At 40.0% G+C, this 144179-nt stretch overlaps 7 protein-coding genes across 20 annotated transcripts; 3 read left to right on the forward strand and 4 right to left on the reverse strand.

The window, feature by feature from the left end:
* Positions 1-17383: 17383 nt before the first annotated feature.
* atf7ip2 (activating transcription factor 7 interacting protein 2) lies at positions 17384-24431 on the reverse strand. Of its 2 annotated transcripts, XM_061065617.1 has the most exons (14): positions 24356-24431; positions 23827-23902; positions 22552-22664; positions 21321-21393; positions 21043-21174; positions 20619-20687; positions 20412-20449; positions 20276-20316; positions 20132-20187; positions 19287-19332; positions 18965-19047; positions 18678-18803; positions 18399-18586; positions 17384-17618 (listed from the first exon to the last, which is right to left on the reverse strand). In XM_061065617.1, exons 3-14 carry the CDS (start codon positions 22638-22640, stop codon positions 17408-17410), a joined length of 1152 nt encoding a protein of 383 aa, XP_060921600.1. In that variant the 5' UTR covers positions 22641-22664; positions 23827-23902; positions 24356-24431; the 3' UTR covers positions 17384-17407. The 2 variants fall into 2 exon arrangements, with proteins under 2 accessions (XP_060921600.1, XP_060921599.1); XM_061065616.1 differs by lacking the exons at positions 22552-22664; positions 23827-23902; positions 24356-24431 and adding an exon at positions 22113-22545.
* Positions 24432-25604: 1173 nt separating this feature from the next.
* emp2 (epithelial membrane protein 2) lies at positions 25605-37811 on the reverse strand. 2 transcript variants are annotated; one of them, XM_061065619.1, is made up of 5 exons: positions 37619-37811; positions 28813-29052; positions 28608-28716; positions 28172-28312; positions 25605-27647 (listed from the first exon to the last, which is right to left on the reverse strand). In XM_061065619.1, exons 2-5 carry the CDS (start codon positions 28888-28890, stop codon positions 27478-27480), a joined length of 498 nt encoding a protein of 165 aa, XP_060921602.1. In that variant the 5' UTR covers positions 28891-29052; positions 37619-37811; the 3' UTR covers positions 25605-27477. The 2 variants fall into 2 exon arrangements, with proteins under 2 accessions (XP_060921602.1, XP_060921601.1); XM_061065618.1 differs by having other exon boundaries at positions 28813-29097.
* A 10937-nt stretch (positions 37812-48748) lies between these two features.
* nubp1 (nucleotide binding protein 1 (MinD homolog, E. coli)) lies at positions 48749-58253 on the forward strand. Its single transcript, XM_061026510.1, has 10 exons — positions 48749-48827; positions 50147-50251; positions 50406-50539; positions 50890-50958; positions 51199-51231; positions 51627-51717; positions 51809-51963; positions 56348-56458; positions 56717-56903; positions 57361-58253. The coding sequence occupies exons 1-10, from the start codon at positions 48797-48799 to the stop codon at positions 57411-57413; spliced, it is 969 nt and encodes a 322-aa protein (XP_060882493.1). The 5' UTR covers positions 48749-48796; the 3' UTR covers positions 57414-58253.
* A 2637-nt stretch (positions 58254-60890) lies between these two features.
* On the forward strand, positions 60891-78162 carry ciita (class II, major histocompatibility complex, transactivator). 3 transcript variants are annotated; one of them, XM_061026395.1, is made up of 22 exons: positions 60891-62154; positions 68010-68072; positions 68542-68586; positions 68733-68792; positions 69663-69767; positions 69930-69995; positions 70796-70843; positions 71424-71618; positions 71816-71866; positions 72023-72136; positions 72224-72298; positions 72387-72604; positions 72731-74055; positions 74252-74788; positions 75352-75531; positions 75622-75693; positions 75783-75863; positions 75959-76042; positions 76436-76519; positions 76634-76717; positions 77434-77517; positions 77615-78162. In XM_061026395.1, exons 1-22 carry the CDS (start codon positions 60933-60935, stop codon positions 77688-77690), a joined length of 4869 nt encoding a protein of 1622 aa, XP_060882378.1. In that variant the 5' UTR covers positions 60891-60932; the 3' UTR covers positions 77691-78162. The 3 variants fall into 3 exon arrangements, with proteins under 3 accessions (XP_060882378.1, XP_060882380.1, XP_060882379.1); XM_061026397.1 differs by lacking the exon at positions 60891-62154 and adding an exon at positions 64525-64705; XM_061026396.1 differs by lacking the exon at positions 60891-62154 and adding an exon at positions 64525-64656 and having other exon boundaries at positions 68008-68072.
* Positions 78163-81569: 3407 nt separating this feature from the next.
* Positions 81570-83081, reverse strand: dexi (Dexi homolog (mouse)). The gene is made up of 2 exons (XM_061026398.1): positions 82207-83081; positions 81570-82011 (listed from the first exon to the last, which is right to left on the reverse strand). Exon 1 carries the CDS (start codon positions 82616-82618, stop codon positions 82349-82351), a length of 270 nt encoding a protein of 89 aa, XP_060882381.1. The 5' UTR covers positions 82619-83081; the 3' UTR covers positions 81570-82011; positions 82207-82348.
* A 1889-nt stretch (positions 83082-84970) lies between these two features.
* clec16a (C-type lectin domain containing 16A) lies at positions 84971-120667 on the forward strand. 10 transcript variants are annotated; one of them, XM_061027331.1, is made up of 24 exons: positions 84971-85173; positions 86524-86652; positions 87876-88009; positions 88704-88852; positions 90700-90805; positions 94112-94235; positions 94570-94744; positions 95294-95344; positions 95780-95896; positions 99042-99384; positions 100814-100949; positions 101064-101164; positions 101701-101820; positions 103216-103325; positions 105422-105466; positions 107612-107680; positions 107804-107932; positions 108306-108426; positions 112538-112689; positions 114087-114291; positions 114414-114584; positions 114867-115004; positions 117185-117669; positions 120352-120667. In XM_061027331.1, exons 1-24 carry the CDS (start codon positions 85100-85102, stop codon positions 120394-120396), a joined length of 3429 nt encoding a protein of 1142 aa, XP_060883314.1. In that variant the 5' UTR covers positions 84971-85099; the 3' UTR covers positions 120397-120667. The 10 variants fall into 10 exon arrangements, with proteins under 10 accessions (XP_060883314.1, XP_060883309.1, XP_060883316.1 ...); XM_061027326.1 differs by lacking the exon at positions 120352-120667 and having other exon boundaries at positions 117185-120208; XM_061027333.1 differs by lacking the exon at positions 120352-120667 and having other exon boundaries at positions 117278-120208.
* A 3975-nt stretch (positions 120668-124642) lies between these two features.
* On the reverse strand, positions 124643-126869 carry socs1a (suppressor of cytokine signaling 1a). Its single transcript, XM_061026668.1, has 2 exons — positions 126688-126869; positions 124643-125530 (listed from the first exon to the last, which is right to left on the reverse strand). The coding sequence occupies exon 2, from the start codon at positions 125471-125473 to the stop codon at positions 124784-124786; it is 690 nt and encodes a 229-aa protein (XP_060882651.1). The 5' UTR covers positions 125474-125530; positions 126688-126869; the 3' UTR covers positions 124643-124783.
* Between the last annotated feature and the right edge of the window lie 17310 nt (positions 126870-144179).

Below are 144179 nucleotides of genomic sequence, written 5' to 3' on the forward strand. Positions count from 1 at the left end.
TGAGTAATCATGACTTAGTATTTTAATCTATTGACAGCAATAAAATAAATATTATTGGTCTCTCTCAACCTAAGTTGCCTGGGTTCCTGCATTGTGTCGTTACCTTTTATCATCCAGAAGATCCTTTGTTTATTTCAAAATAAAAACAGGTTTGAATGAAAACATTTAAAAATGTGAAAAATGTGACTAATGATCAAAAACTGTAATCGTTTGACAGCCCTAATTTTAATACCATGGTGTCAAGAGAGTCTAACATTGTTCACACAGAGTGAGGCCAAATTTCACAGAGCCCTCAAACTGCTGGAGGATAGCCAGTTTGAGTTGAGTGTGTGTGTGTGTGTGTGTGTGTGGTGGGCAACATTTCCCCAAACCCCCGCCTGCCCCCTTGTTGTTCCGATGCCTCTGAGTGAAGCACTTAGCTCCAACTGCTCCAGCTGAGCTACTTGTTATTAACAGCGAGGTGCAGCTCCCAGGTGCAAATGTGTCTGTGTATCAGTGTGAAAAACAAGCTTCATGCTTGGCAAACCTTTGCCTGAGTAAATGACATTCGGAGAGAAAAATAACAGTGTGTGTGTGTGTGTGTGTGTTTGTGAGGGGAGGGCGGGGGGGGGGGATGTTTGAAGGATTAACATCTTACCTGTTCTTGCATTCAGCGTCTGCAGCACACGGAAAAGTTCAACCTTTACAGAATAAAAAAGAGACGATACAGAGAACAGCGTTAGCTTCATGGGAAAATGACCTTTTACAGTTAATGCATTTAGCATGCGCGCACACACATGTACACAAAGCAGTCAACACATGCAAAGACAAAAGGAGGGGAGTGGCAGTCAGAGAGTGCAGCAAGAACACAAAAAAAAGAACGAGCGAGATAGCAGAAAAAGGAGCAGGTGGGAGGAAAGCGAGGAGATAAGTGATAGAACAAAAAGTAGTAAAATGCATGTAGAGAGCAGTCATTAATCTTTTAGACGCCTGTTCCTTTCTTGTTCTAAATTGCCTGCTATATATAGGCTGTCGTCGGCGCTGCACCCGGGTGTCCAGGATGCTCTCATTGGTCCAGAGAGAGGTCAGGGGTCAAGTGATTTAACTCCAATTGCAGACTGTGTGTCTCCTATATTTATGTGTGTACTGTGTGTGTGTGTGTGTGTGTGTGTGTGTGTGTGTGTATGTGAAAAAGAGGAAAGTGGGGAGACTGCGAAATGATCTAACTCTGCTGTGAATGTGTGCGTCTCCTGCGGCTTCATTATCTGAGCCGGAGAATCACACACTGAGGCAGCAGAATCACCTTTTAATGGGACTATTTTGCAGCATGGAATGGAAAGGAATGAGGTAAGGCAACACACACATGGGCTCAAGTGAAAGAGGATGTTTACAAGCGGTAACAATGCATCATATCCTCTGTAGCTATTAGTGCCGTTTGTCCCCAAAAAAAAAACCACAACAGAATGTGTCTGATTAGGCCCAGAGGAAGGTGACCATGGATTTTTAACTCTCCCTATAAGGTACAGGCTATTACTGTACACTTTTTATGACTTTAAAAAGTAACAGAAAATGTAAACGGGTATGGAAGGAAGACTTATTGTTTCAGAAACTACAAACTTTCAGGGCTTTCACACTCGCAGAAAACTCCTGAAAAACTCAGACTTCACCTGGAGTTTCTCCTTCCAGGCCCCTAGTTTGTTTTCCGCATGAAGTCTAGTGAGCTGGTGTGAGAATGCAGCAGCATATAATCCGGGGAATTCACCTCGAGCAAGTGGGAGGGGGGGGGGGGGCGGTGACGTTTGTACCCTGTGACCAGTGCCCGGTGCGCGCACACACACACGGCCGCTACGATCGCTGTGCTCTTATTTAAACTGCTGCATCATGTTTGTTGCGCTCCAATGTATTCTTCGCCACACTATTGTTGATGTTGCTGTTCGGTCAAACTGCACAAAGGCAAACATTCTTCGTTAAAGTGTGCATAGCGGACTCCGATGCTTCATCCACCAACTACACTTCCGTTCATTTACGTCATGACTCGCCACAGGAGAGTCCGTATAGCACACTCTGCTAGTTTAATACAATGAAACTCAAATGAAAAAAGGGTGAATACATCTAGTAATATCAGCGCATATCTGCGATAAAATAAGCCGATACCGACAGTCACTGGATATGTTGGTTTTTCCCTTCTTCAACATCGTTTTATTCCCCTTAAAACGTTCCTATATCACTTTGTAGAACTCTTAGGTGGATATGTGACACACACCGAAATGTGTTGTCACATTTTATTATTGTATTTGGTCATTTTGTATGAGTATTATACAAACGTATCTGTGTTTTGGTTAAAGAAGTTATTTTGAAGCTGTTCCTGTATATGCCACAAGGGGGCAGCACCTCCCCTGCTGCGCTGTTTATTGTCTTTGCTGCGCTCTGCTTCAGTCTGGCAGAAGCGAGAGAAGAGTGAACAGTCGACTCAGTGTGTTTTCTTTGTCTTTTACAGATTAGTAATTGAAGTTTAAAACACAGAACTTTCACAATATGATGCAGATTTAATCCCACTTGAAGTTTTATTGGTTCTATAACACTTTGTTGGTCTTATGTTTGTAAAGAGAGTAAAGACGGTTTTGGGTGCTAGCATGCTAAGAAAAGTGCCTCGTGCGTGACCGTAACTTTCAGTTTCAATTCCCTTCTGATTTTCAGTTGGTTAAAAACGCTCATGATACTGTGTAAAATAAATAAATAGATCACTCATTCTGTTTATGTACAAAAGTAAGATTGTTGCATCAGTTAAATGTTATTTGCCTATCTGGTAGCTCTGTCAGTTAATATGGGTTTTTCCCATTGAAAATCTTGCTAAGAGGCAAAATGCTAGTTTAGGTAATTAAACCATAATGAGCTTGTGTTTACATGGATGTTAATTTGAACAGTAAAATTAGATTTTGTATTTAGTGAATTAATCAGAGTGTCTGAAATGCACTTAAAGAAGTAACATATTTTGTATGTTTTGGTATTTAAACATATGTTTAATAAAAGTCTGGCAGAAGCGAGAGAAGAGTGAATAACTACAGTCGACTCAGTGTGTTTTCTTTGTCTTTTACAGACATACTTTAAGCTGTAAGCAGGTTCCATCCCATGCCTGTTACAGATACACAAGTGTTTAATGTTTCAAAAAAGTAAAGTTACCGGAGCTACGAAAAACACACGCCTCACTCCTCCATTGCTCAACAGCGCCCCCTCACTGGATATGTTATTACGGCTGATATCATCGGTCAGGCTCTAACATATACTGTCATTTATTCAAGTTCTGACAGCTCTCGCCTCATGCTTACATGAATCTTAATCATCACATCTCAACAGATACATAAAACTGAGGTGAGTAAATGTCAAGCTTCACATCTGCTCACACCTACGGAGTCCTGATGATATCCTGTCAGCTAAAATGAAGGAAACCGCCTGTGTAGGTGGGCTGTGCTGGGCATTTAATTTAATGACTCATCCATAAAGGAGTTCTGTAACATTCTCAGAACAAACAGTCTTAACTTCTTTTTTTTTTTTTTTTTTTTACAACTATGGTCGTCGTGTTGACAGAGTAAAACATGCGGTAACAGCCTGTAGAGTTCTATTAGTAGGATAAAGGGGTACAAATACAGGTAGGTGTGAATTCACAGCTAACAATATTCCAAACAGGAAACGCTGCCAACAGAACTCTGCCAATGCAGTCATCGCAGCCAAAGACTGTAATGGACGAAGCCTGAGTGACGTCACCCATCTGTTACTGCAGGGGGGGGGGCTCTGGAGGCTCATTGCTGGTTTTTGTCACCACGCTGGAAACACCCCAACTTTCAGAGGTATAAGAGCTGGAGCTGAGGCAGATTTTTAAGCCTCTTGACAAACCTAAAAAAATAATGCCCACTCTAGCAATCAGGTCAGCTATTCGCCTTATTGTGAATAACGCCTGTCCTCCATAAAATCAAAACAAGTTATCAAAAAAGTACAGTGTGTGCCGACTGAGTCATGACCTAATCAGACCAATTTGGATTTTTGAAGCAATCTGTAAACATGTTAATTTCTGCAGTAAAAATGTCCTTTTTTTAAATGGGTGTGTATGTGACTTCCGGTACTTCTGCAGCCAGCCTCAAGTGTTCACTCGACAAACTGATTGGTTTTGCACTTTCACATTGGCTTCATATTTCACCGCTGGAGGTTGCCACTTGATCGCCACAGAGATGCTCCAGGCCTGTAGGGGGAGCTATACATATTCCACTTCTTCTTCTTCTTCCATGGTTCGATACTTGAAGTCAAAATGGATTTAGTTTCTAAACAGATCTTTAAACTAAAAACTTGTGTATTTAAGAACAACTAAATGCTGAAGGTACCGACAGTCTGAGGCGCCGACAGTTAAAACATTTGTGTTTTGTTCTTTTTAAAAGCAGGTGCTTTATATACAGTAAATCGACAGGAATATAATCCACGTGGAGCCTTTTAAAGTTTTACATCTCCCTCATCATTGTCACAGCTCGCCTCCATGCAAAGCACAGGCAGCCCGGTGTCCTGAAGGGACAGCCGTTGTCACGACAACCACAGTGCATGTGAAGGCCAATCAGATGAAATCCCCCGGCCCACGTCAGGTCCCATGATGTCTGAGAGTCACTCGCCGTAAATTGTTTGTGAGTGTGAGTGTGTGCGCTTGTGTGTTGGCTAACAACAGGCCCGCTGGCTGTGGTGTCCATCTTGGCTGTGTCATTGTATTCTGACCTGTCTGTAGTGATGGTATGTGACACCCTCACTCTCTCCTCAGCCCTGTGTGTGTGTGTGTGTGTGTGTGTGTGTGTGTGTGTGTGTGTGTGTGTGTTTCCTGTGCATCATGGGACATTTTGCTACACTTGGAAAATGTCAGGTTCATGTGTATGTAGGTAAAAGTGTTTGATTGATTACGTTGAATGATGATGCTGCTTTAATTGCATCTATGAAAATGTATCCTGACAGCAATTATGTGTGTGTGTGTGTGTGTGCGTGTGTGTGTGTGTGTGTGTGTGTTCGTAAGCATGCTTGCGTGCCTGTGGGTAGTATTCATCTCTACACGATGTGGAAAGTTTGCTCCTTATTTGACCTTAAAGACTGTGAGGCAAAAAGTAGGGCACATCAGTGAGCACACATTATAACACAAAACCACAGAAACACACACACACACACACACGCACACACACTTAAGAGATTCTAATCAAATAGATTATACAAGTCTGCTTGTTAATTTGTTGGCAAGATTTTTGCAGATCCTCTAATTTCAATATTGAGTTGTTGAATCCTGTGTATGTATTGTATTTTGTACATTTTTATGTGAATGTCTATTACTGCTTAATTCTAATAATGTTTTGGTGTTATTTGTATTTATTTATGGCGGCTCCAGATCTGTCTACAGATACTTCTCTTGTTTAAGATTCATGTGGTGTCGAGCTCTTTTTATAAATAAGATAAATATCGTCTTCCTCTCGTTGTTCCAAGAACTATCTTGCGATTGTTCGACTTTTGCTCGGTTTTCTTGTTCTCGCTCATCCTCGAAAAGGTACAAGTGAAAGGGACATTGATGGAGTAACCTCGGAAATCTTCGCACACGTCAGCCTTGTCAGGTTGTATATGATGGGCTGCTGCATGTACTCACAGCGTCTGCCGCTGCTGTAGCTGCTGCTGCTCCTGTAGTTGTTGTTGAGGCTGTTATTTTAGCTTTCATTTCGATGGAACCTTCTGGGGATGGTGTTCTGAATCAAATATTCATGATAGCAAAGAAAGGAAACATCAAACTCGGCAAGCCTACTTCCAGAAGCACAGTGCAACCACACACTTTGTGTGGTAGGGAATGTAGACGGTGAGGAATATGTGTTTCTACAGTTTAATTATATGAAGTCATTGATTTTAAGCCCTTTATGTGAGCTGATTAGTTACAATATGACTGATGGAATCACAGAAAGGGGTTCAAATCAAGTGAGTTTACGCTGTTAAACTGTAACTTCTCAACACATACACAGGTTAAAATCAAAGATTACGTACAGGAAATAAATCAAGGGCTTTACACAACTAATGAGCACACATAGAGGGGTGAAAACAAGGACTATGTACAATAAGTCAGGGGTAAAAATCAAGGACTTTCCCTTAACCCCCTTACTTAAATAAATGACTTTTATGGTGACAATGCTGTGAAAAAGCTCACTACTAGGGTTAAAAACAATGCCTCTCATTGGTAACAATATAATCTATAAGCTCACATTCAGGGGTCAAAATCAAGGACTACATACAAAAATATAAGGGTTTCAGTTAAGAGCCTCATACAGGGGTTTCAATTAAGGAGTTGTCCTCCTATGGTAATACGTTTCTGTCTTTGATAGGAGAAATCTGGAGTTTTGGGGTTAAACAGTAACAAAATAGGAGTTGACGACTACATAGACTGAAATAATGCTTTTGGGGGGGGGGGGGGGTGGTTTGACAAGTTCATTTTATCCTCTGTGGTGTCACACACTTTGTTTTCATTGCAAAACTACACAACTCCATCACTGGTTTCTCCACTGGGTATTCTCTGTTAGGAAACCCGGCCTGACCTTTTGATTTCTATCTCCATGTCTCCTTGCTCAGGGAACCTGAAAAAAATAGGGCTTTTAGATTTAACCTTTTTCTTTTGAAAGCTCCCTTCTTGAAATATTAATGCAAAACCTTGTCAAACAAGGATGTTGCATTAACATTCCTAACAGAGTCATCCTGGTAGCCTGCTGTTGCTGCCGACTAGCCCTCGTTTTCCTTGGCGTACGAGGGGGGGGGGACAACTTATTCCCTGTGGCTTCTGAAGACCTCCGACAAAACAGAAATAACAACTCTGAAGAAAAATACCAAAGTCAAACAACAATTTATGAAGTGATATTAAAGTTTTCATGATGCATTTTTGTAGCATTCTTTGTATTTCAATTGTGGTAATTATTGTGGCTGGAGCCAGCGTAACTGTAGAATCAAGACTTACTCATATTTTGTATTATAATGATAGTTTGTTATTCGCTATAGAATTTTATTACAATGTTTACAGTGAAATATCTCAATAAAAAATGACTAAACCTATGTTATATTATTTTGTTTTGTTGAGTACTTACAGTATCTCAAATATTTCAAACAGTTATCAAAGGGAGAGAAATCCGTAATTGTATAGTAGTAACAGGACGTGTCTTGTCCCGGCGGCCGCCATGACCATGACCGCACATTTCATATGACAAGCGACTCAATGTGCTTAAAAATAAACTTAGATAACATACATGATAAGAACATTATACAAAGACAGGATGTTCAAAAAACATGTTAAATATGGATCAAATTAATGATGTAAACGTGCATAAACCAACCTAAATTGTACAGCTGAAGTGATTTAAATGATTGAAGCCATTTTTGTGGGGAGTGGGGAGAATCTGTCTAAAGTTGTAAAAATACACATTACAGCTCATCAAAAATTACAGCTCATCAAAAATACAGTCATGCCTGTTAAAATACTAGTGTGACATTTGTGCTTCTGTGCACATTGGTTCTATTTTCAGCACTTTTTGAAAACTATAGTTACTAAATCTGTGCTACCATGTGATCCATGCCAACTGCAGTTAATGATAATAGCTTCTCAACTGTGAGACTCTCCCTCTGTGCACTAACACACATGCAGGAAAGACATTAGCTATGAACACAACCCCTGTACACTCTGTTCATTATTAGCATAGCACATTTTCCCCCAAACCGCCAACGCTTTTTAATAGATTAGATTTTCCATAATTACATGCGTATGTGGTAAAGTTATTCCAGAGGGTGAATAGAGGAAGTGAAAGAGAAAAAAAAAATGAAAATGAAACGATACGTTGGAGGTGGCTTACTCTGCAAAGGATGTGGTGGAAAATTGTGTTTAAATAAGTAAGGATGCAAAGGCGAGGAAAGCCAATTAGTTTGTGCAAAAAGCCAAAGTGTGGCCGCGTGTCGATATTGTATGTGCAGGTCAAAAGTGTTGTGGGACATGTAATTGGGGATTTACTCGAGTTATTTGTACTGAAACCGCCGTGTAATTTGATCGCAGCACGTCACTCCCAATTACTCGCCCACACACACGCACATTCCCCACCCTTGTACCTCACCTGTCTCTACAGTTTATGCATTGTTTGTGATAAACACAACAATAAGACATACAAACACAATATGTGTCCCTTTAAAAAAAAAAAAACATTGTGGGTCAAGGGAGTACACACTGACAGTCTCTATTTTGAACCAGACGTTCTAAGAGGTGAAGGGGCTATTTTAAGTCGGATTAGAGCATCCCTTTTTTTCTCCGCCCAGGACAGAGCACTTGGATGTGAAGACTGGAGAGGAAGTAATAATGAAAGAGAGCATGAAGAGGAATATATGAGAGAGAGAGAGAGAGAGAGAGAGAGAGAAATAGAAAAAGAGAGCGATCTGAGGATCGCAAAGGAGAAACCTTTAAGAGAGAGACATAACAGCAACTTAAAAAACAACAACCATAAAAGATTGATGTGCGACTAATTCAGTTGCCAGCAGATCCTCCGGCTATCTGAAACTATGTTTGACTGCACAATAAAACACACACAGACACGCGCGTGCACACGCACACACACACACACACACACACACACACACAAATACACACAAACAAGGAATAAAATGAGACCCAAGACATTTTTCTTTTTCTACTTTAGTAAGAGAATAAGACTTTTTGATCATAAAAAAAGAGACTACTGACCAATAAATCCATTTCTCATAGCATAGGGATGATTATTCCGTCCCCTCTTTACGATGGTGTGTATGGATCATTATTGGTTTATATATTTAGTGCAGAGAGGGAGAGAGCTAGTCAGTGGGCGAGCTACATTGACTCCTAACGAAACTTAAAGGTCCCATATTCTGCTTTTTCTGGTTTTATATGCCCTTTAGTGTGTTTCCCAAGTGTCCTGTGCATGTTTAGGCACATCTATGCGCAAAAATTCAAAGTCCGCGGAAACGCAGCTTCTCCTACGTCCTCCTGTTAGCTGTAGCATTAGCCGCATGTAACGCTCGGTTCTAGCCCCCCTTGATGAAAATGTGTCAGTCCGACGTCATTGTCAGTGTGAGATCACTGATCTAAGTCCATTGGCTCGTTGTGGCAAGCCCTGCAGCTCATGTTGCAATTTCCGAGAAGCGTGCTGAGCAACTGACCAATAACGACAGAGCGGATCGGCAGACCACTCAGAGCAGACTTGGCCCACGTGGGGTCTAACAGTGTGGGCTCAACAGAGTGTAGCTGACGGACTCAGAGCGTAGAGGGAGCAAGGAGGAGCAGTACATGAAAACAGACACTTTTTTCTAACTTTAGTTATTGTGAACGTACAAAAGTAGGTAAATAGATTAAATATACGAACCCTAAAAAGGGCAGAATATGGGCTCTTTAAACAGACTGCACAGCATCTCAATAGAAACAGTCTGATTGTGCTTTTAACATAATATATGGGCGATCAGAGTAGGCTGGAACTTTCTATCTTGAGGGCACTATCTTCTGTTTTTCTGTGCTTGTTAGGATTTGTCAGTCCCAAAGTTGTTACAGCTGTGAAAGCAGACGTGACTCTCTGAGCAGAAGCAGCGTCAGTCACTGGGGATGAGCTCAATGAAGGAAAGATTGGAATCCTTGAGAAGTGGTCTGACTTTTACCTGATAAAAGTCGAGTCCATGTCCCTCACTTGTTTCCCTCTCTGTCCCAGAAACAGAGCCCTGTGTTATCGCCCTCTGTTAGCTTAGCATAAGAACCACAAATGGGCAAACAGACCCATAACCAGTTATTTCACTGGGCCAGAAAGCTAGGCTAGTTTTTCTACCACTAAAACTAGCTACTATAGCTTCAGGGTTTTTTTCCTGGCATAAAAAGGTATAGTTTTTATTCTTTGTCCCAATGAAAATGTTTTTTTTTACCACAGTACTTTAAAGGAAAACAACCATTTTTTTTTACTTCTTGTTCTTGTCTTGGTTCAAACTGTACCATCACAGCAAATATTGGTAAGGAATTGGAGTCTGGAGCTTTACCTCACTAAGCTTTTCCCTAATACTATACTTATTGTTTATTTGTTAACGTTTACATATATTTTAGGCCTTTTTAAAGAGCATACATTTTAATGAAGCTCATAAATGCTACTGTGATGTTAGCCCAAGGCAAGCAAATCACCATTTAATGACAGAAAATAAACATTAAGAAGCTTAATAGCAACACCTGTGTTGTCTGATTTGCTGTATTTTTAAATGAGTGATCATAGGAAAACCTGAAGGGAGAAAGTCGTCTATACACTCCTGCTGATATAAATTTGGGACGAGTCTAATTTACCCAATCGGCTCCTTTCACTGTGTGCACTGAACGCCATTGGTATATATATATATATATATATATCTCTACTATGGAATTATTGTGGTAAATGAGGCTTTTTTTTAAGTAACATGATAAATGAATGTAACATTAGTTTGATACTTAAGCTATATGCACCTCGGAGTTTGGAAGTAAGATAGTAAACCAGTTAGCCTGGGATGCTATTGTATTCATCATGTATGATAGCATATCATAGGATAGGCACTATGTTAGAGAGCAGACAAAAACACAGATCTGTTTCTAGCCCTATGCGTATACAGGCATGTGCATGTGGAAAAGTCTGAAGCTTTACAGACCTGCTGTTCCCTTCTAAGGTTTCACATCCTCAGGGGACATAATGCAGTCCCAAGGTATTTTTTTTTGTGCAACTTGTTCTGAAGCTGCTTAAACTGTTGATATACCCTGACCTCTGCAACATACGGTCAATATGAATATGAATGAATAATATGCATAAATGAGCTCAAACAGAAGGTGACTCAAGTGTGAAGGATTCGGCTCTGTCTTTTCTAAAAGGATTCTCAACAACCTTTATGGCGTCTGCCTTTTTCTACAATGTGTTTTTTTGTGCGTGTCCATCTGCCTTCATCCTTTCCAAGGTCTCTGTGTTCTTAAGACATTTTTCTGATAGTTTCCACATTAAATATGTCAATGTTTTTGAGACTTGACTTCAAATCGGCTTGATTCTTTAACAAAAATCATCAACAGAAGGCTGCAGAGCTCGTCATTTTACAGACGCATCAGTGATATTTCATGGGGGAATGCAGTAGGGGGTTGTAAGTGTACATGCTTGTTTATGATTAAAGCCTTAAATGTTCAATGTACAGTCGCAAAGTGTGACACACAACCAATATTCCTGCGCCACTGGTCGGCCATGTGTGTTATTTCCTGTTGAGCACCCCCCTCTAGTGTTGCACCTTTAGACTGCAGTGAATTGATTCAAAGTCTGCAGTGTAGCAGAGCTGTATGGAACTGACATATGATGATGACATGTGCTGGTTTGAAATAGCTAGTCTGAAATTACTGCATTGCTTGGTAAAACTGCAAAACTTTTTTTGGCAAGAAAAAAAAAACAATTTGGGATTTAGAGGCGAGTATGTTTCAAATACAACCTTAAATGTATAATTTTAGATATGAATTCATTCACAGATTGTTTTACTATTAGCTGATTGTGTGTAAAGCATAATGTAATTGAAATAAATGGTCACTTCATTGAATTAATAGACTAATAAGTGTGAAAACCTATGGTAAATAAAGAGCTAGAGGGTGCAGCTTTAAAGGCACAGCATGTAAAGTACACTGCCAGGGGGCTCTCAGTCAAACCAATAATAAAAGATGATGTTGACGCTCACGAGGGAATCATGGGAGTGATTCTGTCTGCTATTTTCAAGTATGTAATTTAGATATTTTACAGAAAAAATTTGAATGAAATTCAATATATTGTACCTCTAAGGCTTAGCTTAGCAGCCAACTTAGCGGTAAACTTAACTTAGCACAAGGGGGAAGCAGTAAGCCTTGCTATGTCCAACTTAAAATTCATAAACTATTTTTTTAGACTTTTTAACACTAAAAAACTTTGAGTCTTAGTGATGCTTTTCTCTTCTTCCATCTTTGCTGAAACATCTTCCTTGAGTCTGCACTGCTGATCGGGCTTATCTTATGACACTGACAACAAAAAGACTGCAAACTAATAGGCAGATTTTGTTACCTCCACATACCCTTGGCTTTAAATCTCCAGTATAACTGTTAGCAAAGGAAGCAAAAAAAAAAAAAAAAAAGAGATATATGTCAAATGTCTCCAACTATTCCCTTGTGCCACTCTGTGTGCGCACTTGCAGTATATTTGGATTGGTGTGTCTGACAAAGGGTATATATTTAGGGGGCAAAAATGTGTGGTCATCTCTGTGTGTGTACATGTACATTCATCTGTGAAATGTGAGTGTGTGTCAGTGCAGCCCAGGGTGATTTACACTAACAAGACACCCACTCTGCTGACAACTGAAAAGACCCAGGGAGAAACATAAGATGACAAAACCAACAGCAGAGGGGACAATCCCCATGTGTGACACAGAGCAGACAGAAAGCTCCACAAACTGCTTTTAATGCTGTCACACCACCATTTAAAGCTCCCACCTACATAAATACACAGAAGCACATTTTACCCAACGAAGCTAAACAGCAACACATACAGGACTAGACACCTTAACTTGCACTTGAGCCCTGTGTTGTCTATTAAAAATGTGAAAAGGGAAGAAAGAGCTAATGATTTGCCAATAAGATTAAACAAATAGCCTAAAAATTAAGTACGTTTCGATGCCGTTATGGAGTAACAAATAGAGATATAAATGAAAGCTTAGCTTAATTTAGCGATGTGGAGCTGTATCATTAATTGTAGGTGCTAAGTAATTTCCATTTAGCAAACAAGAGCTCATATTATTACTGCAACACTTCGAGATTCTGAGTTACCACAGAAATTATCAATGCGTTTACAATGTCCTAAAGCTTAAATTTAAGTTTTCAATAAAATTACCGTCGCGTTGAATCAACCAATAGAAACAACACAAAACAACTCCGGGGTAGCTAGTTGCGGGTGCTAGCTGCTAGCTGCGGGTGCTAGCTGCGGGTGCTATCTGCTAGCTGCGGTTGTAGCTAACATTTGCAAAGGGACATGACAGAATTAGCTTATTTAATTCTAAAAATGTTAACTTTCAGGAATGAAGCAGCTCGTTCAGATAGTCCTCTTCTTCACCATCCTTATCGTCCTCCTTTTTCGGCAGCACAATGTCTCCATGTAGGCAAAAAGCATCCCCATTGCTGGAATTAGCCTAGCACTTTCCCCCCTTTCTTATCAAGGTCCACAATCACTTGGTTTTCACGAACTTACTGTTTTTACCGGTTAAATTATAAATATAAAGAAACTCAAGACTAGAATCTACTTGAGTAACTTTTGTTAATTTCACACACCCAACCAATCGCAGCCGCAGTTATCTGGACTACAATTCTACAATTCACTTAGCTTTTATCCAAAGCGATGTACATCAGAGAGTAAGTACAACACAAGCAAGGATCTAGAAAAAAAGGGAACAATGTCAGTAAGAGCAAACGATCAGCTTTGAGTCCGATTGGACACACAGGTGCTGACAGGCATTGCACAGAGGACAAGCACAACATTGAGGGCAGTTCTTGAGAGCTCTAATCAGTATAGTATTTACACCTGCGTCACTTGAACGTCCACCATGATTAATAAAATAGTGATGGGAAATCCGGCTCAATTTTGTGAGCAGGCTCATTTGGCTCAGCTCAGTAATAAGTTATATCGAATAGTGCTACCCATTGAGATGGAGAGATGTGCTACCATGCTGATCTGTGCAGTAGCCCACAGGAGTATTTTTTGACAGCGGCTATTCATTCATCTATCAATATATTCTTCCTCTAAAATCGTTAACAAAGGTTTTATTACAGTGGAAATCATCTTTCCAATTTCCTTACAGTGTAAATACAGAGTCATGGGACTATCATTTGATGGTTCTTGGTCTCGGAGCACTCTGGTCTTTGGTCTTGACTACAACTCTAGTATTGATGTTACACTTGTTAGTCCTAATAAAACAGTTTTCATTATTGTTGTTTAACCAATTCATAAGCAGCAGTATACCACAGTGACACATTCTCCAAGTTTATCCAATATCTATTGAAAGGTATTTTAAGGCACTGAGCCTTGTGGACATGCTGCATTCAGCCAAATCCCAGTCAGAATTCAAATAAGTATAGACTTTCATCATCTCAATAGATTAGTGAAACCAGCATGATTAGTGAAATGTCGTTTCACACTGAAGGTACTGAGAAAACAGGTGAAAATAAATTGTCACATATCCACTTCAAGTGAAATGGATGAAGTGAATCTTGCTAAATGATTTCAGATTGATTACAGAATTGTGTCTTTTACATCAGGTGTATTTGAGTTTCTTCAGATTGCATCATGAAACTGTCTGTGTTGTAGCCTAAAGATGGACTCCTTGATCTGCCAGGTGATTAAAGCTTCTGTCCACCTCACTGAGGCTGAGGAGCTCAGAGCCTGAGGTCGGGGCAGCTCATCTATCTCCTGTCATTTAACAGAAAGACAGCCTACAGAAATCAAACAACTAACATTTGAACTGTGTGGTGGATGCCCCCATTAGCAGCAATTTTCGCTTGTTTCATGACACATGAGCTGTTTGATTAGTCATTAGTCAGGCTTTTTATTTTTTTGAGAAGAAGCAAAGCAGTCTTACCTTCAAAAGATTATGCTAGCATCACAATTTGATTTCCTCGTTATAAAAACAACCTGAAGAGATTAATACAACTAGAAAGTCAACCTGTTATCGTAAGTGAGCATCATGATACTTAATAAATGAACCTTCCCAGCATTAATAAACGTAAAAATCCTGCTGGACACAGACAATCCATCTTTAGAAGTGGCATGTTTAATGGGACTCTAGTCCTAACATGCAATTATGCCATCCTCACTGGAAGATTTACAAGACAAAACTACAGAAATCCATTACAGACAAAAGCAATAATGTGGAGCTAGTGTAAAAGACTGTGTCCTGATTTTTCAAACAATAAAGTAGGAGTGAATAAGAGACCAATCTATGCTTTAGAAATAGAGAGCACACTTGTGTAGGCCTTTAGCCCAATAAAGAACTCAGTTCCCCACAATTCTTTTATGGTTAAAATGCACCAGAGTGCTCTTAATACCAAAATATTGTTGTTTCTCTACAAATAGATTTATGCTAACAAGCATCACACATAACATGCTGAGAATGTCAACATGCTAGGAATAGGACTACAAACTGATTTAATACACATGTATTTATTGTGTCGTTCACAGAGATTCATCCTTGTGATGCATTTGTATTGTTCAGTCAATGGCTAGCCAATGTGCTAAGTTAATTATCATCAAGTTTATACAGACTTGTTGTTTTGTATCCAAAAATAACCTTAAAACGATGACACACGTTCTTCATTTCTAAACATGCCATGACTGTATCTATCTTTGTATTTGGAAGAAGATATACTTCAATCCTGAGAGGGGAAATTCAATTTTTTACACTCTGTTTTTGAACATGCTACACACACATACACAAACAGGATCCTATGGATTATGCACTAACGGTTTTGTCAAATCAACTTTTGTGTTTACAAAAAAAAGATACTGACGAAGAATAGAAACATGGCGAATGATAACAGGTCGCCGGCTTTGCATTAAACCCGCAATTACCTCAGAGTTGATTTCAAGAGTTAGTGGTCCAAAGTTAAATGTAAAAGCTCCCAAAATTGGGTAAGAAATGGAACCCTTTTCCATCAAACCTTTGAGAAAGCAATAATATTCCTTCCACTTAATCCATTTTACAAGAGGAAAGGGACTGAAGAAGCAGGTCACCATTCTGCAGACACTTCACTTTAAAACTTTAAAGAACACATTTGCTCCCTAATCACATCTCCGCTCCACCTCTGCTTTTTTTTTTTTTCCTTCCTCCTATCTTGCTTCTCTGCACCATCTTCTCATAAGCTCTCTCTCCTCCGCTGTCAGCTTTAATTAGGCCAACAGTGTGTGCCCGTGGTGTGTGTGTGTGTGTGTGTGTGTGTGTGTGTGTGTGTGTGTGCCCGTGGTGTGTGTGTGTGTGTGTGTGTGTGTGTGTGTGTGTCAGTGGGAATGTGGGTGTGTGTTTTTAAGTGGTCTTAGGAGGCCAATCACTCTGCTGTGTGTCTCTGCTGCGTCCTGCCGGTCGAGGGGAGACACACACATATATACGCAGAGACTATTGCTGATGCACAAGAGCCAGCGTTCAATGTGGGTCTAATGACTCCCTCTACAGTTGTTCTCCCACTCCTTCATACACCGCTTGATGTCAAAACGGGCCTGACTAAGAGTGCAAACACAAACGCAGACCGTCTTTGAAACCAATAAGTCTAAATGGGCTCAAACTTTGTCTTATACTGTATTGATGTGTTGAAGCCTGCAGGAGAGAAAATAACCACAGTCATATGTTCATGTGCCTCTTAACTTGGGAACATTAAAGCACAGCATATAACAACTACAAGCTCATAAGCTGGTGGTGGGAGGGTTTGGTGTCTTGCTCTCATGGGTACCTCGGCAGTGCTCAAGAAGTGAACTGGCATCTCTCCAGCTACCAGACCAATTTCCAGATTTGGTCCACACCAGAACTTGAACAGCAATCTGTCCAGTTCCCAACCCAAGTCCCTACAGACTGAGCTACTGCCGCCCCATTATTTGATTATTCCAATGCGGGCCTCATTGACTAGCTCTGTTTGTAAAGTGTGCGGAGAATGTTTAATTATTGTTTGGCACTTCAGAAATAAAAATGGATTCATTCATTTGTTTGATTATATGAAAGCGTGAAAGAACAAGCAACCTTTAAAAATGTTGAGATGATGTAACAAATTACATTTTTACTTCACTTATGATACAATTACAGACAAATGAGAAGAAAAATAAAGAAATTTTGATTTTCTTCTCATCAGGAAAATCAATATTTGGTGTTTTACAGTGATACAACTGTGTGTGTGTGTGTGTGTGTGTGTGTGTGTGTGTGTGTGTGTGTGTGTGTGTGTGTGTGTGTGTGTGTGTGTGTGTGTGTGTGTGTGTGCATGTAATCTTTTCAGGTAGGACAAAGAAACACGAATATGAACACTTTTAATGATAACTGAATCACTGACAGACAAATAAACTGAGAACGAAACTTTAACAGGCTGGTCATTGCAGCAGTCAAACTGCGATTTACATTTGGTCCCATACGTTCAGTTTTATTTTTACTTCAACAAACAGCCCCCCCCCATCCCACTCCACACACACCCAAAAACGTTACTGACCTTGAGGTGGGAAATAGTTGTTCATTATTTGAATAAATGTGGTAATGAGGTAGTATGAACATGTACGAGGGGTAATAGCACCTGAAAAGTACCTCTCTGTATCGCCTCCTATTCGACCCCCCCCCCCCCCCCCCCCCCCCCCCCTCCTCCAGTCACTTATTCAGGTACAGCGGCAGTCACCACTTCACTGTACGGTCCATACCTGCTGAACTTGTCCTTGCCCACCACAGCCACACACAGCTTGTGTCCGGGCTTGTACTTGCTGATGAGCACACACATAGGCAGACGGTCTGCTTTCACTTCCCCGAGGATGTTCCATTCACCGAAGCTGCCGCTGCCCTTCCCTTTTTCCATGGTGATGTAGATTCTGCAGCGAGGAGAGAATGCGGAGTAAGTGACAAGGGACTCGCTTGCTGAACTTTGCCGCCACCTGGTGGTGATTTCTACATGAGCAGTGCAGGGGACAGCGTTCCTCTCCTAGGTGTGAGACTGGCTGCTCGTCTCAGAATCAGAGAAGCAGATGTTGTGGACATCTGGCACACTGCTGGTCTCAGATGGCAGCAGCTTAAGGGACTTTGAGAAGCAAAACCCATTTCATTCAAGTAACTCTATTAGCTTAAAATCAATTTGTCTATGAATCAATCAGCACTTTTGATGACACATTTACCTGAGTGAAAAAAATGCTGAGTTCTAAAACACCACAAGACTCTTAAATAAATAAAACATGCTCCCCCTTTTGTGCAACACTCAATAATTTCTTGAATGTATTTCTACTGCAAATGTATCTCTGCTCACTGCTTCAATGTATATATTTAACCCTAAATGCAAATATATGTCTATTTTCAAATATCACTAATGTTATTACTTCTTCTCTTGTTATGTTACATGAATCAATAGAGGCACTGAGACTGCATCGACAGTAAACTGAATAAACTAATAATCATATTGAAAGTTATTTTCTGAAAGCATTCCTTTCTTCTTATTTGCAGCAGTGGTGTTGGTATTACCTCATGACTCCTTTTTTTTTTAATCACGTGTGGTGGGAGAAGTATGAGGCCGGAGATTATCTTCATTTTGTGTGATCAAAGCGTCAAATTATGCAACAAAAAAAAAATTGGATGGATTTGTCAGACGCGCAGCTTCTCACCTGTAACTCTGCATGGGCGGCGCGCACGGGTCTTCCGGCTGCACGTTCCAGAGCACAGAGAGGCCGGGAGGTTTCCTGATCAGCGCCAGACGTACTTTTACTTGCTGGGGGATGTTGAATGAGGCCGCTTCCATGTTCAGGACGGAGGGGAAAGTGGTGGCAGGAAGAGGAGGATACCGGAGGTTGTCCTTGAGCTTATACAAAGAAAGAGGCGGCGGGTTTAATGTGAGGAAGCAAACAATCGCATGGATTTGTGATTATGGGTTTTATGACTGTTACCTGTTCTGACACTGTGTGCGCGGAACTTTTTGGATTGCCGGCAGAGAGGCATTCCAGTTTCACCGTCTCGGCTTTCTGATCCTCAAACTGAAAGGTCTCCTCGAAATGGTCCACATCTTCGTCTTTCTTCATGCACCGTAAAAAACAGAGACGTAGGATTTATAGAGAAAAAGAAAATACACACAATGTAAAAAAAAAAAAAACCAAAAAAGGCATCACAGAATTCAAACTTTAGGATTTTTTTATGTACTTGAGTAGCTTGTTGTGTTTTTTTTTTTGCGTCCTACCTTACACAGAAAGGAGCTAAAAGGAGTGTGAACTGTAGGAGGAAGCTCGTCTTCTCTTAAATCTGCCATGGCAGCCATCAAAGCTTAACACGGATTATCCACAATGATGAGTAAGAGAGTAAAAAAAAAAAAAAAAAAAAAAAGGAAAAGAAGTAGAGTGTTGGTTATTTATTAATGCTGTGACTGACTCTTGTTATTTAATTTGGGTCATTATAACAGCTTAGTGTGTCAGTTTTTGCTCACTGAACGCTGAAATGTCACCAGCAGCTTCATTTAACACAGTTCACCGTTTGAGCCATTCGTACATTTAAATCCATCTTACCTTCCTTCTCTGAATGGATCTCCTCCAGGGCCCTTTCTGCCTTTACCTGCACAGAGAGGACTAAGGTTGGCAAAATGTTCTGTACCTGGATACTTTCAGTACCACATGTTTCAAAAACGACACAATCTCAGATTTTTTTTTTTTTTTTAAATGACTGAGAGTTTCAAAAAGTACAGAAGCTTTAAAAAAAAAGTCATATTTTAACATTATGATGCAGCGATGCAGAGAGAGCAGATGTGGTCCATCCAAATTCACAGGTTGGTTCAACAAGATTATGCGTCATAATAGAGATGGAGTACTTGTAACTAGGGCCCCCACGATATGGGGGGGCCCTAGTTACAAGTACAAGTACTCTTTTTTTAATACTTTATTTATAACTTTTTCAGAAGACATAAAACATTCAAAGGGTTAACGAAGAAGAACAGTTCCCACCTGCCCCATCCCACTCTACAAACAAACAGAAACACAAAAAAAGATATATACATAATGTATGTACTATATATACCCAAAATGCAAAATACACATAAAAAAAAGACAAAACAATAAAATACATGCATCATCTATGTACTCTAAGTTACACATTGCTATAGTCATCCTTTTGTGATATTATGCTGCATTGATATGGGATTTTTTGAATATATATAGGAAGAGAATAAAATCTGATACCAATGAATTGGCCGATATCTTTCTTTGCATTTATCCCTCAATACAGTTATCGAACACGTGTGGGAAAGATATATAATGAAGACAACATGGTCACTTCACTGGAAACTAACTGTTGTAGTCCATACAGCACACTTTAGTGCTGAACAATGATTTGAAACATGACAAAGCTTAATGTGTACCTTAATTTCAAGGTGCTTTTGTCTCTTGGCCGTCTCACCGGGGCTTTTTCTGTGCACTGAAAAAGAAAAATGTATTTGTTTTGCAACCCAAAACAATGCAAATATTCACTGATAAGCATAAAAACACGCTTGCTGGGCTCTTACCTTGTGACACGGTTTCCATTTGCTCATCCGCAGAGTTCGACCTGTAGAGTTGGATATCAAACCAAACAGTTAAATGCAAATTGATCTGAGACATAAGTTCACCTGGTGTCTTAAAATTATTTCAAACTTCACATACCTGATGGTTCCCACATTTAAGAGGGATGAAAGTGCGCTCTGAAACACAAACATCCATTTGTTTAGATACTTTTCGTGAATTTGAGAGTGTTTATAAACACTTTGGATTACACTGAACATGCAAGTCAGTCTCAACACAATCCATCTGCTTTGTTTTTTTCTGTGTGTGTGTATGTATACGTGTGTGTGTGTTTGTCTGCATTCAGACCTTTTCCTCCGTCGTTGACATGTGGGCAATAGCTGCTTCTGCCCTCGTGGTTAAGGTGTTAATTTTAGCCTGAGGAAGATAGCAACATGAGGTAAAGATTGGATTGGATTTTACGGTAATAATAAAAAAAAATGAAAAAATGATGGAGGAAACTAGACAGCAGAAAAATGGAAGCTTTAAAGATGAAAGAGCAGCTTTAAGACTTGGAGAGGAATGGTGTCAAAAACAGCTTGATGTAATCAAGGTATCGAAGGATTAAAGAAAAGAAAAAGATTAATGAAGGAGGAAATGAAAGGGAAGAACAAAGACGGCAGTGAACATTTGAAATGTAAATATACAGGAGATTGTTGTCAAGTTGTCACGTCCTCGCAGATTCAAGGATTTAAGGAGAACTAGAAAATTCAATCGGTGTGATTCCACAGACCTCCAGTTTCTGGACGGAGCCTTCAAAGTCGATGCAACGCTCCAGCTCCAGCAGAGTCTCGATCCAACCCTGTAGCTTGCTTTCTTTCTTTGTTACTGCCCTGTGAACCTCCTGCTCGACTAGCGCCTGCAGCTGGACACACACACACACACACACACACACACACAAAACACAACAATGAAACACGCAGGCATGCGTCAGATCTGTATTCAATTGCAGGTTTTAGGTTGAATTAACATTTATGAATCAATTTTACTGTCTCCTATATTCATTCTTACTTCCAATTGGGAGAATTTCATTTTCCCATTACTGGATCCAGTGGAGGCTGAACCGGAGGGCGTGCTCTCCATGCTTCATACGGACACAGAGACACACACACACACACGTAATGTTAAGATTTTTCTCAGAGTGCACTTGATATTATTTGTAACTCTGCATCGAGGGTGTTATCATGACAATCATATGTGGTAGTATAACAACAAGGACAACACACGTCTTAGACTGGGCGCAGGGAGAATAGCAACGACACAGAGAAGACACAACATAGTGTGCCAAAGAAAACCACTTCACATCAGAAAAAAAAAAAAAAAACCTGGCATAAAGTGAAGTGCAAAGAGAGACTTTTTTTCATTAAGCATTTGCACAAGCAACACAGAACAGACAGAAGAAAAAAAAAACGTTTTGGGGAGCAGCAGTAGTCAAAAAGAACAAGACACTTGCTCAGGTTCAGCAACAAAGATAAGGAGGAAAGGATTGATAACACCTTTCCAGACCAAACAGAGGTTTAACCACTGTAGGAACGACTAAACCCAAGCAAGTTAAATTAGACATCACAGCTCACACAAGCTGCACAAACATGTTTGCTGTAAGAGTTGTTCTTCTGCAGATACCAGTTTGGAGATCTGCATGCAGCCTGTAATGCTGTTTGGGGAACCTAAACACCCAAACACAGAAGGATGTTTCCCAATAGGAGCACAAACACACACACACACACAGCTTAATGCAGAGGAGAGAATAGCCAAACTGTAGGACGCTTTTGTGGCGCTGTACAACAAACAAGATCAACTCACGCATCCAGAAGACATGCAGCCACTTCTCGGTTAGAGTTCAATCCCTTTGCTTTTTTCAGAGCAATCCACCTTTCAAATGCCGATCCAATATCGACCCGAGCTCTGACCTTCGACATGCTTGTTGGCTTCAAACTCTTGCGTTTAATGGATTTGGTGGAAGGCTTGGCTTTTTTCTGAGCTGGCCTTCTGTTGCCATTGCAATCAGTCTGATATTGAGATTCTGCCATTTTTTTTTTACTGAATCTTCAACGTGATTGTGGGAAATCAAGGGAGGGACAGTTGAACATTAAAAAAAAAAAAGAGTAAAAGGTCACTGTTCATTTTGTTATACTCCATGATCAGACTATGAGCAGCTGTATTTGCGAATACCAAACTGTTACACCATGTTGCTTGAATGACAACGTCAGGGCAATCACAAGGTTTCCAATCATGTACTTACTTGTAAGGCGGACTCCTACTTTGGAGACGTATGCGTACTAACTCTGATCTTGGGGCTGCAGATGGCCTAGGAGTGAGGTCGCACCCCATGTACGGAGGCTGTGGTCCTCCAAGCTATCAGAAAAAATAGCGACAATTTCTGATAAATGTTATCCAAAGCCAGAAGGGGACAATCATGAAACATTTTTCTGATTCACTGTTTATGGCAGGGGTCCCCAAAACTATATTTGGTTACTTTTTGTTCATTGAAGAAGTCTACAAGGAACAACAACCAACATTGAGTGTGGTATCACGTCTGACGAGAACTGAAAAAACACAATGTAAACACATGATGATACATACCAAGAGATCATCAATCCAATGCTTATTATAGTTTTCACCAAAGTTTTTCAGCAACTGATGACGTTCAACAGTTTTGGAAAATATATGAACAAAAAAGGCGGAGTTTTTTTTCCCCACTGGTTAAGGCAGGGGTCCCCAATTTACGGCCCCTCCCCACATTTGGCCCGGCCCTCAGAACAATTCAGAATGCATTTTAAAAATCAAAATTGTAATATATATATATATATTTTTTTTTTTTGTCATAGGCCTATAAAAGTTTAGCATTTCAAATAAAATGTTCTTTAGCTGTGAACTTTTATCATTATTAACTCACATGTTAGGGAAGAGAACATTTGATTCAGAATTCAGGGTATTTAACCAACAGTGGGCTAATGATTTTTTTGTTCAATGCAAAGAAAAGGCTGTTTGTCTCATCTGTCAAGAGCTAAAAAAAATAAAAATAAAAAAAAAGTGGACTGTTACCTCTGCAAACTAAATTTGTACGCCAAGTTCAACTGAACCAATCTCCTGGGATAAAATCCATCTCCACGATAATACCGGTAGATGTTATTTAATGTTACATACAAAAATTAATAATCATTTGGCAAGGAAAACTGTAAACAAAGAATCATTGCTTGTGTCTTGCTTACAGAATAAAAATCTTGTTCAACATGTATTCATCTCAAAGTTCATGTGTTCAGTGATGTTTGAGAAATAAATAAAATCAGAACAAAATGTCCTTATCTGCACTGTAGTTTCACATCATGGAAAGGTGAAGTTATGAGGCCCTCAAAGAAAAAAAGTTTGGGGACCCCTGGTTTGTGGTCACACCAAAACGTTGATGTTCACATTTAAGAAACTACAACACAAGAATGACACTTTCAAATCTTCCTCCACATAGCAGTCAGTGTATAACAGTAAATGCAAAGATGCACATTAGTTAGTATTCTCCCACCTCTGTTGCTCAGTGGTATCCTCTTTGACAGTCTGTGCTCTTAATAGAGTCCTTTACTTCTTTGCAATGTTGCACACTGTTGAACCAACAAACACACAACATATAAAATCAGGATTAGGTGTGATTTTAAAACTTCCTGATTCAGAAAACAGCGACCAGACAAACAGCACACCTTCAGCTTTCCTCGCTCCTTATTCGCGTCGTGATTTTGCAATTTATGTATTCATAGTGGCATCATAAATAGTGGAATAATAATAATTACGAGCGCCAGTTGCTAAATATGCTGCTTGTCCATAAATCACGCCAATACTGAAGGACTGAAGGGTAAGTTAGTCCAAACTTTACCCGGTGTTTTTAGCGGAATCCCTGATAACGTTAGCGCACTGTAATGCAGCTATCCCACAGACTACCTTCTTAAGAAGTTAAAAACAATACAAATATAATGTATGACTATGGTGTCCCAAATAAACACCGTCCTGTTTAGCCGCGTAGACCAATTTTAGTTAATATTTTATTTAAAAGAACCTACTGTTACTCATGAACGATGCCTTACTTGATGTTTAGCATTTAGCATGAACTGCTCGCAATCACTTCCGGCTCTCTTCAGACTTCAGAATAAAATGTATTAGGGACAATATTTTATTTTATGTACACTGACTTTGGAAACAACTATTTTTTTTTCACATTAAACATCTGACTCATAATAACAACTCATGTGAAGAAAAAAAAATTAACATTTGTCTGATTTATGAAGACAGATCCACTTTTTTGAAGACATTGCCGAATTCGTTATTCAGAATAAAAGCATCATCTGATTTAACATCTTGTGAATAAGGGATTGTTTGACAAAATCTTATTCACAAGATGTTGATTTGCTTTTTTCTTTAATATCGTCATTACTTTTATTTTTGTGTAGCTGTGTATTATAACAAATATTTTAAATAAATTAAAATAAATATCATGTACAACTATATTCTTTTTTTTATTTTTTTTTATTTTGGGGAAATCCTTTCAGTTTTCAGTCAACAGCTGATTTTATAGGTTGGTTTTCTCACAATACAGTGATAGTACAATGATGGAAATACAAACAACAGAAGATCAGGCATCAATGATAACATCATGGCTGACTGAAGATAAGGTGACACTACTAGAACTGCTAATCACAATGTAAATATTTGTCATCAAAAGTGTGAGTTAAATGTTGTTTTTGATCATTTTCTTCTTAATTGTAAATCCATCTTTAATGCTATTTTTTAATTGTTAATGTACAGAAATTGTTCTGTTTTATTACTCTGTAAAGCACTTTGAATTGTTGCCTCGCCTTATGCTGCACCACAGCCTTGAAATATGTCCAACACTGATAATGAAAGGTGATGTGAAATAAGTAGGCAGTCTCTAACAGAGTATTACAACAGTGGTTACAGCTGTAAACGACGGATTTGAAACATAGAATAAAACTTTTTTAAAAACACATTCTTAAGATCTACATCTGATGAGAATGGGCAACAGAAAAAAATAAGCACCTGTAAAATAATGAAAATGTCAAAAGCTTGTCCATTATTTTACTCTGACATTAGATCAGAGTTCACTTGGATCTTGTAGAATAGAGGAAAAAAAAGTCTCCGACATGAACATCACGTAGTTTATTTTCTGTCCACTAGGTGTCGGCAGCGGACAAACATTACACTTTCATGACATTTGAACGCATGAAAACTCTCAACATTTCTTTTGATCACAGAACTGCCAGTGATGTTGCGACAGACGTATAAATGGCGTGATTTTTATCAAATTAGTCAAAGCAAAAGGAGCCAGTGAGAGACATAAAAACTCAAAACTACATTTTGGAATAATCTACGCAGGGAAATAAAACGGTTTTTTTATCTTCCTAATGAATGATACTCTTCAATTTACTTCCATAACAAAACAAAACAAGCGCCTTGATCAATATAAAGTTAATACTTCAGTTAGCGTTAAAAATATTTCAAATGCACAAAAAAAACTTTAAAAACAAATCCACATTTTTTGGTTGAATTTAAGATTATTTGCTTCTAATATTATCCTGTGGTTATTTGTATTGATCTACAAAAACAAGGATACAGTACATCCACTACACTACCATAAAAAAAAACACTCGACAAGTAAATAGTCACAACCACAAAATAAACGAGATTGTTGCAATTCCAAATAAAGAATAGCTCTGATAAATCAACCCTTTGAAGTTAATTCCTGTTGATTATCTGTGTTCATCTTTATGTTTCCTTCGCAACAACTCTCGTTTCATTTCAATATAAGTTAAAAAAAGGATCTGAAGAAGGACAAAAACGTGCATGCAAAACAGGCTTAAAATAAAGAGAATCACTCTAAAGATGACAACTTTACACAAACGCATGCTCTACAAACATCACAATCTTGGCCTCCAATATCTTGTTTTGATCATTTTCAAGTATCACCCTCAGATAGCAGAGCAAAAAGTCCAATACCATTTCTTTCCCCCGGAATCTTCATTAAAGCATACCTACGATGGAGATCATAGGTAAGCAACCTCAAATCATTTCTATTACAAGACAACCCAATGAACCCCCATGGGAGCCAATAAGTAGGACTTGTTGATATTGCTTGTATCCAAGAAAGTCCTAGCAAAGGTAATAAAGCTGGTCTCCCTTAACCGTTTCATCCTAAAATTGAGAAAAACAAATAAAAACAGTTTCCCCAGTGCTATTTGGTAACCACAACATTATCACTTCAAAGTCTATAGATAACGATCATTTTAGGAAATGAGTAACAGGTACAATAAACGTTCTAATTCACTGTTACAATGCAAAACAAAGGAGGGTAATAATTGTTTTGGGGTGTTTTAGTAATGAGCCAATCAAACAGTAGCCCAGCCCTTCATACCCCCTCAGTCACATCATGCTAAAATACACAACAGTGGTTTTAAACAATAAATAGCTTGAGTTTTTTCCCCCCCACTGACGCTGTGACAGAAAGACAAAAGCACAACAAAAACAAAGAAATATTCATTCCTATTTCAAGTTTGCATGTTTCTATGTTGTCATCTGAAAAATCACAGCACATCATTGGTTCCTTTTTCACCATTCAAACACAAGTCAGTAACACAAGACAGGTTAAAAAAAATCCTACATATCACACCTCAACTAATGCTTCAATACACATCCTTCCTACATGCTAGGGTTAACACAAGATCCTTTTTTTTTTAAATGTTTTTTTTTAGTTTTATATATATATCATTTTTAAGCCTCAGAAATAGTTTTGTTGAAACTGACTGATCTATACATACTAAGCAAATATGTACACACTGAATTCCTTAAAACAATAGCTTCACAAAATAATGTATGGACCCTTTGGAAAGTCCAGGGGGGAGCGTCCCAGTAAGACAAATCTTCCCATAATTGAGGTTTGAGTATGTAGAGTGGATTAAAATGCTTTACTGGTGGATTCTGAACCTGAGACGTGAACTTATTGCTGATTTGTGCTGTAGAACTTTTATATTATAAATTCTAAGGTCTAGAAAAGAGTTGCATACTTGTTTGTAAACTGCACGTCTCTTTGTATTTGTGTCCATGTGTTCTTTTTTTAATGTGTTGATGATGTGAATTTCTGCGTGCCTGTGTTTTTCGAGCCCGACGCATCCTATTTGCGTTTTCTCAGCACCAGGTACATCACGCCGCTGAGGAGAGTCATGGGGAAGCTGATCCAAGCCAGGATGTAAGAGGAACCGTACGAGCCTTGCTGAAGACTGGCCACATGGAAGCTCTGTTTCTGGGCCGTGTAGACGGAGGCTGCGATCATCACGCATAAAGCTGAGAGGAGGAGAGGGAAGAAGGAAAAAGGCAGATGTTACTTAATGACTCAAATAATCAGAGACATTTTGAGATTATTTGCAGGCAACACTTTAGCTTGGCATAAAGACTGTCAACATAGAGAATCAGATAGCCGAACTCAGACAAACAATGGGTTACTAATATTCATGTTATATTTCAGTTTAGGGAGATTCAAGATTGATCTTATTGCACATAACATGGTGAACGTGTCAGGAGCTGGTAGGACGATTTGTTACTTTAGGACAGGGCCAGGATAGCTGTTCCCCATTTTACAGATTTTGTGCTTAAAAAAAAGATTAACTGTAGCTTAACCTTTACTAAACAGACATGATGTGTAAATCTTGAGATCACAGTCTAAACTGTACAATCAGGAATTTAAGAACAGATTCAAATCCAACTTTTGTGGACAAAAGTGGGGAGTGTCGACACAAGACGGAAACAACTTCTAATTTCTAGTAATTGAGAAAATAAGCCTCTGCTTGATAAGTGTTTGTGTCACTCACAGGCCAGGAGCTGGATAAAAGAGGTGAAAATGAATCTCTCTCCCTGGTCTAGTCTGAAGAGCTGAAGGATGAAGACGAAGAAGCTGACGCAGCACAAAATGGTGGCGAGGATCATGGTGGCCTGGACAGTCTGCAGATAGGCTGAGTGGAGAAGAAAGGAGGTGTCACACATCAACACATACTCACAGTACAAGCTACACACTGAAGTAACACACCAGGCCCTATTTTACAAACTATAGCACGTGGTCTGTAATTCAAGTTGGTCGTGCCTTGAGGGCAGTCCAACCACCTTTCGCTAGCTCACACTCCAGACACAAAGAGGTCGTGTTAACCTCTTGAGTGGACGTGACGTAAATCTAACCAATCGGAGGGTCACTCCGATTCCCTTTCGAAGCCGTGTGCTGCCAGGTTGTAAGACAGCGTCAACGGTCCTTACCTGCATCAGCAGTGTGGCTGTTCTCTATAGGATAGCAGGTGGCGTTACAGGAGTACCACAGGTCAGCGTAGATCACATCGTATCCTGTCGGTGACACCACCCACCAAGCCTACGCCAGGGAGGGACAGAGAGGCGGTTACATCGGTGAAAATGTGCTTCATAGTTCAGGCATTTTCTTGTATGCTCTCGTTTCGTTTGTACTCACATTGTGAATGGTTGAAACAAAGAGGAGGATGGCTGCGGCCAGATGGAAGAGGATGATGAAGGCTAAGATGATCAACATGGCTGCAGTTCCGTCTGGTTAACTTGTCTTACTGGTTGGTAAGTTGGTCAGACCAGTTCAATATCTCAGGGGCTTTGGGTGTCTCCCGCTGGCTGACTGTCAGTGTCTTCACTGTCCTGCTGGATGTTTTCTCCTCTGTGGTAATGCTGGTTGCCTCACCGACTGACTGGTTTGTTGATGGAAAAAGGATCCCTCACATAAAGGAGTCTGTAGGGAGCAACATACATGTTATATTAAGAAAAAACGTCCTACTTTCTCTGCAGCCCCAAATACGTAAGATAAAAGCAGCACCTCAGCAGGCTTCCTCGTTGATTTGTGTCAAATTCAAAATCCCAGAGAGGAGCACAAATGGTATCAAAGTTGTAATAAGTTTCTGTAAGTTCAAATGCACATACAGCAACACACATCTGCAACCACTTACCGTAACACAACATTTCTAAACAACTGTGAGGTTATATGACGTGTTGCCAGCTCTCCCTCAAATTACAGAAATAAAAATTGCTACTGGGATGTAAGATGAAGTGAGTATAATGTCTGCTTGTGCGCAAAGCCATGTGTGGATTTGAGAGGGAGCTTGTGCTTGAGTAAACGCAAGATTTCTGTATGTGGGAGTAGAGTGTTTACTCTGCTGTGATTGTAGGTCTTAAACGTGACAATGACTTGTTGATAGAAGCCAGGAGTCCACTGTTTACATATTCAAAACTGCAATCTGAGTATCTTAAGAGTTAGGCTGCACCTTGATATAAAATACTATTAACAAAGCATTAGCCAAGGACCATTGAGTTAATAAAAATGATATAATAGAGGTCAAGGGTAACTGCAAGCCTGCTACAGAAAAAAGACAAAAATAACTCAACTGTTTATCAGATACTCTTGAATCATCCTTAAGCTGCTGAGTCAAATTCCAGGTTATTCCTTTTGCTTTTCAGCACTGACGTGTAATTTAACACAAAGTGAGTGGACTGTGGATTCAGACAACACTGCTGACAGTCAAAACAGGGATGTGTGTATGTTTGTAGTGTGTGTGTGTGTGTGTGTGTGTGTGTGTGTAGTGTGTGTGTGTGTGTGTGTGTTTGATTAAGATACGATTATCTAATAGGACTTCATTCTGTTTGTGTCTGATGTCTCAACTACAACACTAATCTCATTCTTTTCAATGGGATGTCATTTTATTTATCTTTTTATGAAGCTTTCCTTTGTTTTTGTTGATAAATACGACTAGTACTCCATGGAGAGAGTCTCTGTCAATAAAACTTCCAGTGGTAGAGAAGTCACAGTATACTCTCTGTCACTCCCCCTCAACTCGTTTTACCAAACTAGTTTATTGGAGATGGACAGAGCTACCATCCATCCCCAAGTGTATCCTAGACAAGTAGTGATTGTCTGTCAACTGTCTGTTTATGAAGGAAGGACTTTTGCTCAGTGATTGAAATGTAGTTAGTTAAGACTCCATCACTAACACCATTAAGCATGCAGTCTGCTCTTTGGTGTATACTCATTAAAACTCAGCCCAACCTTCCTGTTGATGTCCGTAAAATTACATACGTGTGCACACATACACATATGGGCTCTATTACAGCTGCGTTAATTCCCACCAAAGTAGTTCAGAAGCTGAGCAAGCAGAGATGCAAACATGCTTTAAAGCACATGCGAGTGCTGGCACACACCAAACACACACACACACACACACACACACACACACACACACACAGAGCCAGACAGCAGAGGAATTAGCCCTCTCCGCCAAAATGGAGTCACAGTAAAAACAGCCTCTCCCCACCGACAGGAAGTAGGCCACAATTTTTGTGTGAGCATGTGGCCGTGGGGTGTGCCAGAGGATAGGACTACCCTGTCTGAGCCGGGGAAAGGGGGAGCGGGGGGGGAAAATAGTAAAACAGAGAAGGGGAAACAAGAGTACTCAACACACTCTGATTCATGCAACTTAAGGGGTTTGGAGTTCAGACAGAAACATAAACAACAACAGTTTTCTGTTCCAAACGCTCCGGATCAGAATGCTCTCAGACTAAGCTGGGGGGGAAAAAACAAGAACGTGGCGAGAAACACTTTAATTTGCACCTGAAGCCAGCGTAAGACGGCAATGAAAAGAACTGTCCTGTGTATGCCTGGATTTGGCAACAACAAGTCTTAAACGTAACGATTTTGCAGCAATGGCAGCCTATAATAAAAATATAATTCTATATGGTTTTATTATTGGTTTACTACATAGTTGGTTTTATACTTAATATGTATGTCATATATATGAGGCCCTGAAGTTGAACAAAAACACATTTAAGGGTTCATAAAATTGACTTAAAAACGCCCATGTTTTTCACAAGATACATTACTGTGACAGATTTTTGTTAAGGTTGTGAGCAAACTTTAAGCGGTCTGCAAGTGACATTCCCTGAAAATCCGCCTTTCATAGCACCGTTTGTTTACTTGGCCAATCAAGTTTCAGGTTTTACAATAATGTTAGTGCATTTAGAGACAGAATAATGAAGGGGATAGAGGTTGGAGAGAGAGTCGAGACAAACCAAAGACCAACAATTTAATTGACTCTGTCCAATGCAAAGCATCTTTTTGTTATTTGAGTCAAATCCATCCGACCTGCAGGAACATTCTTTGGCGCAGCAAATAATCCTTTAGACATGTACAACAACACACACACATCACATACACACATACGCACACGTACACACACACACACACACACACACACACACACACACACACACACACACACACACACACACACACACACACACACACAGCTGGATTTTATTCTGTCTGCAGCTGCCCTCTCATCTCAGTCAAAAGAAGATGAAGGAGGGGGAGGAGAATGCAGGAGGGATCCCCATTGGAGAAAAAATGTTGGGACGAGCGACAAACAAAACAAACTGTACACACACTCGCTTACATAGGCGTAAGCTATACGAAAAGCACAAACATCTAACCTGCACAGAAACTTGTATTTAAACGTAACGATAAAAGACAGAGTAGACATGTTTGTACACAATGAGTTTTGGGTGTATTATAAAAAAAAAAGTTTGAAACTATTATTATTGCTGTCACTGATATAATCATATAAAGGGTTAGAAAAACTTAAACTTCCCTAAACTGAACATAAAACCTTCTGTATCATATCATAACATGTCATATTGTCCTGTATAATTCTAACTTATTAATATAATATTGGATACTTTTTCTGTTGATCTTCTTAAAGTTCAAACAAGATAATTAAAGGTAACGTTGACTCTGAATCAGATTGTATCATTTCATATCGTTTCAGATCATATTGTACTGTCTCCTATCGTTTGTTTTGGTTTGTAATGGATAAGTGTCTTAACAAATTATATATTTTTCCTCAATTTCAAAAAGCAGAGTTAAAGTTTTACTGGTAAATGATGAACCATGATAACTTTATCCTTTAGGAAGAAAGTCATCCTGGAGTCATAAAGAAAACATTACTCCATTAAAATCTTGTTCATAATAAACTCTACTTTTCTCCATGCGAACTAAACATGGGTCCTTGTATTACTCAGGGATCTTTGGGAGCTTTCACTCGGTGCGGAAAGTAAAGTGTGAAATTGCTGCTACTCGCCTCTAACTCCACGCAACAGCTGCAGACAGACATAGCATGTGTATACATTAGCCACGATAGTCTGGTATGCATAACACTTATTATTCACAGCTCTTCATGCCTTATAGATATTGCAACACACTAAGGGGTATATCGTTTAGCTTAGACGTGTGACTGACAGTCCTCATGATGCAACTAAAAGATAATCCAACAATCATCATTTGTCCGCGCCTCATTAATAAACACACAGAAGCTGAACATTTAAATTCACTTATTGTGAGGCTTTTTAAGGAGTGTTAAGAGAGAGGGTTGTTTTTATTTCCAAGATAATTTGCTCATGAAGCTCACCGAAGAATGGACACAAAAACTAAGGTGGTGTCACTAACCTGTTGTCATGTTAGCCCCTTTTCTTGTACTTGTACAGAGAACCAAACAGTGGCACTTCAGTGAGTTATGGAAGTTCAGAGAAAGGAAGAAGGACGATGACAGTGTGTATTTGTGGCTTGTAGATTCTATCAGACTGCAGCCACCTCGCCTGACACACACCGACACTCAGGCACAGATGCTGCCATTCCTCCTCTCCACTCAGCCTTATAATAGGAGGCTGGGGGACTGCAAGAGTGAAAGTGTGTGTGTGTGTGTGTGTGTGTGTGTGTGTGTGTGTGTGTGAGTGTGAGTGTGTGCTCACTGATTCCCTTGCCTGGTGGAAAATGCTGACTTTTAATGTCTTTTTTTACTCTTCATAAAACACAAAGCCACAGACTTAACTGGGCCTCTGAATCGCACTCCCCTGTCTCTCTCACTGTCCCACTCTCCCTTTCTCTCTATCGTTCCCTCTTTCTGCTTTGGCCATGGAAAAACTGATAGAGGGAAAGAATTAAATTCCAAGAAGGCTTCCAGTGGAGTCCTCTGACCCCCTTTTGAGGTTGTACAGGAAAGACTCAATATGTAATATTTCCTCCTCCAAACCCTCTGTCTGGAAAACTCGCCGAGATTCACTATTGGTGAATACTTAGTCTTGAGTGCCTTCTTTCATTTTCTTTGACACATGATGATTTATGCATAGCGCCACAATATATTTGCACCAAAAGGTAAAAACTCAAATGTTCAGGTGAGCTCAAGCACTCAGCTCTCTATTGTCTTGTCAAACAGGATACAATCTGAGAGGACTTTCATGTATGTAAGTAGCCTTTTCACATAGACATAAAACTCCTGAAAATGTTCTGAAATGTTCAGAAAGGCTGCACGTGTGAACCTTAACATACATACTATTTCCACCTGTTCCCTTGTTAAATGTTTGCAAGAAATCGGGGTTGAGATGAGCGATGAACGCAGCGGGTAATATTCAGGAAAATTCACTGCAGGCTGGCCGGTGCTTTTTGCCTTAAGTCTTTAACCAATAGAAAAATAAGAACCCTTGTTTTTTGCATTATTTTTTGTGTCCTTCTGCCAAGGTTTTAGGTAAAATAATAATGGCATTCATTTGTGGTTTTGTATATTTTTTTAATTATGACTTATGACTCTATTTTGGAGAACACGTTTCAGATTAATGACCAGTTCACTTTCCAATTGGGGGCAAAAGCTGTGTGTGTGTGAGGTGATTGGAAAATTGGTTTAAATTTGAGCCATGTCCCAGATGTGACCTATATAAACTTTTGTGTGGGAGGATGTGTACACAACAGCACAAGCCAAGCTTAGGCTTATTTTTAGAGACAACACAAAGGCACATCTTCCTGGAATACAGCCAGTGACCAAACAAAGCTTTGTTTAGGAAGAGCATACAGAAACCTGTGGACACACACACACACACACACACACACACACACACACACACACACACTGAAGAATACAGTTGATTTAACAGTATCATCTTTGTGACATTAACACAGGTACAGAATGATAAACACAGACAAAACGCCTTTGCGACTCTCATCCCTCACATTATGGATTTATGAACGAGACTTTTATGTGCAGGAACTGACTGCAGATACACTCTGTAGGAACTGGCAGCCTCGTGAAGCAGTCAGCAAAAACTGGATAAAAGATACTGTGACAACTTTGCTATTTGCAGAAATTCATGCTCCACTAATAAGAACTAAATATGACAGTTTGCCCTGAGGTTGTCATTAGAGCGTTATCCATGTTGGGTGCATCTCACAGTTCATATTTCAAGTTCAAATATTGAACCATCATGAGCTGCTGAACCATGACTATCTCCTTCAATTGCAGTCGAGAAATGCAGCCTTTTTTTGACTGGACTTTTTTGAGAACAAAAATGATTTATCTGCCATACATGAAATTATTAACAACTCAGCGTTGTCAGTTTTAGCGTATGTTGCAAAACCTGGCTTATTTTCTTTAGTCTAAGTTTTTAAAACTTCCTTATAACAACCATGCTAAACATTAGCCTGCAATGTATCCGTTTTAACTGACTTAGTTCGACTTAATCTTCCTGTTGTCTCAGAATAACATCAGCGCAGCAAGCAGCTGCAGAAAAATATTCAACCGAATGCATAGACAGCAGGGTAAGTAAACAATACCTGGGCGTCTACTTTACCTTTTTTGGGAAATTTGATATTCTTGTAGTCATCATCATATGATTGCTTTGCAATTTATCAATCATCATGGAATCGGTTATTTGTGATATAATCGTTATCGTGGGTCACATATTGTATCATTAGTAACACTAGGTGCTTCCCAGCCTTATGTTAATACCAAACACTACGTTTGTTATCCTGGAATCAAATCCAATAATGTTGTTTGGAAAAGTATCAAATGTGCAAAAATACAAAGCAGTATCTTGTTATGTTAAGTAATCTAATTAACGAGCTCTCTGAACTGTCTTTTTCATAATTCATCAATTTTGCCTCTAGATAAAGGAGGAGTCGACCACCCTTTCTTACATTGTGAGATCTAGATCTGGAATTTGAGTTATGAGTGCATACAAACGATGCATTCAAAGCCCCAATTGGAAAACAACACTGGCATTACATGCTGAATTTTTTAGGTCATGAGATCAGCAAACACAGGCCGATTTAGTCATTTGACATTTCCTTGATTTAAACCATAACATGAAAATCTATCAGTCACTCTGCATTATTCAAACAAAGCTTCCTGGCTGTCTAGAGGCATTACAATTAATACTAAAGCTCTGTTCAGTTTTGTTAAATACCAGGAGAGAATGGAGAACCAACATGACATGTATTGTTCTGCACAATGAAGCTTGCACTGCTGCAAAAAGTCTAAGGTGTTACAGTGTGTGTGTGTCTGTGTTCTGCATGCCTCCTTCAGGAATCTTGGACCTAAAAATTAACAGATGCACAAAATTGTTTTCCTGCTGGGTTTAAAGACTTCCCTCCGAGACAGGAATTCTTTCATGTTGGAACACTAACACGGTTTTTAAGGTGTACATGTGCGTAAGCGTGTGATGGTACTTTTTTACACACATTCCTGCAGTGACAGCGCTGAGAAATGGTTCCCACATGGTAGATAGATGTTAGGCAAAACCTGACTGTCTATTCTCAGTCTTTTCACTCTGTATCCCTGATAGTTATCATCTGTCAGCCCCTTTTACCTTATACTGACCCCTAGACTAATCCTCCCATCATCGAATACCACACACCATGCTGGGAATCTGGTGCGTTAAGTGATGCCGAAAATGCATGCAAATGAACACCGGCCCTTTCCCTGCCTGCAAAACTTTCAAGATTTGTTTCTCATCCAATCTAAAACAGAAATGAAGAAGGCAGAGCACACAAATACAAAGGGGACCTTTATGCTTTTTAGAGAAATGTATGTACAATGGCTGACAAGGGAAAAGATGCTACACTGGCTGATAAAATGTAATTAGGAGAAACGTAGAAAATGTTGAAACCAACGCAATTCACGAAAATAAAAATAAGTTTACACCCAATACGATAACAGGATCATGCTGCAAAATGAAATAATTAAAGTGATGCAGCTTGTCACAGCTAGCAGCTGCTCCTCTAAGCAGCAACAAGCATTTTTCCAAGCATAATTTCTAAAGTTTGAACAATTTCAATGGTAATGAAATGATAGCTCCCACATGACTGGTATGGTGCACTACAAGTTTAATCTTTCACAGATTCACTTATTTAGTTTGGCTTTTTTTTTTTTCATTCCCTTTTTTCCACTATTTCTGAGTTTTCCTCCCACAGCATGCTCAGTCTGACTCCCTGCAAATATTGTCTTATATCATATGTATATATGTTCTCAATCACTGCTAACAGGACCTGAGAAATCTCCCCTGATCGTGGGAATGATCTTTTTTTTTTTTTTTAAATGGTTGGGGTTTTCAACCACAAGAGGGCACCTTTCTGTGAAGAGAGAACAGCATGCAATTAACTGCCTCAGCATAAACTACAATTCAACTGAGCCATCAGGGGAATTTAGCATTTCATTGCTAATAATGTAGCTGAGTGGACTTTAAACATATGGTTGTCTGATTGTGTTTTATTCAGCGACAAAGTCGTAATGTTAGTCAGTCCAAAGAGGTTTTTAAAAAACTGTAAGAAATGTATTACACGGTCACTATTAACTAAATAAATCCGTACAGAAGGATAAGATTTTAGTCTTACCATATGGCAAACTAACAAATAGAAAGGGCATTCAGTTCAGTAAAATAGCCACAACAACAACAGAGGAACTTTAAGTCCAGAGTGACACAAACGTACACATTTCCTGTGTCCATTGGAAGAAAAAAAAACCTGTATCCTTCTTATTAACTACATATATTTACACACACGCACACATTCACAAAGCCCCTTTCATTTTAAGACTTGAAGTCACTCAGCAGAGGCTCTATGTAACAAAAACAAAAAAACTACAACACGTCAAACACACGTCACAAGTTCTAGTTAAAATGACTCTTCAATAAAATATCAAACGAAAAACTGTATGACGTTTTAAAGGGGCCGTAGCCTATACTTCTAAATTTCTAGAATGGACAAAAAGATTAAGCAAGCTTCTCTCAAGGAAAGCATATTAGGTCAATACAGGGGGAATTATTGGTTCATTTAAGAGGGACTTCCAAACCACTATGGATTTGAATGGGGGCATGAATACCATATAGTAAGTTCCGAGCAGCATTCAAACAATATGCAAACTGAAAATACAAAGTTTACTCACCCGAGTTTTTGGACCGAGGGAAAAAAAGAAAAAGCAAAGCTGCGGAGTTCCTCAGTGTGTCTTTGTGAAGAGGGAAATTATGGTGGTGAATTTCAAGAAATATATTGCTAGAAAACTGCTTCAGAATGTGGTAAAAACGGAAGCTGGATGTCCTACTGGTTGGTTGTCCCCCCCAAGAAAAGTTGGAAACGCTCGTTCTCTCGTCGTGAGCGCGCGGAGAGGGGAGGGCTCGAGCGCTCCAGTTGGGTGTGGTTTAGGATTTGATATGATGGGAGGTGCGCGCGTATTAGTTTGTGCGTGTTTTGTACGAATTTCACGCACGTTTGGGAAGAAGTCGCCCATGTGGGGATCGGTGACAAGAGTTGTAAACTCGCTAGGGAAATTGTGTTTAACAATCAATATGGGAGCGAAAGTGTTTTCCTCACTTGGCGGACGCACAAAAAAGGATAAAAGAAAACAGGAAAGCAGGGGGTCAGACAGAGAGGAAGGAAAACGGAAATTAAAAAGCTGAAAAGTCAGGAAGAAGAAGATTAGAAGAATGGAAAGAACACTTAAAAGTGGCGGAACAAGTGGAATGTGGATACTATTAGATGCAGGTCACTTCCCTTGTTTTTATGACTTGGCTTTTAAATTCAAATTCATCAGGGAAATCTCCATTATTGTTGTTTCTGTTCTAGTGTCAGTCTAAAACCCTCAATGTGAAGGCTAGATATTCTCAAATGGCCCCATGGAGGGCTGTACAGGCATGAAAGTGAGCTGTGGGAAGTCAATTACAATAAATACAGTATTTCACATATTGTGTTGCTTAAAATAATATTTAGAGATACCATATTATATCCTATATGATACAAACTCCTGGATAGATATGTTTCTTTTTTGGTTTTTTTGCACTGCTTAATATTGGCCAACTTTTACAGAGAACGAGAGTTTACGTCATTAGAACTAAATGTTTTCATTCTTAAAGCATTTTGCATCAGAACACTCTGAGCTTACAGCCACAAGCCCAAACTGAAGTGAATTGTCACCGATGTACTTTTGGCACAGCAGAATGTAATTCATGTAATGACAGACGACTACACTTTTACATTGTCCTGCAACATTTGAGTTTCTGATAGGAAAGTTTGCAAATTGGGAGAATACATTTTAACAGCTTAATCAGTCCATAAACACTATCTCATCAACCAGCCCTGAAAAAGCTGATATAGTCTGAGCGGGATCAAGGTGGCAAGAAAAGGGGTTTGATACTACATTGACTGTTCCTGCTGTCAAAGCTGATATTTGTATTCATTTAAAGCTGAAGGTGTAAAAGTGCTGTGTTTATAATGCCACACCCATCTGTCATATCAGATATGAGGCTGAGGCAGCAAAAGGCTCTGCCATTAAGAGTGCAAATACCAGCGATAACTAAAACCAACTCTGAGAACCATTTTTATCCATTTGAGTTTATATTCTGACCTCACATCAGGTTCTCTGTGTGCTTCATGGTCCAATGTTGCCAATGGGAAGGGATGGGATTCTTCATGGGGTCATAAGGAGACAAATAGTTCTGGCAGACACGAGGTATAATGAAGAGAGCATTGTAAAGATTTGAGATTAGCTCCTTTTTGCATTTTTCAGGCAATCAACATGGGACTAAAAAGATTTCTTGTATTTTTCCATATTTCGAGTTAAAACAACATATTTGATAACTCAGTTGGTACTTTTGGACCACAGCTAATGTTAACATTCAGCCGCTTAGCTAAAGTCACTACTGTACAACAGGGAAAGGGTAAAGTCCTTGTTAGTTAACAGTAGCAAAATGTCAGCTAGGAATTGGTTTCACAAACATGTCCAAGGACATGTTTTTGAAAGTTGAAGTTTTAATAGAGTCTACATGGAAAGTGAGGATCATTCCGACAGATTTTAAATGAAAAAGAAACACAACAAAAGGAAAAGAAAAGAAAAAGTCTAACAGGTTCATTAAATATACAAATTGACCCTTCCATATAGCATGCACTCATAGCAGACAGCAAGCAAGAAAGCTATTAAAATTATTTTAAAAGCCTCTGGACGCCCCGCTCCCGTTGCTGGTTACCATGGACAAAAATTCTCATTAGACTGCAAATTGCTCACAGAACATGTGCATAGGTTCACAATTGTATGTATGTTGTGTGTTCACATTCCTACACATTCAATAGATACTGAATGAAATGCACAGTCACACACACACACTCTCACTTCATGTGTTTTTTTTTTGTTTTTTTTTGCAGTGAGGGAAGGAATGCAATGAATCTGTTGAGCAGATGATGCCACATTATTATAACACAACGCTCTCTCTCTCTTTTAATCACATTCTCAATTTCTTGCCAGACATCGAGCCCATGCACACGCACTCACTCACTCAAGAACACTTTCAGGGTTTCTACTTGCTACCATATCTCTTCATTTATTGACTTTTTATGCTGCAAGAGACTGACAAATGTCCATAAGAAAACACAGGATTGTAATTTCACTCAATTCTAGGAGATCAAATCCTTAAACTTTGAAAATATTTAATTCATCCTTAAATCAGATTCTGTATTTTTCTTTAAAGGAAGGCAATATAAAACTAAACAACTGCATGGATATCTGCCTTGTTTTTAATTGTGTCCTTCATTTGGAACCTGTTGCACACTTGTTGTTCATTTAAACATCACATAACGGTACAAAACAGCACACACACGCAGATTTAGACCCACAGCTAGTCCCTGTTTAAACAACAAAGCAATCCCATCATCCTCAACTCCTCTGGCGATTGACACACATGCCCACACACACACACACACACACACACACACACACACACACACACACACACACACACACACACACACACACACACAGGAGAGGTGGAAACAGGTTTGACTTCTCTGCCAGGTGTTAGGTGTCCAGCAGGTAAACACACTGCCATCACACAGTGTATATCACTGCAGACACCTATCATTTACCTGCTTTTGTTATGGGGCTATAGGTGAAAACAATAATGCGTCCACATCTCCACCCCAGAAACCCAGAAATATAAAGCTTTTTATAGAACAGTGATGTATTTTACCTGGGGCAGAAATACATCATTTCTTCTGTTTGCTATTCTTTGTACATCTTGTAACCTTTGAGATATGCTTTAAGGGATAATTCTGCACAAAGACACATTAAAACGCAGGTGAATGAGAGGAATTTAACCTCTGGCAGGAATATATTCTCCACACAAATAACAAAAGAAAATCGGAGTGAGCTCAGCCCACATTTTGAAACACGTCGTTTTAGACATGTAAATATTTGGACACATTCTGCCTGGAGGCAGAGTATTGCATACTAAATGTGGAAGAGGCCAAACTTCTGCAAAACTACTTTAACACATCAAACATAAACCAGCGCTGGAAGACGGATCTCGACACATCTCTTATAGCAACAATAGTCCATAACATGCAAAAAGCCTGTGAGAATGCGTTATGTCAAGTTGCATTTCTTTATGCTACTTTTACTGACTCAATGTGAGGTTACTTTGCAACATATACAGCTGTTCTTTATGCACTCTCAGGATCTTTTTCTTTAAGTGTCGGTTCAAAGACTCATCTGGGTGAACAAGAATCCTGTCTGTTCTTTCTGCCCAAAAAAAAGGAATACGAAATCATCAATATATGTCAGCACAAAGAAAAAAATCAGTAAGACAAAATTATTGAATCTGTCTGGATATGTAACAGTAAGTGAAATATCATTTGTTCTTCCAGAGGTTCCAAACTGTAAATCATATTTATGTCAAAGACGCATAATGGAAGTAGTTGGTGCACTCTTCTGTTGCCCTCTGTTGTATTTAAGCATCTTTTAACTACAGTAGAATCCTCCTCTCCTCCTGTGTGACCATCAAAATTAAAGTCTCCCTATCACCCCTCCTGGATTCATGCCAGACAAACACAGACACACATTAAAACACACACACATACAGACAGGCCTGACAGGAAGCAAACCCCCCACCTCCCCTGTTCCTGTTTCACACAGCACACACGCATGCGTCTGTGTGTGTGTGTGTGTGTGTGTGTGTGTGTGTGTGTGTGTGTGTGTATCACTACAGTGGCCTGCTACTGTAGGCAATCATCAGGAGGCAGCTTGAACAACACATTGGGAAAAAAACGACACAAACATGCAAGATAGAAGACATGAAGACATAGGATGGAAGTAACGTTGCTGAAGAGAGAGAGAGAGAGAGAGAGAGAGAGAGAGAGAGAGAGAAACTGAGCAAGTGAGCCGTCAGAAAGATGCAATTTTGGAACAATGCTGGCAGTCAAATTGTTTTCTACACGTCTCTCTGCCCTCCCATCCTCTCATTAATGTAGCTTGAGTGAGGGAGAGGCTCAGGCATCCAACATAATAAAATAACTGTTAATTCAAGAAGTTATTCGGACTTTGCCTGTTGTTTTGAGAGTGTGCCTAAGCCTCACCCATATTTGTTCTGGATTTATGGACCCTTGCTTTCTTCCTAGCAGTGAGTCTATAATGTAGTTTTTCTGCATCTGAAGTTGAGCAGCTAAAGCCCTCTCTTAACTTTGGCCTGTACCAACCCTGGTCAACTGCGTGTGTGCATGTGTGTGTGTATGTGTGTGTAAACCAGTCTGGTGAAGATAAAAGATCTCACTCACAGTCACACAAACACACACACTGCTTTCCATTGCATTTGCATCCTCAGATTTTCATTCATTTGCTTAAACACCTGGCCACAAGAGACGACGTTGGACATAAAGAGAGAGCGCTTGGAAGCCAATGGGACTTAAACTTGAATTGATAATGACCAAAGAAAAGAACCTGGGAGTGACTTTCAGTTGAAGGGCAGGAATTCAGCGATAAAAGAGTCTGTCACTTGAAAACACAAACAAAAGAGGGCAGAGCCACTTCAACATGATAAGTTACCACGGAAATGAACACCAGCACTTGTATTCCCCCAGAAAAGAAGGCAGCCTTGAAGAATCTGTAATTTACACAAACATCATGATGTATTATTTCTCTCTCCCTTTTCAGCTGATAAACATTGGAACACAGGCACACCTACAAATCACACCCACACAAACACACCTACACACACACACACACCTACACACACCCACACTTGAACACAGACATGCACATGCACAGATCAAGAACTTACAAATCATCTGTAACCCAAGAAAGGTACACTTGTAATCTGTTCAGAGTGCTGAATATTTTCAGGTAAAAATATTACAAGTAGCACCAGAAATCTGAAACTAGTTACACTCGAGTCGGGATGGTAATATGTGTATTGCCGAATCAACATTTTGTCCATCCTCGTAAGTGTACCGCTGTACCGCTTTTCTCATTCCAGGTTGCAGGGGCTGGAGTCAATCCCAGCTGTCATTGGGCGAGAAGTGGGGTACAACCTGGACGGATTGGCATTCCAGGCTGGACAAACAACCAGCTAAATGCACATTCAAACCTCGGGGTTAACCTGACGAGCATGTCTCTGGACTGTGGGAGGAAGCTGGAGACCTGGAGAGAACCCACACATGCACAGGGAGATCGTGCAAACTCCACACTGACAGGACTCTGTCTGGCTGGGGAATCAAACCAGGAACCTTCTTGCTGTGAGGAGACAGAGCTAACAGCTGCCCCATTTTGCAGCCCAATAATGATTCAATATACTAAAAAAAAGTAATGCCCTGTTTTCAAGGTCAAATTTCTTGCTTTCAAAGACATAAGCTGAAGGCCTTAGAATGAAAATGCATTGGTCAAAAAAACAATTAAATCCACGAGCAACATGAACCATGGCTGTTTCCTTTTACCATACAAAAATTAATTTGCAAATGCCGCCTAATAATCAGTTCACGTTTAGGTCACATCTGTAAAATGCACAATGCCTTTTTTCCTACGGAAAAGATAAAATATATATATATATATTTTGCTGGAAAAAAAAACAGCTCCAGTTTTTATTGTGTGCATTCGTTTCTGTTAGACCTACTACTCAGATATTTTTATTTCTATAGCAGGATGCTGTGTACTTTTAATCTTCCTTCCTTTACATAAACACTTGGACACATGACTGACTCCTCTTCCTTGGAGCCGAGATATTTTAGTTGTGATCTCAACTGCTCACCAACTGTTTAATCCTGACACACAAACAAAAAAAGAACCAAGACCGAGCAGTAACAACGGTTATTCTGGGGTTATTATGCCAGTTGGGACAGCTGGAAGGGAGCAAAGGGACGGCAACACATGACCTCTTCCTCTCTGCTGACCTCTGACCTCTCTAGACTGTGTGGGTGTGTGTGTGTTTTTTTTGTTTCACATGCATACAAGTGTCCATGGCATCAGGGTTGTGATTGAGGCTTCTTGAAATGTAAAAGGTTTTTCACAAGTCTAAGCTTGAGGCTGGGTATCCCAACACTTTAGTGCAATTTCAGAAGACATTACGGCTTATGAACTTTACTTTAATATAACATAAAAAGATGCAACGTTGATTGGATGGGTTCAGGGTTACATGAAGCAGGATGGAGAACATCTGCCAAATTGTTGTAGATGTTAGGCCGCATTCATCAACACTGTCGGCATTCTGAGGTCGAGTTGCAAGGTTGTTTTGGGTAAAGGAGTTGGAGGGTGTGGGGGTGGGGGGGGGGGGGGGGGGGGGGTGTGGGTGTCAGTGGTTTGAGTTGTTAGCTGCTGAGATTGAGGCCAAAGGGTTGAGGCATGAAGATGAAGTGGATGTCTGGGATTCCTGCTGGCTGCAGCCTGACCAGAATAACTACCAGAAAATACTGAAATAATTATCTTTAACTTGCACCGCATATGTGTGTGAAGTAGGAACGTTCAACTGTACATCATGAAGAAAATGCACTTTTGAGAAACTTATTTATTTTACCAGGCTTGTGAAGAAGACTGCCACCAAGAAAATTCAATTTCATTTTTAATATGTGCAAAGAATGCAAGAAAGCAGAGTGGATGGGAAAAGAGGTATTATGTGTTTTCCACTATTGATTTATGGTTTAACGAGAACATCAAACAGTTCACATTGACAACGAACTCTTCATCAAGGGACATTTCTGGTAGTTTAAATGGAATCAAAATGTCAAAAGCTAATGCAAGAATGTTTGTCACTCTTTAGGCAAACACATCATGTGAGGCCAGACACTGGAGTGCCACCAAACAAGGTGCAGTTAAAACATCTAAATTAGTCTCTGAGGGGATGACCCAACATGACCGCGGCAGCTGAGAATTTCATAAGAGAAGGAGGAAAGAGGAGGAATGCAAAGGAGGAGAAAGAGCGGGGAGTATCTGAGGTAAAGGAATGATGGAGGAAAGTGTTAAAAGAAAAGAACCTGTGAGATGAAGTCTTTCTGCTTTCGGGGGCCACAGTTTCTAATCATCAAGTGTTTGTAACTTTATCCTTAAATTCAATACAAACACCGTTTTAAAGCACAACACACCAAAATAAAGTTATTTCCTTTGTAACTGCCCACAACAACTAGATCTGTTATTGATGCTTCTATTGGAAAGACAACAAAATGTGTCTTTTATGATCTTAAAATGTTATGGTTGAGGTATTATTACATTTAGGTTAATTGCTAGAAAATGATACTGGTTTGGATTTCATTGAGAATTTTGGTGAGTAAGAAAAGTCCTCTTGTTTAAAGGTAAAATTGTAATTGTTTTAAGGTTCCACCATTGTTGTGATTGATAAAAAAAAAAAATCCATCCTGTCCATTCTCCTGTACAAATCTCTGAGCTTGGTGGGTCTTGTCTCCAAAGGCACCAAAAAATGAACTGAAGTTGTTAGCTGCTGAGATTGGGGCCAAAGGGTTGAGGCATGAAGATGATTGTTCGATAATGTAGCACAATTCCTGAAAATGAAGCAATATTTATTTCCATATCAAGATGCTTTCAAGCTCTAAATAGATTCCTGAAATAACACAGAAAAAAAGAGTTGACACAGGCATACAAATTGAAGTTACAGCACCTTGTGTACAAGCACAAAAAGCCTAAACACGATGCATCCAGGGGTAATTATGTATCTGCACCACAGACTGTATAATAATTTATTGATCCCGCAAGGGGAAATTCATTTTTACACTCTGTCTAGTTAACATGCTACACAAATATAGGCTGAAATACACACACATGCACAAACAGGATCCTATGAACATGCACTAATGGACAGATGTCAGAGTGAGGGGGCTGCCCAGTGGGCGCTCCTCAGCTGGTGGGGGGGGGGGGGGTTGGGTGCTTTGCTCAAGGGCACCTTGGCAGTGCACTGGCACCTCTCCAGCTACCAGACCAATTTCCGGACTTGGTCCGTGCCGGGACTTGAACCCGTGACCCTCCGATTCCCAACACAAGTCCCTACAGACTGAGCTACTGCCGCCCATAAAAAGATGGACAACATGACAGCTCCCCAAAAGTGAAGCCAATGTATTTGGCGTCCACCTACTCACTGGCCGTTGTATAGTTCATAAAGCCTGCCTCCTCCATTTTAACAGATGGGACAAAACTATAAAGTTTAAGTACTCGACAAATAAAAAAAACTCTCAAACATGGTGTCTGTTATTAAATTAATTTCTTACTTCGCTGATTTATGTCCTAGTGTTAATTTTAATGAGAAGTTAAGATTAATTTGTTATTTGAAGCTATAAAAGGGGGTTAGACGGCATGATTGACAGCTCTGTTGTCAAATGTGGCTTTTGCGGTGCGGAATGGATGGATGGGAAATAAACACAGCGGCTCCATGCGATATTTACTGTGTCGTTTCTGGCCCCGAGTGTCGTCACCAGCACAACTTGTCGGTGCCAGATTGGGGTATGACGTGGCGTCCATCCTTATATACAGTCGATGGTCTGAATGCAGCCTTGCACAAGAGCAGAAGTGTGCCGGGAGGACCTTCACGCTGGGTGGAGACTGCAAGTAAAGATCCCCATATTTAACAACAGTCACAATCAGAGTAATTCTATATCAAGTGTGCAAAAAAATTTAATTCAACAACAAGGAGACTCGGAGTCTGAACTCTGAATTTTTTATGTTTGTTAGATGCCTGAGTGTGTATTCTTCTATTCCATCGTCATTTCTTGTCAAAGAGTCAGTGAAAGTAAAAGTTCAAATCCAGATGAAATCCACAAACACTTCGTTTCCTGTTGAACTTGTTGTGCGCCCAGATCACACCCATCATTTTTCCATAAACGACTTACTTCCTCTTTCCTCTTCAGTCGTGTGACAAGTCTGCCCTGCCACGCTCTTCCCCGCAAACAAACGCACACACGCACACAAATATCCCTCCGCTAATCTAATCCTTATAACAAGAGTGCAAGTTATGTTAAGGCGCGTGTGTTTCGTATTGTTCTTTATGGGATGACTGCAAGGCTTAACCTTTTTTCGCTGAGTAACTCGGTTTGAGTGTGTGTGTGTGTGTGTGTGTGTGTGTGTGTGTGTGTGTGTGTGCGTGTGTGTTTGCCACTCCCTGAATGGACACAATGTGACTTTAATATGAACTATTCCATCTAATGAACTCTGCGTAGAAAGTAATGACTAACCTAATGTAACCTCTCAAATGACCTGCATAGAGAAAATACATAAGGTACTGTTCATAATATCAGCCACCTTTTAGTATATATTATTTATTATCCTTACGTTTGGATATGTTATATATGTTGTTTTAGAGTGAAATATGGGCCACTCGCCATCCAGGTCTTAACTGTTCATTGTCTCTTCAGCTGATCCATGTAGAAGTACTGAAATTATTAGAACGTGTCAGCTACCCTACATCATGACCTAAAACCTGGAACACAACAGTACTACATTTTAATAGCACTAGAGCTTCCCATATACGAAGCCTTACTTCAAAGTTAAATTGCCGCTGTGTGAATATAGTAAATAGTGTAAACTGCTCTGACATATTGTTAAAGTACCGCATAAATGGGTATCTACTGCCACAACTACAATCCACAACAGTGCTTGTCCACTCGTCCACAAAAAGTCCTCTTAAGGATCAAAGTGAATTTTCCTTGTCTTAAGATTTCGCAGAGCATGCTAGGTTGGATTAAGTCTCTTTAGAGTGTCTCTCCTGCCTTTTCAAACAGCCAGTTCAACTGTTTTGTATTTCATTCAAAGTGTCTGAGAGTCATGGGAAGAAAGAGGAAGGATATTATAGCCATTAAAAAAAACTGCTCTCTAACTTCTGTCTCTTATTGCACAGTTGTTTTTTTTCTGCTTAGACTTTCATGTAGCCTCGAGGGATGAATTACACGACTAATGACAACCCCTGTCCCTGCTCTCACTCTCTCTCTCTCTCTCTCTCTCTGTCTCTTTCTCTCACTCTGCAACCCTTACTCATTTTATTTAAGTCTGCCTCAATGTCTGTCTCTCTCTCTCTCTTGCTTTTGATGTCCCTTTAACCAGCCTCATCTGAATATGCAAACTCAAGACCACGTTCTAACAGCCATGACTCTTTGGGCAGGAGTATAAGAGTTTATAAAAAAAAGGTTGGATTATTTCACCAAAACATTTGCTTTTTTGTTTTTTACACTTAATTTCCAAAATCAGTGCCCAGACAAAAAAAAACTGTAATCTCAATAAAATATAATTTAGCCATATTACAGATATCCTCCATATACAGCCAATGTGGAAGTTTTGTTGTGCAGTGAATGAAGTTCAGTGTAAAGTTTGTCAGATGGGGACCAACACGTGGTCTCCTTCATTTCTGTGTGTGTGAATATGACAATGTTTTGCTAATCAACAGCGCCCCCTTGTGGAGACATTTGGCCAGTCAGTCAGTCAGTCAGTCAGTCAGTAAATTAAACTGTTGATTGTTTAATAAAAAGTTTATTTTCTATTTAATCTGAAATCTGTTGAGGTAGCTATATTTACAGCATCCAATTTTAAAAAAAAAACAGTAACATGGTTGATGTAAAAATTGACTTATGAGTGATTTTTTTCCCTCATGAAGTTCGTTTTTGCGAACTGCTGTTTTTACAAAATCCTAAGTCCCACTATTGCTATTTTAGAAGACTTTAAAATAATGTTGGAGTAAACACCTGGACAAATGTCTTCATTTAAAAAAAAAAAACTAAAAAAAAAAAAAAAGATTTCATACTCTTGCATAATACACACAGATATTGTGCGTATGCGGAACCTTTAAGGGGGAAGATTTAAACGGGTGGACAGTCGTGCAAGATGGACGACGTACCAGATAATGCTCCTGAGCGTGAGTTATTCACCTTAAACAGATTTTGCTATCTTAATAAATGTCACAGACAGTTATTTTCGTGTGCTCGTCGGCTTTTATAAATGCAGTTTAGGGCTGAGGTGACTTTTTGGAGAAACGTCTCTCTTTTACTGTGACACTCAGCAGTGTTGTCAACTGTATTTTAGTACCTTTCAGGGTTTTATACACTAGTAATGTAATTAAACAGCTACAATAACATTCAGTAGTCACATGTACTTAAATAGCTGTGGAAGTAAGTTAAAATTAAGCCGAATTTGATCTGTAAAATGTAATGGCGCAGTTTTTTTTTTTTTTAATTACAGCCATTCAATTAAATTCTTTAGGTCGTTGCTGAAAATACTAACTTCTGACTTAAAAGCAAAATTAAATGCATGATAAAAAGCTGCTTTAACAGTACTGAAAATAGTTGTTACAGTAAAAACTACTCCCTGAAAATCTGCTGAATCATACCTTGCATTCAGGTGCTCCTCGGATGTCTTAAGTTGTGTTCACGAATTTGAGTCCTTATGTGGGAATGGAGGCATAGACTGTAAATATTACGGATGCATACTACCTGTTTTTCTTTTGTTCAGGTTACTCTACCTGAACAAATTCATCAAAACGTTTGATACTCTAAGCAAGCACAAAAAAAAACCCGTTTTTACCATCAAGCCAAAGTTTGTTTCTGATTTATTTCTCTCTCTCTACTTTTTAAGAAAAACTTAAAGTCTGTTAGTCTGACAGGCCTACCAAGATTTTTTTTTCCGACTTTACCAGTTATTGTCCCAAATTTATTAAGTCTTTAAGTTAATTTTCCAAGTTGTAAAAAGCCATTTCCGATTATTCTGACACAACGTGAATGCATCACAGCACAAAGGGAGCCGTGTAGAAAGTAACGGTTATCATCCGTCATTAAAACATGCTGCTCTAATATGTTTAATTGTACAAGAGTGTTCATATCACACCTGCCTCAATAATACTAGAATATATCTTACACAAAAGGTCTCTTTTTATCATCTTGTATTGTGTGTGTTATGAAATATTCAAACTCAAGAGTTCATGTTTTTTTATGGCAGCACCCCTATCAAACTAGAATATTGGCCTGACATTTTCCAAAGAAAAATAACCTTGATATTTATTGTTTGTTTGGATCATCTGTAATCTCAACTACAATATTAATAAAATGCCCTGTATTTTGGGTTTTTCCCCAATTCATTCACTCTTAAAACTATGTGTCAGGCTTTTTTTTTTTTTTTTTTTTTTTTTAAGGCTGATCTAATTTGGACACTGAATTCTGGTTTCTGATTTTTTTCTTTTAGATTGTCCGGGAACAAGAAGTGAGAAAGCAGGAAAGACATCGTCATGTCAGGGATGTCCAAACCAGAAAATGTGTGCTTCTGGAGCCACCAAGGCCCCAGACCCAGGTAAGAGAACGCTTGAGAAAAACCTAATAAAAAGAAAAAAAAAAAAGAGTGCAGGTCATGAACTAAAACCGTGTCTTTGTTTTGTTTGCATTTGAAATTTCGTGTTGCTGCTAAACATATCCATCCTTCCTCTCCCTCTCTGTTTCATCTCCAGCCATTGCAGAGATAGGTGAAAAGCTCTCTACAGTCAAACACAAGATCCTGGTGTTGTCTGGAAAAGGAGGAGTGGGAAAGAGCACATTCAGCGCTCACTTGGCTCATGCCCTGGCAAGTGACTACACAAAGGAGGTAATCTTTTCTTCTTTTACTTTTGTACTGCACAAGTCACAGAGTCAACAGCAGAATTTCCTCTGGGAATTAAACTCGAACTGATCGTTTTCTTTAGGGAGTTAATTTGTCCATTAGTGACAATTAAATACCACTAGAGGTCACTGCAGATGCCATAAGGTTCACTCTAAAGGCAGACTTGTCAGTTCAAAAATCATCTAAAAATCTTTTACCATTAACAAAAAAAAACCTTGAGAAGATTAAACTTCCCAATAGTTAAACCTGAAGTATAATTTAATAATGTGTCACGGATGTCTCTTCACATCAACAGGACTGAACTCCCCCCCCCTCCCCCTCTGTCTCACTTTCAGGTTGCACTGCTGGATGTAGACATCTGTGGTCCGTCTATTCCTCGGATGATGGGCTTAGAAGGAGAACAGGTGAGCAGATATGTTTGAATAAATACACACTTCTACATTAGAAGTCATTTGTCACCACGATTTGACTTTAGCACAAGTTGCACATATTATAACGAGCAGTAGATATCACAGATGAATGTCAAGAACTTATCTTTCTGTTAACATGAATTACTCTTTGTCAAGACATCTGCTTTCCACCCCCATACAGTATTTATCCCCTCATATTTCACTGCTGGTCAATAATCTGTTCTCTCTGTGCAGGTTCACCAGAGTGGCTCTGGATGGTCTCCAGTGGTGAGTCATTTCACACACAATTCCCTTTTTATTTATTCAGTAAAAGGATCTATGTCAAGAATGAATAATCAAACAGTAGACATCTGTTTACATTGCAACAAAGGAAAAAAAAAAAAGATAAATAGAATTCCTGGCACTCCCATAGGCTTCTTGAAAAACATTAGCTTTCATTTTCACAAGAGAACCTTAAAGAAAATAACAAAATATAGAGCAAGCTAATGATAATGATCATCTCCTAATCTGCAAAAATTGTTCTTTTTGGACAGAAAATGACGCCCTTTTCATGTTATTATCTCATATTTCATTTCTATCCATTCATAAATGTTAGGTGTTAATGACATTAGTCACTAGTTATACAAATATCATTAACATTTGTGTGTGTGTGTGTGTTGCAGTATGTGGAGGAGAACCTGGCAGTCATGTCCATCGGTTTCCTTCTCAGTAGCCCCGATGACGCTGTGATCTGGAGAGGACCAAAGAAGAATGGTAATGTTTTTGTGTAAGTGTGTGCATAAAATGTGTTTTACTGTTTTCATGTCGTGTCTCTTTAACTGGTGTGGTGTTTGTCTAAAATCAGGGATGATCAAGCAGTTTTTGAGGGACGTCGACTGGGGGGAACTGGATTACCTCGTCGTGGACACGCCCCCTGGAACCTCAGACGAACACCTGTCCATAGTGCAGTACCTAAGCTCCACCCACGTCGATGGAGCTGTAATCATCACCACACCACAGGTAGCACAAACACAAGCGCCCAGACAGAAATCAAATAACATTGAAAGCAGCTGCAGCACCTGTACAGGGAAATTCCACCTACAAACTGCATCAGTCTTCTTTCACACAGTGATATGACTACATTACCCAGAATGTATTTCAACCATCTGGAGTTGTTCTTTCAGCGACTTTCAAGAGTAATAATGAAACAGCTACTGTAGAAATAGACAAAGAAAGTGAGAGTTGCACCCGTTGACTGAAGCCGGCACTCCTGCTGTGACTGTCACAGTCGTCCTATACCGCCACCTTCCACACTCATCTAAGTCAGCTACCACGTGTTGTTGGGGGTAATTCTCAAATATATTAAAGGACACATATAATACACTTTGACATGTTTTTCTAACACTAAGACTTGGCCCTAGTCTGTCTACAAACCCCCAGATTATGAGAAAAGTCCATCCTGTCCGTTATTTGCCTCCTCCACATTTCAGAAAATGTGTGCTCAAACAGGCCGTTTGAAGATTTTCCCTTTGTGACATCACAAATGGCAGTAGCCCCTCCCCCAGGTGGGTGCCACTCCCACAGCTAGGTGTTTGTTTTGCCCGCTGAGTATGCATTCTAACGGTAAACAAACAGGCATGGGCGCAAGAAGGCCAGAGCCACACAAGCCCTTCCAAAGGGGCGTGGTCAAACACAGGTCCTTTGCATTTAAAGCTACAGACGCAGAAACAGCCTGTTCTGGGCAGGGCTGAGATAGAGGGGTTTATAGGCAGGACCAGAGTGTATTTTTAGGAAGAAACTTCACAGACATGTTTTGGGGAACTCTGAGACTTATTTAAACTATTTTAAAAAAGAGAATAATGTGACCTTTAAGTTCATGTGGTCGGCTGAGGGACGATAAGCCTGATAAAGTTAGCACTATTTATGATTAAAAGGCATATTTCCTAGTATGCACTCTAAATGTTTTGCAGTCATCACTGCGTTCCTATTTGAGTTATTCTACTACTGCACATGTTATTTGATTAAGACATATTGGTGTAAGATTTTTTTACGTACTTTTTTTATAGTGAAAGTGCTGCTGTGAAGACAAAACACATCTACCATGTGGCAACCAACAGAGTATGCTAAGATATTATAAACTCATAAAGGTGTGTCCTACAGTGGTTATAAAGTGCAGCATGGTGCCATATTAAGTTATGATCCTGCAGGTTTAGTGTTTAGGATCCTGTTTGTTCAGGATGCACACATGCACGTTCGCCAGCTCAGGAGCGCCCACTGTGGGCAGCCCCCTCACTCTGAGACCTCTCCATTAGTGCATGTCCATAGGATCCTGTTTGTGCATGTGTGTGTAGTTCGGCCTATGTTTGTGTAGCATGTTAACTAGACAGAGTGTAAAAACGAATTTCCCCTCGCGGGATCAATAAAGTATAAATTATTTATTATTATTATTATTATTATTAGACAATAACAGCAGTAAAATGTTACACCACAGTCTTTAACAAGATTAAATAAACTGTGCATTTATAGGTTTCCTCTTCTGAGGTTTGAGTTCTATAAAGCTACAGGTGTCATAAAACAGCACAATGCTGGCAGGTTGTTGAATCCTTTCCTTTGTCGGTCCTCTGTTCATCGGCCTGTTCTTTTTAAAGTCCAAAGAAAGTGCTGCATTGAATGAATAACTAAGGCAGCAGTAGCACAAAAACAAAAAAACATGAAGGAAATATGTTGTGAACTAGCTGCAACCTCTGGCGTTGACAAATTAAGCCAATGCCAAAGTGCTAATGCTGTAGTTCCTAGAGTGTCCACTTGAGGCTGGCTCTAAAAGCCCTGGAAGTCACACACACACCCCATAATAAGATGCCCGTTTTGACAGCAGAAATTAACATGTTCAAAAAAGTCAATTTGCTCCAAATAGCTCATTACTTAATCGACAGGCATTATACAATTGAGGTAATTTGTTATACCTCATGTGTTTTGATTTTATGTAGGATAAGAGTAATTCATAATCAGGGCCGTGACTGATATGACTGAAAGCAGGCGCAAAGGAGTTTTCAGCCAGGAAGCTAAAGGCCCGCCTCAGCTCGAAGTCTTTGCCTTTTACTAGGCTGACTGAAAGTTAGGGTGAGACGTCATTTTCAATATGGCGACCGCCATTGTTGGACTTGACAATTCCCCTGGATGTCTTTCCTGAATGTGCATGCTCTGCTGCCTGTCATCATATGTGACTTTTACTGCAGTTCATCAGCTTTGCATAGAGGCAAATGTAAACAATAGTTTTCTATGTGTTTAGCTTTGAGCATGCTAACAAATCCCCTGACTCTGCTTTAGAATAGATCTGCTCTACCTTGTCCCTGCACATGATGTAAGGCACTATGACCTTGTTTTCATGTTGATATGTGCACCTGAACTACACTGTTTAATGACACTTGAACTTTGTGTACCCAAACGCTTCCTTGTTTTTAAAAAAAGGCCGGGACCTATGAGGTCAGACAGCAGAGGAATCACTTCCTCCGTCTTTCAGCTCTTGCTAACCACACAATAAGCTGGGAAGTACCGAGGAAGGAATCCAGAATCCAAGTCTGGTTGATATCACGTTCTTTCTGCGTAGTGTCTTTTCTTACACTCCCACATTTCCTCATCTTCAGACGTGGGAACTGTTTCTCTCAAGGGATTCAGGATAGCAGCTGCGAGGAGAAGGAAACTATTTATGCTAATACTTTTGCTTTAGCTCTTTTCACTCAAGATAATTCTTGTCTACTGCTTTATCCTGTCTTTTGTCTTTGATGTGCATTTCTCTTTCTGTCTTTATTTAATGTTTATTTAAATAGAAGTATGTAAACAGATGAGACACAATACAGTGTTTTTATTTAAATGATATTTGCCATACTTCTCTCTCTATGCTTCTCTTGGCTGACATTTAAAATACAAACTCAATTGACAACAAAACAAGTTCAACAACAACCATCAGAGCGATACAAGACACAAATTATCATACAATTAAACGCGGTAAAACAGGAAGCATCAGATCATAAATGACGATATGACTGAGCCGTCTTTGGAAACTGCTTCAGTTTGAGTTTAAAATGTTCCCATGCAGGGTGCAGTTTGATTTATGCAGAGGTTTCAGATTCTCCTTGTTTTGCAGAGTCAGATCAAGCGTCAACCTCCCATTGTTTAAAAAAAAAGAAAAAGAAAAAGAAAAAGCCAGTGCAAAAAAGCGGCAGTTCCTCGAGTGTCCACTTGAGGCTGGCTGTAAAAATAAAAATAACCCTATTTATGATACAAAAAATTGTTTTGTCTTAACAGCTAATTTGATCATTGGTTAAAATCTTTAAGGAGGTGAGGTTTTTTTTTTTGGTTTTTTTTCACGACTTATTCCTTTGGATGACAATTAGGCTTTTAGATCTTCTTAAGATTGCATAATAATGGGTGTGGTTTAGTCAACAGATAGGCGGGTGCGTTGTAGCTTTTTGCCACGTCTCAGCTTCACCTTTTAGCCTGTTTGCAGACTGAATCAACATTAAGGTGGAGTCAGCATTTCCAACATGGCGACGTCCCACCATTGGGCTTCATGAAGACTTTTCAGAAACCTGTGTCCATGTTTTATACAGTCTGAGTCTGTTACCATTACAGTAAGTCTTATCCTGTAATAATGGGGCACACCATCATGTCAGAGATCTTGGATACTGTTCTTCCTTTATCTCCTACTTTTTTTTTGTATTTTAGGCAGTAAGCGTGAAAGCTTAACTAGCCCAGTTGTGTCACGCCTTTGATTGCCTCTCAGTTAAAAGACTGATACTTATTAACTGGGAGGAGCTAAAGCCAGCGTGCTTCATGAAGGCGTCATGGCTGGTAGAGTCCCTTTACCTGCTCAATATGGAGACAGCAGCTAAATTCCTAAGAGACTTTGATAGGAGTCTTAGTGGGCGCTGGGATGTTATCTAGAGCATAGAGTATGTTGTTTGTGTTTGTGTGCCACTGCAATGATTTGTTCACATTTGATTATATGTTTATAATGTACAAGGTCCTTCTGGACGTATTAGATAATACTCAATATGTAACATTTAGTTTGTACTCCGACATCAGCAGTTTTTTATATTTGTACATTTTTACATTTCTCGAAAAACCCATAAAAACAAAAACAAACAAACGGTAAGTATTATCCTGAGGATTTCAGCATTCATGGATGAGTTTAAGATGAACGTATTTGAATTTCTCAGAACATGACGGTTGGGATCTTGTTGGCTTGGTTGCATAACCTTATAAGTGACCTGTGAACAGGAAGTTGCACAAGACTTAAATAAAGGGAGTAATTGAGTTGGACTACAATTTGCATCATGAAATGGTAAACCGTCTCTAAATGTGTGTGCGTTTGTCCTTTTTTGGGTTTTTTTTCTCCCTGCAGGAGGTTTCGTTGCAGGACGTGCGAAAGGAGATCAGGTTCTGTCAGAAGGTCAAGATGCCGATCATCGGAGTGGTGGAGAACATGAGCGGCTTCGTTTGTCCTAACTGCAAGGTCATTAACAGTGATGTACACAGAAAGGCACACATGCACGTTCGCAAACACAATCACGACCATGACAACCTGGGTGTAAAGATTTAATCAATACATTTTTGTAAAATAAGATGTCTGAACAGCAGTGAACATATTTAAGTTTGTTTAATGACACAATGACATATATAGTGATGCACACCACAACCAATTCAGGGTCCATACATCAGGAAAATGCATGCATGTGTAACTTAGCTCCTTCTCTGTCCATCTCTCTTCCAGAACACGTCGCAGATCTTCCCTCCCACCAGCGGGGGCGCTGAGAAAATGTGCCAGGATTTGAATCTACCGCTTCTAGGGAAGGTGCCACTCGACCCCAGGATCGCACGAAGCTGCGACGAGGGCAAGTCTTTCCTCAGTGAAGTGCCGGACTCCCCTGCCGCTCAGGTCTACCAGAGGATTGTGCAGAGTGAGTGTGTCCAGTAATGCTTGCACAACACACACACACACGTACACATGCTGCAGCATCTTAGAGGTCCTGTTTTCAGCGTCTTCATTATGCCCTTTTCCGGTTTTGTAACTTTCCAATGTAAGGAAGTTGGGCACAAACAGGCGTTTTTTTTTTTTTGCATTCCAGTGAAGTCCCTCATGATTTTTGATGACTACTGGTTTATCTCAATTCTCTATTAAACGTAATGAAAGGAGAAGTGATCGCTTTGCAAATGGGAAGCAGAGTCGGCCAAAGAGGAAGAACGAAAGATCGAAATCTGATATCTACAGCAGGAAAAGTCGAAGAATCAAATGCGGTTTAGGTATCAGATGATCCACTTCACAGCTTTTGCAGGCAGATAATGAAAACAAAAACGCACACAAAGATCTTCACTGTAATCTTTACCTAAACATTCCTCTCCGCTGTCCTCCGCCAGGTATTCAGGACTACTGTGCCAACCGTGTGATGGAGGAGCAGAGAACCATCTGAAGCCACTCTGAAGGTGGATCAGAACTGTGAGAGAGATCGCCTGAGGAGAGAGTGGTAGAAGTAAAAAAAACAAGAAACGCACAAAATGCAACATCCACCCAAGTCTGCCAGAGACATCTTGACTGTGTCTCTTGATAGGCAGCAGCTTGTTTTTGGTAAATTGGTCGGATGTTGCATTGCAGGGAATTATTCTGCTGCAGCTCTGGAATCTGTTTTCCTAATAAAAGCTATTAAAAATAAAGAGTATTATGCTGATGGGCTATAGTTATCTCTCTCTCTGTCATCATCTAGTATATCTAGCTGTACTAGTTCATGAAAGTAACGTCGAACATTTAAGTTCCCTTGCAATGTCTTAATTGACATTTGGTTGTACCTAGACTGGGTGACTATCAAAGGAGTTGGCTGTTCAATTTTCTTCAAAGTACTCATGCCAAAATTGGCATTACAGTTAATACCACAGTTAATATGAATGGGTTGGATATTCCATGCTGACTTAGATAATGATATCCCACGCTTTAGAAGTAATGTTTTCCAACTACCACTGCAACATGGACCTTCTTGCCCCAATATGGTTCTCCCGGCTCAAAAAAAAAAACTGGATGGGGACAGCCAAAATAGTTCTCCACACAACCATTGGTGACTTCACAATGTCTCCATTAATTGTTTGTACGTATATGTCAGAAACAACACCCCCTGTGAATGATTCCTCTCTGTTGTCAGCTACTGTTTAGAAGTAGCAGTTTGAGATGTTGATGATAAATGTTTTCTGAACAATTGATTTTAAATACATACAGACTTTTGTAATTCACCGATTGGTAAAATAAATGACCAAATATCAAACCTATGTATTTTCTATGAAAAGTACCGAGCATGTAGCATACATGACCCTCTAATTGTATCTGTTTATCCATTTAGATATTCCTCAAGGTGACCTCATCTCAAATGTTTAACCCTCACTTCATGTGTATGCCAACAACATTGATCACTCATAATGATTCTAGCCATCAGAACAGTTTCACTTTTAGTAATGTGAAAAGCATTGAACACGGTCATTTGTCACAATGTCCTCGTGTACTTTTGCTATTCATAGTCCCTTCAGTGTTCACTAAAAAACACATGTGAAACTGCATCTGCATCCTGCTAACAGACAATCAACAGCCAGACCCACACATGTCGAGTATTTCTCACATACAACACTGTAGCTTCCACTTAGAACATGTTCTAATCTTAGGACTGTTGAGGTCTGTTAATGTGTGATACTAATCAGTTTTTTTTTCAACAATGACTGCAGAGGCCATTCAGTTTCAGATATAGTCAGTGTCATTTCATAGAACACAAGCAGACTTAAAGACCAAAGAGTAAAGGGACTGTCCCTGATAGGCTACTGATCTATATTTGTATTTTAGCCCTCTATATTTTTGTATTTTTTATGTAAAGTAAAAAGAAAAGTGGGTTCTTCCTAATCAAAAACAGTGACAATAGCGCATCAGATTGTTTTTAATATGCAACAATATTCAAATCTACTTGTGCTGCTTTATAAAGAAAGGGGTTTGTCAAAGTAGCAGTGTTTTATACCCTTAAGGGCAGGGTTTTCTCCAGATACACTTTTTAAATATTTTGGTTGAAATTGTCTTTAGGTCCTGACAGACATTAATAACTCATGTGCTCTGAAAAAGGAACAAAGAAAGACGGAGCACTGAGGGAATGCTACTTTCAAAATCATGCTGGTTTTTGAAAATGACCAACCCTGCCTTTAAACTCAAATGATCACCAGGAAGTTATCAAACATTGATCCTATACTTCAACAACCAACAATCTTTGACTTTTGCAGACTTCCTGTGCCGTGGTGCAGGGCCTGTGGCTGCTGTGATACAAATCAATACATTTACAATACATGTACATGTGATACAAATCAAGTGCAGCATGGTGAATATGGCGTGTGTCAGTTAGAGCACGCAGTGTTTAGCCAAACCAGTTTCGATCCTAAAAACGAGGAGAGGTAAAGGTAACAGTGCTTTTCATTTGGTTGCCAATTCTCTGGGAAAATACAGGAAATACCAAAATTTACGTCAGAGGGGGAGAAAGGAAGTCAGCTAACTGTTTCAGACGGCTAAAGTAACCTGTGGTCTTTTATTTTGAAAAAAAATATGTCAGATAGATATTCATCAGTGAAACAATGAAGACAACAAGAACTATCAAGGAATCTAGTGGGAGAGATTACATTCTTGGTATTTCTACATATAACATATTTAGTACAAATGTTGGGAAGGGTTTCAAATTTCTTTCCTTCAGTGTTATATCCTGCATAACAAAGAAAAGAATCCCTTAATCCAGGGGTCCCCAAACTTTTTTCTTTGAGGGCCTCATAACTTCACCTTTCCATGACGGGGTGCCAGTATGTAACAGAAAATAACATGTGCAGGCATGACGGTATTATCGTGGAGATGGATTTTATCCCAGGAGATTAGTTCAGTTGAACTCGGCGTACAAATTTAGTTTGCAGAACTAACGCCACTTTTTTTTTTTTTTTTTAGCTCTTGACAGATGAGACAAACAGCCTTTTCTTTGCATTGAACAAAAAAAAATCATTAGTCCACTGTTGGTTAAATACCCTGAATTCTGAATCAAATTTTCTCTTCCCTAACATGTGAGTTAATAATGATAAAAGTTCACAGCTAAAGAACATTTTATTTGAAGTGCTAAACTTTTATAGGCCTATGACAAAAAAAAATATATATATATATTACAATTTAGATTTTTTAAATGCATTCTGAATTGTTCTGAGGGCCGGGCCAAATGTGGGGAGGGGCCGTATCTGGCCCGCGAGCCATAGTTTGGGGACCCCTGCCGTAATCAGTGGGGGAAAAAAACTCCTCATAAAGCCTTTTTTGTTCATATATTTTCCAAAAATGTTGAACATCATCAGTTGCTGATGATCAATACTATAAAACTTTGGTGAAAACTATAATAAGCATTGGATTAATGATCTCTTGGTATGTATCATCATGTGTTTACATTGTGTTTTTTCAGTTCTCGTCAGACGTGATACCACACTCAATGTTGGTTGTTGTTCCTTGTAGACTCCTACAATGAACAAAAACTAACCAAATATACTGTAGCATTAGACACCACTAATACAAATTTAAACTCTTTAATAGCAGATGTGATTTATTAGGAAGATTAATCCAAGTATTCTGGGGGGGGTTTCCAGAAATTGAAAATAAAATGCGTTCCTGTCATCATCTTGCATAATCATAATGGATCTTCACTTCCTATTAATGACTCTCCTGCAACCAGACTTTTGAAGTCTCAAATATACATTCCCACATTATAAAAAAACTGCATGACTTATTCTATACAGAACTTCCCTCAACCATACAAACTCCTCCCTCTTTAATGAGAACGCCTCCCGAGCAAAAATCATTGTGTGTCTCAAAAGAAAACCAACTTAAAGCCAATTCATATCCACTGAAAGCTCTATTGCTGCTCATCATTGTACGGGGTGAAGAAGTTGTCGCCATGGCCCAGTTTGAGGAAGTTCTAGACAGAGTGCGTCTGGCTCTGACCTGGGCTTCTCCTGCTGAGATCCAAGCTCTGCTCGAGGGTTTGGTGAAGGAGCGGATCATCTCGGAGGCCTATGGCAAGAGCTTTAACCTGCACCGACTTACTGAGAGCGAAACAGCCAACAGACTGCGAGCTGATCAAAGTCATTCTCAAAGATGCACCAACAACCGGCCCCTCAGTCAAGACCAACTCAGCCAGGAGAGGAAATATGGGACGTTGAAGTGTACAGAATCTACCTGTAACCAGACAACATCCGAGTCATCACCTGTCAACACAAGGTCTGGGCTTCAATTTCATCCACTATACAACAAATTCCAACTCGATCACGGACTCATTTTGGCACCCATCGATCAAGACTGCCGATGCAGCTTAGCTGATGAATTGACTGAACGGCTCAGTGGTTCAAAATCAAAACAGGAACCAGTCAGTGATAGTGTTAGAATTAATGAGGGGAATTTGGTGGATGAGAAGGAGTGGTTAGAGCAGCTGGAGCAGGCTGCCAGGAGGATAGCTGTGCCACTGTGGCAACACTGGGACCAAGGACGGAGGCGGTTGCTGCCCCTGGACCCTCGTACGACTATTGGGTGGGAAACACGTGAAAACAAAGAGACAGGCGGTGAAGCACGGTGCCCTTTCTTGAATATGGAAGAGGAAACGGAGCTTTCCATTGCATGCGAGACACTTGATTTTTATGGTGAACACTTTTTAGGCACAGAAGAGGAGATCGAAAGCCTCACAGAAGGCCTCTGTTTCTCTGTTTCACCCAGAAGAGCTGGGTGGAACCCAAATGATCTGGATTTCTCTGGGGCATTGGGACATCCTTTGGCTGTGAGAGTATCTGCAGACACAAAACATAACACCACATACAGACTGGAGGATGCTCTTAATGTCTCCTCGGAGGCCGAAAGGACAGAAACGCCAGAGGGACTCCTCTGTTTGCCGAGTCACCAACAAAGCATCGTTCCACGTCGTTCTCTCTGTACACCTGAAGGCACGTGCAGTGACGCGCTAGAGAGGTCATTGCACTCTCATGCAAATCCAAGCATGCAATTAGGTGTAATAGATAGCACAGAAACATTTTCCAAGACTTCTCACGGTGCAAAGATGTGTGGCAACTATGGCAAAACAGACTTGGATGAGAATGAAGCGGAGGGAGTCTTGGTTGATCCACACTGGGGTAAGTCTACACTCAATATCATGCCCCCTTTTGGTTTTTGTCCTTTTACCGTCCCTACTGCCTCGTCTGTGCCTGCTCAATGATTTACTGGGGTAATGTGAATGTCTGATTGGCACTGATTTCTTTGTAGCATGGGCATTACCATGAAACAGTGAATGAAACAAATGTATTTCCCATCCAAGACCCCCTTTTACTTTCTGTTTCCCTAATGCCTTCCTCCAAAAAAGTCAGTTCTGCCCCCCAGTAGAAAAGATACTGTAACTATGATATTATTTTGGACAGGGTTGGAAAGATTGGGTGTGCCTTAGTTTCAGTTTCATTTTGAGTAATTCAAAGGCCTTAAAAAACAAATAACACAGGATGGCAGACCAGGAAGATAAGTGGGAGGAACCAACACTAACAAAGACATGTTGTTGCTCATCTATTTGGAGGACATTCATGTTTAATCGCTGTTATTAAAATAAAAACACAAAGGCTTTGAAAAACCAGCTAGAGGACATTGCCATAGATAGGCAAAGTTGTTCATGCGGGGTAAGTATACTTAAGGTTGACGTCTGTTGCTGTGGATATTTTACCCAGTTTGAGTTCACATACAGTACATCAGTGATCCATTGGATCGTCATTCACTGGGGTTGTGTCCAAAATCGTGATGGTTCATCACTCCCGACTCGGTAAATTGAGACTTAACTGTAAAGGGATGTACAGTGAGCTCATCTTTTAAATGAAAAAAAACATTCAAACCCTTTTAGGCTCATATTATTTGCACCTTTTTTTAAATCCTAACTGGGGTTTTTTATCCTGCAATGCATTGTGGTTTGTAGTGACCTTTGGCTGTAAATAACTTTCCATGATGCAATGTGGGATAATGTGAGGGCACAATCATTTGGACCCCACTGAAATCTGGTAAAGAACCATCATTGGGCACAGCCTGGGTGGTTTGAGGTTGATGTTTGTTGTGTAAGTTGAAGGAAACTTGATGGATGTGGGAAACCTGCAGTCATTGTAAATAGCAATGGCAGAAGACAGGAATGTTTTTTGTTTTTTTTTGCCAAAACATTCCTTGGTGCAGTGGAACTGACAGCGGAATGACTAATTACAAAGGCTTGACTTTAATACACATTCATTTGACCTTTTGATCGTCCTTCCAGTCAAAGGTTATTATTCATCTTTGAACAATTCGTTGTGATTTCCTGTAGTTTTTTTCCCCCCAAGTTCAGCCAATGTTAAGCTTTAATATATTAGTAGTAATGCTGCATGTTTACACGTTTTTTTTTTTACGAAGAAAGAACTTTGCAAGTGTTATGTAATAAGTAGACCAACAGGTAATCAGTTGATGGTTACATTGGGCATAAACTTGTGGCACAGATTAACTGATTGGCAACAGATGAACAGGTAGGGCAGGTACTTTCCACAACAGCCGAAACTGGCCAAGCATCCTTGTACACACAAAGGTTGCGCCATTGATTTTCAGCAAAGCAGGCTTTCTAATTTCCCTGACGGATCAACGTCAGGCACTTTGAAAAATAAACTACAGAACAACTGAAGGCACTACGCTGGGAAAAAAAGTGCTACAAAAATAAAAGTTTAACATTTGTCTGCAAACTCATTCTCAGGAAACGGAGAAACCTCAGAGATAAGAGAAATGAAGGAAGAAGCAGAACCCCGAATGAGGATTTGTAGCAATAATATTAATAATAATAATAATAATAATAATAACACAAATATCCATAGAAAGCTGGGATACATTCCTAAATTCAGCGAAAGTTTTAAAGAGTAAAATAGCATTTGATTTCTAGCAGAGAGGTAAAATAGGATTTGTAATCAGGTGACTTTTATGCAAGGATAGGCTTTACCAGAGATAGTTTGGGAGTCAGGGGTCTTTAAGAATTATATGTTGGTCACATATTTGCTGGAGGAGATGCAGGAATAGATAATTTCACTACAGGTAAATGTTTAGTGACCAGAGCGCTTGGGATTAAAACAGGACATGTGTGAATTATTTATCCTGTCCCTGGTAAAACTTTGCCAGCAGTTTTTTATACATGAAAGAGATTACTGACAGTGACATCACTGTATTTGTTTAAAATGTGGTTAAAGACGTAAAGTATAGAAAGGTAAATACTTTAAGGCTTTGAATTTGGTCAATCACAACAATATTAATAATATAACAACCTCTAGGTTATCCTGTCTTGTGGGTCATCATTTAAAGAACAATGATGTGCAACTTTTGAAAAACTTCTCAATATAATATTAAACATCTAAACAGAAACTATGATGTTCAGAAACACGCTGTTCCTGCCCACCACTATGACATAAATATAGCCCCAGTAGGCTGCATAGCCCGCTGGTGCAAAGTGAAAGTAGAAGCTGCAGCTTTGTTGTACAAAGTAGTTGGTTCGCGCACTGACTGGAGGCTGCGATCAGGTCATCTGAGGATCCACGCAGAGGCTGATGTTCTTTACATTGATGGGAGTCTAACGCACAGGGATACACTCAAAAAAAAAGGTATTCTCCATCTTCCTCGCGTCTTTCACTGCGACAAGCCAGGCAGGTAAATGTAATCCTTGCTTTGACTTGGTGGCATGTGCGCGTTCATCCAAAATGCGCAAGCATAAAAAAGATGGCGTTTTGTTTGTAGTTTTTCTTTCTTTTTTAAGTTTATGAGACATTTTTGGAATGATTCAACTGTTTTTTTTTTTTTAAGCGTTATGGTCTAGGATTGGCTTTTAAAATATACATTATTCAAAAATCTGCATAAACTCATTTTCTTAAAAGCTCTTTTGCCTCTTGACGTTGATTATCTTTGACATTTTAGGGGTAAAAGCTCATAAATGTTGTATAATAATACATATTAGAATCATAGTTTCTATAAGTAGTGATTTGTATGAATGTGCGCTCCAAACTTCGACGCACAAGAAGTGGACTAGACTCCATTACGCGCCTATTTGTAGGTGGCTTATGTGGGTCTAACTATCAATATCCCCTACGGTTACTGAGTAAGAGACATCTGAGGTCGTTGTAAGATCTGTTTGATGAAATCAGGGTATTTAAGGGGGCTTCCAGCTAACGGAGGAAGAGAAAGTGATTTCATGTCATTGCTTAGGCAACAACAGACACGCACTGTGATGGGCGTATGTGGTGAGGAGCACATGCAGGAGCAACAAAGAATTCTCCTCCTTCATTCAGAACAAAGCACAATGTGAGGGTTTGCTTATGCTTGGTATAGGTTATATCTAGTCCCCCTTGATCATGTATCTGTGCTGTTATTTTAGAAGTAACTGTGATAACAACATGAGTAAGTTCCTCATAGAAAGTTTTTGTTTTGCATGTTATCAGTCCAGGAATGTTTAACCCCCTTAAAACTATTTAAAATCAGGATACATGTATAACAGTTTTATTCTCTTTATCAGACATTGATTGATTCATTGATTGACATATCTTACAATGAGAAAAGTTATTTCTGGCCTGGCCCTGTAAGACTTTGTAGGTCAAGGAAAACACAAAGAAGTATGCCACAAAGGCTACAACTACAAATAACAAGGCTAAATCTTTACACTTGTTTCTACAATATGTGCAGACAATAGGTTGGGTTTTTACAAGAAACAGCGTCTACTCTTTGATAGTGAGGCAAACAGTCAAGATTTATTGATTCACACCCAATTGGTGAGTCATTTCAAGTTTAGATCTGAGTTGTAAGTCCGTGCTTCATGCAGCCGGCTTGTGATTTGTGTATTAGTTCAAGAGTTGTCTGGCTGAAATGTGGTTTCACTGTAGCACAATAGAGGCAGTTATTTAAAGTGCGACACCTGACCGGCCCAAGCAGCCGCGGAGCTACAGAGAACAAAACCTGCAGCAACAGCCATGCCTGCTGCCACATTAAAATCTGAGAGGATGTAATATATCATGCACAGGAGAGGAAGTCTGATACTGCCATCTGGACCCCTAATCTATATATCTCAAACATTACAAAAGTGGTTAATTGGCACCTATTTGTGGGTCTTTTTTTCAACTCTTAGCACCTAAAAGCACAGACGTCCATCTTTTCAGTTATAGCACACCCCTTAAACCTTTGTGGTCTGAAAGACAGCTTGTTTTGTCTACCTACAGCCAAACTGAATAGCCAGACAATTTAGTGTTCTATTGTGCTGGGGTGAGTCATAAAGACAAGCATTTCCATGGGATGTTGGTAGCAGCATTGAAGGTGTCCCTTCTTAAATGTGGTTTAAAAGCTCAATCCATGAAGTTTGACCTCTTTTTTTCCCCCATTATGTTGGAGATGGTTTGTTGTCACTCATTGTTATCACAATCTGAATTTTATATCGCAATTAATACTATCCTAAATGTATCCTTTCAAACTGCTCTCTAACTCTGCATGTGTATATGGAAGACGCTTTCACCATTGTCATGCAGTAAGATGAAACTCAAGCTACCCTCAAAGAAATTAAAAAAGTGCTTGATTTATTTTGGCTACAGCTAACTGCTAAAGCTAATGTGTACAATGTGTCACACTTCATATCATTATTACAATGTTAAATAGTAATAACCCATAACCCTTACCCTAGTGCGGGCAAAGGATAAAATAGACAGAAGTAAAAATGGATCACTGGCAATGGGAAGGAGAAAAGTGTGAAGAATACGAATGAGTTTAAAAAGATGTGATCTCACCAACCACTGCAAAATGATTTAGAAGACATGCCAATACAATCCTCACTTCCTTTCTCCTTGTAAACCCTAAAATTAACAAGTTATTTTATTTTATACTTGTATTTTTTTCGGGCCTGCCTGTCGCGTTAACTAAGCACGCTTCTTAATGACATAAAGCCATTCATATATTGTTTTACGACACTACGAGGTAAACTCCCGGTTAGGCCAGCGCTTAGTTTCACTTTTGAACACAACTCTTGTTGAAACATGAAACATACAAACATTGTGCAGCCTTGATTAATAGTTATAGCTAAAGAGAAGACGGTAGGAGTACAAGACAGGACAAAAACTGTCACTGAGAGAAGTGAGAACAAAACTGAAGAGTGTTCATGGGTGTGAAGGATGTTGGCATGACACTGAATAAAACCACAACCGCAGATACTAAGGTGCAGAAAAAAGAGTAGTGTTTGTTTTGCAAGCCAATAATAGCTTGATTAATATGTCATCTTTTAGCTAGCTGTAAGCATTTTTAGCAAGCTATTAGCATTATCCCGATGAGTGATTCATGTCTATACTGTCTTTATATCAATTCTACTGTATGTGTACAGCATTTGTCACCTTCTCCCATGCAGCAGGATTTCTTTTGTTAATAACTTCCCCAATTAATGAACGAGCAAATAATATTTTTGGTTTGCTAAGCGCGAAAGTTACTACCGTTTTTTCTTCTTTTTTTTTAAAACCAGTTATTCAACCTCATCCTACTTCCATTTCGTTTGCTATGAAGATCCTCCTCTTTGTTCTTTTCTATTATTCCATGGAGTTAAATTTATTCACATGTTTTTTTAAATGAGCGTGTTGTTACCACATGCTGTTTATTGGAGGCGTTTCTGCAAGCAATTGTCCCTGAACGTGAACGAGCCTGCCGGTTACGTGTATCAACACTGATCACTTATTGATGTGCGTAAGACTGTCGTTTCTTCACATTCTAAATTTGATTCATAAGACAGAATTAAGAACACTTTCCACGCACTGTTGGGCTTAAATGAGGGCCCAGGAGTTTTTCAGGAGTTTTGTTCAAGTGTGAAAGCACTTAAGGATTGGAAAATGAGGAAATCTTCAAACTTAGACTGGGAACATAACATGCAAAGCTTTCAATGCATCACTAGCTTCACTTCTCTTTGAATTTTTTTATTCTATGTGTGTGTTGTCAGGTACCATGATGCAGGAATTGGAGCAGGACCCGTTCCTCTGTCCTGATCTGGGAGAGCTTCCAGGTTAGTTGTTTAATTACATGTTTAAGTTTTAGGAGCTCAGTAGGATGTTCTTTGTCCCCCCCAAACAATCACACACGTATATTGCCTTTTAAGGGTAAAGATCTCTTTAATCGCTGACTATTTTTGTAAGAAGTAAAAGAAGAATAGAGCTTAAGACTTTTTTTGTCAACCAAAGTTGACCACTCTTATCCGGATGAAAAAGTGAGATTCTTCATTCCAGATTCAGGACAAGCTCAAGGTTGCATAATAAATCAGATATCCTTCATGACTATGTTGACATGAATAGCTACTCACTCTATGTGTGGTTGTGTTTCATGCTGACAAGATGTTACCACTTATAACATCTACTGTAGTGTATATGTACTGTAGTGTATATGGAGAGCAGTCCAATCATTTACACTGTTACTAGAACATTTAAAGGACAGAAAGGCACATCTTTGCTCTGATTTTTTCTTCTTCTGTGTTTTAGATGATTTATCTGAATACCTAAATGAGGACTGCCTGACGACGATCGGTAAGAAACAGCCAAACCTCAGACAGCTTGTTTTTTTATTTACAGTGTGCAGTACGTTATAATGACTTACGCAAAAATAGAAACATACCAGTATTCATAATGAACACAAAGGTGGTCTAATCCAATTTATGCATTGTCTTCCCTAGACACAGATGTGCTCTTCGGCGATCCATGGTTCAGCTATGTTGATGAACTAAATACCTCTAGTAAGTATTTCTTCTTTTGAGTTTACAACATCTTACAAGCAACAGGTAATGAACTACATCAAAAGCATGGACCCAGACATAAACTTGTATCAGATATTCAGGTGTGTTAATCTTATCACTGTGACCTGAGTTGATCCCAAAGGAAAGTAGCTTCACTCTTAAGATACCAACCTTTATTTTTCTTAGTCTATGGGTGACATTTTCTCATCAAAGAGCAGGGTTAAAGATGTAATACTATGTTTTTTAAAGCTACCATGAGGAACCTTTGGGTTCTTTGGCGAGCCCAGTGGACAAAGAGAATGATTCATCTCCTCCCTGTATATGCTCAAGCTGTGTTTTCTAAAAAGAAATATTCATCCTTCTTTGTTTTGAATTTCTAATGTGTTACTCACAATGAGTCTTTGGCATGAAAACATTTAAAAAATGTGACAGCCTGTCATGAATCACATCGTCTGACACCTACCCCTGGGAGAGTTCTAAAAAACTAAAAATAACGATTAAGAAAAAGTCAATCGTGTCACTGATTGTCTCACTTGCTTTTTGCAGGTTATATTTAGGCATCTACATTCATTTCAGACTTTTTAATGAACAGTCAAAATCTCCTCACAGGAGCTTTAATAATAACATTTGATTAATTAAAAAAACACAGGGAAGTAAAATCAGTGCGAAACAGCTTTCTCTTATTTAAACAACACTGTTGCCTTTGTGTTTTTTTATTTTTTTTATTCAGTCTGCCACTTCCTTTTTCAAATACTCAAGATGTTTGGAAAAACATGCTTCACATTCTTGAGAATAACAGCGACATTTCTTCGAAGCTGTGTTTGCGTATTGCTTCGCTGACTTTTTTACTTCCTCTTTCACACACTTCAGGTGACGTTGGCAAGCCAGCAGACCCACCGAGCCCTGACGGACCCCAGCAGAGACAGGAGGACAAACTAACAGACAAAACTAATAACAGGAGAAAAAGACAAAGGGGTAGAACACCACTCGCTTACTACAACCTCATAACTATACACTGTCCTGATCGCCCTATTGTTGTATGAAACTTCATTTTAGGATTGAAGCTGCCACATTCTGCAAGATTCAACTAGAGCATCAGATTATGTGTTTTAATGTATTTTTATTTTTATTCAACAGTTTCAAGGATACAACGGCGCACTGATGAAAACACGCCATCCAGGCCAAAAAGGCAAAGAGCAGCAGGTGACCTATCTACAGTGTGCAGTAACTTACTTTGTCTGATGCATATCCTGCAGCATGCAGTTACAGGCATTACAAATATTTCAATAGAAATAGAAAATCTTAATGCTGATGGTCTTAATTGCTTTTTTGTTCATAAAGATGAATCAGTATTCATTTCAGTCTGTTTCACAACCAGCAAAACCATGAAACAATAATATAATAATAAAATGTTGAGTAAGGTCTTTTACCTCTTTTGTTATATTATATACAAATAAAGATTGATTGATTGAATATTACAATGTAGGATTTATACTGTATATATTGCAGACTTTATAATGGGATCTGTTAATTCGTTATGATGTGGATGACACAAGTTTCAAGAGTCTGTATTCATTATATTGTACAGGAATAAAGAAAAACCAATGGAACAGATAAAAAAATACAGCTTAACAGAAAGGAAACACTTTTTCAGGAAAATGCTAAGATGCTAATTCATGGTTAATGAGCTAAAAACATGCTAACATATTGTTATGTTAAAAGATCAGATGAAATAGCTCAGGAAATGTGGCCATAGACCAAATTTTGATATATATTTTTCAAAACTAATAAATGGTCAGAGAGCTGAGCTTTGTGTTTTGGTCAATACTGGGTACCATTCCAATGCAGTTGTTTAATGAATACGCCTTTTTGTCTCTCTGTGGGGAAGATCATTCCTTTATGTGAAAGGCAACATCTGGCTCAATTTCAATGCGGCTTTTCAAATGTAACATACCAATACTCAATGAAAAACATTTTTTAATGATGTTCCTTCATTCTTTCAGGTCGACCAAAAACCAAAGTGGTAGAGACTGAGTCAACTGTCAGCCAAGGTAAGCTTGTTTTTGTCTTTTCTTTTCCTCAACCAACATCCTCAGATCAGTTTGAAGCTTTCAGAAATCTGATTTAGCTCTCAGAAAGATGAAAGCTCTTGTCAAATAAAGTGTTGATAAGTTTTAAAGTCTAAGTCATGGCTCTAAATATGCTTCACTTAAACCCTTTTAATATTGTTGTAAACTTGAATATGAGCTTGTTTTACCAGCTAATCCCATGCTGCGACCTTTGGTGTTGAAAATTGAAGCCAATGGAGAAGTGCAAAGAACTGCAGTTCCTCAAGCATCCACTGGAGGCACGTTAAACATTAAATTTATTTACACTGGTACAACTAACACATTTGGTTTCAATAGTTCATTTCACTATTGGCAGACACTGTACAGGGTTCACATTTGTTTATTATGCATAGCTTTGATTTTAAGAAACCAAAAACAGACATTTGCATTGTTTGTCTTCACCTCTTAAGAAACCAGTGGTTGATGTCACTATGTGCATGTTTTATAGTCTATGTTTAAAGTGGTCTTGTCTGCAAAAATAATTTGAATTTTGTCATTATTTGTCTACCAGGCGCTGACCCAGGATCAGAGCCCAGTTCTCCAGAGTTAGCCAGTCACTCCACCACTCCACAGAGAGTCCTCCATCTCCAACCTTCCATTCGCTTTATCACCATCCCAGAGGCTCCTAGGTACCATGTAGTTCAGACACTGAGTCTCTCACCTCCAGTTATAAGACTGCCCATCTCCAATACAGCTGCTACCCCAACTTACGTATTTGGTGAGTAAAGTATACACAATACACTCTCAATGGTCAACCTGGTAATTATTGAATTCCCCAGGTGTTAATCCTTGGTCCCTTTTTTTTTCATGATCTAAACATTTCCAAATGTGGCAAATCCATGTGTTTGTATTAAGGAAATGAACAAATTTGGTATGAGCTACCATGAAAAGCCACTAACCAATATTTCCATGCAGTTCCAGCTACTTCACCACCCTGCAAACATAAATTGCCACCCCTCTCTCCAGGTGAGAGCTCATGCTTGTGTACAGTACTTTATGGTTCCACATATTAAGTTTTAGTTCTGCCTGTCAAGCAACAACATGGCAACCACTCCTCACAACAACTGATTGAGTAAAAAAAAAAAAAGGGGGCTCACAATTTTTCTTCCCTCGTCTTTGTAGTGGACGGTGCTGTAGTACCAGTCCAAATGAGCTCATCCCCACCAGGATCTCTGTCAGACACAGCAAGCAAAGCCATGTCTTCCCCTTTTGCTTCACCCGTCTCTCCCAGCAATGGTGTGTATCATTATCAGCCACCTTTCAATATCCTGGTGCATGAATTACCCTGCCAAGTAATTACCATGGAAACAAATGTCATTTCAGAGTCTTCTAACTGCAACTTGTCTAACTGCAAGGAAGGAAATCACCTACAATCACCTCCTGTCCTTGATATTTCTGGTAAGTTACCACTCCTTTGCTGTTATCGCCTTCCTGAAAGTACGAATTGTAGATAAACTGTTTGGCATTCAATTCCATTTGATTTCAGAGACTGTAAGAGAGTACATTCAGGAAGCCAAATCCCACATGAACCAAACCTGCCAGGCTATGGAAGAGGGCCTTAGCCTGACCTCACATTATGTGGATGTGGAAGTGAGCCAGAGAGAAATTCTTTGTTCTGGAAAAAATACAAACAAGTCCCTGGACAAGGAAATGGTCCTCATTGGAAACATAGATCAGAGAAAAAGCTTGATGGGTTGTAGTCAGGTAAAAGTTAACTTTTTTGTTCATCTAGTGATTTGCTTATATTACTAATAAATGTTGAAATACAGTACATTGTCGAAGTCATTGGATATAACTTAGTAAAACCTATGTTTGTCCTTTTCCACTCAGATCTTCGAAGGCTTAAATGGTAACAAACCCATACGCTACATATTGCTACTTGGCAATACTGGCATGGGAAAAACAACCCTGATCAGGAAACTGTGTGTTGACTGGTCCAGAGGCTGCATCCCACAGTTTGACTTTGTCTTCTTGTTAGATGGTAAAGCACTAACTCTAAGGGAGCCCAACCATAGCCTTCAGACTCTCTTGTTGAACTCCTCCTCCTTTGCCCCTTCCTGCATGGACCCTGAGGCAGTGTACAGCCAAATACTTGCTGCTTCTAAGAGAGTGCTCATCATATTTGATGGGTTTGATGAGGTGCGGGACTATGAAACTTTACTCCAGACTCAGGAAAAAGACTTGGTGACATCATTGCAGAAAGACACCAAAGGACAGATCTACACAATAAGACAGTTATACTCTGCCATCCTCCAGAGGGTTCTTCTTCCAGACTGCACTCTTCTGCTTTCAACCCGACCAAGAGGCACCGCCAACCAGTTACTCAGACGAACGGACAGCCTTGTGGAGATGTGTGGCTTCAACCACATAGATGTAGAGACATATTTGTCCCGGTACTTCACAGATCCTGCCCTTAGAGAATCTGCTTTGGACTACTTAAAAAAATGCAGCTTTCTGCATCTCCTCTGTTGGAACCCGGGACTATGCCGGTTGGCCTGCTTGGTTTTAGAACAGGCCAAAAGCTTGGCCGAACTACCCAGAACTTTAACTGGACTCTGCCATCAAGTGCTATGTCAGAAATTGGAAAGGGACAATGGGATCACTCATTTAAAGACTGAAGTTCAAACAGAAATATCTGTGCCATCTGTTGAAGAATCCCAAACACATCCCTCGAGTAGTTCCCACACTAGAACAAAACCCAGATCACAAGTTCGCACTCGCTCTCGCACCCAACCAGCAAGAAAGGCAACAAAACAGAAGAAAAAGGAGGAAGTGGATGGAGAGGACATGAGTGGTGTTGGAAGGGACGCTAATGGAAGAGAGAAGAGAGAGTTGCTGACCCAGTTGAGTTCTTTGGCTTGGGAGGGGGTCAAAGCAAACTCTTCCATCCTCCCAGCAGGGCGTACCATATCTGCCAAACTGAGGGCATTAGGCCACAGGATCGGGCTCTTCCTCTCTTACCACCTGAGGAGGAGGCAAGTTGTCCCAAGTGAGGAAAGAGAGGAAAAATCAAGAGGTAAACGAAAAGGGGAAAAGATGGAAAACAGAGGAAGAACAGAAAGTGGTGGCTCTGTTGCCCTTGACGATCTCATCCTCTTCTGGGCAAATCCTTTCCTGCAGAGTTACTTGGCAGGAGTTCATTTGTCTCTGTCAAGGTAAAAGAGTCTCGACTATTGACTAGTGTTAGAAATGAAGCATTTGCTGTATAGAAGTGATTAAGCTTGAAAAGAGAATGAGATTAAAAATGAAACAGCTTAACTTGCCTGAACTCTTCAAGGCAAAGTTTGTCTTTCAGTTTCAATGTCTTACACTTTTGTTTCTTTTTGTCTTTCTCACTTTCTCTTTCACTAGGACTGTAACAGACCGCATTTTTCAACAGAACCTCCCTTTCCAATCTGGTCCAAAGTGGCGTCGACGATGTCACAGAGAGGAGCTTGAGCTAACGCAACGGTTTGCAGTTGGGCTTTTGTTTAACAACCGGACAGAGCTACAGAGACTTCACTCATACACTGACACAGCCTCACGAGATATTGTGAACAGCAAGCAGGCTTTATTAAGAACACACCTTGAAAGCCTCTCTCATGGTGACCTGAGTCCTGCCCAGGTGCTAGAAGCTTGTCACCATGTTTATGAAGCAAGTTTTACCCGTAGTGATGGTAACGTGGACATTGCCAGCACGACGTTAGTTGCTCACCTTGCAGTGAATCTTCCAGAAGTGGTTACATTTCATGGAGTTCCACTCAACCCATCGGACGTGTTCACCGTGCAGAACGTTCTGGATAGGGGTAGATCTGAAGGGAGAAGTTTCTCTTTAGATCTGGAGGATTCTGTGTTACAGCTTTCTGGGCTGAGAGCTCTGGTGGCGCTCAACAACATCAACACATACAGGTACAGGTTTCAACCCACATTTAAAAAACCCTGCTTGGTATCAACATCAAACCCCTTTCCCAAAAAGTGACATCATTGTGGGGTATTTTTGCCTTTCCTAATCTAAAATAATCTTGGATGCTATCTGAATTCATGCTAACATTAGCCTCTCAGTCCTTAGTTCTGGAAGTTTACTCCAACGGTGCAAGCTAACTTCACAAAATATAGTATTTCAAAACAGCATTAAAAGTGATATTGTGTGCTAGGTATTAGCTCAAGAGCTAACAGGGTAGAATGTTATAGCTATCTGGTCTTACCTTTTTCAACCTTCATACTGAAAATACTAGGCTTAGCTAGCTCTACCACACAGCTCTAGAAACTAGGAGCCAGTTATTTTGACCTCTGCCTACATCTTCACGTCATAATAGACAATTTAAAAAAAAGGTCTCTTATGATGCAAAGAAACAAAAATTGAAAACTTGACTAAATATAAGTTGCCGTGATATGGAAAATGTATTTTTTCATCAGTGAGCTATGATATTTCATTCGTGCTAATGTCAACCTTTCATTTGCGTTTCTCTTAGGGCAAGCATCGCTGATGTCATCACTTTATGGGAGGAGCTAGAGCAGAGTGGTGAGGAAGAGCTCCTACAAGGGTCAGTTTCCAAGTTCAAGATCCACCCTTTGAGAGCCACACAGGTGTGTCACATAGAGCACCTGGCTAAGCTGGTGAACATCCATATGCAAAAGAAGCTGTCAGACAGGTAAAAACACCACATACACACAGTGCATCCAACACACTCCAACATGCAAACTATATGTGTCTGGCTGCTGAAGAGTGTCTTTGTTCATAGTTCCAGCCAATCAGATTCCATCTTCTCAGAGGGAGTACCAGCTGTCAAAGAGCTACAAAAGCTGGATTTTGAGTGAGTAATTTTGACATCTCATATTCTCATTTGAAATTGAAGGACTATGATATTGACGAATGACGACACTGTTTTATTTTCCCCAAAAGGCTTGGCCCAGAAATGAGTCCCCTGGCTCTTCCCAAATTGTGGGAGCTCCTACCTGGTCTACAAAACCTACAGCACTTGGAGTAAATAAACACACCTTTACTTGCAGTTCGCTCTCATTGCATCAATCTCGTTGCATCTCAATGCGTTTGCTTATTGTGTCTCTCTCCTACTTCAGTCTAGAGAACAGCAAAGTAGGGGACAAAGGAGCGGAGAAACTGGCTGACGCTTTAGTCTCACTCTGTAACCTGGAGATACTCAAGTGAGTACACGTCTCCTCCAAGACAGGGATGATATCAAAATGATAATATTTGGACTCACAATCCAAAATGAACTATTCTACATAGCTTTGCTCGGTTGAGGCAGATGGCTGGACACAGATTAGTCTGGTTCTGTTGGAGGTTCCTGCCTGTTAAAAGCAGTTATTTACCTTTCCCACTGTTCATAGAGCCTGCTCATTGGAGGATAATGGTGTGTTTCTGTCAATAATAATACAAAGAGTATGGCCTAGACCTGCTCTTAAGATGTTGTTAGATAACTTTTGTTGTAATTTGACCCAATATAGGTAGAAATTGATTTATGAATTGATCGTAAACACAATAAGATCATTATGTGTTTAATGTTTGTTGTAATCCATGCTCTCTTTTTTTTGTAGTCTGTCACAGAATTGTATAGGAGACCACGGGGTGACCAAACTGGCACCAACCCTGAGAGATCTGCCCAAACTGCACTGTTTAAGGTATATGATGGAAACACACACCGGACCCACAAATACCTACACGGCATCAAAAATAGCTCTTTTTAATTTACGACATGTTTTCACTTCCCTCTTCCCGCCTCTGATTCTTTCCAGTCTCTACAGTAATGTGATTTCTGACAAAGGGGCAGAGAGTTTAGCAGTCATCCTCCCACACATGAGGTCCCTCATAGAACTCGAGTAAGTCTACATATTTCACCTGTTCAGTGAACTTTTCTTTACAGTATGTAATCACACGTATTTCTGTGTTTTGATAATCAGACTCTGCGTGTATAAAGTACACACATCTTTAAACGCACAGTATGTCAAGTCAGCTGCCAGGGGGCTCTGATTTAAAAAATAAAATAAAAAAGATGATGTTGAGGCTGCAGCGTGGAATCATGGGAGTAAATCTCTGTGCCACCCCGCCCCACACGATGAAAATTAACTCTGGGTTGACCCTAGGCAAGACGTAGAGGCGAAACCGAAGCTTTCAGTTCCCGCTTCCTTATGTAGCGGCCTTTGATGTAACATCCGGTGTTTCCACGGCAACAATAGACATGTCTTGTCTGTCATGGCGGCTCTGTCATGGCGGCCACCACTACAAGACACGTCCCCTTACAACTATAAAATTAAGGATTTGATAACTTTTAGAAATATTTGAGGAAATGTAAGTACACAACAAAAAAGAATACATAGGCTAAGTCAATTTTGAATTAATTTAGATATTTTAGCGTAAAACTCAAATCAAATTATACATATTGTAGCTTTAAGGAAAACAGGGTAACTGTTTTTTGTTGGTTACAAATGTGTAAATAACATGATGTGTTGTCATGAATTTGTCACTAGCAGCAGACACTGTAGTACACATTGAAGACACATTAAAAGTTTGAACTTTTTCCCGTTGTGTTTGACAGCGTGAAGTATAACAAGCTAACAGATGTTGGAGCACAGAGTCTGGGTGCGAGTCTGAGGAACTGTAAACAAATGAAAACTCTGAGGTGAGAAAACCATTTCAACTCCATGTTTGATTGGATCATTGTCAGAATACTTTTTTTTTCCTCACCTTGCTTCTTGTTTTAACTCCTCTCATCCCAGGATGTGGAACCAGTGTATTCCATGTGGAGTTTTCGAGCGGCTCCAGCAGCAGGACAACAGGATCGAATGGCATTAGAACATCTGGACTGAGCTTTTCATCAACACGGCCCACATTGATGTTAACACTACACTATCACAATATGTTTTCTATTACGGGTATGCCTACGGTCTGAAAAGAAGGACCATCGGAGTACATTTAAACAAAAACCAACATGGATACTTCTTTGCTGGTCAACTGAACAATTCTGATTCATCAGATTATTTTATATATTGCACTCTTTGCTTCAAGGGTATACTAAACATGAACTGCATGTCTGAATGAATTTGTGGCTACAGCTGGTACAAATTTAAGAGCAACATTTGCACAATGAGATTTGATCTTAAATTGCCTCAGTTTTTACTTTTATGGATTTGTTTATTCCTGTTGTGCGTGATTTATTTCTGACGCAAACAGTAATTTTGTTTTTTGCCTCTTCTGTTGTTTTTTTTATATTGAGATGTTTTAACAAAAAGCTGCTACTTTGATTACATAAAAAGATTTCATTTTGTCACTGGGCACATGATTCTTCTTTCTCATTTTTCACTCGTAGTTTGGCATGTTTACTAATGCGTCAGTTTATTAGCTACGTCTTTTCACTTCCTTCCTAGCAGGTTTCTGTTCTCTGTTTTGATGTTAACTGACCTTTAACAATTCTAACGTGTTTGTAACCCTGCAAACACTGTATTTAGTCAGTCAAAATGGAACCACTGCACAGAGGCAGGACAGAATTTCCAGGCACACTGGTGTGGGAGAGGTTGAGTCTTTCCTTTCCACCTTAACCTCTCCCACACCAGTGTGCCTGTGTGACCGCTTCAGAGACCACTCCACTACCAAACAGAGGTAAGCTGGTCCACTCTTGTTGTTTTCTATCATTTGTCCCTACTACAGCATACCTTGGATTACCCATTACCCGACACACACTGAGCATGCCAGCATTCCTGCTTTGATTTAATGGAAGGAAAACCCCCCACTGTAAAGACCAGTTTTGTAAAGTATGGTGACTTCTTCTTCTTCCTTGATATCCTTTTTTTCTCTTTATCGCACTTGGCTGTATCAGAAAAATGTAATTGGTAATACATTGGCATCACAGGTTAACCTTTTTCTCGATCAGAGATACTGCGCATCAGACCCAAACTAGGTCAGCTGTCAATCAGACATCTACTAAGTATGAAACTCTCACATCCTTCAGAAACCAAATAAACTCGGGAGACCACAAAGACAGCCATTTGATCTGTTAAAGATCTTTGTCACGTACCTTCAGCATCATGGAGCGTCCTATGCCTGTGTCTGTCTGCTGCACCCTTGTGGACAAAATGTGAAATTACACTAAAAGAGTATTCATATGACAGTCTGAAAAAGAACAACTTCCGCACACACCTCGTAAAAGATAAGTCTTTAAATGTGATTTCAAATGACTAAATTGAGAATAAAGACGCAGAAGGCTTGAGTCCGATCAAATGTTTATTAAATACAGGGTCGGAAAATAAAACTCTGTTGGGATCCATAGCTTATCATAGCATGTCTGCAGAGAAGCAGATGTGGAGGGATGGACACAAGCAAAATCAAGCGTTGGCTCTCGTTTGTCACAGTCCTCGTAAAATCTCATTGGTTTCTACTAAAACTAAGACGCAGTGATGAGAATCTCACCAACAGTGGGGTCTCATGCCTGGTGTAATGGCACAAACAGTCAAATTATTTAAAAAAAATAAAAGTCTTCATACAAAATCAAATCATAGATCTGACTGCTTTACTTGCCACTGATTTTTTTTTTTTTAGAAAAGGGGGGAATGAACTTTGGTGTCAGAATGAGCTGTTGAGTTTATTCCAAAAATGTCTCATAATAAATCATGAATGTTGGCATCCTGAGCTTTATTGCCAGCGGATCTAAAAGCTGTTTCAGATTATATATTATATATATTTTAACCTCCAAAAATATAATTATACATGTGCATTACTAAAACATTGCAAGTGTCACCAGATATTATTGCTCACTGGCACTCTTATTCCAAAAATATTTTAGAATTTGGTTCTCATCCATCATTACAGATCGAACTCATAAAAAAAAAACTGTCACAGTGTGTCTCCATGAATCGACTCCGTTATCTGCAAGTTTGAGAATTATGTCATTCATGCCTGCTCTTGAGTTTCTACGGAGCCCCTGAAGTGCCAAAAAACAAAAAACAAAAAAATTATCCTGTGTGGACAAGATTTTAGCTTTTTACTTTTGGGGACTTCAGGGGCCTCGTAAGTTGCAGTGTGGCTTTTCTTTTGATTTTGTTAAACAGATGTGGCGGTGGACGATCTTCCGACTATATTTGGTGCACCATTATAGCCGAGAAGGCTAAAAAATGATGGTTCCGAATGACATCTTTGCTAAAGGTAGTCAAGCAGGATGCGATGTTCTAAACACAGGCAGGCTATGTAATTCTGAGACTACCGCTTGCTTGGAGTCTAAAACGTGCACACACACAAAAAAAAAATGTAAGAATGTTCTTTGTCTCTACAGCTATAGTCATTCTTTGACCACCGTGGATTTTATGCATATTTTGTGTATTCAGGTAGACTGATGCTGAAATAAGAAAATATCCTCTATATTGCTTCCAAAATCAACAGTGCTGTAAATAGCAAGGCTGTAAATGCGTTTCAGACCTTTGAGTATAGCTACAGTGATTTTAATGCTAGCAAAAATCGTGTAGCTCAAGTGTACTATCCCTTTAAGAAAATCGAACATTAGGTGTTTTCTCTCCCGACACCCGACAGATGGAATCATTTTATGCAATTCTCTGCGTGATCTGTCACATAACTACTGAATTGTCACATTGCTCAAATTAAGTTTGTTATTGCCATCGAGAATCAACATTAAAAACAGAATTTATACAAAAAACAAGTAAACAGAAGACATAATACGGAAGCCCTAAGCGGACATGCATCCATACGATTTATACTCCCTGTCAGATCTCTCATCTTATTTATCTTGTATGGCCATAGTTATCAAGGCAAAAAAAACAAATACAGAAATAGGCTTAACTTGACCTGATTAGCCTGTCCTGGTCGGGCCTATCACAGTGACCAGCCTATTCTTTTATTTTCTACATTGCCAGACTAATATCTTTTTATCAGCAGCAAAACAAGCCTTGATATCCCGAGATACTGTGGAAAACTGCAGGAAAACCAGGTCAGTCATCCTGAGATAATAAAGATAAATAAGTAGAGATCTGGAGGACACAACGAGAAGTGACTCGTTATCAGGGGAACGCAGAGTTGATGAAACGAACGTATGAATGGCCGCTTCGGGCTTCCGTACAATACAACTGAAAGCAAACAGATTTTATTTAAAAACACACAACCAATATCATACTTTCAGTCTTTTCTCTGCCACTAACATAAAAAAAGAACATGCTATGCAACAACAGTAGATAAAAAAACGATGAATGTCTTCTACCCTGTTTGATAGAAAGTTTCGACCTTTGAAAGTAAATAGACCGAAAGGTTTAACACATTTGATGTCACACTTTCTCAATTCCAGTTTGCTTTAAACTCCCACAACAAACCATACCATCCTACAACCATATTCTTTTACTGTCCCTGGATACTTTAATACTTCCTTCATTACAGTGAAGAGTGCAGCGCGGTGGTCCTGATTAATAAGACAGCTTGTTGAGATCTGAGCAGTCCTGCATCCTGTGGCGTCACAGCCTGTGTCCGCTGTTGGTGTTAACTCCTCATCAGTGCGCTGAGAGTTCCTAACTGTGCGCCTGAGTGTGTGTGTGTGTGTGTGTGTGTGCATCCCTGAGGCAGACATGAAGTAGGGTTAGCCTCAAAGGACATATAGTAAGCCAGACCCGCTTTGATGAGTTAGCCTGCAAAAGGTTGCAAAGTGTTCGGACAACTTCAAAAAAAAAAAAAAGAACAACGGAAACGAGTTGTCACTTAGGCAGACGGACTCACAGTGGACTTTACTTTCCAGTTCTTCTGAGATGTCACACTGCATAGGACATCAGTGAGACGTTTAGAGTCGCTGTATTTTAACAGTCGGCTTGGAATTCCATTCACATCAGCTGCACTGTGCCTGCCCTGGCTGCATTACTCAAAGTCATTATCATTGCAGCATTTACTTGTCGTCCACAGGAAACAGCTGACAATCTCCGCTTCTGCTTGCTGTTTTTTTTTTTTTTTTAACTTTCATCCATTTTGAGGCACACTAGACGCCTGGGTCGATTTGCTTTAAAAGGTTGGCAGCAGACCGGCCGACGATATCCGCTGAAGAGCGCTCCACGAAAGGGAACAGTTGCCGATCTTTTGGCTGGTGGCGCTGAATCTCACCCTTGGGCTACCCTTTTTTTTGAGCCGAGACAACCTAGAAATATGTGACACAAGTTGAACAACAGGTCGGTCACTGAAACATTTCTTAGATGTGAAAACACAACACGGGAAAAAGGGCTTGGTTTTAGTGAAATTTGTGGCAAGAGTTACTGTTAAAAAAATGCTTTATTCGTTTTATTGCATGCTACACGGGAAAAAAAAGAAATTGTGTACTGTGTGTCCTGCTTACTTTTTCACTGATGTGTCTGTGTGACAAGTAGGCAGCCACAGCATCCCCTTGTTTCTCCACATCACTGCCCAGGGAGAGTTCAGTCTCCTCCGGGGACACCACTTCTATTTCCCTTTTTTTTCGACCTCTAAGCACCGGCCTGTCACTCCAGATACCCCTCAAACACATCCAGCTCCGTGTCTGTGTCATAGGGGACAGAGGCCGGGTCGGACAGAACCCCTAGGTCCACCAGCGCCTGGTCCATGTCCTCAGGCAGAAACACTATCCCCACATTCAGGACGATGTACTCCATCAGAAAGGCATAGTAGAGGATCAGGACGTTCACAAAGAACAGGCCCAGATAAAACATATATGGTACTTCGTCCAACAGAGATTCAACCGAATCCAGCTGGGCATAAATTGGGTGTGTCATAGAAAAGAAAGAAAGCCACCGTCTGGGTCCTTTTTGTTTGTGCAGGGGCCAGGATGTGGCTAATAATCTGTCTGGGGTGATGGGGCTGCTGGGGCGCCCATGTCTGCTCGTCCCGACCCGCAAACTGTGATTGTAGGGGGGGGGCTACTTTGTCTTTACAGTCCAGTAAAAAACGACAGTGGACGTAATGGCGTAATTTTCATAGCTAAAAATAACCAAAATACTGCGTTAGCTAGCGTGACGAATTCTTGACATTGGCTCTTTGGGATTGCGGAATTCGTGCCATGCCAGCTGGCTAGTGCTAAAAACAGTAGCATGCAATACTAGCTACAACAATAAAAGATCATTTCAGCTATCGCAAAGTGTCAAGTTATATTTTAAGACACGGTCGTACCTTGAAATGCGAAACATTCACTATACACGTGTCACTCGATGTCTTAGTCTAACTGTCCCTGCTAACATTTTTAATCAACTGCATCAAAACAGTCCCGACGTCAAGGCGACACTTCGAGCGTCGGGATTCGATTGGCTCACAGCTTGACAGGCTCTGTTGTGATTGGCCTGTTGTGATGTCGCTCAACAACCCACCGGGGGCTCAACCCCTCACCAGGAAAGTGTCGCGGCGGTTTAAACGTCACAGCTCACAAAAGGAAGTGTGTTTTGTAGTTTTTTCCCCCCCCCCAGTCATTTTTTTTTATATTTCTGTATGCTGCGTCCTCCCCAAAAAACTGAAAACGGTTTCGTGATGATGTTCAGGGGCGGTTCCAGACCACTTTTACTGAGGGGGCCAAACTGGGGCCCAGCTGTTTAGTCAGAGGGGAACATTAAACCCAGGTGAAAAATACACAAAGATGATCGCTTTAAAAATATATATTTATTATGTCATATAAAAGCACACATCATAAAATACCATGATTTATATTTGTTTCAGTAACAGAATTTAATACTAGATTGTGAGTCCGGTTGTTGAGTCAAATACTGTGTATGTGTTATGGGGGGGGGGGCTCTTCCTTTTGAAAGGGGTGGCCAAGGGGGGGGGGGGGGGGGGGGGGCAAGCTCAGTGGCCCTTTTTCAAACCAAACCCTACACCCTACACCCTCCCCCTCCGTGTCGGAGTGCACTCCGTCAGAAGTCACACTCGCAGCTGAGTGAAGTCCCCTTCATCAAGGTGTAGGGTAGAAATACAGCGGCAAGCTTTGGGACAAACTTCCCTCTCTCACACGGAAACAGGAACTTTGTGTTACCATGGTTACTCAGCGGGAACAGCTTTTTTTTGTACCTAATGCATTCTGTAAAAATATTCATGTAGCCTAGATTATTCTTCTTCTTTAGTTATATTAGTGTAGACTTATAACAAAACTATTAGATTGAGCCTACATTGTTTATTGTAATTTATAATTTAAGTTAATTTATTGTAATTTTTTTTAGATCAGGGTGTCCTAAATGAATGCAAAGACAAGGATAATATTGTTGAACATCAGAGCAGCAAAACGTGTATTTTTTTGTTGTTGAATTGAGATTTCACAAAGACACCAAAAGTAGAAAAATAAGAAATAAATATTAACAGCGAAAAGTTGTCTGCAACATAATTTAATATTCTTTTGTTTCTGGAACAGTCCCTGTCCCAATAAATAAACATATATTTGATCCTCAGTACACATTTGAAGTTGTTAACGTCTGTATGATGATATTAAATGTCTATCTTAGTTGGAGCAGTGTTTGAACTCACAGGTTGCTTCCTCCATGACGACCGGACACGTGATCCGAAAGTCGGCATCGGTGCACACTCGCTGGTGGAGGGTTTTATAACCCACTACCACTCCCCGCTAGTTGGTTTGGGACGGACTTAATATGTCGGACCCTCCGGAGGGGTAGTGGGTAGGGGTAGGGTGTAGTGACCGGTTTGAAAAAGGGCCAGTGTTACAGGGGCACTGGACCCTGTTGGCCCCTGCCTAGAACCGCCCATGATTTATGTTGAACCAAACATAAAATCAAACTAAACAACAAATAACTACTTATTGGTCTCAACCGAAAAATAAAAACTGTAAAAAACTGAACAATATTTTTTAACTGGCTACTGGTATATGTCCTTGCGCATTTTGATGTTAAAAAATGTGATCATTTTAAGCTTGTAAGTACACTTGGTACATTTTATAAATTTTAAATTAGAAAAAAAAAGAGAAAAAAAAAGGACAAAACTATCAGAATTAACAACACTTAAAAATAAAGAAACAAGGTCTTATTAACATTTTCTTTCTTTCTTCTATTTTACATTTTTTTCTCACTATGTTTAGCACACGCCTGCGCCGCCTGTACGTTTCAATCCTGTTCAATAAAGTTGTGAACAAAAAAAACCGTCATCACCTTCTGTTTGCTAAGCAGCTACCAGGACGGGAAAGATGGTGTTATGATGGACGCGGACCACAACCTGTGCTGAATAACACGCCCGGTATATCACGAAAACCCCTTAAAACCGCAACCATGTTTGGTCGGTCACGGAGCTGGGTTGGAGGACAAGGGAAAGCGAAAAACATCCATTCTCTGGACCATTTGAAGTGAGTCGCTAGCTCAAGATATGCTAACGTTAGCCTTCGTGCTAACCAGTTGAGGACGACTTTAAGCGTGTTCATTAGCATAATTGTTAATTGGTAAAATTGCATTAGGTAACGAACTGTTGCTGCCCAGTTTCAGCTTGGTTGCTAAACCGTTGCTCCGTATGTCATTTTGTTTGGTACCTAGTAAGGTCGGTAAACATGTGAGCTAGTTTGTGCTAGTTTAAGGTAAAAAATAAATAAATCTGGAAACGAAATTGACGCTGTGTTAAAGCGTTGAAGGTTTTCGACTGTAAAATCATTTTCTATCTGTCCGTTTAGACCAGGGGTGGGCCACATGCGGCCCCCATACACCCTCAACGTGGCCCTCAGGTTAATTTTTACACATCAATTAATTGGAATCATGAAGAAAACATGACAAAATCTGCCATGAAATAGTGAAAACCAGAAATATGTCCATGGAAATATTTGATCACTGGTATATGTTGAGATAAATTTGAGGCATAATCGACTGTAATCGTTTTTCGTATGCTACAATTTGGCCCCCTGGCAGTGAGAATTAAATGAATGTGGCCCCTTGCTGTGACCAAAGTTGCCCATCCCTGGTTTAGACTGCTAGGAGCACCAAAGCAGAAAAAACAATTGGGACGTTTTGTTCTACCACAACAGGTGCCACCAATTAAAAACACCTGTGTGTGTGTGTGTGTGTACAGAAGAGGGGTTAAAAAAAAAAGTATTATTTTTTTTAATTTTTCAAATGAGACAAATTCCAGGTTGCCTAATAATCACTAACCAATGAGGCTTATAATGCCCTTAAGCTTGTTTTATTATTAAGATAAGATGTACTTTATTCATCCCAGCAGGGAAATTTATGTGTTCCAGCAGCCAGCATACATACAAACACACAACACATGTATACATACATATGCCACCCATACAAAAAAAACATGAGCCCACAATACATAGCCAGGATAAAAAAGTGGTATGGATGGTCCATGTGCATAAATAGCTGTTACTCATAGATAACATTATAAAATACTAGCCCTGCCAGTGATGATAGATAAATAAAAAGCAGTCAAGTGTGCAAATATACAGGTGCAAAATACAGTTTGATATTTGCAGCTCAGGCTAAAGTTTAAATGTCTTCTGTCCTTACTTAAAGGGGAGTTGTTATAAAGTGCAATTGCAGTAGGTAAAAATATTCGAGCCTGTGCAGCAAGATTTGTCCCTGGATTAATTTTGCCAGTCTTTATTGTGTGATCTTAAGTGATAGATTTTTGTGTCTTGAAAAAACTGAGTTTTGCACACACCATTGTCTTCCTCACATTATTAAAAATGATGTTCCTCCATCAGGTATATGTACCATGTCCTGACCAAAAACACCACTGTGACAGACCACAACAGAAACCTTCTAGTGGAGACCATCCGCTCCATCACGGAGATCCTTATCTGGGGTGATCAGAATGACAGCTCTGTGTTTGAGTAAGTACTAGAAACATTTGTATCAGATGGGCCCCCAATGCTGCCTTTTTCAAAAATAAGTAAAACTCTGTCTGTGTATCAAATAGAGTCCTGATTCCCCCCCTTAACATTTGACTTGCAAAACCTCTAGCATAGTTATAGTGAAACATTCTAGTCATTTCATGAGACCCAAACTTATGAGACATAGTGCTGTGTTTTGTTTTTAATCGGTAGAAGCTTTGTAATAACTGAATGCATCGTCATCTCTGTGTACCCATTGCATGACTTCTTGCATTTTTATGCAACAGGAAATGGCTTTGAAGAGCAAAGAAGCCACAGAGAGTGTTGACAGAATATGTAATCTACCACCAGAAAACACTCACAGGCTTTCTTTATTAACTGGTAGGCTGAGGACATTTTTTGTTATGAAAAGGGTTGAACCAAGATTTAGTGTTATTGTGCCACTGTGATTGTTGAAGGAATTCAGTCTAATGCTGAGCTTAATCCTGGAGTGACTTGGCTGTAACGCTTTCAGCCATGATGCAGACAGCATTAACAGATGCCGTTTTAGTCGTTGTAGATAGGCAGCCAGACTGGATTGAACTTCAAACTGTTAATTCATTAATCTTCAAATGCAAGAATGTGAACAATGTCCACAACATAAAACTTCAAACATATGATGAAATACACCACATTTAGCCCTTTCTGGATCACACTCCATATCATTTATTACTGAGCTGTAGGCAAACAGCAACACCCACCGTCAGATCAAAAACAACAGTTAAATGGTCGTAGAAAATACCCCACATTTTGGCTCATACATTTAGATTGAGCTTTGAGACCTTCATTTACTATGATGCAAAAGTACTGGGGCGCTTGTGTTTTTTAAATTAAGTATCTACCGTGGAGAAGCTAGAGATGCCCAGTCAGAGAGCTGAAAAAAAAGACATGTTAAACAGTAAAGATTCAGACAGGAAACAATCCAATCAGAGTGATGTGATGGTACTTATTTATTTAAATAGGCTAGTTCCCATCTGTAGTCCCGCTTCAGGTTGATGGTACAAAGGTAACCAAACGTAGATAGAATCTCACTAAACACATTAATAACGGTTTCTCCCCCTGGATGCAGCTAACTGGAAACATTCTTCCTTTTGATAATTACATTGCAAAGTCAAGTCATCATGAATTTAATCCTATTATGGTTGTTGTTGTTGTTTTGTTTTTTTTACTCACAATGCGTCCAGCTTCTTTCTGGAGAAGAACATGTTTGCCTTCTTCCTGAACATCCTGCGTCAGAAGTCGGGACGTTACGTGTGTGTTCAGCTGCTCCAGACCCTCAACATACTGTTTGAGAACATTAGCCACGAGACTTCCCTGTGTAAGTATTCCCCTCAACCCTGGCTTAAAAAATAGAAACACATGTGTGATGTAATGTTTTGCAAAAAATATAGGTGCAACGAAGAATACATTCCTTTTAATGTTCTGTATTGATTTAAACTGCTGCTATATTGTTACTAACTGAACTATATAATCTGCCATCTATTGCTGCAATTAATGCTTTTTATTACCAACTTTTAAGTCTTGTTTTTTTTATATATGGCTTTGAATTTCATTCATGCTAAAATCTGTTTTCCTCCAGATGTAAAGTGAGCAGTGAAAGATGCCCACAGGAGTGTTGAATCACATTGTTCTATAGTGTATGGTGTGCAGATAAACATGCTTTGTTGGCTCAAGTATGCATGCCATTTTTCTCTGCCCATCTTCGCTGAAGTGTAACATTACGTAGCAGCCTGCTGCATTTCTTGTTGTTGCTCGGCAACCACAGACTCAGAATATGATATGATGTAATTTATAAAGGAGGCAGATATCTTACATAAAATAAGAAGGTGTGTATTTTTGTAAAAGGTGATACTAAAGAAGAATCTGTTGTGGTATCATGTCAACACTGATGATGGTAGAAGAAAAAGGTAGAGAAATGCAGTGATGCTACCCACTGTGTTCTTAAGGCAAGCCGTGTGTTCTTCTTCAATCACTGTGTCAACGAGACTCATCGAGTTCTATTGTCTCCTCAGATTATCTGTTGTCGAACAACCACGTGAACTCCATCATCGTCCACAAATTTGACTTCTCAGACGAGGAGATCATGGCCTACTATATCTCCTTCCTCAAGACCCTGTCACTCAAACTGAACAACCACACGGTGCACTTCTTTTATAACGAGGTGAGGCCACGGACTGATGGGGGGGCAGATAGACGGAGATAGAGGATCTATCATTCAGAATCTTGTATTGTTTACTGTCTCTGCCAGACAAATAGTGAGAGAGAATGAGTGATGAATAAGACAAGTTCAACCAGCTTGGCAGTCTGTTGCATTAGAATGTCCTGCGATCCATAAACATGGGGACAGTGCAGGTCTGCAGAACCTTCAGTCATGCACAGTTGAAGAGAGGGGCGGACAGGCGTAGTAAGAGAAGTTTTACCCCAAGCAGGAAGACCCGATTAGATCAAGCTTGTACATGGATATTGATCCGAACAACGATCAGCATTAACCACCCCTGTCTTTAGGAATCAAATTTGTTTCAGACTAAGCCGGATCGGATCCGTTCCTTCTGATTGACGCGTTTAAATGAAGCATTTTTAATCCGATTTATTTGTGTCCATGTAAACATAACAAGAGTCAATAACAGCAAACATGTCCGCTATTTATTTGTTTTTTTTTTCTTCATATACGGTAATGTCTTATAATGTAGTCATGCTGAAGAGCAACCACAATGTTCTTCACAAGATCTTGTATCTCTGAAGTTCAAAATGCTATTAGTCTTTTTAAAGAGTATTCATATCATTTTTATCATTCTGCCTTGATGCTGTTTGTGTGTGTCTGTCAGTGCGAATGATCTTGAATAATAATCACTGATGATGACGCAACCCTTGATTCTTTCAGCCGTATGTAGTCCTCCTCACATTGGCCTGTGTGTGCTGGGGAAAGTTATTGGTGTACTGTTGATGGAAGCTTTAGCCCTGAAGCCAAAACCAGACCCAATATGTAGATCTGAGGTTGTTCATGTGTTTGGTAAAATATCAATAACCTATTCATTACATTTGTTTTTACTTTGCCACATTTATAAACTAACAAGAAAAGAAAGACCTGCCCTTTCTGAACACAGGAGCATGTGTTTTAACGTAACAATAATGAAGTACAACAAGAGATTAATTACAAAGTTCTTGTTGTATAGATTCACGTCCTCCAGAGGGCACTATAGGATTGCCTTTTACTCTTCTCTGTTTTTGTCAGTTCTTAATTTTTATGACCACAGAGGGCAGATTCCTGGTTTGGGTTTGGTATCAGGGTCAGGTTTCTTCATTTGCCGTGACCTCTGGTGGGGGTATCTGGCCCTCAACTGTGATTGGCTGGAGGTCGCAGCATCTGAGGAATGTTTGGGAACAGGATCAGGCACTGGCACAGAGAGAGATGATACAGAGCAGCCAGGTTTACATACACAAGCCTACTGAGTGCTACATACTGAAATGCTCAATCATGTTGAACAACTGAAGTAGTTGATGTACTAGATTTGAATGATCTCAAATTCTGCTAGTTCAGCTTGGTCTGCTTGAGGATTTCTGTTGTGTTTCAAAACACTCTCCTCAAATAATACAGTCTGTATACTAGTACATCTCGTCTTAAGAGACGTTTTCCATGAGGTCTGTAGGGTTTGAGTTGCTGCAGAAGGTTTAATTGTTGACTGAAATTGAAGAATTTGTCTCTCTAAAAATGGCGCTGTTACAGCTCTTAAATTGCTGTTGTGTATGTGCCCGGCCTGTATTTCAATTTTAAAAAACATTGCTGCAGATGTACACCTTTACGTTTATAGAAAAACAATTCTTGGTAAGCTAGAAAATCTCAACACCTTGTTACTCTCATTACGTCTTCCAAAAAAATCGTTTCTGCCCAGAGTTATTGTCTTCACTATCTGCCTTCTCTCTCTCTCTGTGGCTCTCTTGTCGCCTGAGCGCAGCAGTGCAATGCTGTGCCTTGCTCATCTGCGCCCCCTCTCTGTCTCCCACACACAGCACACTAATGACTTTGCCCTGTACACCGAGGCCATTAAGTTTTTCAACCATCCAGAAAGCATGGTCCGCATCGCAGTCCGCACCATCACACTCAACGTCTACAAAGGTGAGTGCCAATAACACGCATGTTACCACGCACACACATGCCCATACACACTCAGGGGATGCTGCGACTGCCTACCGCCTCTCTCTGTGCTCCTGCCCTCTTCTCGCTGCTGCTTCTGGTGCATGAGCATGACTAACAGGTAACCCTGCTACAAATACAGATTTACTAATATTGGCCTTAAATGTTTCTTCTTCTTTTTTTTTTCTACTGTACCGGATTTAGAAGAAGAATGTCTCTTTCTTCAAGGCATTATTTAAGTCAATTTTTTTTTTTTATGAAGAATTTTAAAAGTTCCTGCAGAAGTTCATGAATCATTAACTATTCTCAGCATCCTGGTAGTGTTTGAGACTGTGTTTACAGTAAAACCATCTGCCAATCATCAGTGGTGTTCCACACAGAAGGTCCTACACAGACCAGATTTCCTGCTTAACCTAACAGCTTTAACAGCAGATCAACAAAAATGTGTATGAATAATTAGAGCTCAGAATAAACATAAACTCTACACTCTACAGTAAGGCGGCATCTGTGCAGGTCTGTCAGGTGTGCACACAATCCTCACTGAGAATTACAAGGACAAATAAAAATGTTTATTTCTAATCATCAAATACATAAACAAACTATCACCTTTTACACTTAGTAACATCTAGTCTGACTTCATTCAATTCATTTTTTTTGTTTCTATGGCAACAAGCTAACTCTTACGCTACCGTGTGTATTATTATTATTATTATTGGGACAGCCAGCTGGCAACAATTGTCCTTGATTAATTGAATACATTGACATTAGTAGAGAGGTAATATTGCTATATTAACTGTATATTTAAAAGCCTTACCTTTAACTCATCCATTAAATGTATAATACTTAAAAACACAAGGTGTGGGAACAACAAGAAGATATATGTCACCATCATTGAGACGATTGTATCAGATATCGATATTAGTGTGCATCGATACTTTGTAAACAAGGATGCTGTACTTTTCCAACTGTTGAATGTTAATCGTCAGCTGGATATGAAACACCTATAGAGTAAATATTCTCTTACAAACATAATAAAGCAAGATGACTCTTTCATGCAACGTTTGTTAAAATCCCCTAGCTGAAAATCTATTATGCATAAGCATTACAGTGTTTCCAAATTAAACTTGTGTGCATGCAGTAGCAGCACAGTGGTGATGCTCTGGGTCTGTACAATGACAGGACTTCTTCCTAAAGCTCTGTTGCTTTCCGCATTGTGACGCCTCGGCCTCTGCTACTCTTTTCACACCGTCTCTCAGTGCAGCTCGATCCTCCGGGAGGCGGGTGGTGCATTAAGGGGGGGTTTGGCTTTTCTCCACGCATCATGCTCCTCTTCACTTTGAATGACATTGTCTAAACATACAATCACTGCAACATATAAACTAAAGTGTCATGTTTGTCTCTTAAGTGTTTGTCCAGTCTAGCATGTACACTTAACATCATATGACTTCAGTGGATTACAGTTAGAACCACTGAATTCAACCACTACTGATGAATGTGAGCCATAAATGAAGTAACCTTTTGTTATTGGGATTGTATTATAGCAGGGTGGGTCATTGGCTGTTCTAAGGAATCAGTCAATTAGGGAAGTACAGATTCAGTGCAGCAGCTGTATTGGTGGCTTTTTCTATCTATTTTAACCAATGCTAAAAACTGCTTATTGTAGCAAAAGGAATGTACTTTTAGAGATATGCGCAGTGTCACAACACTTCAGGTTCCAGTATGTTGCAATGAAATTCATCATAATGTAGAACATGTTGCTGTTTGATGCTTCCTACTGATTTCTTGTGTCATGCACTGCAACACATGACAACCTGGAAAAGGAATTGAACAGACATCATTACTTAACAAGCTGGCATCTAGGCCTAGATGTTTTGATCAAATGTTGCTACGGCATTGGCTTGACTGTTTTGAGTTTTTCAAGTGTTGAAACAGTAAAAGCTGTGAAATCTTCCAAAGTTACAAAAAAAAAAAAAAAATGTTTTGGTAACCCCTTTGCCAGATTGTGCCATTGTTTGCAGTATATTTCTGTAGATACCAGCGGGGTTATTCCCACTCTTCACCCCTCCACAGCCGCCCCTTTACTCACATTAACCCTGTGTCTGTTTCCTCCTCTCCCCCCTCTTCTTCAACAACCACTCCTCCTCCTCCTTCTCTACCTCTACCTCTCTTTGTCTCTCTCCTCCTCTCCCTCCTCCCTCTGCGCGCCCCATCTGCCTAACTCCAGTTTCATGTAAGTTGGTTCCATTCATTCAGTCTTTATCCTAGGGCTGGGTATCAGGGCTGATTGTACAGAACTTTGGCACAGACACAAACCTGTCTGAGATTGTTTTAAAACCTCAAATTTGTTGTCAAAAGTGTAAATAACATGATTAAATTAAACATTACATTATGACTTGTTGCTGATACCCAGTCCTAGCTTTATCTAATGGTGTATTTGTTTAAATGTGCAGGTTTGAATATCGTTGCAAATCTTGTTTTTGTGATCCATTCTGTTCCCCCCGCCCTCCTACATACATGCAGAAACAAACTGCATGCCCTGTGACTACTTTCTGTCTTGGGTTAATTGTTCCACCGACTTAATTTGAGCTGAGCCCCTCATGCTGGTTGTTATTTTGGTGATGGGTTTGATCGTTTCTGTCCCTATAGTTAACTTGTTGTCTTCTTTCACTTTAGTTCTGAATTCATCCCCTAGTGGCTAAGCTGGTATGACACTCTCATAGTACGGACTGTGTTTAATGGCCACTAAGATTTGCTATTTGTTTTTAGCTTTATTTATATCATTCATTTGATTTACAGGTATCCCAATATGCATCTCAAAGTGTTTGTGAGATCACTTGTTAGGCCCTGTGTCCATCAAGCGTTTTTTTCGATTGTTTTAAACGGGTAGAGAGTGTTCGCAGCTCCTGCAGCCGCCTGGAGAAAAAGCGCATCACCCAGCGTCTTTTATCAACACAAGTAGCCTCAGTCACACTTTTGTTTGTAACAGACACTGAACTGGCCAGTGTTACTCTCACTCCAGTTGTATTCCCTCTTTGTTGTAATAACAATGGACTGGCCTAAACCAATTCATGTTCTTAATTTTTTTTCAATGTGGGTGGTTAATTTTATTAATTTGCCTCTTGCTTTAAATACTTTAAATTATGTGTTTGAAATCATATTTAAGTTTCACCTTTTGGTTACTTGCTGGGAATATAAAGTATGAATAAACATGTGTGATTCTGTGAGCAAATTTGATTCAGTGGATGACGAGCCTAATCCAGCTCTTGACCCTGACCCTCCTCTATCCAGTGGACAACCAGCACATGCTGCACTACATCCGAGATAAGACGGCTGTGCCATATTTCAGCAACTTGGTCTGGTTTATCGGCAGTCATGTGATCGAACTGGACAAGTGCGTGCAGACGGATGAAGAGTAAGTGCAATGAATCCCGTCTTTCTCAATGTTTCTCAATGTCATTCTTGCTGTGACCACTAGGGGTCAGGTCTTTCTCATCAGATGTTGGTTTAAGTCAAGTGCATTATGCATATTTTGAATTTGCATTGTAATATATTTTGACTAATTGTATTGTTTCAAATGTTGTAACACTGAATACAGCCTTACATTTAATCTCCTGTGGCTTTTAAATTGGATCTTTGCCCTGTACATAGAAGCTTTTTCCTGACTTAAAATATTGCACATGACACTCTAATTCTTGATGATCTAACCAAAAAAAATCTCTCCTCCTCTCTCCCTTCGTTGTTCCCAGACACAAGAACAGAGGAAAGTTGAGTGACCTTGTAGCCGAGCACCTCGACCACCTCCACTACCTGAACGACATCCTCATCATCAACTGTGAATTCCTCAACGACGTTTTGACGGACCACCTCCTCAACCGCCTCTTCCTGCCCCTCTATGTCTACTCCTTGGTCTGCCCGGAGACGGTATGTTGCCCACACCTCCCTCAGGCGTCTTAAAACTGAGTTTCACTGATGCAGAACTGTGGACATGGGTCTTTTTAAATGAAGAATGTGCGACTTTTTGATCCAGTAGACGTCGCCCTTGAGCAACAGCATTAATCCAAAGTAAAACTGCATTGTTATCTTAGCATGCTATCGGCAGCACACTTTGGTTAACTCATAGCTTCATATTGCACATAAATTTACAGAGAATGACGATGATCTAAAGACACTTACATGACATCCAAATAAGCAGTGAGTATGTTATTCTTCTTTTCTCTAGTGCTTGACTAAAACAGCTTTATACTCAAGGCCGTCCCGTCCATGTAAACACGGCTCTGACAACAGTACAGCTGGCGGGACTCGCACTTCTCACTCATTGTAGACAGTATTGACTCTGAGAGACCTGATAGACCTGATTTCTGCTGTATTTCTGTGTAAAATGTTGCACATTCTTCTTTTGAACTATTAAATGATTGTCAAACTACTTAATCATTCTGGCTTCATGCGTCTTCTTTCCTCTGTATTCATCAGTCTGAAGACCGAAGGATCAACCCCCAGGTTTCCCTCTACCTGCTGTCTCAAGTAAGCATACAGACGTCATCAGTGCACTTGATTGTTTGATTTTATGTCAACCTAATGGTTGAATCCTGGAAAACCTTGAAGCTTTAAACATATTTGTTAAGTCTAATTCTTAAACACACTGTGGCTACTATTATATGTAAAACAAGATCAATCCTTCTATTTTTAACCTTTACTGAAACTTGTCCATTGAACTCTGGTAGTTCAACATTGAAATTTAAAGTAAACTGTCGCAACTTTGATCAGAAAGATTTTACATACAGTACGGTAGTAATAAAGTCCTTTAACTTATTGTAGGGGTCTCAGATTTCTATTTGTTTGTACATGTTTTTTTTAAAATATGAATTTAGCTGTCAATGAATGGTTCTTGTTTTTAAAGAGTTACTCTCAGTTACTTCTATTTAATTTCCTAACTGAGCATGTCTGAATGTTTTCAAGGTGTTTCTGATCATCCACTATAAGCCAATGGTCAACGCTCTGGCCGACGTCATCCTCAACGGAGACCTGTCCGTCTTCACCCCGCAGACAGACCTGCACAGCACACACAAGAACACGGTAACACACGGAGCACTTACACAAATGTAATTTTTAAACCGCTTGTGCAATGCTCACACACACAAACACACACTTGGAGTACAGTACACAAGCACACCTACGCGGGCGACCACATAGATGTAGTTCCAGAAGTGTGTGTTGGTGGTTATGAGATTGCGGGGTCAATGGTTTTCTCCATGATTCACCCACAGCAAAGCATCAATATGCAAATGATCTTCATTATTTTTCTTTCTAGTCTCAATCTTGAACTGACACATCAAGATGCTTTTTCTACTTTTTTTTTTCTTTACCTCATCCTATGATATTCTCTTTGAATTCAAATCTGTGCTTCCCTTTTCTATGATTTCCCATGTGTCTTTCTCTTTCTTTTTCTCTTTGTCTCCCCCATGCCTTCCCCATCTTATTTCACTTACCACTCGTTGGCTTTTTGTCCCACTTCCATCTTCAGTTTCAGTCTGTCCTCCCCCATTTCTTTACTTTGTGACCATCTGTTGATGAAGCCAGGTGGGTGTGCTGAGGTGGTGAGCGTTTCTGAGAACCCCTGCGGTTATTCTCCGTGCTGCGTGTGTGCGTGTGCGTGCTATTATGTACGCTAGACCAGTTGAATGTGAGTTTAGGTGTGATGTCTTAACGATGTCGGTCTACCACAACAAGAGGCAGCCAGAACCAGACTTGTACCTGTGAGCTGGTCCTTCAACAACAGTGTTGATTTCTCTCTCTGCATGTGCGGACACATTTAAAGTCATGGACATGTTGCATTTTTAAAGCTCTGTGTACAAGTACAGAAACACGGAGGTTTCACTTTATTGCAGCTTTAGGACTCTTGTACTGCTTGTTGGTGCTGTTTTGCCACTGTAGAGCTCACATTTGAAGCTTCTTTAGCTTTCCATTTTGAAAGGCACAACTGAATTCAACATGACCTGACACTTGAAAGAATATAAGAGTTAAATCATGTTTCCTGTTCTGTATAGATTATTAAGTCAAGTGTTTAATACTCTTAATGAACATTAAACCTGCAGTAAAACTGTTTGTGCCACATCAGATGGAGCAGCTGCTGTGTTTGTGTTTGATATCGAGATGAAACACAGACTGACAGGGCATGGGATCTGTTTCTGCGCAGGTGGTCACATAGTACTTCCTGTTTGTCTGTGATGTGGCAGCAAAGAGGTCACATGATGGAACAGTGACAGAGCTCACCTAACCCAGATCTCTTTCTTGGAAGAAGTGTTTTTTTTTTTTTCGCTCTTTCTTTTGCACACATGGTTTTTTGCAAATGCACCAGTTAGGGACATAAAGTCAACATTTGCATGTCTGTACTGAAGTGTCTTTTTTTTCCCCATAAGCACATGCAGCTGTCGTAGGTGTTTAGCTTTTCTGTACATGGCTTTTATAAGGTAGGGTGATGTTTGGTTGTATAGGAGTTTGCCTTTGTGTGTGTGTGTGTGTATATGTACGTAGGTTTGTCTTATATGCTCCCTGAACTCCATTAATTTCTCAGCACAGGCTGCGAGCGGTTTACCAGAACATACTCGGCTGACAGGTGCAACTCACAATCACATACACACACACACACACACACACACACTGATACTAGTCTGTGGTTTGTGTCTGAGAGCATACAGAGTTTCTTTTTCTTTTTATCACACATTCTTAAAGCTAGTTTGTACAAATGTTGATGTAGACATCAGTATCATAGCTGTGATCGTGCACATGAGGATTTACATCTAATATGCATATAGCTTTATTATTCTTCAGGTTAATGTCTGAAAAGAAGGCTTTTTTGTCACACAAACCATTAGAAACTAGGGTTTTCACAATACCAGATTTTAAACTCCAATAAAACCTTTACAATAAAAATCAAACAATAGACATACTGTTTTTGTTTGATACCACAGCAACCAAAATACAAGACATAGGAAATATTGGGTAATTCTGTTCCAGATAAAGCCTATTACAAATGACATTTAAAACTTTGAGAGCAACTTTTCTGTCTTCAGTGGCGTAATACAAAATGTATCTAATCATCCCCCAGCTGTTTCCTGCGTCTGTATCTGCATTTGTTTTGGAGATATTTCAGAAGGTGGTTTGGCCTTAACACCATTGTGTGTCTGTGTGTGTTTAAAGTGGTCATTTTCAACACTGCTCGGATTAAGTTTATCAGGGAGGAAGTGGCATGTGCGTGTTTTCTTTCTTGGATGAAACGATAGTTCACCGAGGATTTACTGTAAGACTCGGTGTTTGTGTGCAAGTGTGAGAAGATATCGGCATGTAAGGGTGTATTTGCATATGCAAGTGTTCTCGTGTGTTTTTGTGTGTCTACCAGTGACGGGATGCAGAGATGTTGCTTCCCTTACGTTCAAAATATCTGGTGTCTGACTTACCGTAAATGAACGCCTTCTATATTTTGTCCTTATCATTTTTGAACCATTGTATAACAATGTAGATGTGAAAAATCAGGAAGGAAACTATCAATCATTGCTTTATTTAAACCACCACCAACACAATGTAAGAGTTGGCTTGATGCCCACTTAGAATTCCCACCCAATGAAGAGTTGTTAAATAATGACTCTGTCAGGCATGTGTGGTGTTTCTTTCTCAAAAAATTACCTTAGGTGTTGAAAAATTATGCTGCCACAGTTACAGCGACTGTGGCTCAGTGGTGAGTTGGTTGTCTGTCAACCTGAAGGTTGAGGGTTCGATCCCCAGCTCCTGCAGCCACATGTCTGACGTCTTTGGGCCAGACACTGCAAAGCAGCCTTTTCCAACAGTGTCAACTAAAGTCAATTAAACATTTACCACAAGGCAGAAATGCACAAAACTGCAGTTACTCAAGTGTCCACTTGATGCTGGCTTTATAAGTGGAGGGATACAAGAAGAGTTATACCTACATTTGCGTAAATGGGGGTGTGGTTGAAATGACTGACAGCTGGGTGTGTTGTGGCTCTTTGCAAGAAGGCTTAAGGCCCCCTCCTCTTTACCTGTGTCTAGATTGAATGAAAGTTGGATGGATTCAGCATTTTCAATATGTTGATATTGTCGCCATATTTGGGCTTTATAAAGCCGATGAGTAATATCACTAAGACTGAGTCCATGTCATGTACAGTCTTTGGTCTAAAACCCTCTGTCATTGCTCTCTGTTTTTCAGGCCAATGCAGGAGGTGTGCGTAGGTTCACAAAGCCCCTAGAGTCCCTCGAGCGCTCTCTGGAGTTGTCCCGCCACCGTGGCCGCAAGAAAACGCAGAAGAGACCAAACTACAAGAACTTGGGCGAGGACGAAGATGACGAGAGGGCTGGGGGAGGGGGAGGGGGAGGGGTCGGAGGTGGAGGTGGCGGCGCAGGAGGAGAGGAGGGCTGGGACGACGAAGGCAGAGGAGGAGAGCGCGAAGGAGGCCGAGAGAGGGAGAAGGGAAAAGGTACAGAGGGAGTAGGAGGAGGAGGAGGAGGTGGGAGTTCTAAGGGAAGCAGAGCGAGTGGGGAGACGGCGGAAGGTGAGTGTGTGTCTTGTTGGACACAGCAGTACAGGACTGTGTTTTTGAGTGTTTCTTTACTCCCATCAATGTAGACACAGTCTGCCATGATGCACCCTGGGTGCTAAACAGCCACCACAGCAGCAGCCCTCATCTCAAAACATAAAGAAGGAGAGACGAAGTTTAGAAGATGATGATAGCTTTACTTCACTGTAAATGTTCTGTTTTTAGTCAATCTTGGGCACTTTATTCAACATGCACATGATTGTAACTGTACATCCAGTTACTGCCCTAAACACTGCTGACGTCTTCTTTGGCCAATTAACCTTGGATCACGTTACCCTAATTCTTGTTGAAAGAGCCACTGTGGGGAGTCATGAATTAGTGATGCAGTTAGTCAAATTAGCAGATAAACTGTATTTACACTAGTGACTCAATAATTGTCAGTATCAGAGGAGTCAGGACGATGAAATGTTGTCCCACCCCTAGTCATGATTTTAAGTTTTATGTCAAGTTAAGGTGATGCAGAATTCCTATAAAAGGAGACTGTTCAAAACAATGAAAATACGGAAGAGAAAAACATTCAAATAATGCCTTAATTCCTCTTTTACTGGTTTTGAAATGATGGTTCCCTGTTGTTGTTGCTTCCCGTTTGGCTACTTTTTTTTTATTATTATTTCCCTGTGGTTGCCATGGCTACCACTTATTACATGTCCCACACAAATCTCCATGGCAGCTGACTGTCCATTTCCACGGTGACACACCATCCATCCTGTGCTCCTCACCTCTCCGCCTGTCTCTCAATCCTGCTCTGTGTGTGTTTGTAAAAAACATTTGAATATGACCATCCCACTCATCTGAAATGATTCCTTCTTAACTTTGACTGAGTATACTCTTTTTGCAGAGTCTCTGTGAAGCTACAGTCTGTAATGTGTCAACAGGCCATAACAAACTATTTATTTATTAACTTCATGGGTTTAAACTCAAGAGGCATTGCAAGCTGCAGAGGAAAACAAAGTGTGTAAATGAGACTCGACCAAGCCTTTATAACTGACTAGGGGGAAAGAAAAAGTTAAAACCAGAATAAACCTTTTTTCAAGTAAAGACTGCAACATAAGCTGAAATTTTCTTACAAAGAACATTTGTATGCATTGGAAATCAATTGTTTGCTCTATAGTACTTCATAACAGTACAATAATAAGAATCTCGTGGCATCACCTTTTGAGGCCGTCAGGAGTGAGAAGGAAGCACATCAGAATGTGAAATCATAACCACTAGTGACAGGATTCTTTTTTTTTTTTTTTTTTTTTTTCCATAACTTTAATCATTTATTGTCTTTGTCAAGAGTGTGATGTGAAAAGCATTCAAATCAAACTTCACATTTCTGGACATTTATGCAAATGAGTACAAAATGTGTGTTTGTGTGTGTGTGTGTGTTGGGCGCTCACAGAGATAGAGATGGTGGTGATGGAGAAGTGTAAGGTGTCAGAGCTGACCGAGCAGAACATCACTGATGAAGAGAAGACGGCTGCAGCCACCCGCACGCACATGCAGAGGAGCAGGTACACATATACACTGTCTGAACTGTGAGTTTAATTTCCTTTTTATTATGTGGTGTTTTTTTTGCATAAATCTCAGAGCAGTATATTCAGTCTATACAATGAATAAAAGGTTAATGAGATTTTTTTTTGTACTCGCAGACCGTTCTTGGACATGGTGTATAGCGCTCTGGACTGCACCAGTGATGACTACCACGCTTTGTTTGTCCTCTGTCTACTTTACGCTGTGTCGCATAGCAAAGGTTTGCTTTTCTTTGTATTCATACTTGTGTACAGTGAACACGTTGCTTTTAATGGCTCATTCTTCAAAAGAAGTCAACCATATCAGAGGTCCATATAGACACTCAGCACAGACACTTTATTTTCTACTTTTACATCTGAACACAGGCCCGCCTGCAGAAATATCTGGGCCCCTGAAAGACCTAGTGAGTGGTTGGGCTGGGAATCTTTAGGTGTCTCATGATTCGATTTCGATTCTTCGGGTCAGGATTCGATTGACAATCTATTTATCCAAAACAATTCTGGATTCATGATTCAAAGTCTACAAGTCATCATCGTTTCTCTGAAACTCTACCACTCTGGTGGAGAGACGTTTGCACAAACCACACTTTCAAGATGACCACATGTAGAAGAGATAACCCCGGGGTTATACCATAGCTGCAGAATCTCAGTTGAATGCAGTGAGACCACAAATTCCATTACAGTAATCAAGTTATGCCACCAAATCTTCATTCAACTTTGTCCTTACCTGGTCTGTCTACCTGCTGTCTATCTGCAGGTATAAACAGAGATCTTCTAGAGCGTCTGCAGCTGCCAGTTCCTGACCAGGAGAGGAGCTCCTACAGCCTGGTGCTGTCAGAGAGACTCATCAGAATCATGAACCAGGCAGCACAGCCAGGTGACGCACACAAACACAGAGACAAAATTACAAACATTACCTTTAAAATCATCTGCTTTTAAGATTTTAACATTGTCTTTATCTTAAGTTATGTAAATTTGTGGCTCAAGTAGGAATGGGGCGGTTTAAAACGTCACAGTTAATTAATCCTAAAGGCTCCGCAACACCACATGTTTCTTTTCTCATTCACAAAAAAGGGGGCTGGAACATTATTTTTGGCATACCCAGCATGGCACAAAAAAAAGTGTCACCAGCTAAGTGTGCCGTCCTACTCAAACTAAGCTACATTAGCTTTACCATGGCAGAGAGAACCTGCAGTGAAGCTTTGTATCCTCAGAAGACATGAATAAAGTCTGCAGTGTGGGGGACATTTCAGGTACACAGAATGACTATGGAGTCATTGAAGACGATAGAGCCCCATAACAAAATCCTGCAGGAAAAAAAGTAGAGGCTAAAGTGACAAAAACATGAAAGCTAATGCAGCTTCTGCACTACACGCCCGAGTAATGTTAATACATAATAACTGAGTGGTTACAGTTTGGCTTCAGTGTAGCATGTAAATGCTGCATGTCATCTATCAGGGACTGTTCAACGTTTCTTCCCCCCCCCCCCCCCCCCCCATCTGTGTAGTTAACGCTGGGCTTCTTAGGGGAATATACCAGCAGGAAAAAGAGAAGACTTTTGACCTTTGGCTGCATTGTTTGTTAAAAAGGGAAGTGCGTAGTTAAAATGCATGGACTTTCTGATTTGTACTTTCATTATGCTTTATGATCACTGTTAAATGATTATTTATGCATCAACAGTTCAAGTCAAAAGGCCAACTAGATGTGTTTTTCCACAAAACTTCCAATTCAGAGGGGACAGAGGGACTTTCTCGTTTACTGTTATTTATTATTTTGTACTGGATAACTTCATGTCTGTTTGCAAAAAGCAGCAATAAATAACAATTTACTAAAGACTGCATGTGACTTATAAATTAGTAATCAAAAGCAAAATAATTGAGATGTCAAAATCCATAATCGTTTCATCCTGAGGAATAAGTCTCTCAGATATCTTCCATTATAAAATCTCAGTTCACGCTGACCACAGTTCACAAACTTTATTTGGGATTTACATTCCCGAAACAACTACTTTCATATCTTGTGATTTTGTATTTTCTATGGATATTTACAAAAACATATCATCATGGTTAATGCTGTTTACATAGAACAAGAGTTCTGATTATTCTGTATATATCGACAAAAATATCATCTTCATTTAGTTAGAAAATTCTGGTGCAGTTATAACTTTAGAGTGTACATTTTGACACGATATCTCTTGTGTATTTTGCAACGTGAAGCCAGCATGTGACTGTAGTGTGTGAGGTATCCTGATAAATGTGTCCTCTGTGTGTAGATGGTAAAGTGCGTCTGGCTACGCTGGAGCTGAGCTGCCTTTTGCTAAAACAGTCCGTGCTGTCTGGGAGCGACTGTATAATCAAAGATGTTCACCTGGCCTGCCTGGAGGTAACTCACTCTTATACACCTTTTTTATAACTCTCTCACCATAAACAGTCCATTTCACAAATCTCCATTAACCCACAGACACACATGCAGAGTTCAAGGGTCAGAGTAGAGTGAAGGGAAGTTAAGTCATCCATGAACTTAACAGGAAATGTTATCGTGTTCTCAAAGACATATTTCACATAATGATGTCTAGTTACAAAATATTTTTCTTTCTCTCCCACTAGCACTTTAACACAACATCTCACCTCTGAAGTAACTCCTTATTCACTCCCTCCCTTTCTCCTCATCCATTCTACTTCCTGTTGGAGAGCACAACCTGGTTGCGCAGCAATAAACTTCTTGCTGGGAATTTTTTTTATTTCCTCCTCTCATTTTCAAGTAATCCTGAACTGTTTTTTTTAATTCCTCTTAAGTCTCTTCACTGTATTAACAGGAAATGGTAGTCCTCCTGCGTTTGTAATTTGTCTTTTGGTATGAGGCAGATGTAACCAACTTTCACTTAGTATTGATTTCATTAAATTAAACATTACATGAGTTCTACTGGATGAAGAATTTCCCACCTCTGACAACTACGACAAGTAAGAAGGAGGTTTTTCCAGGATCATTATTTCTAATCAACTTCTGGCCCTGTTCTCTACTCAATGAAGAAAAAAAGACAAAAACCAAGCCTAGAAATTAATTAGCTTTATAATTAGTGTGAAATGTCCACTGAACTGCTTATTCTCTCTCCACCCCGCTGTGTGGAAATCACTGACAAAGTCATTTTGATAATCTCTCATAGCGGATGTTACCAGGTTCAGTTTATTCAGATAAGGCTTGGCATTGTTGAAGGATTACCATTCGTAAACGCACTCTCATTGTGTTATCCCAGCAGGAAGAACATCCTCTCGCTCTCTGGCTCATGATGTAGTTGACTCACCAGGGAAGCAATGATTGCTTTCACAGTTAAAGGAGTTGGCTTTGCATACCACGGAGCAGGAGTGACACATTAATTAACAGGAACCATACAGGGTATTCTGTTCCATTTAAATGTGGGATTCAAAGTTTGTCATGTAAATATCATCGACATGTCTCACCGTTTAGCTGGAGCAGCTGTCAGACTTATGTTGGAAAGTATTCAGTGAATATTTATTTACAGATTAACTAAATTAACTAAAAGGGACAAAACAAAAAAAAACTTAGTTGAAAGCAAGGTGATATACAAGGTTTCTATCAGTGGTTCTCAAACTTTTCACAATGGAACACACAGAAAATATTTTGCTCTCAAAGTACCACCATTATGGCCAACATTGAAATACATAGGGCTATTTAACTAAACATACAGTTTACACAGAAGGCCATTTTATTCCGGATATGCACATTATGTATTACTGACCACACACTGCGGCCTAGGCTCATTCTCTGTGCCACTCTGTGCCAAAAGAATTCAAACTGGATGTGACTCGAGTCATGTCTTTCCTTGCATTGTTTGTTGCTAGCAGGTGTCAAAGTGTCACCACTGGCACTGCTAACGTCGCCTCTTGCACTTTAGCTGGGTTCACTGTCGTTGACTTCAGTTTCTGCTGTGCTGCTCAACGTATCCACCGCACTTTTCTTTCAAATAGTTCCTGTTTGGAAATGTAACTGTCATATTTGCTTCCTCCACCTGCCATCACAGCTTTGCTTGTCAACCATTTGATTTGCACATCGTTATCTAATAATAGAAAAATCTGAGACTCCCATATAAGAGACTCCCAGTGTACCACAAGATCAATCCCGGGTGCCCGGAGTGCTCCAGTCTGACTTCATTATTTATTCAGTCTATTGTCCATGTCTCAATATTTTTTGCAGGTATATGATTGTTTTTGAACAATAATCAAAACAAGGATTTGGTACATTTCACATGGGCTGTGTTTTTATCATGTATTATTTAATGGGGACAAGTGCAGGTGTTGGTAGACTACCTGTCAGTCTCCTGTGTTTATTTTTTCTAGAAAGATTACTGCTTGAACACTTATTTATTTAAGTTAAGGATGCATGAAATTTGTATTGCATCAAAGTTCACACGGTGTACTTGCAAACGTCTCACTATTTGTCCTTCATGTTTGAATGTGCAGGGTGCTCGGGAGGAAAGTCTGCATCTACTGCGAAGATTCTATAAGGTGAGTGTACACAGTTACACACACCTGATCAACCACACTTTATAACACTTATCCACCCTACACACACACATACACCCAAGCGTAATATAATAACCAAGTGCTTCTCTCCAACAACCTATATATATTCAGAACAAAGTTGAGTTCAGCCATAGGTGGCAGCCTGAGTTACAAACTGATTCATTGTTTAAGAGAAGGTCTAGTATTTCAGTTTACTTCAGCTGCTGATTGCTGCAGCAGAGTGGGATTTCAGTTGGCAGTCAAAGCATGGAAACTTTACTGTTCTGGCTGCTTGGACAGAAACAGTTAGTGGCAGAGACAAACAGACAGAAAACCAGTAATGTAGGGAGGTAAACAAAGAAAAGCGCACACAGCCACGCTGGAGTCATGACCAGTTCCTCTCGTGAACCACACCACCACAAAATCAAAAACACAATCTACCTGTTAGGTCTCTTTTTTTCTTGACACATGTGCTCTAGATGAATGTGCACACAAGTATGTATCCTCTGATTATAACTAACACCATTTCCCTGAAAAGGGTATCTGTCAAACTGAAAGTAATTCCCATGTATATCATGTCATTTATTTATGGCATGGGACAAATTCTCTCTTTCTGTTTCACTATGCATCTCTTTTGGTTATCAGTTTTGGGATCATTCACAAGAGTTTAAATTGTGTGCCCTTTCCTGGTTCAGTCACGTCAGTCCTCGAGGTCCAAGGAGGTGAAGGAAACACTAAATCCAAACATGACCGTTAAACAGAGAGGCCTGATGAAAAATAGGGTTATAACTAAGAACTAGTATTTCTTTTTACACCAGCTGTGTGTTTTATTTTTTAAGAACAACTGTGTAGTTACTGTGTAATTTTACATTATTATATTTTTTTATTTAACTGAATTTAAATATGTTTGATTTGCTTTTAACTTCTATTTTTATTTTAATTATATTCCCGTCCCCTGTTTTCTGGAGCTGCTGTAATGCACAAATTTCCCCCACGGGGGATCAATAAAGTTTATCTTTATCTTTATCTTTATCAAACACAACTTTAGTAGGGTGTCTTGACTTCTCTGGATATGTTCATGATTGCATAATGTGAAAACAGCTCAGGAAAGATAGCCCAATGTCCAAAACAATTTCAGGGGAAACGTCTGCAAAAAAAAGCACATTTTTCAAACATCAGATCTTAAACTGAGCTGCTCATTTCATTTCATGTCATTTTGTTCAATTGAAGATCCTAACATTTGTTACTCCTAGCTGCGGTTGTTTTCATTTTCACTTGAGTAACAGGTTGAGTGTTTAAGCCTTTATCTGTCAGGTCAGTGAGGCGGACAGGACAAACTGGTGATGAACATCTACAAATTATAACAATCACTGTGCTGTGTGCAAACGAGCGTGCCCAGACAACTTGTCTTATCAGTCCAGCATTTCCTGCTTTGGTTGCACAACATGTTTAAAATTTTTGATGAAACACTTCTGAGAATTTCTCTCCCGCTCCAACCATCATTAAGATGTGTGACGTGCTGGAACACACCAACACATGAGCGGGATGTTGACTTAATGTTATGTTTGGAAGTATTTTGATATTAGCAAGTAGTAGGGAAATGTGGCTTCACTGTGTAAAGAACATATACAGTACATTGTGTTCCCTACAGAAAGTGATGCTTATCATAAAGTGTCATGACTGTGTGTTTATATCCACACTGTGTGTCTCTCATTCCTGTAACTTGAGACATGACCCAGTTGCAAAGAAAATGGAAAGCATAAACATGAGTGGAAATCTTTCCAGGACACAAATTCAGCTGTGTGTCTTCCCCCTCTCTCTGCTCCCAAAATGTCTCTCTTCAGCTGTCCTGTCCAAAACATAAAGGCAAAAGTCGCCCAATTACTTAAAAGTAGAAGTTGATCATCCAAATACTTACCCAAGTATATTTAAATAATCTTGTATTCTCCATCATCTTCATCGTGGTTTGGTTCTCGATTTGGTTTAAAAAATAATAATAATGTGTTTTTTTTTCATGTGCATTGGCATCATTTTTATACCTGACATTTGAAAATGACCTACAATTGAAATGTTGTGTTAGAAATCACTACTTAAACATGTAGCGATAAGACATTGAGCTTTTATTTTCTCTGTCTTATTTTGAACCAGCATTTCATGTCCTCACAGGGCGAAGAGATCTTTCTGGATATGTTTGAGGATGAGTACAGGAGCATGACGGTGAGAAGGCCTTCATATCAAGTCTTACTCTGTTTCGTTGTTGTTTTCCCCCCTTGTAATGAAACACGATGTACGGGAGATTACAAACACAGTCTTGTTTCTTGGTGGGTTTGCATGTTGCAGAGCAAACCTTTGAACGTGGAGTATCTAATGATGGACGCTTCAATACTGCTGCCACCCACCGGCACCCCTCTGACGGGCATCGACTTTGTCAAGAGGCTGCCCTGTGGGGACGTGGAGAAGACACGCAGGGTGTGTCCACAAATACACACACACACACACACACACACACACACACACACGCTGGAGCCTGGCCTACATTGCCATGAGTCAAAAATTACATTTGTTAGATGGTGAAGTTAGATTTTGGAGTTGGGATTTATGAAATGTACCAATATATGTTCTATGAAAGCAACACTTGTCCTTTTGTAATACCTTCATACCTGCATACCTTGTAACACTCATTACAGTTGTGTCACATTCTAGTCTGTTTAGTTCTGCCAGAAACGACAACAATGCAGCAGAGAAATGACGACAATGTGGCCCAGTACCAACCTTTATATGGTTTTTAAAAACAAATGTTAGCAAGATTCATCTTGTCTAACTTTTGTGTTTGTGTGCACAGGCTATCCGCGTGTTCTTCATGCTGCGGTCCTTATCGCTTCAGCTTCAGGGAGAACCGGAGACGCAGCTGCCTCTGACCAGACCTGAAGACCTCATCAAGACCGATGACGTGTTAGACCTCAGTAAGACCCACAGAGACACACAGTAACACACTTTACTGTATGAAAGAAGAGCACAGGACAGCTGACCTGCTTTCTTCATGTATCATTTTTACACAAAAAAAACCAAAATGTTCAACAGCTTAAACGTAAGAGTTGGTAAGAACAGTTGGTTTAAGTTAAAACAAAGTCTATTCAGTCATCAATTTTACTAACATATGTAATATACTTGCCTCCATAACAACACGAGAAATAAAGGCAGAGACTAATCCAACCACTACAGGCCACACTCTACACAAAAAGAACCTCACATCAGACACACCATACAGACTCACCGTAACACAGTAAGATAACCTGAACAGTCTACCATACAAGTGTGCAGATGATCATACAGAAACCTGCATGTGGTTAACTCAAACTTGCCAGACATCACAAGTGAATTTTCACAGTAATGTGAACAGTAGTGAGCTTTTTTCAGACGCTTCAACACACAAACACAATTTGATCTACATGCAACAATACAGATGTGACTATTCTTACATCGTAAGTCTTCTTTTTTTCTGCTAGAATGAAAATGTATCCACATCACACTCCTCTCATTAACACACATTATTGTTGAACAAATGTCCAAAGTTCAGTGTTTAATCTAGTTTTTGATTTCTGATCATTCAAATGGTAGCAGGACTTTATTTAAAGCCACTTCTTAGAATGAGAGAGAAGATGTTATTTTTAATTCCATTCGGTGGTTCTTGTATCAGAGGTGACTGTACTGCCTGCTGTGGTAAGTGTAGGTAGTCTTGGCCTTTTCAAGTTATCTTACCATCTGTGATGGTGACTGAGCTGAAGTTTCGGTACTTTTTGGAGACACGTTTGCCGAAAATCAATGAGATAAACCTGACGAGCTGAAGGTGTCTGAAGATGCTTTACGGAGATGTCACCCTAGTAACATAAAAACAAACAGGAATGAGACTAACTAAAATACAACAATGTAGATGATATGAAAAGAACACTGAAAAATGTGTCGAAAAATCACCAGACTCAAGAATTGAAACATATCTGGTGAAACCAGATGTTTCCCTACATCTGTACATATCTGAGTCTGCAACAGACTTAGGAGATGATAGCCTTTAAGAGCGCTCGTAACCACGGTGACATGGCTTCCAATAATTGGCTGTCACTTCAGCCAAAATCAGCCTTTTTATCTGTTTGAAAGATCAAAAAAAGAATTCCCTTGTTGGGTTTCCTCTGGTTTCCTTTTTTTGCACAGTCAGTCACTTTCGTATAAGCCAGGTGGTTGACTAAGAGCACACTCAAACAGAGTCATTGTGGAAAGAGGAGGGGTTTTTCCTCAGAGTCTGGGGGATTTAAACTTGCCACCTTTCAGCCACTAATTTTTTTTTTCAGACCATCACACTACCACAGTCTCCATTTCACTACATCCTGCGGTTAATGCTCGATCACTGAACTTTTGTCAATGTCTTTTTGTGTCCGTGGAGTTGCGGGACTGTTGTTATGATGTACTCCCAATGAAGAGGGACTTTGAGTCTTTAAGTCTTTAAGGGCACTTGAGGAAGTGTACCTAGAACTACACTACAATCGTGTGTTAAAGGAGCATGCAAAATAATGTATTCAGAGATATTGTTTAACATGTCATGGTGAAGCAGTAGAGTTCATTAAGCTTCATTAGGCTTAAGTGGGTGCTCAAAATGTGGCACCAAGTTTGTGAAAATGTTCAATAATCGATATTTTCTGATACCACTTGTTTTAAAAGATACAATCTCCATTATTTAAAGCTCCCATGAGGAACTTTCTGTTTGTGTTGATTTTGGCGCCCCCTGTGGTCAAAGCAAACGCTTTATCTCTTTGCTGATTTTCTCTTGTAAATGCAAAAGCAGCGCATTCTGACAACAAATCTCATCCGTCTTTATTCAAAATCTCTGCCAAACAACTCACAATGATGTCTTGATATGGAAATAGTCAAAACAGGCTTTAAACTCTTCACAGGAGTTTTAATGGTCAGTAGTATCAGAAAGTACTGAAGTGTAAAAAAATTACAGATCTTGTTTTGTTGTGTGTTTTTCTTCACACTAAAGAATACAATCACTCCATTGTGTACCTCCAGCACTGGTTGGGCAGGTTGATTTTGGAATGTTTGGAAATTGAATACTTGCAGGCACAGGGAGAGCTGAACACAGACAGCTGCACAATGAACTGCTGTTTTGAATGCACAGAAAACTATATTTCGCATGTTTTTACCTTTCTCACATACGGTATTTGAGTGTGTGGGTAACAAGGAGAACAGTGCGTGTCTCAGGAATTTCAGTAGAACCAGCAACACATTTTCTGGATGAGTATTGACGTACTTTCTTAGACTGAAACGAGGTCTGACTCTGATCCTTTTTTACTTTCTATATCTTTATTCCAACTGCTTAACTTCCTTCTAATTGGGTGGAAGTGAATCTAAAAAAAAATTCCTTGGTTCCAGCCAGAAACGTAATGAAACCAAACCTTTCATAGAAAGTCTCATTCCTGAGACTTGTTTTTGTGGTTAAAACACTTGAAGAAAAAAATCCAGTAGTCTGTACACATCATTTTTCAACAGTCTAGTAAATGTCCCACATTTTATCGAGCCACTTTGAGCTGCTCAGTATCTATGGTAGACCAGGGACTTCCTCTCCAGCTGCAGGTACTCTTCACTCCTCACTGCCTCAGTGGGTCAAGTCAAGCTGTTGGCTGACCCCCCTACTTTTATAGGTCATGACAAATTAATCAGTATGATTTTAGTCTGTTTTACTTTCAGCTTAAAACACGTCACAGGAGCTTTAAAACAAAACAAAGTGTACTGAGGAAAATTACAGTTACAAAGTTCACACGTATTAGTAAGGAACCAGTTTAGATTTGAAATTCTAGTGAATAGAAATCAAGGAAGCAGACATTACTCATATTAAAGTGATAGGGCCGTGAGTGAGACTGTTAAAGAGAAGTTGATCAGGGGTTGTACGTCAGTCTGGTGTCGGGTGGGCGGTAACCAGAACTCGTGGTTTCAAATCAAGTCATCATTAGGTGCTCTTTTCTTTTGGTGTTTTCTTTTAGCAGGTAAACTGAAGTGAAGCTGCTGAGATCCTCCTCTGCTTTGTTTTTTTTTAACTTGTTTCAGTGACTGACTGTGGTCATGCATGAAATCATGTGCTGAAAGAAGAGCTGTTTTAAACTCTGAGCATTATGTTTCTAAGTGCTGTGCTCATAATATTTACAAAGACCCAACATTTATCCATCATAACAAAGAGTACGGTCGGTTACCTTCGTTTCTTTAAATTGTCTTGAGACAACATTTGTTATGAAATTGGCGCTGTACAAATAAAGACTGACTGATTGATTTTTTTGGTAAAAACCACAGACTGTGAATATAAATGGACGGAGACTGAGTGATGTCATCCATCTTATGGCAGGGGGCTCTGGAGGATCATCAGCAGCAGCCGCCTGTCTCAGCCTAACTTTCAGTCAACCTAACGACAGGCTGAGAGCTGGAGCTGAGGCGGGTTGTAAGCCTCTTGACGACCTGTTACACCGCGCCCACCTATAAATCATGTCAGCTACACGCTTCATATCAAAACAGAGCCGTTAAAAAAATATATATATGCAAAGTACAGTGTGTGCCAGTGATGACAATAACTAATCAGACCTCTTTAGTTTTTTGTACCAGGCTGTAAACACATTTATGCTGTAAAAACGGCTTTTTTGGCCTGTTGTGTGTATGTGACTTTGTTGTTCCTGGAATCAGCCTCAAGCAGAGACTTGACAAGCTCCAGGATTTTGCACGAACACATTGTCTTCATTTTTCAAGACAGGAGGTTGTCGCTTGGTAAAAACTGGGTAATCTGTTACTGATCTTGCACTAAAGTTTTCTTAAAAAGATTAATCATTTTATTCAGATGTACAATAAACCAGAAGTACATTGTTAAATCTTCTCTTTACTCACTTAAGGTTGATCCACATGAGTGATGCTGTGTTTTTTTTCTTGTAAATAACCATCCTATACATCCTAACAGGTGACACATTCAGGACACATATTTACAGATCCTTGACCTGAGTGAATCAGCAGTTGATTACCTGTCCTGTTTTTTTTGTTTCTCAGATAACAGTGACCTCATAGCCTGCATGGTGGTGAGCAAAGATGGCGGCCAGGCCCAGAGGTTCCTGGCAGTGGATGTGTACCAGATGAGTCTGGTCGAACCGGAAACCAAACGCCTCGGATGGGGGGTCGTCAAGTTTGCTGGCCTTCTCCAAGTAAGAGAAGAGTGGAACGGGAGTGTGGAAGTGTCCTTGTGCCATATTATCCAAACTCTCAATATTCAATTTCATAAAAAAAATCAGGGGTGTCAAACTCAATTACAGGGGGGGTCAAATTTAAATCTGGGATTTACCCGAGGCTGAAACAGCGTCAACATTTACTGAAAAACATACTTAAACTGATGATGTTATCATCCGAGGTCAGGAAACTTTTCATACATCAATATGAACTTAACTGCTGCTAAAATATATTTAAGAGTTCAGAACAAACCGATGAAACAAATCAAACTAGAGATCAAAATGTAAGTAAAAAGAAACGTCAGCAAGGGAAAATGTGCAAATATTTCAAACCATAAAAGTCTACTTTGTGGTTACAGAAAAAAGGGGGGAAAAAAGAAAAGCTATATTTAAGTGAAGCCAGATGTTTGGCTTTTTCTATTGGCTGCAAGAAAAGTCTGAAAATCCCTACGTGAACTTTGTGCCAAACGTGCTCAGTGTTACTGTACAGTGCGTGGTCAGGAACACCGAACAGAGACCTGTTTTGTCATCTTTCGGCAAAACCCCAAAATCAGCTTCCTACGCCCAAGTCTCCCACAGGCTCACTGCATCGTACATGATCGTCTCTGAAGAAGCAGGTTTCACTCACAGAGACGCTCCGTTATGTTGGTGTGTGTGTGTGCGCGTGTGTGTGTGTGTGTGTGTGAGACACCTCAAAGCCTGAAGTAGAGCACGAAAAACAATGAAATAACAAAAGTTTCATAAAGGATCTCTAATAAACACAATCGTGTAAAAACAAAATAAATATGCTATGTATAACTCAAAAGCTCAAAGAGCAACAAACAAAAAGTGTCCTTTCTGTTTCACTATTACCACCATAATTGAGCTTCACTTCTTTGTACTTCAATGCATTAATGCATTTTCTGCAGTGTTGCTATGACATCAGTTAGTAAAAGTCCTAAATAGCAGAATGCAAGACTTGTTTTATCACAAACCTACCAGAGTGACTTATTATCATGTGTTCTCTAAATGTGTTAAGGTCTATTAAATTGAAATCATGTGTCCTTCCTTTTTGTTCCTTATGACCGTCAGCTGAGCTGCTCTTTTTTAGGTCTGCTCTTTTTAGGTCTGCTCTTCTAGTGATGAGAAAACTTGATTTATAAAGCAACCTTCTAAACTAGATTACCAAGTGCTTTACAAAAAGAACCAGATCAAAACAGCATGGATAGAGAAGATATTAAATGTAAATATAGACTATATATATTACATAATAAAAAAACTGTTATTTTTTTACAGTTAGCAATGATTCTTTTTGTTGTTGTTCATCTTTGTGTGTCTTTCACACATTCCCCTGACTCTCTCCGTCTCACCCCCGTCTATGCTGTCTGTGTGAACAGGACATGCAGGTGTCTGGGGTTGAGGATGACAGCAGAGCGTTGAACATCGTCATCCATAAGCCCAGCTCCAACCCCCACGCCAAGCCCCTCCCCATCCTGCAGGCCAACTTCATCTTCGCTGACCACATCCGTTGCATCATCGCCAAGCAGAGGCTGGCCAAAGGTCGCATCCAGGCCCGCCGCATGAAGATGCAGAGGATCGCAGGTTAGAAAGCGCGGAGTCTTTAATGGTCCATCTACCCAAGAACAACTCTGTTAAAGATTAATAGATGATAATCGTAATGATCTATTTGTGTGTTTATTTTTAATCTCACCGTGTGTGTGCAGCTCTGTTGGACCTGCCCGTGCAGCCCAGTGCGTCAGAGGTGTTGGGCTTCGGCCAGACGGCCAACGCTTCGCCCAGCGGCCTGCCATTCCGTTTCTATGAGCAGTCGAGGCGGGCGCCTAACGACCCCATGGCGAATAGATCGGTCTTCGCCTCGGTGGATAAAGTTCCAGGTGACGTACAGATAACCAGGCTCCGCTGCCTGCACATTCTGCTGCAGCTTTAACACTTGTTCAGAGATAAGAGACACTCAACTTTGTGTATAAACTGTGACACACAATAGAGTCAGAACTTTTTCTAATGCATTGTGGGCCTAAAAGAAATAAAAGGCATCATTCATCTTCCAAAATGAGGACGCTGAAGCTGGATATGGTCCTGTACGTTAACTTCCCAGCCATGGTAACACATTCGTGTGTGTCTGTTCGTGTGTCTATGTTCCTGTGCTCCTTCACCAGGGTTTGCAGTGGCTCACTGCGTGTCGCAGCACAGTCCCTCACCCCTCTCCTCCCCCTCGCCTCCCTCCAGTGGGAGTGGGAGCACAGGAAGATGTGACTCTGTAACCGCGAGCACGATATCAGCTCAGAGCCCCACAGGTAGCTCGCACACAACATGTCCACGTCGCCAACATTCATAAACACACAGACAGAAGCATTGAAGTGGAAACACTAAACCCCCACATGGCAACAAAAGAAGTTTCATTGTGATGTAGCTAGGCTGATAATTAACCCCTTCATCCCGTCCTGTGTAACGGCTTAAGACCTCTACACACCAGACAAAGGTTAGAGAGCACGGCGTCTTTAATGGTCCATCTACCCAAGAACAAATGAGCACCAGACAAACCAAACTGATTTATCTCTATTGTTATAGTAGCATCACAATAAAATGAACAGACCACCTGTAGAAACACTACACAGCTTGGTAAAGACGCATATCATTACACCTGAACTTTGTGTGGCTTCTAGTGCTGCTGTTTGTTTGTTTGTTGGGCGTTTTTTTGCATAGACCACGGAGACATGTTGTCCTGAATGTTGAATGAATGATTCAATATGTGCCAACAGCAGCTGAGCACTGAAATGCTTTTTGCTCTGCAGCCAGTTAGAGTATTTAACTCTTTGTGTGTGGATCATCAAACACAGGCTAGCAGACCAAAAAAAAACCGTACAATCCACTCTAACTTTTCCCCCCTTAGGGTATGGGGTGTGTCTATGGAAAGGTTTCATATTAATACCATACCATAACAAGCAGAGGAAAGACGAGGATAAGCTTAAATGTCATAGGGTGTGGTGTTTCAACATCAGCTTTAGATTGTCTGTTAGTGCTGGTTACAGAGGTGCAGCTTAGCTCAGAACATTCCTGAAGATAGCAATTAGAGCCTATGTAAACATATCTTTGTTTGCTACCGTTTCCCCCGACTGAACAGAACACCAGAGTTTGAAAAATTAGATCTGTTTTTCATTGTTTTGGTAGATGAAAATGATTGCATGTTTGGTGTTGGCTCTGTTCTGTAGCACTGAGTGTGTGTGTGTGTGTGTGTTAGGAAACGGCACATTTAAAGCTCCTTTGAGGAATGCATTTTTATGATCACTGTGGACAAAGCAGTACATCTTGTCCCTTTCATCTGTCCATCATGCATCAGTTATGTTACCTTACAAACATTCTGATCCTGCTTTTTTAAACAGTCAAATGTGATAACTCGTAGCTGACATTTGCTGTGGAAAATGAGAAATATAACACTATAGCTGTCTCTTTAGTATTCTGTAAATTGTCTCATCTGACAGCCAAGTCCGGCAATTATATAACAATTATAGAAATAGTTGGCGGCGCCGGTGGCCTGGCGGTTAGTGCCCAAGCCCAAATGTTCTACTTCTGTAGCTCTGATATGTACTACTGTTAGGATTTCAGCTTTGTTGTATTCTCTTTATTGCATCATCACATCTTACAATGTAAGTATGCTCACACAGTAGTATACATTGTACTGCTTGTTTAGTTTGTAGCTCAACCCGCCCAAAATATGCTGCTGCCACAAGACCTCTAGAACCACAATCTGAGCTGCTGTTTTTGAGTGTGTATCACGTGTTTGCACAGTGTGTTCATCCTGCACCTCTTTTTTTTAAGCCTTTCTGTTTAGAGGATGCACCGACCCCTCTGGTTAAAAAAAAATCAAAATTGATATGTCTGCCAGCATTTCTGTTATTTTCTACATAATGCTGTAAATATCTCTTCATTCCATATTTTGCAAATACCATCCGCTCGGTGAGCATTAATGTTTGTTTGACTCTTTCTTGTACTATTTTGACCGTTACCACAATACCCAAGAAGCATTCTTTTTGGTTAAAGAAAAGAGAAGCTACTTATTTAACGCCCTGCCGTGTGTCTGATATGCACTTGTTCCCTGCATAGATCTCTGTAGTCACCACATGCAGTTCTCCTGTGTCTCAGTGTGTCTTCAGTCATGTGTAGTTCCCACTGTTTCTATAAAGTATTTATTTTACAAACTTCTGCTTTAGGCAAACCATTTTCTGCTCCATGGCTCCTGATTTTAGTTCATATCATGGAATTTGAACAATATTTTGTCATTTGTTTCACAGTGACCTGATGGTATATTTGATTATAAACTCCTGTGACCTCTCTTAAGATCTCATTTTATCTTAAAAACATCATTTACTAAAAGAACACCAGGATTTTTTTACACCAGGGCCTCGGAGACAAACTTGAAAAATGATCTTCCTGTGTTCACATGCCTCACTCTTCCCTCTCCTCTGCTCTCCTCTAGATGATGGCACATTTCTTGAGAACACCCCGCCCTCCTCCTCAGGCGGTGAAGGTGGAGATTTAACGACAGTGTGTTCTCCTCCCTCCGCTCCAGTCTCAGCTCCCACCTTGGCGCCGAGCCTCACCCCGGCCTCCCAGCCCACCATCTCCCTCCTGACCGACAGCACAGCAGACGCCCTCAGCGTGGAGTCGCTCACTCTCCTGCCCCCGACGGACACGCCGCACCTGCACCCCATCGCCAGCCTCGTTTCAGCAACGATCTCCTTCCAGAGACCAGGCGCCTCCATCGCAGAAGAGGAGGAGGAGGAGGAGGATGGTGATGGAGAGAAAAAAACAGAGGAAGAGGAGCTGCAAGAGGAAGAGGGGTCGCCACTGGATGAGACGGAGACAGACGCAACAGTAAAGGAGGAGACCACCACGACAGAGTTGGCCACGCCCACTGATGAGGGCTTGGAGGAGCCAGAGGGTGAAGACATCCCTCTTGAGGTAAATACAGAGCAAGTCACAGAAGGTGACGAGTCACCAGCTGCAGAGACAGAAGATGCAGAGAGACACACTGAAACACCAGACTCGCAGGAATTGGATTAAGCAACTCATGTTCATGCACTGAAACCGCTCTCTCTCTCACACACACACACACACACACACACAGAGGTAAACTAAACTATCCAGTTCAGCTGCAGTATATCATTATTCTGGGACCTGCAGGCAGTGTGACATCTGAAAGTCTGAGCGTCTTTTGAAGGCGTCATATCGTTTGTGTTTGCTCATGAAGAAGGATGAAACACACACCTGAGGAACTAGAGGATGGCTTAAAGCACATTTATGTTTCTCTGCACTTCAGTTTTAGTGAGCGTGTGTGAGGACACGCAACCAGCAACGTTTTTTACTCATTCTGATCGATTGTCAGCTCAGACACACACACACGCTGCTGCTGCTGCTTCAACCACTTGTGAGATTCTAAAAGACGGCTTCTCGTTCTGTGTCTTGTGTTCAAAGAGCATTTCAGCACTCCTGTTGGTGCACACGCACTGCTCACAGACACACACTGAGACAGCTGCACTCGCCTTCCAACACCTGTATGTGAGACCTGTTAGCAGTCACTGCCATCGGGTGTGTGTGTGTGTGTGTAAGGCTCAAATGATTCAGCTGCCTCATAAGTGTGTGCTGTCTGCATTATGTTGAGTTTCTCTTGTTCCACATCTCAAGAAATGTTCCATACTTTTCCCGCTTATAGTTCTGTCAATTATTGAAAATGCATAAATAATCTGCAGCACCTTTTAATGCAGAAACAATTATTTTGATGTTAAACATATGCATGAGTTTAACACAGGTCGCTAACAAGTATTTTTTTTCCAAATATGCAATAGTAATCAACACATTTTGACATCATTGGATTGGCTTTCATTTAGAATAGGTGTTTATCCACAAAATCCACCAATCGGCAACCTGAGCGACCGAATAAATGATGCAGAAGATTTTAAAGGAGGAAAGACGGCTGAATTGCAGGCACACTAGTTATACATAACGGATCGCTGCTCACTGAGAGTAGTAGTAAATAATTAAGCGGGGATCTCTCAGTCTGTGCAGGCAGTCATTCAATCTCTTCATCTAGCATTACAGAGCGTAACAACACAGGTATGCTGCTGTTTCACTCATAGGACAAGTGGAGTTCTGTTGATATATTTTATAACATATATTCTAGCTTGATGAAAAGAATAGCTGATGATGATCTGTGTTCAACACTAAATGAACGGGGGGGGGGGGGGGGTAGTCATTTAGACCTGCCTTTATCTGTTTAAACATGCAGTAACACCAGGCTAGTAAAAGGGACTGGGCCTTAAAGTGGGAGGGGCTTATATTTGAATTTGAAAGTTTTAATTGGTTTCAACTGAAATAACATCTGTACCTTCAGGTCTGCACTCCCCCACAACACCTCTGGGTTGAGTGTAGCTGCTCGTTTCCCCTCACTCTCTTGAACATCCTCTGCAGTCTGGAACATTCAAAGTCTAGTAATCCATCTCCAGACGCACTCATTAAAATGTTCCTCTTCTTTGGAGGAAATACATTTGTAAGGAAAGTACTCAAGTTATCCGGAAAAGTAAAACGACGTGTTTGGATAGAAGAAACGGAAATTGAAAACGATTACCCCAAGAAACGTCCGCTCTCGTGGGAGTTTAAACGTTTTTGATTTTTCTTTCGATGCCGATGAGGTCAGCGTCTCGGGACAAACCCCTCCTCACCCTCCTCCTTTTAATCATCCCAATAAAGCTTTACTACTGCAATACTCTTTAAGAGCTAACCAATGACGGGGAGAGAGGAATGTAACAGACAACTTATCTCTCCAAACTGCGGCGATCAATTAGAATGGCATGCGTGTATTTGATTCATGATTGATTTGTAACTCTTAGGAACGAAGCACAGGCAGAGATTCGTTAGGACATACTGTCCGTTCCCCCGTCATGTCGTCTTCTTAATCCTTTTATTCATCTTTGTCTCTCAGTCTTTTGCTTTTCTAGATCTCGTTCTTTTTTTTTTCTGTGCCATTGAGCTTAAGTCTTAACGCTTCATCGTTCTTATTTTTTTAACACTGTACAGTCATCAACTCGTTTATAAAGGAGACATTCAGAGCAATACTCTTTCTCTTGGGGTCTGTCTCTTAGTATTTCCATCGTGCTGCTGTAAATAGCAGAAGAATGATAGTGATGATCACTGAAGAAGCTCGGGAAAGTTTGGACAGCAGCTGTTGATCGATTGAGAGGGGGGGAGGGGGGTAAAATGGCTTAGTTTGACGACAAGATGGCGGCGTTTTCCCTGCAACGCTCGGCAGCTTCTCTCCAAACATGCCATGACAAGCTTCTATTACCAAGTCTGCGATTGTAGTGTGTGTGTGTGTGTGTGTGTGTAAAGTGCTACATTTGTATGCTTTGTAAATGCTTTTGGCTTTTAAACCTGTAATTATTGTTAATGAACTTAAACAGAGGAATAAATAAAGATCTGCAATAAATTATTCTACTAAACAATGGTGAGATTGTGCATTAGTTTTTCTTTTGTTTCTACAGACAAAATGGGGTGGTTACTGTTTTTTTTTTATTCCCCTGACTAGAAGAGTGTGCACTCTCTTTTTCTCTCTATCTTAATCTTGTTGTTTTTTTTCCCTCTTCGCAGAATCAAACACTGTTACTAAAACGGAGGAGGCCCTCCTCTGCTTGAGCAAGAAAACCACAGGAAATATTAGAAAAGAGCTGCCTACCCCTCCAACACACTCCCACAGCTTTGTAAACCGTTACTAAGAGCAAGAAGGGTTCCACTGGCTGTTCTAATTGCCAAAGGAGCACCGTTTTAAATAAGAGTCTCTATAGACTAATGTTTGTATGTTTGATACAATTCTAGTAAAACTGAAACATTATTGAAAGTATTTGTCATTGTCTCAAATGTCTGTGCTGCCTCAAGTGTCAGACACGTAGTAAAACCTTGATCTCAACTGCAGTGTCTTCATAGGATATTTGTCAAGCTGCAGTTCTAAAACGATATCCACACTCGTGTTTTTAAGTGTAAAGAACGATGTGTGTTGTCTCTGACCTGAATTCTTATACATGTGCATGACATCAGGAGGCTGTGACGTTGCCTTTTGCACTTTCTACCCCTGCCATGTTCTGCAGCCACAGCAGGATCCCTCAGTCATCTTGTGGTTACTTTTATCACAGTTCCCCTCTTCAGGGAAGTCTGTTTGCATGTGCGTAAAGGTGTGAATGGTTTCCTGGTAGAGCAACCATACTGAAAAGCTCGAGTTGTGTGTGTATGTATCCTCTTTCTTTATCAAATCATAGTCATAGCGTAGATTAAAGTTTCGACTGTAGAGATTGTCTTTGTGTGTACAGTGGTGTAGTTCAGGTCTGCCCATTGCTGAGTGGATGGCAGTTTTCATGTCCTGGTTATCCTAGTTTCTAGTTTAAAAAAAATTGGATGGACAGACAACTTACTGCACTTTTACTTACAGACCAAAACAGAAATTTTTGCATGCCTAAACTCCACCTTTTTCCCTGCTTCTTGATTAGCTGGACTTTAGGGGGAGTCAGCATTTCCAGTACATGGACTGTCATTGTTTGGCTTCATAATGTCTCTTTAGAAACCAATGGGTGACGTTACTAAGGCTACATCCATGTTTTATAGAGGCTATGGTGCATGCACACATTCACTCTATGACGCACAGTTAAATTGGAAGATTCAAAACCAGTCTTAAGCGCACAGAGACGGTTTCACCATTGAGTTTCTCCCTAGGGAGACAAATATAGAAACCTTCAGTTCCTGCTAATCAGTTCAATTCTGTAAAATCTGAGAAAACCCATATTACAAGAACTGGTAGGAGTATAATTCCCTGGAGAAGCCTGAAGAAATAAATTACTAATTGTCTTCCAGGAGTTGTCTTGTCACATCACTTCTCAATGAAAGGTTTACTCAGGAATCAGAGTTGGTTAGAAGGAAATACTTGCCCAAGGAGATAAAAGCAACCAGAGAGGCTGCTAGATCAGCAAAAAGAAGCGAACAACAAGGAGCTTTAGCCCCAAATACTGTCATAGAGAGAACTTTAAGGACCTTCTTTTCAAAGAATATGTGTGTGTCTGTGTGTACTGTATTTAAAGAACAGAAAACTCCCCAGTAAAGGGTTCCACAGAAACACTCAATCCAAGACCCCTCCCCCGGTATATTTCACTTCTCAAAATAGTTGGGTATAGTCTATGCCCTGAAAAATTAGAAGCTGTGAGTGAAACTGCTATTTACAGTATATGATTCAGTCATGATCAGCATCACCTAACCACACAGAGGAACAAATAGCCTACACTTTTAAAATGTCTCTCCTCAATTTAAAGGTAAAGCATTCAAAAGTAAAATTGATAACACATCAGTAGCTACTGAAAGATATGAAGACATTACAATCATGGTGTATCATGTTCCACTGAGATAAGATCCTCAACACTCTTCAGGCTTGACTTGAATCAGGTTGTGAGTATCATACTCGTTATGTTCAGTATGACTCAGCATTGTATGTTTATTTGTGTACATGCGTGGGTCTGCATGTGTCTAGACCCAAGAGCACAAAAATCCCCCAAAACATCACTTAGCCTTTTGGTAAGGTTTGATTTTCAGTGTTGGTGTTCTGGTTAGCTGTTGGTAAAGAGTTAACTTTTTAAATTCCACATATAGCTAGGCCTACTACTCTACACTGTCTGAAAAAGTGACACAATACTTTCATATAGACCTATGTCATGAAACTGCCCAAATTACCAAATCAGTCAACTTTCTAAAGATAATGGTTTTAGTCATACATCATCCTGTCAACTCTGAATATTGACTTTGGCTGTCTTTCTTTTTACTTTAATAAGAACTGGATGTAAATTTAGCGTAATTAGCTATTTTTTGGCAACATGAATAAAGATTGATATTTCACATTTTCACTGTCTAATGTGAGAAACTGGCTAGCTAGCTTTAAATATCTTAGCTTTGAACTAAGACAAAACCTATTTAATAACCTAATGTGCGGTCAGCCAAGTCACGAAAGCTAACTTTAGCATTCGACATACTCGTCGCTAAGATTACAGCAAGTTAACTATCTGCCTACATTAAAGCACTGTTAAATGGTAACGTTAGCTACTGGTTAAACTGGTTAAATGCTAACCTAAGCTGTTGTATTGAGATGGTAACCCTTCACAAGCTGGGTACTTTAAATCAAACGATGAATAGCTAATTCAAATCTGTAGCTTTTTTGGGAAAAGCATACAAGGTAGCCTGCCTGTTAAATTACTTGACACAACGTTACAAATGATGTTCCCACCCGTTTATGCATGGATTCATTGATACCAGTATTTCAGCTTAGCTTTTGTATTATGTGACTGGGTGGAAGATATAGTGTTTGCAGTATGTTTTGTCACTCCTTACACTCCCATGAGTCACACATTTAAACCAGGTATACCAACCTTGTTCAGTGTTGTCACACCCATTATACTGTATAAAGGTAACACAGCCCATTTGTCACTATCAACAAATGTTTCTAAATGCTGTTTAGAAAGCTTTAATTGCATGTAATGCCTCGGTTTAAAAGAGTTTTCAGAAAAGCGCTATATAAAACCAATGTATTATTATTGTTATTATTATTATTATTATTACTTAATTTAAAAAAAGTAGTTTCTAAGTTTATATTCGTTTTTTTTTTTTACTTGTGCTACATCCAAAAATCATTCTGAGGTCTAACATGAAATGCAAACTTAAACTCTTAACTCTGACCTTGATCTATAATGTCTCAGTCAAACTGCTAACCCAAAAAATTTCCCACTTCCTCCCGAGGAACTTCTAATCTGCAATGGGTCCTTATTAGTTTGACAGCACTACACACACACACACACACACACACACACACACACACACACACACACACACACACTTCATTATGTGTCACCTCTGCCCCTGTTTCTGGTAAGTGAGTTTGTGTCTAAGCGTAACAGTCCATTTACTATCAAAGTAACTCTGCCCACGTGTGACTTTAAACTATGAGATGAATCACTGTGGTGACGATACTGTACACCACCTTTTCCTACCTGTCTGTCTATCCAATCATCTGTGATCCAGCATGGACAATGTTAGATTTTGAAAGTGTCTCATTTCACCTTCACTAACTCATACCAATATTTCACAAGAGAAAATAAATACAGTCACAGAATAACTACATTCCATTGGGGTTCATTTTAAATACATTTTATTTTCAAACGCAAAGAATGAACATAAATAATAATATATATATATTCAGTAAAACATATCTGGTCTGCATGGCAGAGGTGTTGAACATGAGGTAAGCTGCCTCTAAATACAGTACAATTTAATAACAGCAACACTTCAGTGCCACGTGAAATCCTCAGAACAAAATGTAATCAAGTTACAATAAAACTGTCAGCCATGACTAAAACAAGATTTTTGAAAAGAAGTCAAGTGGTTATTGATTGTTGTTTTTCTTCTTGGCAAACATTCATGTGTGAGGTAAACATTCAACATCATTAGAGTATTAAAAATCAGCTACAAGAGTCCAAGTGGTGGTGTGATGGCTTCAAACGTTCCCTCCAACAGGCCAAGATATTCCCAAGAGTCCACTCGCTTGATGCTCCCAAAGTTCTTCCACAATACAATTTTAAATGGGCCGCTCGTGGCCACGAATAGGCAACGACAGACCCCAAAGTTTCCTCGAGGACACTCAAAGTTGACCCCGTCAATTCTGTAATTGCTTCATTGTTTTTGTAGTTTCCTCTTAATGCAGCGTTTTGCAACTTTCCCTGCTTTCCTGAGACCAAATGGCGCTCCGCCTGTGTGCAAGTTGCGGCTGTGTTACGTGTTGAAACGTCATGAATGGACCCGGTCCAGCTCAGGTGATTGTGTCTCTCATGAAACATATTGCATCTTCCCATCCCAACATTCTCAGCTGTTTTTATCTCAAACCATGGCAACGCAGTCTTGACGTCCAACCCGTGAGGAACCAAACACTCGTTGCTACTAGGTAGAAGCTGCTTCCTTGGAATTAAAAATAAGACTACCAAAACTTTAAAAGTCGAACTTCTCATAGTTTGTAAGGGAATTCCAACAGCAAGTCCTGAACGACATGAGTTAGCGGCAACTCTAGGACGTGGCTTCCTCCTCCGCACAGCTCTATAACCCGCTTCCTGCACAGCTCCTGCAGCGTCGGCTCCCATCTCCTGTAGGGGACGCTCAGGCTTTTCTTGGGGGAACTGATGTAATGCTCCAGAAGGGCGAAGAGCGTTGGAAAGGAGCGCTCGTTGCCCGCCAGTGAGAACTTTTGGTGTTTGTAGTCGATGCGAATGCTGACCGGACCGCTCTTGGCGTGATAGGAGAGCGTAAAAAAGACGTCTTTTTGCCGGCTGTCTCGGATTAGGAAACTTCCAAGCGGAGCTTCGCGCAGCATGCGGTGGGCGTCTTCCACTCCCAGGGGGCCCCAGTAGAAGCCGCTGCGCTCGAGCTTGGAGGCCGTCTCGGTGATGGTCTTGCAGTCCTCCTGGCAGGAGAAGGTGCGGAAGTGGGTCCGATAGATGATCAATTTCTTGCTCAGCTCTGGAGCGGCCTGACGCTGCAGCTGCTCCGACTCGGTCTTCTGAGGGCTCAGAGCGAGGTCGTTGTGGCCGGCTAGAGAGGACGACAACGACGAGGCCGAGGATGAGGACGACGAGGATGACGATGATAAGCTTGACAATGACGTCTTGTCATGGCCTTCCACTGCGCTGTTGGCTACCATGCTATAGGGGAGAGCGGTCCCAGACCCTCTCCCATCTCTGACCACCACACTGACATCCTGAAAGACACACAAGAAGAAAAACTTAGAACCTTCAACCGTCAAAACTATTATTTAAAAATCAAATTACATTTTCACAAAGTTCCGATATGAAATTACAAACACAGCGGCAGTATTCTACAGAGTTTCATTTACAAAAGCGACCCGACTTTAAAGTCAGGTTAGAGCCCTCGAGGTGACACTTCCACATTTGTGTGACCTGAGTAACTTTCTCTAGATCAGAAACTCGTTTTCTACTTTCCATTGATGGTTTCTGTAATCCATGTGACTGAAGTCTGCGGTTTTGGTGACATGACAGTCAAAGCTGATCACAACCACCACCGCTGGATCACTGTACTCAATTCAAAGGGAGGCTTTATTTGCATAAAAGAAAAGTGGTCAGGGCTTCCAAAAAATGTGCCTACACAGTCGGCACAGTTTGAGTGTTCCCCTCTTTATTCTTTAAGTTTTTAATCTTTTGATGTTGATTTGTATAAGGACCAGTATGAAGCGAGGAAACTTTCCATATATTGCGGCTAATTTGCAATGGCCCGTCCCGTTACACAAATAACATAAGAATTGATATGTTGATAATAATGTTGATCCATTTCTCTCTGAAGTCATGCAACTAAATATTTACAATCATTTCTACCTCCATGCCAAAAATTAGAGGGTGAAATCCAACTATTCTGTGACAAATAATCTGTAGAACACTTTGTTTCTCTCTACATGAGATTGTTTAAAATAACATACACTGCCTCTGCTGTTACTTTTGAGTACTGCAGCTTCAACTTAATCAGATGAGGGTTTCAACACCAGTAGCTTCTTGTGTTACATGTACAGAAAATAAAAATGACTCAACTGACAGGTATATCCTACTGTGGTGTGATCCATCTTCCTTTTGTCTAATTCAATGACGTGAATTACCCCCCAAAAGACCTGTGCCATTAGGCTACAAGTGAGTCAAAAGTTTTCCTGAATTCCAGGAAAAGTTGTAGATTTGCAGGCGATGACGTATGCTTCGTCTGGAAAGTTAACGCATCACTGCCGAAGCAATAAAGAAAGCCTGTAACACTTTTACGGATTTTTCCAGCTGAAAAGGAGCGAAATAACATTTTGTCCTCTTAAAAAAAAAAAAAAAAAACAGTTACATGAGACTCCAGTTTAAAAAGTCTTACCGTTTTGTTCTGAGAATAGCAGCGGGTTAAAGCTCAAGTTTGTTGTAGTCCCAAAAAGGGTGCAAAAAGCTGCTCTGAGGTCGGTTACAATCCTCCCGGTGATCAGTGGCTCTGTTACGTCTGACAGGTCGGTACTGACAGGTCGACCCTGCTGGCTGTGATTTCCAGCTTTCAGAATGTAACTCTCATGTGTGGATATGGTAAGTAAACACTCCTTTATAGGCTACTCGATGACTCCTCCTCCTCCTTCTTGCTTGTTCTTACCATCTGCTTCCTAGAAGAGCCAGTTGTCGTTTTAGCGGCAGACGGAGCATTTCTCAGAAACGAAAGTGAAACTACACTGAGCTGTTCGGCCACCTCTCGTGTTTTCACAATGAGGAGAATTTAGAGAAACCCGCAGAGCCATGTGACAGTGACTTTATAGAAAGAGAGGTGACAGATTCGAGTAATGACAGCGTTTACTAAATGTTCAAATTTTGATTGTTGCAGTGTTTTTTTTTTTTTTACTAACATCTATTAATGATCATAAAACAGTGCGTCAGAAATCCATTTATTTTGAAAGATTCCTTCATTTATGTGTTTATGTGTGTGCTGATAAGATGTGCATATTTTTTTTTTCTATAAACACACAGAATGTGCTGAGTGCATGGTGAGATAAGACTTTGCATGAGACCGTTTATTTAAACTGATGCGTGTCTTTGTGTTTCTGTGATCAGTGAACGCAGACTTTGAGAGTAGATAACGCGCCAGTTAAAATGTTTTTCACCTTTTTATTCTGCAGCACAAATCCCATGAAGACGAGGAACTCTGCAGACTGGGGACGTTTGTGTTTACTATGCAAACTTTTTTTAATCAAGAGAAAAAAAGCTGCAGTGGAAAAAAACATCTGACATGAGATCTGCTGCACTTCTTCAGTTGGTAGTTAAGTGTAGTCTTCTTCCTCTGCTGAAAAGAAAAAGCTAAAGCTGGACTTCTCGTTTGGGCTGATTCATCTCATAAATGCTCTTATTGTGACATCCCACACTCTTTCCCCATTTCTTAACTTTCAGACTTAGAACACGTGAATTATTTTGCATTGCATAACTATTTTGAGTGGTTTTTTTTTTTATTCGGTAATGGAGTGCAGATGACAGATTCACATTCCTCTGTTTTATGTGGTGGTCTACATGGTGGTCTATGGAGTCATGCCCAGGCCCCTCAGACAGTTAGGACATTTTGCATGATTTAACTGAGCTTTCCTCTGAGCTTTCCCCTGATCGAGAAATATCCATTTTGCCTTTGATTTTAAATGTTTCAAAAAGCTGAAATGGCATAATTCTTCCCCTTTTATTCCGCAAAGGATCCCCTGACCCCACTCTAACTTACCCCCCCCAGAGTTCATCATAGGCAGGGCATATGGGCAAATGCCACTTATTTTCATGTTTTCTACCTCCATCCTCTAGAACCCGTTTTTTTTAAATATCTAAGGTACACTTAAAAAGAGTCAAGAGATATTTAAAATCTGATTTTAGTTTTAAACAGAGAGTTTTGTTTTCTTTTATATGTGCTTGTGAAACCGAGTTAGCTCATGATGCAAGACTCATTTCAGAGGAATGTGTTCTAATATAATCTAGTTGAATCAGGTGTTTGCAGCAGTTTCAGACTCAGTAACTGAACCCTGGCTAACTTGCTTCATCTGTTCTTGCAGTGCACTGTAGCTTTATACTGTAACCTGCTGCAGGCGTTGTGCTTGATGCCAAATGACTCATGCTTTTGGCAAGTAAATGCATAATAAACAGTGTAATGCCCAATATTACATGACTTTACAAGTAAGTTCTAAATTTATCAAGGCTCTGCAAGTTAGTGTCAACCCATGAAGTTACATGGAGAGCATGACAATTGTACCCTTTGTTTTCATGGCGTCAACTTGTAATTGCAAACTCGCCCGGAGCAGCTTCACAAGATAGAAAGAAACGAAAGTTAGGAAAGGTCTGCGGCTTGCAAACAGGGATCAGAAATAGAGTCAATACAAGCATGATATAAGGAGGGCCAGATGAACACGAAGCCCATATGTGTGTATGTGTCAGGTTACAACATTGTGTGAAACAGAAAGTTAAGGAAAGAGTTCAGATCAACTGTAGTGCTTAAAGTGGCAGAGACACCTGGTCGGCAGACAGACATGCAGGCAGACAGATGATAGTGCGATGATTAATTTTATCTGACTCAACTACGACCTGGTATAGCTCGCTTTTTCTGTAATAAATATCAAATGTTGCTGAAAATAATTTAGTCCCACTATCAACAGCATGTATAAAAAGTGTTTCTTGCAGTCTTGAAATGTTCACAATCCAGTCTGCGAAGAAACGAGTGATTCATTTGACTGTTTAAAAACAACATGACGAGATTTGTTTTAGAGAAAGTGATGCTTTCATACACATGAGGACAGAATCAGCAAAGACACAAGAGGTAAAGCTTTGTCCCCAGCGTCACCAAAATCAGCACAAACCAAAAGCTCCTCCGGGGAGTTCTGATAAGTTGTTTTAAAAGACATGATGGCATTCTGGAAGTTGTATAAAGCTTTTTGTGGCTCTGCATGCCGTCTTGTATAAATGACCTCATGCGATGAGTCAACATTGAATGCAGCTGTAAATTATGAACTCGCAAAATGTGTGGATTTGGAGAGTAAAGAGAAAGATCTGTGCAGCAGACCAGCAGTTATGATGCTACATTTGTGGGTTGGCTTTAAGAAAAGGATCTCCAATAACTAAAATATAATTGGTTTTCAATGCAACTCTGAGGTTTATTGTTCAGGATGCTAGTTTGGAACATGCCGAGTATACTTTAACTCACATAAGACATAGAGAGAAAGAGACCGGACTGTTTGCACTGTTGTTCAGACAGTAATGGGTTAAAGCACTGAGACTAATCTGAAACACATTAACTGTAACTCTGGATCTCCTCCACTGCTGCCTCTGCATGTGTTGCCATGTCTGTCTTGGATTTGCTTTTGTGCATTCAACACGTTGTTTTCTGAATAATCTCCTTCGGCACTGCGCAGTCTTTGGTAGTGTGTCCATCGTCTGTGCCCGATCTTGCACGCGTATTCCCATGAGCGCGGTGCTTGTTTGCGTGCGCGTCCATGCTCCATGAGTTTCATTTCTGTGAAACAGGGAGAGAGACGCGAGAGACTGAACCATAAGCAGCCCCACACAGTGTGTCTTCGATGGTATTTGATGGCAAGGTTGTAGCGTGTAAACACAGCAGCAAGCCCTTTTAAACAAGTCAATTCATTATTATTATTTATATGGCAGCTTTTGATATACTAGTTCACTGAATGTTTGACATACAGCAAAAGCATAAAGAAGAACAAAGCAAAACAAATTATAAAAGTGATGGGGAAATAAAACTGTTTAAAATAGTCAAAATAAAAACACTTGTAGTAAAAATATGTGGGATTGAGTTTAGTTGCTGAAAGGATGCAAATGGTGGAAGGGAACATTGATAGACTACAGATGCAGGACATGGACAAATCAGTTTGTTGTTCCAAACCCAGTCCTGCAGGAGCCCTTTTTTATTAAACAGTGCTTTGTTATGGAATGGAAGGACGTCCTTAGATATAACTGCTGAGTATCAGAAGCAGTCACTTCATACTCATGGTCACCGCACATGATAATGCAAAAGCAAGCTGGGGCGCTGGAACTTTCACTGCGACACACATGACATTTTGTTGACTTTTTACATACTTTGTTAACCCCTGAGGGAACTTCTGGTTTACACTCTGTTATTGAGAGACATGCTTCTCACAAGGTTAGGCCCGAAATACACACATGCACAAGCGAGACCCAAGGACATGCAGTAGTGGAGAGAGGTCAGAGTGGGGTTGAGTTGACTGACAGGTGGTCCTTCATTGTTGTTGTTGTTGTTGTTGTTGTTGTTTGCCAAGAGGCTAAAGGCCAGCCTCAGCTCTGCGACTGCCATCTTTGGGTTTTATTACGCCATTTCAACAACCAATGGGTGATGCCTCTGAGACAATGTCCATGTTTTCTGCAGTCTATGGTTTCATACAGTGAACAGTCCAGACTTACATGACATGCTAACAGGGCCTGTGTTGTACTTGGCTTCATTGAAACAAATCCCTTTTGTCCTGTCTCACTCCACCCATCTTTAAAGGAAAGGTTGCACCACCTATTCTGGAAAACAGGAATTTCCTGATTATTTGAAGCTAGAATTCTACCTAATCTTCCTGCTGTTTAGCTGAAGATTTGCACATTTACCAGCAGTGACTAAGTGACTTACTGACAGGAAATTGCTTCCTAAGCTCTGTTTTTTTTTTTTTTTTTTTTTTCAACTATTCTTCATTAGTTGCTTCCCTGTTCTTCCTCTTAGTCAGTAAACTATGTATCACAGCCTGACGGGATTTGCTATTATTCTTCATTACTCATTTAATTTGCGTTTGTACGCCCAATTTCAGCCCTGAAATAACCGTGTTCACACAGCAACCATGTACAGCAATTTTTTTTATCTAAAATGCTGTAACAATGTTTGTAATGTTGTATAGATGTTGTCCAGTTTTTACTATTGTTTAGGCCGCTACAGTAGGTTATGTGAAATAGCTATTATTCCCTCTTTTTTTTTTTTTAAATAAGAGGTGACTTTGATCGTGAAAATCATCAGGGGCGTTGGGATTGTTCGAGTTAAAAAAAAACCCATAAAAAGCTACCCTTCATTGTCCTGCTGATGCTAGCTTTCACCCACCTCCTGGTCAACATTACTGTTATCTAGGAAGTGACCCAGTTTCCTTGTTTTCAGAAACAAGATGGACAACATGGCAGCTTCCCAAAATTAGAACCTAGAACCTTCGGAGCTCCCCTTACTAACTGGCTGCAGTGTTTGTCAAAAAGCCCGCCTATCTCCATGTTTACAGACTGGACATGGCTCGAAGCCTAACCATCCATCCATCCATTTTCTTTCACTTATCCGAGGCCGGGTCGTGGTGCCTTTTGTATACTATTGAAACAGCTTGTGTCTGGGAATCTTTCCTTGTAGCTTTCAGTTCTACTTGGCATCATGTAATGGGTTTTACTCCAAACTTTTGAAAGCTCTTGCAGAAAGTCACTGATGTTTACAGGAATTGTAACATCAACCTCCTGCCTCCTCACGTGCTCCACATCAGAATGCACTTTCAATATGAGGACAGTCTAAAAATTATTATGTTATTTTATTGCACGTTGTCTTTTCTTGGCTGCACTTTTTTTTGGCGTTATCTGTGCTTTCATTTTCATGTACGGTACATAGGTTTGCTGTTAATTACTACGCCACTGATAAGATGTAAATGGCTGTTATAGCAATCTTTAGTAAATGTTACACAGAACACAAATCTGCTGTAAACATCCTCTGAGCCTTATGCTGTTACTGATATCACTGACAGTGTGTTCTAAACTTACAACTACATCATTTTGTGTGTGTGTGTGTGTGTGTGTGTGTGTTTTCTACAGTTTTATTTTGTATGGCTTATCAGCCAATGCTCGCAAACCTGTAATTGGTTTACATGTTTACAGTAAGAGGTAAAACAAAGATTGTTCTGCAGAGAATACTAATGGAAACAAAAACAAAATAAAGCAAACGAAGAATCATTTAACACACAATTTAAATCTTAAGATATGAGGTTTAAATGTAGTCTTGGGTCCTTGGTGGTTCCTATTTGCCCATCCGCCTTGTTTTCCTGACATCGCCAACCACCAACATCGTATGATAGGTAAATATTTACCAGTTTGGCAAGTCCCTGCTGCTTATGGCAGGCTGACAAAACCAGTATTCCTTTCCTGTAGCCAAAAGACTTTGAGCTCAAACTTGGCCACTAAGAATTATAACCACAGCAGTTCCTTTTATGTCTGCTCTGAGTTTTATTGCATGTGATTGTAGGAGGTGTTTTTGGGAGAATAGAGGAGCCAGATGGTTGCTAGTATACCTGACTTGGTTTCCAATCCAGTGAATATGATCCAGTAGTTCCTGTATTGGACTGTCAAAACACAATTGAATTCTTGTGAAAGTGGGAGTGGAACTGCAGTGAAGTGAGAATTGATACTTTTGTTATTGAAGTCGGTGGGGGTTCCAGAAAATTCACCAGGACATTAATACTTTCAGATTCACAAGGCAAAAAACACAGACAAATACACGTTCATATTGTATATCTGTTGTTGTGCAATTAAGATTTTATGAAGTCATTATCAAATTACCTATGAACACAATCTACTGATTATGAAAGTACAAATCTATTCCATGAAATCCTGATACTTCTGAGTAGCACTGCAGCAGTTTAAATCCCCTTTAGGCTTCAGGATTTTTTAGATCTTCTCAACACCACAAAATTCCCATCAAGTCTATAAAGTAAACAACTCAGTCCTCTTCTTTTAAGAATCTTTAATCTGTGATTTTCTCTTGAGTGTCAGGGTTTTAAAGCCTGTATTTCTTCTTTTAACACGTTTCTCTTTAGGACAGGTGTTAAGGAGTACAATCACTGAGGCGATGCAAGAATTTGAATGCTCAAGTTATCCTCAGGCTCTCGTTTTATCTTTTATCTTCTGATCATCCCTCAGTCATAATTCAGAACAATGGCTCTTTGTTCCCTTCTGTTCGCCCGTTCTGTGAGAAAACAATGGTTTATTATTGATATGACCAGTTCTGACCAAAGACTGCTCCATGGTGTATTCACAGTAATTCAGGAAGTGAAACTATTAACTGCAATACAGTGGTATCAACTTGACCAACAGATTCACTTGAAAAGACAGAGCAGCAGATTCATTTCTTGGTAAATGGTAAATGGACTTGAGCTTATATAGTGCTTTTCTAGTCTTCCGACTACTCAAAGTGCTTTTACACCGCCTGTCACACCCACCCTTTCACACACTGATGGTAGTGGTCACTATGTAGTATCATCCATCAGAAGTAACTAATACCATTCATACACCACCACTGAAGCAGAGGGAGAAATTCGGGGTTAAGTGACTTGCCCAAGGACACATCAGACACGTTGCCCAGCTGGGGATCGAACCCTCGACCTTCCGGTTGAGAGGCGACGACTCTACCAACTGAGCCACAGCCGATAATGTGGTCCCCAATCTGCACCAAAAAATAAAGTAAATTTTTTGCCCGTAAATATGGACGTCGCATCTCCATCTACTTCCATTGGGCAAAATTGAAGACAAAAAAAACCCAGCGATGGGCTCTGACATACAGTACTGCGCTGGTGACGTCATTTGGAGACAGGACATGTAAAGAATGGATCTGGCTAGTGAAGCCGCGGAATTGTAGCCACACCCCTTCTGCTAACCAAAACACACATTTAGCTAACCAATAAAGCGTCAAAGATCTCTCTGGTCGGTACAGTCCTCGGCATAACAGATTCTTGTGTTGGCTTGAAGCGGACACTCATCGTAATGGAAATTCAATGTATCTTGTGTTCGTGTATGATGTGTTTCTTCTCGCCTCTGCTCAGTTACTTCTGCTAATCGATAAAGAAAAGCGCCACATTTGTCAATGCATTCCCTTTTTTTCCGCATCAACTAACTAATTAAAGGAGCGACATGTCACTCTGACACCTAGCGTTTAAAATGGGCACTGCAGTCCGAATTCAAAACACTGGAGAGCGCTTTCTCCCGCGACCCCCTCCTCCCTAGAGCCGAGGCGAACGCAGGATGCCATGTAGCGGACATGGAAGCTTCAGTGTTTAACCAGCTCTGCATGCGGCCTTGAAAAGCTTTCTGCGTTCTAACGACGGTGCAGTTGCACTCAGAGACCTTCGGTGGGCACCAAAGTGCACAAAACCGAATTCCTATATATTGTTGCTTTAAGACAGTTCGCCAAAGGGTCTTCTGTTCCCTCATACCAATAACCAACACCTCAATCCAACCCACTCTGCTGCTTGACATTCATCTACTCTCTTACAAAATTGCACTTAAACCCCTGGGTCTTTGCCTTATACAAACATTTGGGACCAGAAAACTTTGTTACAAATACACAAAAAACAAATGCAGCATTATTTTGAAACTACAGGTATGAAACCAAAGGGTCTCCCAGTTATGGTTACTCTACAGTGAAAGCTTTCCAAGTAAGGAGAAGTCATGATTCATTATTCTCTGTTACACAGCTGTTTCTTTCCAGCAGTGCGATAGTTCATCATATGGCATATAATGACGAGTATGTGATTCATAGTTTCAAGTCGAATTTGACAAACTTCAGGAAAGGATGTACGCTCAGACGTTATGATTATGATGGCTTCGGCGGTTGGTTGCACTGCTGCAAAAATTCAAACATTGTTGTCCCGCGATGCTCGTATAAAGCAGACACTCAAGCCACCAACTAATGAGATGTTCAGGTGATATCAGGGTGAAAGAGGAGTAAGTCAGATTGAAACTGAAATCAGTTGGTCTGTTTTCAAGGATTCTTGTTTTGCTGAAATAAGGATCTGATCCCAATGAAATAAAGTTTCCTTTTCACCCACCTCTTTTTGGGAAATGCAGTTTGAATGAGCAGATTGATGGGAGGAGTGCAGAGTGCGTTTCACAACACAATAGGACTCAAACAGTGATTATTGTAAACAGACAAACACACAAACAATTTGTATCAGCTAGACGGTTGTAATCATGGCATTTGATGCAAACCACACACACACACACACACACACACACACACACACACACACACACACACACACACACACACACACATACACACACACACACACACACACACACACTGCTCCAACAGTTTCTTTCTAAACAGCAATAAAAAATCTTCAGAAAATTACTCACACTTGCAAACACACAGAATTTTACAAGCTTTGCTGTGTGTGCATGAATGCTTCGTGTCAGTGTGCTAATGCGTGACAAAAAGAGTGTGCACACGCAGAAAGTATATGATATACAGCCTGTGTATGTGTGTCTTCTAATTGTGGTTAGAAGTCAATTCCACCAGCTGCACTATGCCAGAAATGCTCCATTTTCAAGGAATCCAAAAGTGAAAGTAAACCGGTACGCTGATAAAAACCGTCCCCTGGCAGCAGATCTATCAGAAAGTTGATTTGTGTTTATTTCTGCCGCTGCAGAATTGTTGTGTTTTGTATTAAAGGAGGCTTTTGATCTCTGAATTCTTTCTGGAATCATAATGCTTGAAACCAACTTTAATTTAATTTAAAAAATGTTAAAAAAAAAAACATAAATAAAATGGCATGACTTTAAAAGGACATATTGTTCTGTTTTGTTTTTTTAAAGAACAATTCCCCTACTTCTCTGGAATAGCGAACTGATGGAGTATCAGGGGACTTATCTTTTCTGTCTATGGAGAAGTAGCAAACAAAAAGGCGGCGCATCAGCTTCTTCCTTAGAAAACACTCTTCGTAATTGCAATTCGGCAGAAACACGAGACAATTATTAAACCACTTCACTGCGTGTTGTAAACTGATGTCTGAGCAACCTGAACAACCACATTTACAACCACAGGTATTTAATGGTAGCATTTCCCATGCTGCTCGTATTTCCACTGCGTGGGAAAATACTATTTTTAAAGATAAAACCTTTTGAAAAAAAGCAATACCAGCTATCAAACATACACCGAAAAGATCTCATGTTAACAGCCTTTCTCTCTTTTTTGTTGTGCAATAGGACTCTTTAATTAAGGGATATTACTTTGGCCATGCTGCATTCTTGTATTGCATATTGTATTGTATAGCACATTGTATTTTTTATATGGTGTACCTTATTATGTGTTTTAGCTTGTACACAAGTCAACTACGGTCGTTTGAAATGTGCTTTATAAAAAAGCTTTGACTTGAGAACGCACTGAATGGACGATGACAGGTAGGGGAACTGTAAAAACTTGAATCTGGAATATGACATGGAGCTCTGTGCTTGGACAATCTATTTTGCATTGATTGGCAAGGTGTGCAATGTGTGTCATTTGTATTTGTGATGTGGAGTGTGTGTAAATGTGTAACTCTTTTTTTTTTCATTACTTACTCTTTATTAGTACCAGTGTGAAAACAGCTGGTCGAGTAAAACAATCAAGTACAAGACAAATTTCCACAAAGATACAAAGTAGAGCACCGTATCATTTTAATTTCTCATCTTTTTTTTTTTTTTTTTAATTTGTTTTTGGACTTTTTGTGCCTTTAACACAAATGTATCGTATCGTATCGTATCATTTCATATGGTATCATATCTTACCTTATCGAATCGTATCGCATTGCATGGCCTTGTATCAGCTTATTTTGTTGCACATCGTAATGTCTTTACCCTACCGTAATGTGTCATATCGCATTTGAACCTGAATTATGTCTGTTGAGTGATAGCGACTGAAGAAAGAGAAACCAAAAGAAACCACGAATATGACGTCGAAGCAAAGGTCACCAATATCATCACACACAAGTTATCCATCTCAGACGGCTCCCTCCTTTATAAATAAACATTTCTACTTTCAGGTTCATTTTTATTATTCCTGCTCTTTTCAACTCACTCAGCACGTCCGCACTAAATTGTCTCCAGTCGATCCAGAATGCTGCTGCTTGAATACTCACCAGGTCAAACAAACGGTCTCACATCACTCCCCAACTTAAACCTCTGCAACGGCTCCCTGTGGCTTACAGGATTAAGTTTAAAATTCTCACCCTCACTTATAGAGTCCTTCACGGTCAGGCCCCAGAATATTTGACAGAACTCATTCACCTGTATTCACCAACAACTTCACTAAGTCCAACACCCTTCACCTGCTGTCTTTCCCACAGACACATTTTAAGACTCGTGGTGATCGTGCGTCTGAGGCCAAAGCACACATTCTTTGGAATTCCTGCCCATCTTGTTATGTTCTTCTCACACTGATGAGTCCTTCAAAAACAGCTGAAAACGTTTGTGCAGACATGTGCCATGTCCACCCACAGAGGTGCTGCTTGTCAACAGGCAACTGCTTGGGGCCCCAGGCCAGAAGTGGGCCCCCAAGGGTTGACAAACCTTAAATTACAGCAGTGCCTCAAGATGTGCAAATTTTGCAATGACAGTAGAAAACCTCCCTATGGGGGCCCCATCTGATAGCACTTACTCTCTATTCCCTGCCAGTTGTCCCATGCGTTATTGCTGTGAAAACTTAAGTTTGTCATTGAAAGTTACTGAAGGAAAATGAAGAGGAATTATCTGTAATGGAGTGAAAAAAGATAGAGGAAGATAATAATGAACACTGGCTGGAGGGGACCCAATTAATTTTTTGACTGGGGCCCCAACAAACTCTAAAATCGCCACTGTCCACCCAGTCTACCTATTGTGATTTATCTAGGGTTTATTGTGCTTATTATTGTTCCTGATTATGGCAGGATTTTCTAATGTCTGTCCATGAGCTGCTCGTTTGTTCCTGTTTTTATTATACAGTATAAGCACTTTTTGACCCTTGTCTGTGAAACGTGCTATATAAACTTTACTTACTTATTATTGGTTGACGTCAATGCAACATCCTGCATATTCAAAACAGTCCTTCTCTTGCTAAAGAAACTTGCTGGATAGTGTACTAACTGATCTGCATTTCCCTGCCTGCAAACTGAAAGGCACACAGTCTGGCCTTTATGTGGTGTCGCTCCCTGTTTCAGGATTTGAATCTGGAACTCCTCCACAGACACTCATGTGAAGTGATACTGTAAAAGTACATGACAGAGCAAAGTGCTTCTGCTGTTCTGGGTGAGTGATCAAACTCCACACTGACAACTTTATTCCCAACCAGTAAATGTTTTCTGCTGAAATGTGTTTAAAGTCATGTTTATGTAGGAAGAAAACTTACAGAAAACATATTTGCTACTAGCTCATGGTTCACATGGACAAAATGATGGCTTGTAGGTGGACAGAAATTGTATTTGCAGGCATAACATTAACTGCATTTCCATGAATGTATTTTTATATACAGTTTCATATTTTATCAGAGAAATGTAATTGGCAATATTCAATAAAACTTCCTAAATAATTCTTAGTTTTTCTGCTCCCTTTAAAAAAAAATTTCATTTGAAGAAAAAGGGCTGATGCTCTTAATTAGACCAATTTTTAGAGACTAAACATTGTACTCATATGACTAAGCACATGATCCTCCCTGTATTTGAAGTGAAATTTCTGAAGACGTCTTCAGGTCATTTTTCTCTTATGGATGGGTTAGATGACCAAGACAAATTGTAACAAACAATACTTTCTATGCAACAGAATAAAAATCACTCCAAATTCATTAAATAATTTAACAGAAACTCAATTTGTTCTTAAGTCCATGCATTTATTCAAGACTTATGAATGCTGACACAGCAGATAGGGTTTTATTTGTATTTTAACGCACATATTTCTGGTAAATGGTAAATGGACATGAGCTTATATAGCACTTTTCTAGTCTCCCGACTACTCAAAGCACTTTTACACCACATGTCACACCCACCCATTCGCACACTGATGGTGGTGGTTGCTATGTAGTGTCATCCATCAGAGGTAGTTAATGCCATTCACACACCGCCACTGAGGTGGTGGGAGCAATTCGGTGGTGATGTATGGGTGGCATTGGTTGCTTCTGGTGGATAAGTGGTTAAGTGTCTTGCCCAAGGTCATGTTGCCCAGCTGGGGATTGAACCCATGACCTTCTGGTTGAGAGACAGCGACTCTACCAACTGAGCCACAGCGGCCCTGGTCAGGTGCTTATGTGGTCTTTCCTGTCAAAAAGATCTCAATGTCTGTTACATAACGTTGTTCTCTCTGAGTCCTGTGCTGTAAATCACGGGGTTCCACAGGGGTCTATTCTAGGCCCACTGTTGTTTTCACCGTACCTGGCACCATTGGGTCAGATTTGCATTTCTTTTTGCTTTGCAGTTACTACAAATTGATATGACTTCCATCATGTCTACAGCAAAGAAAGCTGAAGCTATATAGTCACATCAAGGCTGTTTGACCAACCTTTGTAAATCCGAATAATCTCTCAATCCGCATTTTAAAAGGGAAGGTTTTCTTACATTTGGCTTTAGCACTGTACTCGAATAGTAATTAAAAAAATGTGACTTATAAAATATTATTCATAAATAAGAATAAACCTACCACTAACACTGACTACATCCTTAGCTACTCACAACCGATACTGTTGCTTTATAGACAGTCATTCTAATAATGCTACTTCCTCCCCCTTTTTTTCCATTTATCTTTTTATACAATTAGTTATCTCATGTTCAGCTTCTTGGCCCCGCCCTCAAAATGGTTGACTTACAGGAATACCCACTTTTACTCAAACACATTTTACTACTTCCACTAAACACAGACTCAGTCATACACTAACCGACGATAAACACACACACCAACGCATATAGAAACACCCACACACACTCAGAGACACACACGCTAACAAACCACAGCCCTGTGGTCGTCCCTCTTTCACACTGACTCAGACACAGGTAGTATCTTCCACTTGGTGCAACTCTTTTCTGTACATTGAGGAACACAATGTTCACTTTAAAAAAAAAACTCTGTTCACAGTTTTCTCTACTGACCGGCGGCACAGCACACCCCACACTCCACACACATGTCAATGTAACCAAAACACCCACAGCATTTCTCTCCCTACATTAACTCATTACAAAATAACATTCAAACCTCTAACAATAGTAACCTTCGTCACACATACATGTATATTATAGCCACAAATACAGAATCTAGAGCTAACAGTACTTCTGTACAGCAGCCCTAAGTGGACATGCATCCATAACAAGTAGTTTCCTGTTGTTTTCCTGAGGTCTCGAGTCGTATACCCAGAGTTGCACAGAGAACAAAACAACAACAATGGGGGAGGAGAAACTAACCTGACTCGTCATTTTGAGGAAACAATTTCCAGTTCTAGAGCTCCTGCTAATGCCAGGACAGGATTCATTTACATTGTTTTCATGTTTTGTTGGTGGTATTTCTTTGAATACAGAAAAATATCAATTATTTGCGCCACTGAAACTAACCTGTCACTACAGAGGGAAGCACACAAGTTACATTTCTAACAAAGCAACAATAAGCGCTGGTGAGAAGCTCTGAAACTGAGGCTGTTTGCGCTGAGGGCACAAAAAGAAGCCGTCAACTGACAAAGGCCCTTAATGTTGGAAATGGCAGCTTTGCATACTGTAGGTTGGTGCGGCCTATAACAGTGACCAGCCTATTGTTTTGTTTTAGATTGCCAGATATCCATCCTGTTATCACGAGAAAACAAGGTTTGTTATCTCAAAAACGGGTCAAAGTACTCAATTGGTCGTTATCACTGGAAATGGAGTACAAAAATGTATAGATGCATGCGCACTTTTTGTTATTTCAGGTATATTTAACAGATTTCACCAAAAAATAAGAAGCTCATCAAAGCAATGGAAAGTCACCAACTTATATACATTTAATATAAGATATATAGGGAGATGTTTTTGGCGGAGTATAGAGGGTGAGAGGCGAACATATGTAGGACTATAGCCTTTGTACATGGGGCACGAGAAACATAACCACCAGACTATCTCAACCTTTCAATTGAAATATCTGTTATCCATTTTAATAACAGTGCCGAGCATGACACCCACACATGAATTTATAATGATAGCCTTTAACTCCTGTGCTAAAAGCTTAGCACAGAAAAGTACAAGACATGCTCCTGGAAATCTGCAAAACTTTTTCACTTTCAAAGAACTAAAAATCAAGAAATTAAAATGATGTCAGGTGTCCAGTGAAGTCATCAAACATAAAAGGGGCTATTATTGTAACAATGGCTATTTGTAGTTGTGCTTGAAGAAATGAAAACAGGGAAATGGCACTTCTCTTTCATTATAAAGCATTTCACAAAAAAGGGATCTGTGTTACAAACCATTTACAGTAAGGACACAAAAACACTGAAATGCAAAGAAACAGAAACTATGATTTAAATGAAGTGCTCCTATTACGTCAAAAGGCTCTTTTGGGGTTTTACATGTGTTCACATGTTAAATGATGTGCTCCAGATAAAAATGCAGAGTCAGAAAGGTAACAGGAAAGTTGCAGATTGATTGTTTATAATGTGTTTGCCTGCGTTCAGACTCTGGATGGCTCATGGTTGTTGAATAATTTGACATTTTAATGCCTAAATGGGAACTTTTGCTTCTGATAGTTGTTATAGCTCAGAGAGCCGGTTGGATTCTACCCTTGTGATTAGCAATGTGGTTTAACCAGGAAGTATTTAAAACTGTGGTGTGTTCCACGTAAACTCCTTTGCTGTCAGCCAGGACCCCCTGGGACCACCCTCGCCTTTGTATTGAATGATATTTATTTGGACGTATGCTCTGCACTGTCCCTGGACTGTTGTGATTATTTTTGGTTCTCCAACACCACTTGTGTGATTTCCACAGTGTGACACCGTCGATGAAAACTGGCAAATAGCAAAATCAAAGTAAGCTTAGGAAAAAGTAAAGTAACGTATCCAGAAATTAGCAGACGAAATGGTCCTAACTGATTATCACAAACCGTGAATAACATCAGGGCATGGCTCCAAGCACGCCTTAGGTGAGAACGAAAATGCAACTAAGAATAACAGGCTTGAAATGGGATACCATTTGGATACTTACATGAGTACTGGTTCAGTCGTTGGTTGGAAATGGAGGGGAGATCTTCTTGCCACTAGTTGTGCATAATTTGTCGGCAGTTTCCCAGTTTGTGTTATTGTTAAACAAATATATTTAGCACCATTTTTCAATTAGTGGTATATACAAGGATATTTTCCATGTGTATAAACAGATATTGCAGGTATAGAGAAGTTTGTCCTACATATGTAGACTTTGTTGGGCTTTGCTATAGTCTGTAAAGTCAGTAGGATATTTCTCAGCCTTTGTCTAGGTAATGAATACAGCATTTAGGGGCAACAAACTATCATTTAAAACAAGGTTGAAGTGCTCAAGGTACGAAGAAGATTATCAAAGAAATGATAGAGTTGAAACCGATGCATGTCAAATATCCTTGGAACCCAATTCTGCTTATAGAGCAACACCAGGGTCCCAAACCTGAAGGATGAGGTCAGCTTTTACTGTTACACAGGGTTATATGAATATATATACACGCCTGTCTCCCTCTAGTGGTCAACTACAGCATAGATGCTGAGGGCCTTAGCTTACACCATATGCACCAATTTAGTGGCAGCAGCGACCAGAGCGGATTCTGATTAACGCACAATATGCATACAATCTAACTAAACACAAGCTTTTTTGACAGATGCTTTAAATATTCTGCAGCACTTTGAATGTTGTTTGAACTGCTAGAGTAGTGTTTTGAGTACAAGAAGCCAATGGATAAAATAGGATTTAATGAATTCCTAAAAATGTGTGTGATACAACGTATATACTACAGAGTTAATACAGTACAGTAGGAAAACGCAGAAGGTGATGAATGGCAGGAAGTGGATTGATACAAATGGGGCAGTGCAAATGTACCTTAAATGACATCTTGCTGCCACTAGAGTGCACCATTTTTCATTTTTCATGAATTTCACTCATATCTCACTGTGCATCAGAGGAGTGAGAGAGCAGAGAGACAAGATGAGGGAGAGCGAGAGAGAGAGAGAGAGAGAGAGAGAGAGAGAGAGAGAGGTCATCATAAGGTGCTGTGTGGGTGTGTTTTGCTAGATGAGAGATGGAGATCACCAGCAGGCTCAAGGTAGAAAGTCTCTCACTATTTTCTTACTTACTCTCTCTCTCTCTCTCTCTCTCTCTCTCTCTCTCTCCCTCTCCAGAGAACAAGTCCTTCATATATAAATAGCAGTACAGTAACAGTGTAACAGGTCATTGTATTCTTTGCTCTTTCTTGCTCATTAAAATCAAGGATTTATTCAAAGGAGCAATAATTGATAGTGTCCATGTATATCCTACAGGAGTAAGGCTGCCCCCCCCCCCCCCCCCCCCCCCCCACACACACACACACACACACTCCTATACCAGCTTACTCTAGTGTTCTATTTATCATAAATAAACTAGATTGGTTTAACTTACTTTTAATAATTACCAGTGCTCTAAATGGGGATAAAATCCAATTTGTTTAACCCTATGTCAAACAATAACAAGTACATTTCACCTTTCTGTCACAGGAAAACCAGCTTTGTGAACCTCGAGATGACGACATAAGGAAGTCGAGTTCTAAAAAAACCAAACAGGAAATAATCGTTACCACAGGAAAACAGGGTAAAGTCAAATGACAGGGTTTTGTGTCCATTTAGGGCTTCCGTAATTTGGAAAGCAGGCATGGCAATATTACATCTTTTTTTTTTACCTTGCTTGAAAATAAGCAGTAAGAAATGTTTAAAATTTCAGGTTAAATATAAATTCTAAATTGTGTAGCAAAAAAAAAAAAAGTAGTATATATATTTGAAAGTCATGAAACTCAACCAGAATTGATCTAACAGTAGGAAGCCATCGAGGGGGTCACGTTCTTGTCACTGGTGACTCACACAGGCTTGTTCAGGTACCCGCGCTGAGAGCAGTGTGA

Source organism: Labrus mixtus, chromosome 20 (assembly GCF_963584025.1).
Source record: "Labrus mixtus chromosome 20, fLabMix1.1, whole genome shotgun sequence".
Lineage (NCBI taxonomy): Eukaryota > Metazoa > Chordata > Actinopteri > Labriformes > Labridae > Labrus > Labrus mixtus.

Bases quoted from the DNA above. Each gene is read 5' to 3' on its own strand.
- atf7ip2 (XM_061065616.1), bottom strand. From the start codon at position 22,339: ATGGCAGAATCTCAATATCAGACTGATTGCAATGGCAACAGAAGGCCA. The intron at 21,175-21,320 runs GTAAGAATGAAT...GTGTGTGTCCAG, and splicing joins TGAAATTCTCCCAATTGGAA to CTGCAGGCGCTAGTCGAGCA. The intron at 19,048-19,286 runs GTAAGATGGATT...ATCCGTGTTAAG, and splicing joins GATCCATTCAGAGAAGGAAG to CTTTGATGGCTGCCATGGCA.
- emp2 (XM_061065619.1), bottom strand. From the start codon at position 28,890: ATGTTGATCATCTTAGCCTTCATCATCCTCTTCCATCTGGCCGCAGCC. The intron at 28,313-28,607 runs GTAAGGACCGTT...TTCTCCACTCAG, and splicing joins CAGCCACACTGCTGATGCAG to CCTATCTGCAGACTGTCCAG. The intron at 27,648-28,171 runs GTGAGTGACACA...TCCTCCTCTCAG, and splicing joins TTTTATCCAGCTCCTGGCCT to CTTTATGCGTGATGATCGCA.
- nubp1 (XM_061026510.1), top strand. From the start codon at position 48,797: ATGGACGACGTACCAGATAATGCTCCTGAGC. The intron at 56,459-56,716 runs GTCATTAACAGT...TCTCTCTTCCAG, and splicing joins TCGTTTGTCCTAACTGCAAG to AACACGTCGCAGATCTTCCC. The intron at 56,904-57,360 runs GTGAGTGTGTCC...GTCCTCCGCCAG, and splicing joins CTACCAGAGGATTGTGCAGA to GTATTCAGGACTACTGTGCC.
- ciita (XM_061026395.1), top strand. From the start codon at position 60,933: ATGGCCCAGTTTGAGGAAGTTCTAGACAGAGTGCGTCTGGCTCTGACC. The intron at 68,073-68,541 runs GTTAGTTGTTTA...TCTGTGTTTTAG, and splicing joins TGATCTGGGAGAGCTTCCAG to ATGATTTATCTGAATACCTA. The intron at 69,996-70,795 runs GTGACCTATCTA...TCATTCTTTCAG, and splicing joins AAAAAGGCAAAGAGCAGCAG to GTCGACCAAAAACCAAAGTG.
- dexi (XM_061026398.1), bottom strand. From the start codon at position 82,618: ATGACACACCCAATTTATGCCCAGCTGGATTCGGTTGAATCTCTGTTG.
- clec16a (XM_061027326.1), top strand. From the start codon at position 85,100: ATGTTTGGTCGGTCACGGAGCTGGGTTGGAGGACAAGGGAAAGCGAAA. The intron at 103,326-105,421 runs GTAACTCACTCT...TTGAATGTGCAG, and splicing joins TTCACCTGGCCTGCCTGGAG to GGTGCTCGGGAGGAAAGTCT. The intron at 105,467-107,611 runs GTGAGTGTACAC...ATTTTGAACCAG, and splicing joins TACTGCGAAGATTCTATAAG to CATTTCATGTCCTCACAGGG.
- socs1a (XM_061026668.1), bottom strand. From the start codon at position 125,473: ATGGTAGCCAACAGCGCAGTGGAAGGCCATGACAAGACGTCATTGTCA.